Source organism: Pelecanus crispus, chromosome 8 (assembly GCF_030463565.1).
Source record: "Pelecanus crispus isolate bPelCri1 chromosome 8, bPelCri1.pri, whole genome shotgun sequence".
NCBI lineage: Eukaryota > Metazoa > Chordata > Aves > Pelecaniformes > Pelecanidae > Pelecanus > Pelecanus crispus.
Genome location: NC_134650.1, coordinates 7,320,876 through 7,461,046, shown reverse-complemented (window position 1 = coordinate 7,461,046; position 140,171 = coordinate 7,320,876). Strand labels below are relative to the sequence as shown.

The following is a 140,171-nucleotide window of genomic DNA, read 5'->3' as shown; positions in this document are numbered from 1 at the left end:
GACGACTATCAAGCCTTATTCCTTACTGCACCCTGATCCCTACCCCAGATCAACACCCAGCAGCCCCTCAGAGCAGAACATGACCCAGCCCTCCCAAGCGCTCCTGCCTGCCCGTACAGATGTGCCTGCCCGTACAAACACATCACCTGCCCTTTCCTCCCAGCCTCCTCCAGAGCTGCAACAAGCCACAGGAGCTCCCTGATGGGCTGCAGAAGCATTTCATGTCACCCCACAGCTGAACAATCCACAGATTTGCCCTGACTTGGGCTGGATTAGGCAGAGCCGCTGCCAGGCTGAGCCACCCAGGGAGGACTGATTATTTCTGCCAGGAGCCAAGGCTCTGAAAAGGGACATTGTTTCAAGGATGATTTGCTGTTTCTCCCTCACACACGTCTGCAGCTCCAATTTGGCTTTTTTTTGCGAGGCGCCTGCTACCACACGTGGTCAGCGATAAGATTGGAGAGGGACAATCAAGGGAAGAGGGAGCGAAAGCCAGGCTGGTCGGCTGAACCTGGGATGCGTTGCAGAGGGGCTGAGCCCTGCCTGGGCCCAGCCAGCTGCTCCAGGTGTTGCACATTGATTTGAGGGCACCCCAGAGCAGTAGGGAGCTCCACTCCCCTTGACCAAACCCTGGCTTCCAAATAGCCCCTGCTATTGCTCAGGACCCATCTGCACTCAGTCAGTGCTGGAGGGAACAGGTTGCAATACCTCGCTCCCTCTCCCCAGCCCATCTTGGCTCAGGGCACACTCCAGCTGGGAAGAGGCAGTGTTGAAACGGTGACCTCAGGCCCTGCAGGAGCTTGACTTGGGAAGGCGATGCACTCCAGGCAGGATGGGAAGCCCACACCAAGGACCGTCACGCTGTCCTGGCCTCCTCACACACAGGCTCGCTTCCTAAGGCCAAGCCCTTTGCTGAGCCGCAAGGAGCGGGACAGAAGGCAGCCTCCACCTCTTTTCAGCAAATTTTTTTCTCAGTGGAGCGTGATGTGATTTCAGGGGCCCTACAACAGCATCCCAAATGCCTCCCCCCCCCAAACACAGTTCCTCAGGGCCGTTTAGCCACCAGCCTTCCCCAGGACAAGGTAGTAGTTCAAAGCTGGTTTCACACACATGCTCCAGGTGCAGAGCTCCATTCCTATTTCTCTTTGCCCTGTAAGATCCCCCATGCCCCTTGCTCACAGAAGCACTTTCCTCTGCTCCTCAGGACAGCTAGTCCCACTGAGGTGGACTTACCCTTATCCTTCTTCTGCTCCAAAGCCACCACTCCAACCTGACTTTGGTCACACCAAAGTGCTCTCAGAGGAGTGATGAGCAATCTCCTCTCCCACCCTTAACCTCCTGCCAACCACTCCCCTCCCCTTTATCAGGCAGCAAACTCCCCACCTGCACCAGCCACCAGCACCATTTCCCCTAAACCTTTCTCTGCCAGCACAGTCCCTGCCCAGAGGCAATGCAGGCAGACCCACATCAGCATGGCAGACATCAGCCTGACCTCTAAATTTTGGGAACTCCTATAAAAATGGGACTGAGAAAAAAACCAGCCTCCCAGGTTTACTTTTAAAGCTCAATGCAAATGAGTACAGAGGACATTTTGCAAAAATCAACATTGCCTCCTGCTGCAGCATTTCAGCTCTGTTATAAAACAGAAGGAAAACCCTGGTTTATGGGACAGCTTGGTCCTGGGTACTGTCAACAGGTCAGGAGCAAATGTGCAACCAAGTAAAGAGGGTGGAGAGTGGCTTGACGTCTCAGCAAAGCCTCCTGAGAAGGACTCGGAGACAGAAGCAGAAAAGTGCTGGGAAGGATTTGCATCTGCTGAGCACGGAAGAGTGCCTGGGGCTGCGCTCCTGATACCCATCAGTCGCCAGTGGTCGAGGTTGCTCAAGCTCCTTGGCACCAGGGTTCACCCCACACTGCTGGGAATGGAGCAGGAACGCCGGGCAGAGGAGTCACATTCACGCACTGTGCTACCTCCAAAACACTCACGGATGGTTTGGAGCAGGGTGCCAGAACCACCCATCATGCTTTACTTTTTTTCCTTTAGTCTTTGCTATAATCCTTTAATGAATTAAGTGGATGTCCTGCTTTCAGCTGGGATAGAGTTGATTTTCTTCCTAGCAGCTGATATAGCACTGTGTTTTGGATTTAACATGAGAATAATGTTGAGAACACAATGATGTTTTAGTTGTTGCTAAGCAGTGTTTATACTAAGCCAAGGACTTTTCAGCTTCCCATACTCTGTCAGCAAGGAAGGAGGTGCACAAGAAGCTGGGAGGGAGCATAGGCAGGACAGCTGACCCAAACTGGCCAAAGGGCTATTCCATACATTATGACATCATGCTCAGTATACAAACTGGGGCGAGTTGGCTGGGGGGGCAGCGATCGCTGCTCGGGAGCTGGCTGGGTGTCTGTCAGCAGGTGGTGAGCTGTTGCATCACTTGTTTTTCCTGGGTTTTGTTCCTCTCTCTCTCTCATTTTCCTTTTCATTACAATTTATTATTATTTTATTTTATTTCAGCTATTAAACTGTTTTTATCTCAACCCACGAGTTTTCTTACTTTTGCTCTTCAGATTCTCCCCCCTATCGCACCAGCGGGGGAGGGTGAGCGGGCGGCTGTGCTGTGCTTGATTGCTGACTGGGATTAAACCACGACAGTGGAGCAATTAAGCAGGATTTTTATTTTTTTTTAAAGTGAACACACATGAAAATGGAGATAGGTATTTTTGCTGTTCAAACACTTAATATGATAATTAATGCAAAGCCCCTCAGCTTTAGGGATTCTCCACACCTCCCACCCAGCCCTTTTTGTGTTTATCTTTCTGGCAGACTGCCTCTCATATTTATTCTAATGAAGGCCGACCCTTCCTCTTGCTCACGCTATGCTCAAACTGCACGAGACAGGGGAAGGAGGGAAGGGTGGAGATTCAAAGCTGCTTCAGAGCAAAAGCCCCAACCCAACATCAGTGGTGGAGAGCCCTGCCATAGCAGAAAATGGAGAAACCTCCTTTCTGGGGGACTTCAGAGGGCACCACGACCTCAGCGCAGAATCAGCATCGTGAGCAAAGCCCTGGCACCATGGGGCTGCCCTGCAGCCCTCTCAGAGCCATGTTGCCTGGTGTTACAGGCAAAGAAGAGATGCCTGCTGCCGTCATCCACTTCCCATGCATGGCCTTGCTGCACACCTCTTTCACAGATTCAAGGCAAACCAGGAAATCTGGGGTTAGAGAGGATGCTGAAGAGATACTCTATTTGCTACACAGTAGTGTATCCAGCCTTCATCTCAAGTGGCTGAGTTGACTCCTCATGCCCAGCTCACTGGGGAAGGACCTGCTGGACAGCGTGGCAAGGTAAGCACGTTCACCAACCCTGACAAAACAGACGGTTTGGCTCTGCAAAGGAGGCTGGGCAGGCTCGCCTTCCCAAGGCAGCCCTTTGGTAGCCTGTATCTTCTGGCTCCACCAAACCTCCTAGTCTGCAGGCCCCTTCTCCATTCCTCTGCTCCCCCTCACCCACTAATCCCTGTTTGGCTTAAAATATTTGTAAGTATAGTTGAACACCTATGTGCCTTAGTTTCCCCACCAATGAAAAGGAGGTCAACAGATCCCCCGCCTCCCTTGGAGGATGCAGACACTGGGAGATGTCACAGGCCCGGGTCAATACCTAGATGTGCCCTGCCCCTTCTGCTGTCTCACAAGTGTTTTACCCTTCACCAAGAAGACTGTCAGCTCTACAGATACCCTCATTCCCCCACCCCAGCAACAATGGGAAGGAGCCCAGGACTGATAAAAAACAGCATCACAAGTCCAAGGGGAAACCACTGGGACATTTGTCTGAATGCTTGGGCAAAGTGTTTCAAAGATGGGCAAAGTCTTACCCGGAACTCCCATGGGCAGTTGGCAAATGTGGCTTGCTTGAAAGCAGGCAGTGGGTCAGCGTTTGAGTCTGAGTCCCAAACAGACTGTCCCCGCTGGGCTGGATGGCATCCCTCAGCACTAAGATTCGCTGTTTGGGTTGGGGAAATGCCTCTGTAATCCACCGTTCTCTCACTTTTAACTTCTTCCTGTTTTGATCAAAATGCATTTCCTGACACAAAAAGGTCTTGGTAAATGTTCTCTGACTCATTGAACCGGCCAAACAGATCTTCTGCCTCCACAGGAACTGGACCATCCTGTTTGTGGGTACAACAGCCACCCCCAGCTGTGTGCCGAGGGCTGAGGAAGGCTGTTCCCATTGCAAAACACTCCCTGCCAGATGTGGACAAGCCTTCCCCTACATCTGGATAGCAGTCAGCCATTTTGATTTTCTCTCTCAGTTGTTTGTTGCCTTGTTCCAGAGCAGGACAAGCCTTGGAGATGATGTTCCTGACCCATTTCTGCAGAGCAGTCTACCAGCTTTTTGTCTGTAGGACCATGGTTTTGTAAACCTGGAAAGAAGGTAATAACAGCCCCAGAAAAGTAGCTTCACTGCTGCAAAAGAAGTTTTTATCCCCTCCTTTGATACCCTATGAGAAATCAGTGGGTTTTGGACAGCAGATTCATTCAGTAGCACAAGTTCACAAAGATTTGGGCTACTGGTACTCTGTTCATTGGTGGCCACCACACTTTGCAACATGGCTGAGACCCTACCTTTCTCCGTACCAACACACAAAGAGTGCTGCATAGGTTGCAAAGCCTGCAGTGATCATGGCCAAACATAACAGTCAATAAAGCTGATGACCCTTGCTTGATTGTCCAGTTCAGCCAAAGCAAACGCTTTTCCCTTTGGGCTGCTATGCAAGATGCTTCAGAAATGAGGGAAATTGCTCCCACAACATCCCTGGGAAATCTCAGGGACACGCCATCCATCAATATTTTGCAGTCTGAGACAACAGCAACATCTCCTGCTACACTGGTACAAGCCCAGACACTGTGCTCTGGCTTCCTGTAAACAAGAGCTGTTTAGCTCTAAATTCTTCTTTTGGCTCAGGCTCCCCTGGTTCAGTGAGGATGGTATCGAGATAATCATCACAGGGATTGTATTCCTGGTACAAGGCTCCGTTGCACAATGGCACCTCTTTATAATGCCCTTGAAGCAAGGAAGTTCCAGCCTGGCTTCTCCACCGGGCATGACTGGGCATCAGGTCTCAGCCCCAAGCCAAAGGAGAAGTGGTAGACAGTAAGGATCTGAAAGGGGAGCAGGAAAATCTGGGATTGGGGCAACTGATTAATAGAGAAACATTTACAGACGGCTATGCAAAGGAAAAGAGGGTACAAAGGATCTGGGCTGGAGTAGAACAGGATTTTTTTTCCCAAAGCAAGACAAAGTAGGAGAGGATTGGCCTTTCCTAGGACAAAGAGTTGGTGGTCTGGGATTTTTCAGGCCAGACCAGAACAAACACAAGTTGTTTCCCTACTTGAAAATTAACCTCCACTTTGAAAGGGTTTCTGCTTGAGCCGGGCAAAATGGAGACTGTTGAGTAAAGCAAAAGAGTGGGCAGTTCCCTGCTCTGCCTGTGCCTGATGTCCCAGTGCCTGTGCAATCCCCACCATGTGATCCAGTGCACTGGACTACAAGTTACACATCCAGTCCAAGCTACTTGTGTGGGGCCAGTGAGGGGAGAGAAGCATCTTCTGGGAACAGCTCATTCCCCCTGGACAGACACCTGAACTTACAGGGTTGTAATTTAACCTCCCATCCCTGCTCTACCCTTAAGATAAATTCACTTGCTCTCCTCTTTCCCCACCCCCCCAGTAAAGACCCAACTATTTCCCATGTTCTCCCCTCCAGCCTTCTTCACTTCCACCCACACCAACCTCTTTCTTCTACACAAACACCGAGCTGAAGCTTGGTTTCTCAGCCAGGACAATGGAAAGACATGTCTACGTTAATCCATCCACCACAGCCCCAGCTCCTTCCTGAGAAACAGGGCCGTGAGGAGGGACTTGCTGGGCCCCTGCCTTGGCTGGAAGCCACCGTGCCTTGCCACTGCATGGTGGGGAGAAGGAGCTCCAGTGCAGTAACTTCAGAAAGACTTGTGGTGGCCTGGGACATTCCTGGTGGATGATAGGATGACCCAGTGAAGTCCTGTGAAGAGCACCAGCTCCTTAACTATTTAAGCTAGGAGGGTTGAGGAGTCTGTGATACAAGAGGCACTGGCTGTGTAGGCACTCTGGGAATGTAAAGCCAGAAACAGAGAGAAACCTCCTGCCAGACCTGGAAGTGAGAGGCTGTTCCCTGGGCATGCTGGCAAGGACTTCACCTTGTCCCCCAGCATGCTCTGATGAAATCACCCGCTCAGGTCTGGTGGACAGTTTTGCTTAGGTCACTTCCCTGTGCCTCGCAGGGACATGGTGGCTCCTCTCCCTGCGCTGCCCTGACGGCTGCCCTGTGGAGACTGCAGTCACACGCCGCTCCGGATTCAGTCACCGCCACCCCAGCCAAGGATGAGATCAGCCATCCGGCACGCGTTGGAGACCGATTGGCTTGTGATGAGCTAATGCCTGCTCTGTGCAGACGGATGGAGGGGGAGGAGGAGACACGCTGACTCGCTAGCTCATCCCATGACGAGAGCCGAGAGCTGTGGTCCAGCCTGTGCCCTCGCAGGAGGACAGTGCACAGCTCCCGCCTCCCAATGGGGCTCCACTCGGCACCGATGATGGAAGCGGAACCATGGCGCACGCTGGTACTCTCTGCTGGCAGGTCTTCGTTGTCTTCCCTGCAACACCAAACCTTCTCCTGGGGTCTTACACATCATCTCGCCCCATCAGGGTCCCATCTGTCTGTAGAGCGATGACATCCCCTCTGCAGGCTGGCATCCCAGCCTTCTGTTGCGCTGAGCTTCTGACTCTGTCCTGGTGCCAGATGGCTTTGGAGGCAGATGATTTCATCTCTTTTAAAGGGGCAAGGGATCTGTCAGCAGTGCCCTGTAGGAATCAGTGTGCCTCATCCTCGGTGGGGAAGCCAACAAGGGGAGCATGGCACAGCAGTGGTTATGACCCCACAAAGGGCCCAAAGAGACTTGGATTCCAGTCCAACACTGCCAACAACCTTGTGTCCTTCACTCTTAGCAATCCATTGTGTTTGATCTGTCCAACACAATAGCCTTGTGCAACACCACAGTGAGTGGGGGGCCCGATTCCAGCATGAGCTCTGTGGTGATGCCCTTCTATGCGTGTAAGGGCAGGGACTACCCAGCATTCAGCCTCAAAAGCCAAAGATATCTTAGTGGAGCCTGCACTGGATGCTGGAGAGACCAGAAGGGGTGGTTTGCATTGCACCAGCCTCTATCCCAAAAACTAAGTATGATGGGTGGCCTGAGTCAAACCCACCTATCAATGGACTCCTCTTGGACCTCAGGACAGGATAACCTGGAGCTGCTCTAAGGAAATCCCAGTTCAAATTTATATTGGGAAAAAAGGGTGAGTCTCAGAGTGAGAATCAGGTTTGCACAGAGATGCAGTTCAGGGCCTTTGCTTACCACTCAGAGGGTCTGCTGCAAAGGGAGAGATGGATCCACCCTGTGCCCCTTGGGAGGCTTCAAGAAGATGAGAGAGATGCAACCTGCTTGTCCCTCTCTGCAGACAGCACCCGCCTTGCTCCTCCACGTGTTCTGCCCGGTTGGGAGCTGCACAGTGGTTTGCAGCTTCACGGGAACAATCCTGACTCATCAGAGCAGCTTCGTGAGGAGTTATTATCAGCGCTGGTCAACGAGGTTGCAGTGCACACACAAGCATAGGGAGCCGATTCCTGTGCAGGGCTGGATCCTCCCCTCTGCCAGCGCACACGCTCCCGCTTGTTGGGGAAAATGCTGCTGTTGTTCCAGGCAGATAATTGCCCCTTCCCTTGCAAGTCCCTGCACGCTCCTGTGCAAACATACCCACAGAGCATTTCAGCACAGCAGATGCTGAGGCTCAAAGGCCAGACCCACAAGCTGGCTCTCCTTTTTGCAAAGGGGAAACAAAAGTTGTTTGTCCCTGAGGGAGGTAACTGTCTGCATCCATGCCGCCTCAGGGCCCGTCAGATCCCTGCACACTGATGAGCGGACATTTGCTGTAGATTTGGAGGTGGCCTGATAAATCAGGTCAGGCACCATGGGAGAGCAATGGGAGCTGGGACTGCCTAGGAAGTGCCCACCACAAGGCTGGCTGACCACCCTCACAACAGCTGGACCATTTCAGTCCCCAGCTGGGCCAGCTCACTTAAAGAGTGCCAAACCCTCAGCAGGGATGATAAAGGGGGTTGCACCATGATGTCTGTTTCTGAGGGCAGGAGGGTTTGGAGAACCACCCCAGTGCCACATCTCAACAGCACTGCCCTGACCTCCAGATCCATGCAGGCAATGCTCCGGCGGGACCAGTTGCAAGTGTTGGCCAGGAAGGGCACATGTTTACGAGGATGAGCTGGAAGATGGGCCTGCAGGCATGTGTTCAGGAGACAGGCAGATCTGGTCCCCAGGGCAGTGAGTAGGTATAGCCATTGGCAGTGAGGCCCCTATAAGTGTTTCTTGTCGGTCCAGAGAGGCCCGTGGTGATTTCCCTACCCTAGCCTGAACATGCTGCTTCTCTGCAAAACTCTTTGCATGCAGCTAACCCACAGCAGAACGTCTTGTCTTTATCAAATGGAGATCTTGGGTGGAACCAGGAAATGAAATCTCTCCCCATGATTAGGGAGAAAGGAGCATCCTTGCCAGCCAAGTGATGGAGCTCTGACATTCCCCGCTCCCTGGAAAAGGGCCCATTGCATCCAATGGGGCAAGATCCTGGCAGTGGGATGTGTCGGCATGAAATGTTGACACCGGCTTACGGAGCTTTTGTTGACTTGTTTGATTGACTGTCTGAGAGGTGTGAAACAGCACTCAGGGCAAAGCCAGGCATCATGCATAGCTCTGTCGTCCTTCTTTCCTTCCTCCTGGTGCAGCTCCCCCAGCCAAGCCAATCCTCGTTGCTTGCAACCACAGGTAATTCTGCAACCCACCCCTTTCCACAGGAACAGGAGTTGCTCCTTGGGACAAACATGACACTTTTCTTCCCAACCCAGCCTGACTTCAAGTTGAGTAGGAGAGCTGAGAATACAGAGCCAGTTTTCACCAGTCCCAGGCTCTCACCCACCACTGACAGAGAATTAACAGCTGGACCTCAGGAGAAGTTCTCCTGTGCTTCTTTCCCTTCCTGGATCAGTGGGATGGTAACCAATCCAAATGGGCTCTAAGAGCCCATGTTTGGGCTCTTTGTATGGAACGCAAGAGTCCATCTGAGTGTCCTTAACCAACTATAATCTGAGGATTTGGGGATCTCTTCTCCATAGCTAGAGTGCTGCTCACCCTGATGCCGTGATTTAATTGGGAATGGCAATATTTCTTATTAAACCATCTGGTACATTTGGAAAAACAGACAGGCTTTTGGACAACCAAGTTCTCCTTCACTCAAGTCCCCAAAAAGCCTGTCTATTTTTTTTTTTTTCCAACTACACTGATTCAGCTAATATGATGTTTCTCTGCTCCGTAGCCAGGGAGCAAAGTCTTCTCTGAGAACTGAAACTAAGTCCCCTGCAGCCAATAAGACTTGTACCATGCTCTGCCACTGCTGTGGAAAGGAAGACCTGGTGTCACCAGTCTGCTGGCAATGAGGTAGAGTTGTCAGTGGCTTTTGCACTCGCTGGGCATTTGTACATGTTTTGTAAGGGGATCAGGTAAAAACGACCCCTAGCTTATGCCCAACCTTTCTGCAGGGTCTGCCTGATACATGGCTCTTCCATGAGCACCCACTTCCTCAAACAGCATTTCATCAGCAAAGCATGGCAAAGAAAAGTGACTGAAAGAGGGCCTCTCCGATAACCTGGAAGAGCAATAAGACAGTGTAAAAAGGAGAGCTGTCTTGTGGGTGGCATGATAGTCTCTTGCCTTGCTGAAGATCAGCACGTTAGCCTTGCTAGCTGAGAGTTCACACCTTACTACACTAGATGAGACCAAGTCCCAAAGTCCAATGTCTCCAGGGTTACCCGCTGTTCCAGATGCAGGCAAAAGGAGCAAGGCACCTGGCCAGTTGTGAAAGGCTCCAAACACAGGGAAATGCTGGTTCTTGTAGCAATCAGCTGATGCCCTGAAGCCAGAGGTTTGCTCACTTGTACCTTGGTATGTCTAAATATAATACAAGTATTGTTCTGAGCCCTGCCTCAGCCCCATTGAAATCCAGCCACCAATACCTGATTTTCTTGCCTTCCACGGCTGCAAGAGACACAGCTGTGTGAAGGAACTTTTCCTTTCATTCCTCCCAAATGCACCTCCCATTGCCATTGCTGACTGATCACCTGGCCTCCTCTCATGAGACATCTTAAAGAAGAGGAACTGATTTGTTATTTCAAGGTACTATTACTTCTACTATCATTTTTATATTCCTCAAAACTTCCCTGCAAGTTCCCCTGCCAGTCATCTGACTAAACTCACTGGAAAAATGGACAAGCTGCACGTGTAAATCCAGCTGGATTTATGCCCTCTTCTCATTCAGTTCAAACTGTTTCTGAAAGGCCATGATGAGCTTGAAATCAAAGTTATATTCCAAGTGGAGTTACGATGCTGTGAGGAGAGCACCCAACGTGAACATCTGTAGCACAAAAGCTAGCAGATCAGTTCCCAACCCAGCACTATCCCAGGGTGACCCCAGGGAGATCATTCAGTCTCACCATGCCGTGCAAATTCCCTTTCTCATTCTTGGTACAAACTGTTCACTAGATTTAATCTAAAATGCTGAACAATTTTGATTCCATCAAAACTGCATTTTCAGGTGAATTTACCAGATTGCTGTCACTCATCTCCACTGACAAGCCCAAATAGTCCAATATATCATGGGTCAACCTCTTCACATCTTTTTGGATTTGAACCATGAAGTCACATGGGTTTTCCCATGGATTGGTGTCCTGTGATTTAATTTGACAGTGTCTAGTTTGAGACAAGCTCCAGTTGAAACTATATGTGCGGCTGGAAGAATCATAACCTGCTGTCCTGGGGGATTTGCTGGTGACTGCTAAAGTGCAAGTTTGCACCAACCACTCCTCCTCAAAAGCGATGCTAATGGGGTCTGTCTCCCTCCTCTACCCACTCCTGTGCTCACTTCCATCATTGTTCCCTGCATGGAGCCTCAAAAGGAGCCGTTAGGCACCTAGTCAGACTGTTTAAAGTTAAAACTGACCATTTTTCATATTCTTTACTTGGTTTTGTTTTCCTAAAACGGTACAGAAAGCTTTCTGGTCATTTCCTCTGCAAAAACTCACCACAGGGGGGAAAAAACTTCACTTAAACCTGAACATTGATTTCCCATGTTGAGACCTACCCCTGTATCTGTTCAAACCCCATTGCAATCTAAAGGAGGTACGTTATTATTTACTGAGAGTTGGGGGGGAAAGGAGAAGGGGAGGGAGGACAGGGACAAAGAGGACTGAAGCTACCCACAGACTGACCATGCTCTGGCCAATGTGACAAGGAATACCCACAGAAGGGTCTGCATCCCTTCCCCTCAGTCCAGCCCTGAAAAACACCCCCAGAGTCAGGATGTTTGCTCTTTGCCAAGAAAAATCCCCCAAAGCTCCAGTACAACGTTTGGTCTCCCTGTGCTGCCATCTCTCCTTGCTGCCTCCCTCTCTTTTCTCTGCCTCCTGCCTTTTCAGGACAGGGACCACCTTTTCATCCCCTGCCTGTACAGCACCGAGCACCCTGGAGCTTATTGGCGGCAGCTGGGGTTTCTGGGGGCTCCCCCAACACAAACAACAACAACCTTCAAAGTGCCTCTCCACACGCAGCTGCTCTGAGGGCAGATTCAGGTTTCCCCCACCCCCTTCTCCCCATCCCTCCTTGCAACACCCACCTGGCAGCTAGTTAAAAACAATCTTTGGGTTTTTCAGGTGTGTTGGAGGGATTTGCCTGACATATTCTGCTTCCCCCGCCCTCCCCCCCCCCCCCCCCCCCCCCCCCCATAGTTGAGGTCCTGGATTTCATGGCAATACTAGTTAATCTAATAGTAAAAAGCTCTGCAATTATTTGGCTCTAAGGCTTGGGTGCTTGCCCAGCTCTCACATACACACGCGCACACACACACTCAAGTGCACTTCTCCGGCGAGGGAGCGGGCGATGCCTCTCTTCTTCCTCCTCCTCCAGTCCGTCACGGAAGGGCTGGCTCTTCAGCGAGGGAGTTCCACCTCCTGCAACTTTCTCCCTCGCTGCTCTCTACCTGTGCTGCCGGAGTTTCAGCCAGCAAAATCCCTTCTCGCAGGAATTTCTCTGAGCCCTCTCCTCTGATTCGCAAGCACCATGGACCCCCGGCAGCCAGTGAGGTGCTGCTGCGGGAGAGGATTTTCAGCCGTGAGGGCAGAGAGGCACTAAACTTCAGGAGAGGTCTCTCTCCTGTTGCAACAGGTAAGGCACACTACTCGCTGGTGTGGGAAGTTGAAATGACTCAGGGAGCAGTCTGTACAGCATGGATGGGGGAAGGCATGGAGGATGCAGAGATTTAGTCATGAAACTGCTTTTGCATGTGAGTAACTTTTACTGGAAACAGCCTTATCCTAAAGATAGGGATTTGGGATGCAGAGGGAGAGCCTTTCGTCTTTTCCTCCCTTCTGGCAGCCCTAGCAGGGGGCATTATGGAAGGAGCCAGGAGAAGCTTCAGCTGTGTTTGCACAGAGTTTGCATCTGGTCTTAGCTGGGAAAATGTAGCATGCTGCAGCCAGCACAAGCAGGTGGGCTCTGGGTAGCAAACATGAAAACCATGCTACCGAGCAAGGCAGGTGAGGAGGGACTGAACAGAGAAGCACTCCAGGTGTCTGAACGGGGCAGGATTTCTGCAGGGAGCATGCTTGTGCTGGAGTAAATGGATGTGCTGGTGCAGGAGCAGTGATGGCGTCCGGCCGTAGGCTCAGGTGTTGGCCGTATGCAACCTCACTAACCAGGGCAAGGCGGTACCGCTCCAAGCTCTGTCTTCATGTTCCCCATTAAGCCACTTCCATTGTGAGCTCGAACTCGGCTATGCCTTGGGGATCCCTGCATGTAGGCACGATGCTGGTGTTTCCCCAGCCCTGCCTCCCTGTACAGCCAGGCAAGAGTTCCTTGCCAGCCCTTGTCCCCCTCCATGACGGGCAGCAGAGCTGGGGAGCTGAAGCGAGAGCCGCTGTCCCACTTCGCACGGGAGCACGTATATCAACGTGTGCTTGTTTGCATCAATGCAACTTTGTTCCTTATTAGGTGTCTGATGGCAAACTAAGGTGAAATCCCAGAGCAAATCTAGTCCCAGTTCAGGGTGTGCAGGAATTATTTCCAGTATACATGTGCAGTGCTGAGAAAGAGGCGAAAATACAGGGAGGGAGGCCTGGGGACTTGGAGCAAACGAGGCCCTTCCAAACAGCAGTTATCAGCTAATCAGCCTCCCGGGGGAATTAAAGGCAGACTCGGTGGAGTGCAGCACTCCAGAGGAGCAAAGATCAGCTGTCACACGACAGGGGTTGCTTTGGACAAAACTCTTAAAAAAGCCGGCGCTCACTAGGGTTTGCTGCTGTGAAGGGCTGAGAGTTTTCAGGACCTGTGGAAACTCTGGCTGTGTGGTGGCTGGAGCTGGGCAGGTTTTGCCAGGGCAGGCAGGGTGCTGCTTTGCACAGGGTGCCCTGCATCCAGGCAGGAGGGCACAGAGCCCGCTGCATCCCCTGCCCTGGCACTCACGGGGGAAAAGAGCAGGCATGGGATTCATAGTGAGCTGCCACGGCTCTCCAGGCTGTCAGCTAGAGAGACCTGGGAGGTTATCGGAATCTCAGGACAGAAAGCAAACAGTCTGTATCGGGCTCCTGAGGAAGGCTGGGCTGTCTCGGTATTTGGGGAGGCAAAATCACCAGTCTTGATATTGTGCGCCCTTATCATCTCCTAATACGCAGCGCACCTCACCTTATCGGTAGCAGTTCAGGGACATCCGCCTGGCTGATAAAGTGGTTGGGGTTCCTGAGGGACTGAGCAGGCAAGAGATTTCTAACCCAGCCAGGGGCTTCAGTCTCTCTGCTTCTCCCTGTCTGCTGCTTGTGCTCTAACGTGCTCCGTAACGTTGCAAAAGTGAGCCCAACCACCCTGTCCGCAGAGGGGAGAGTGCAGCAGGATCCGCTCCTCTCCTGAGCCTTTCCCTTAGCTACAGCTTGCACCATGAATGTGTTTCAAATCTTAATGCTCTCAGAAACCAGTGCGTCTCCCAGCCCTCCAAACAAACAAGCATAATTCGTGTACGAAGGGAGAGTTCAAAGGAGGTGTAACACCTGGAATCAAACATCTGTTAGAAACTAATGCATTTTGCATCCTACGCTCCTGCCAACTGCTCCAAGGCAAGTTCTAGAGGATCGTTCCAGCTACCTCCGTGCTACAGAAATGGCATTCCCTGCTCCATGCACCTCGCTTTGTTTTTTGCCACGTGTGGAGTATGCAAGCGCAGCTGCACCTCGAGCAGTAGTGGGCTTTCTTCTGTATCATGCGCAAACATAAGAGGATTAAATACCCTTGGCCTTTTTTTTTTTTTTTCTTTTTAAACTGGGTTGGCAACACTGATGCTCCATTGTCTATTAGCAAGCTGATTTGCTGAGCAAGCAATTTTTCTCTCAACCACACTTTTTCCTTGGCAATGGGGCAGGTACTAGTTTATTAGCAAAGAAACTTTCTTTCCTAATTCATGGAAGAAGGAACTCCAGGGAGGGGCAGGCTGCAAGGGCTGTTAGGAAGGTTTGTAGCTCAGAAATGAACAAGCAGCAGGTTTGAAACAAACCAAAGGAAGTTTTTGGGTTGTTTTTTTTTTTTTCTTTTTTCCCCACACAGAGGGCATAATTAAATTCTGGAACATATTGCCACAGGATATTGCAGAGGCCAAAAGTGTACTTGGCTTCAAACAAGGTTTCGATCCATTTGGGATGGATAGCTCCAGTGGAGGTTGTTAAACACAACAGCCTAAGAACAACCATATACTTGCACTGATGCTGAAAAGCAGGAGAAAGAGCACATTACACATGCCTTGTTTCTTATGCTCCTCCACTAAGCAATCAAATCTGTCCGTTTTGGGAGGCAGATTATAGAGAGATGGCCAAGCATGGCTATTTTGATGTTCTTATGTTGTGGGATGATATTGGACTGACCAGGTTGTGCCTCAGATAGATGCTGTGACTCCGGCAGCCCGGGATATGCCGGTTATGCCATGAATAGATACTCCGTATGGCTCAGGCTGACAGGGACATTGTGTGCCCAGCCTGGTATCTGGTTGTCGCAGGTGCTGCAAGCAGTGTCCACACACAGCTGCCTGCTCTGCAGAAGTGTTGCAATGGCAAGACCTTTCAGAAATGTGTTTCCAGCAGAGTCCGGAGTGGGAGGTAGTGCCTCATGCTGGGAGTGTAACGAGCGCTGACAAGGACACGCTGTGGCAATGAGACCAGCCTGGGCAAACATGCTTGTCTCGGGGGTTAATCTTTTCTCCGGTGAAACCCTGAGCTCCCCAGGCCAGGGGCTGGCTTTGCATCAGCTTGTGTGGTGCTGTGGATACAGCGGAGGAAGTGGGCTGCTGTAGGCAGGTTTCTGGAGGGCAGGCAGGTCTGGGAGCTGAAGGTTTTCTATCGGCTTGCAGGTATCTCTTTGCATTCAATAGATGTCTGCTGCAGGGAATTTCTGTGGCACAGGTACTGGCATCCTGGCCAGCCATCCTTTTACAAGGGAGGCTCATGCCCCGATCGACTCATTCATTCTCTGTCCTCTGTGTCCTTACGCTGCCTCCAAACACAGGAGAGGGATGGAAAGGAGCAGTGCAAGGCAGACAGATGGCAACATAGTGAAAGAGCCTGCAGGCAGAGCGGAGAGCTGTTCTCCGTACTCACCTTCAGGCACCAGAAGGGAAAGACCAGCAGGGTGCTGGGCAGGGGAATGAGAAGATCTTCGTATCAGTGCAGGGACAGGTCTGCGGGTGAATGAGAATTGCCTGGTAGGAGAGAAAAAGGTGAGGGAGGAGGCACAGTGGCCAGGGCTGTGCTGCAGGGCAGAGAAAAGTCGAGCGGTCCACATCCTGCTGAGCACCAGGGCTCCTCACTTGCATCCAGCGGGGCACATGGTCCCTCACCCAGCTCTTCATGCCAAGATGCTCTTGGGCTCTTTCCCAACAAATTTTACTGACTGTAGGATAACATGTATGTTCCCCACAGGGAATCACAGAAAGGGTATCGGAGGACTGTCGGCGCTCAGGTGATGTAGCCAAAGTCCTCATTGCAGACATCCAGGTTGAGTTAAGGTGTGGATGAGGACTCACAGGGTCAAACAGCTCAGGGTTGGAGACCCTTCAAATAGCAGGCATAGCTGCTCCTCTCTCCCAGCTGAGGTGGGAGCTGAGCCCAGTCTGGATTCACAGCTCTGGTGGGTCAGATGGGAGTTGTGTGCTGGGATCCCAGAAAGGATCTCACAGGCTTTGCAGCACCTAAATAAACAGCTGTTTTGCGAGCATCAGAATTCATGAAGCTTGGTTGCCTGGGGCGCTCTCTCTTGTGTGGATTCTCTGATGTCTAATAATTGGGTTGGGCTCACATTAGAGCCTTTTCTTCCAGCTGGGAGTCCTAATTTGGATTTCTCTCCTCTCTCCTGCTGCTTTTCACAAGCTTGTGCAATCCTAACTCCTTTCAAATCTTTACCTATCTGGTTAAATTCGGCTGAAACTGGCCAGTGAATCCAAGAGGTAGCAGGGAGGACTGACAATGTGGTCCCACACACCAGCTTCCCTCAGCGGTCTGCAGACAGGGGAATGATTATCACTGCAAGATAATTTGCATGCCAAGTGTGAAGAAAATGTGAAAGGCTCAGTATGATTTTTGGCAGGAGTAAGCTATCAAGAAAGAGCCCAGGATATCTTGTGGGCTCTCACAGCCTGTGCTGATGGTCACAGCACACCTGCTGGGCCAGCTAGTTTGCAGTGACCGAGGTATGTGGCCCTTGGCACTAATGGCCTCCGTGGGAGCTGAATCCCAGAGAGAGAGGTGCATGGTCCCAGCAGCAGCAGGGTCAGGGCACGCTCACGCGAGTACCTGGCATGCTGCAGCTGGCTCTTGTGCTAACACGTTTGGGTTGCTGCACACTGGTGCCCAGCCCCTGGGCCCCTCGCACCCTGCCTGGTAAGCAGCTCCCACAGAGCCCCCTTCCCACCAGCACTGACCATCTCCAGCCCCAGGCCTATTTCTTTTCACAGGCAAGAGGTACCCCATTCCCATCAGAGCCACCAGTGGGATCTGGTGTTTCCTCCCTGTCTCCTTGGCCAAGCAGATAGTCACGACCCCTCAACACCTCCCTGGTTATCTGTGCAATGGCAGCTTCTGGACCACAGGCAGGATTTATCCCCCTGCTACCGATAACTGGAGAGGGCAGGAAGTGATCAGTGAGGAGGGAAAAGCAGCTGATCTTTTTAGGGGAGAGCAGAGGAAGGGAATTAGGAATAATGCATAAGGATACTTCCCCCTGCCCTTGGCACAAGCAGCTCAACCTCCCTGATGTCACACTTTCTCTGGGATGGGAGCCAGCAGCAAGGCAGTTGGTACCACAAGGTTCCCTCAGACCCTCACTGAGGGCTTCACAGCTCTGGAGCTGCGTGATTAACTCTTGCTCTAGAATGATGTTGCAATGCCAAGACAGATAAAGATCGCTGACCCTTATAACTCTATGGAGAGTTCAAGCCTGTTCAAGTTCTCCTGTGCCTAACAGACAAGCTCCTGGAGGCTTACAACAATGATAGAGAAACCTCAGCTATGTGACATATCTGGGCCAGGCTTAGGTATTGGCATCAGTACAAAATCAGGCTCTCCCTGGGTTCCTCACAGAGCATTGGACAGAAATGCACATTGCAGGTAGAAGCCTTCAGCTTCACATACAAGGTGATGCCTTGTTCACGGCCAGAGGACAGCTTGGAGGCAAAGACACATAGCACCTGCTTGCTCCCGTGGAGAAGCAAACCAGGGCAGCAGGTAGAGCAGCAGGGCACAGTCAGAGCCATGAGGACAGGGCAATGGGCAAGATGAGGGAACTGGACAGGCTGGATCGTTGAGCTGAGACCAATTGTATGAGGTTCAACAAGGCTAAGTGCTGGGTCCTGCACTTGGGTCACAACAACCCCATGCAACGCTACAGGCTTGGGGAAGAGTGGCTGGAAAGCTGCCCAGCAGAAAAGGACCTGGGGGTGTTGGTAGACAGCTGGCTGAACATGAGCCAGCAGTGTGCCCAGGTGGCCAAGAAGGCCAACAGCATCCTGGCTTGTATCAGGAATAGTGTGGCCAGCAGGAGCAGGGAAGTGATTGTACCCCTGTACTCGGCACTGGTGAGGCCGCACCTTGAATACTGTGTTCAGTTTTGGGCCCCTCAATACAAGAAAGACATTGAGGTGCCGGAGTGTGTCCAAAGAAGGGCAATGAAGCTGGTGAAGGGTCTGGAGCACAGGTCTTATGATGAGTAGCTGAGGGAACTGGGGTTGTTAGCCTGGAGGAGGCTGAAGGGAGGCCTTATCACTCTCTACAACTACCTGAAAGGAGGTTGCAGTGAGGTGGGTGTTGGTCTCTTCTCCCAAGTAGTTAGTGATAGGATGAGAGGAAATGGGCTCAAGCTGCATCAGGGGAGGTTTAGATTGGATATTAGGAGAAATTTCTTCACGGAAAGAGTGGTCAAACATTGGAACAGGCTGCCCAGGGAGGTGGTGGAGGTGTTCACCCTGGACGTGTCCACCCTGGAAGCGTTCAAAAAACAGGTAGACGTGACACTTTGGGACAAGGTTTAGTGGGCATGGTGGTGGTGGGTTGACAGTTGGACTGATGATCTTAGAGGTCCTTTCTAACCTTAATGGTTCCTAGTTTCACTTTCATTAAAAAATAATCCAGCCACCAAGCCAGGAAACATGAATTTATTACTCTACCCTTAATTGGTTTAGTGGTGGACTTGGTAGTGTTAGGTTAATGATTGGACCGGATGATCTTAAAGGTCTTTTCCAACCTAAACAATTCTATGACTTTGTGTCTGAAGGGAAGGGGGTGAACATTGGAGGTGGGCAGTTGGCTGGGGGAGGCCACAGTAAGGTGTCATGGAGGAAGGCGCCTTTAGAGCCAGTCCGGCTCTGAGCATCCAACTTGTGAACAACTAGCACGGTGACAAAGGTGGCAAAAGCATTCAGCTGTATGGGGGGAAGGAGGAGTTGGTCATCAGAGTAACTAAACACTTCCCAGCCACCCTTCCCATGTGGAAGGCCACTCTGCTCTCTCCTCTCCTGTGCAACTAACTCATGTCTTGCATATCTGCCTTCACTGCTCCAGAGACAGTGTCCCACCATGCTTTTGCTGTCACCTGAACAGTGATCCTAGCAGGACCCCTTGTAGGTCTGCTGGCTGTGGTAGACTAGACCCAGGGAAGGCAGCGCTGTCTCAGAACAAAGCATTTTTTACCAACCCCTGCAGCAATGAAGCCTGACTAGAGAAAAAAGGTGTCCCAGCACCATGCCAGGTCTACCAACCTGGGGCCCAGCTTGCCCCACATGAGTCAATGACTCACAGGCTTCCCCCAAACTCCTTCAAGAGAGTCTCTGTTCCTCCAACACCCCTTAGAGGCTGCCGGTCCAAGCTCCCAAGTTAAAGCTACTGCCTGGCCCAGCTAGCAGATGATGGGATGAGCATCTCCATGGTGCTCGTAGGATTGTATCCATTCCACTCAAGGACTTGTGTGTGACCCCCTGCCATGCTGGGTGGTCCAAGCAAGAGTCATTACTCCACACACCAGCATAACACTCATTAATCCCATGGCTTTCCGTGGCTTTATGGCTCAGCAGCCCCTGGTACAGCACACCCTGTCAGCACACAGCCACTTTATCACCAGTAACAGAGCTGAACCATGAAATCATTATGACGCAGGGTCCGGGCACTGCCCACAGGCCACTGTGCAACAGGAGCAGCATTTCACAGGTCATTCCGAGCAAGGGCTGACCTCAGTTGTAAAAGGCACATGCACCAGGTCTTAAAAAATCAGCCACCTTGCTCCAGGCTCTCTAGCAATCTGGAAACAATTTCCAAAGCTCTATCCAAGTCATTTGTAGATTGGAAAGACGAGATGGGGAAGGAACAGCCTGGCTGCACCCTGGTGGAATCTGCAAGTCCAGCAAAAAGTTGTACCCATACAAACACAGCACCTGAGCAGACTGGTGCAAAATACAGTCCTGTGAACATCAGTCCTTCAAAAACCATCCACAGGCACTGGAAAAACCCAAGATACATTGAGGAAAGGAACACCGTAACTTCAGGGGCTCTTTTCATTAGTTTTCTGGTTTTGTGTAGTACCTCCATGAAGCATTTCTTCTGCTTCGCAGCAAAACCAAGCAGAGACTCTGTACATCCAAATGCAGGAGCAGGATCTCCAAGGACAGCACCAGCACAGATTCAGCATCCCATTCAGAGAAATGCTGCTGAGATCATGGGAACAGCTCTGTGCCATGGCTTGGGAAAGGATGGGTTGGTTTGTTTTGCAAAGTCCAAGAAAACAGTTCAAAAAATACCCATCTCCCCACAGAATTCAAACCCCACAGGCCCAGCTTTGCGAGTGACTGGCAGGGAACTCACCAAAACTGAGCAAGGCACCAAATGGAAAAGGATCTAATTCCCATCCGCATTGCTGCAGCAGAGGAGAGGGCAAATATTAACCAAGCAGCCCAGCCCCTACACAGGGTGTACATGAGTTATTTCAGCACTGGAAATCAAAACATCTCACAGACATGGCTCAACACCTGTACAAGAAGCATACTTTTTAGTCTGACTTTCCAATCCTATTTGGCAGGCGGCTGTAAGGATATTGCTCCAACTGCAGCTGAACCCCTTCTGCTCAGCTACCACCTAAGCCAGAAGAAGACAGAGTCCCAACTCCTATTCACTTCCCCAAAGCCTTGTACCCACCAGCTCATACGATTTGCTTCTTTTGCTGTCTCTATTCCCCAATGACCATTGATATTGAGACCCACCATTAAACTGCCGCATTATCAATTATTTGAACAACCAAGTGCATCTCCCTTCTCCCCCCCAGATCCTAGTGCTTGTAGCCTCCAACAAAGACATTGATGTGCTTGGGGATGGTTTTGATCGGTACCTATCCCAGGGAGGAAACTCCTTCTTGTAGTGAAGAAAATAAAGGGAAAGAAAAGGGGGGGTGGCAAAAGAGAAAGAAAGAGAGTTTGGGATGCATGCTGACAAAACAGCAATAAGGGAAGAGTTGCCCTTATTTTCCTATCAAAATGATGATTTTTCTCTAATCTTCTGATGTCAAAACTTTGGGCCAAGCCCCCACCACAGCCAGCAAGGGGAATGCTGCTCTTTGTGCACTCGACACTCACCTTGTTTTGTGTTTTGGGGTTTCATTGCTTTTAAATGCTCCTCTTGAAGGGAATTGAAAGGTGGGGCTGGGGCCACACCTGCTCCCTGGCAAGCTGCAGCACATTTCTGCAATATGGCCAAGAAACACAGCAGCCCGCACGTTGCAGGACAGCCCTGGGAGGACCCCCAGACTATGCCCCAGCTGGCCGGAGTCACTGTGCCCTGCACCAATCCTCCCCAAATCACCCATCTCCATGGCCTCCACACACACACACACTTTGAACCTCAGTGCTGTGTTTGTTCCTTCATTTTAAACCAACAGATTTGGGCATGTTTTTGACAAAGGATCACCATTTGGATGTTAAATTTAGACACACGCTTAGGCTCTGATTAGAGAGATACGTGGAGTGTTTACTTGCTGTGCAGGGAGTTTGCATCTACAGGGCTGAGGGCGAAGCCCCTCAAGGTTCTCTGATCCTCACCCAGTGATTAGGAGAGGAGGCTGAATCACCACATAATGATGCCCTGGTATTTCCCTCAGTCAGGAGCATGCCTTACCTGCCTCACTCCATCCCACCGATGGGCTTTCTCCAGCACATCTGCCTCCCCACATGCAGCCAGCTCCAGGAGGGCATCTGTTCCCAGGGAAGCCATGAAAGAGAGAAGCAGAGAGCTTTCAGGAGTAGAAATAACTGATCCCACGAGATGAGGGACCAGAGGCAGGTGAAGGTGTTTGTGTTTAATGCTTGCAGCTGATCTGACAGCCCTGAAGTGGGTATGGCCCTTGCCATGGATCCCATGGATCATGCACTGATTACTGGCAGCACAAGGACATGGGGTAGCACAGCTCAGAAAAACAGGAAAAATATTTCTCCTAATCTACACAAAAATATCTGTCGCAGGCGCAGTTGATTTCACCCAGTTTCAAGGTGGAGAACCTTGAACTCCACTGCAAGGATCCTTGAGTTTGGCAGCACTGCTCCTCCTTGGCAGCCCAGCTCCCACCTCCCTCTGGGATTTTAAGTGCTAGTAAATTGATTGTATGCCATTTCCACATTGTACACAGCTTTCCCATCCACAGTACAAAAGTCACAGGAACCCACCTTGTTTCTGCGAGTTCGTTACTGACACCTTCCAGGGGCAGTTCCAAAAGGGCTTTCCCTGGAGCTGAGCCAAGGCAGTAGTTAACCAGATTTGCTCTCTGTTCAGAGCACTGTGCCCCATTTTTCTGTTGAGCTTCACCACGGCCTTTGGAAATGTCCCAGTCCCACTTTTGGATGGTTTTGCATTGTGAATGTGGTGTACATCATCTCAGAAACAGCAGACAGAGCAGGGGCTGCACAGTTATCTCCTGGGAAACCTATTACTCTTCAACTTACATTAAAACCATGCTGGAGAAACAGAAACATCCAGCGTGTCACTGTTTCCCAGTGCGACCTACTAAAGAAGAAACTCCAGGCTACAAGTAATAGGTGTTGAATTTCAGTCCAAGGGTGGAAAGTTACAAGCTCTTCTGAGAGCCCAGGACCCTCAACTGGAGTAGGCCAACTCTTGAAGGACACTAGTGTCACCAACCACCAACATAGGCTTGTGTGGAACTGCACAAACAGTGATAGGATTTCCCCAGCAATATTGGTATAGAAATTGTCCAAGCGGATGCACATGCAGTAATAAAGGTGAAATAGCATGTCTCAGAGCACAGGCAGTTGCTATCAGGGGACACGACAGAGTCTCTGTACTAATGTTGGGACTTTGGGCATTGGTTCTGCCACAAGAGAAGCTATTAGACTTCAAAAGCTGACAGTGATGCCTTCTAGAAAATTCTCCCTAAGTTTTGGCTGTGCCTTTCAATGTTTCAGATCATTTCCAGTGGAAATGAGGCTTCTGCCTCATGCCCCGTGTACGTAGTTACTCTCCATCCCTCATAATAACTGCTGAAGCCATTGATTGCTTTCAGCCCAGCTTGTAATTGAGAACAAAGCTCTCAGAAATATGAGGTCATGACAGGTTTTGCAAAATAATTAGCTGGACAGAGGAGTAAAACCCTGCTAATGCCCCCACAGAGGAAAAAACACCAACCCAAGTGAAGCCCTTCTTAGATGTCAGGAAATTTACAGGCAAGAGTGAGTTTAAGGGCATTCCAAGAGAGATTCAGAAGAAAGTTTGCATCTTGCTAAATGCCAGAAAACCCACTCCTTGCTCAAGGTTATGCTCCTGTATTGAATTGCTGGTGCCCGAGAAGGCATGTGCTCTAGCTCCTGCTTTTCTTGTGGTTGTAGAGTTCATAATGTCTCTGCCTTGTGGGTTCTCTGATGTCTTATAAGAGATGAGTTCACATTGCCATTTCAGTACAATTCAATTAAAAAGTCAATTAGCCCAGATACAAAGCTATTGGCTTCATTAATTCTACTGTTCATGGAATAGCACTGGGTTTTGTTGCTGTTTTATTCTGCTGTCTTATTCTACTCTGAATTGTATGTGACTTTTCCTGCTCCACAGTCCTAGTAGACACACGCGCATGCAGCATGCATACACCTTCTTTCCAGGTTCAGCAGTTGAAAATGTTGGAAGGGAGCAGCTCTAGGCAAGTCCCTACATGCTGCAAAGCTCTTAAGAACTGTTAAGTAACAAGCAGAGCTTTTAAGAACATTGGTTTTCAACTTCTCAGAAGGAACCACATGCCTTTCTGGATCACCTAGCCCTGTCCTCCAAGATTTTCTTTCATTTGCTGTGCATTTGGAACTATGTTGTATTTCCTAGAAGTGAAACGATGTCATCAAAAAAAGAGTCTAAATTTTGTCAGTTATGTCAAATCCAAATTGTGTTGGTTTCTCTGCAAATTCTGGTAGTTTCACTTCCTAGTGACATAGGCTGCAATTCAGCTTGACTATTTGTTTCAAAAAGGAATGACCACAGCAGGGAGATTGCTGGATGATTGGCATCTGTTTACCAAGGAAAAAGGGATTTGAAAGAAGTATCAAATTTACAGCTTTGTATTTGTCATTAATTAGCTATCTCAGTGAGAGAATATGACACACATTGTTAGTTAGGCTCTGATAATTTGTTCCTAACATTTGACTTGACTTATAAATTGAACTACCTCTGGCTTTGAAAGAGATGAGTTCTGAAAAAGTGTCTGGAAAAACAAGTCTTCCCTGTTTAAATTAGGAATGTGCCAAAGACTGGCAGGTACTTGATATATAATTTAAATTTAAAAGAGGAAGAAACAGTTCTAGATAAAGATCTCTTGGGATATCTAGGGGAAATATATGCACCTATATTTAGCTTATCCCTGGTTTCAACCCCTAAATGCACACACAGCAGCACACACTTAGCTTTTGAAAAGAACAGGCCTGGAACCTTTAACAAGCTCTGCAAAGCTTGCTAATAAAGTTACATCCTTGTTAATCACGTATGTGCTCCCCAGTTCCGTCTTTGATACAGCATATTCACAGAGATAAATCATGGAGCCGCAGATGTTCAGTAGTCATTACAGAAGGAAGTTGATGGTGGGTGGTCATGGATGGCAGATCCTCCACAGGAATCCTGACCCTGGGGCTTTGCCATGAGAAGGGAGGAAGCAGAGAGATTACTCAGCAGCTGAAGGTGACATGGTTGAAGTGTCTTGCTAGAAATCTGCTCTTTCAAGCAACACAGAGGAGGCAGCCACGGTCAGACATGCGAATTAGAAGAACTTTATGATAACTGAGATACAACTCAACTAGGACCTGAGCTAAAGCTGTCAAAAAGCTCTAGAGCTGGCCATTCAGAGAGAATTTGCACAACATAGGAGAGCATGTCTGCCGGGGAAGGAGAGCAGATTGCTGTAGGAGGGGGAGAGGAAAGGGAAGACAAGCCATGGGGAGAGACATCAAGTCACAGTTTGGTTTTGACTCTTGAAAATATTTTGCAAGAAATTGTGTGGAGAGGAAGTTAAGATGGAGAAGGGAGGATGGAGAAATAAAACAGAACTGAGGTTTGGATTGGGGGTGGGGAGTGCAAATATGCTGTTTGACTAGGGACAAGGCAGAATGAAGGGAGGGAAAGATCGTTCACAGAATAGGAAGTCAGCCTGATCAGAGCATTTCACATGGCTTTTCACGTTTTGCCTTCTACAAGGGCAAAAACTGAAGGATAGAACGTGAACAGGCCTGAGCCAGCATGGGGATGTGGGGGAACAGGCCTCTCACTGGGACAGAAGGGAAGAAGAGCTGGGATAACAATCACATCACCAAAGGTCAGGGTACAGAGAGCAGGGAGGTGAAGCTGAGCTCATGGGGACTTTTCCCCTAACATACTGGCCTTAATAAAAATTACCAAACTTTTTCCTTTAACCCCTGCAGGACCCAAGGAGACAGCACACCATGGAAGTCACCATCAAGAGGCACTTCCTGAGTTTTGCCGTTTTCCTGATGCACTGTGTGGTCCACAAGGCAAGCTGTGAGAAAGGCAACACTTCCCCTCTGCACTTCACCCACTTCTTCTACAATGCCACCATCTATGAGAATTCAGCCCCCAAGACCTATGTGGAGAGCTATGTCAAAATGGGTATTTACAAGACAGACCCCGAGTGGGACATCAGATACAGAATAGCCTCTGGAGACACCACTGGTCTCTTTAAAACAGAGGAGCACGTGATCGGGGATTTCTGCTTCTTGAGAATAAGAACCAGGAGCAGCAACACAGCACTTTTAAACCGAGAGGTCAAGGACAGTTATATGTTAATAATCAAGGCCACAGAGAGCACCTTTGCCTACGAAGCCTGGGCCAAGGTCTTGATTCACATTCTGGACAGAAATGACTTGAAACCTCTCTTTTCACCCCCCTCCTACAAAGTGTCCATCAGAGAAGACATTCCTCTGAAAACAGTGGTCAGCACGCTCAGTGCCACAGACGCTGACGCTGGCCAGAATGCTGAGTTCTACTATGCCCTCAACACCAAGTCTGACCTATTCACTGTCCACCCCACCACGGGAGCAGTTATGACCACGGGTAGGCTGAACAGCACCCATCGAGGCAGGCACCATCTGCAAGTTTTGGCTGTGGACAGAATGAGAAAGATCACAGAGGGGAATGGCTTTGGGAACCTGGCTAGTCTCATGATCCAAGTGGAGCCATCTGCCAGGAAACCCCCTTCTATCTCCTCAGTGAAGGTGACATCACCTGACTCAGCCGAAGACTTTCTCTATGCAACTCTGTCTGTAGAAAGTGGTGACTCAGAAGTAGGGATAGATTCAGTTGACTTTGTGGATGGGGATCCAGGAAGACATTTCAAAGCCATCAAATCCTACTTTGGGAGCACCGAGTTCATGATTGTGTCAACCAAAGAAGTCAACTGGCTACTTTACCCATTTGGTTTCAACCTCAGTCTGCAGGCCAAGGACAAGAGCAAGCCACCACTGTTCTCTCCTATCAGAGTTATCCATATACCTCCCTCCAAGTATGTCTCTGCCAGATTTGAGAAAGAAGTGTACCGGGTCCAGCTCAGTGAATTTTCCCCAGCTGGAAGCCAAGTTGTTATGGTGAAGATTACACCAGTCTTCCCAAATCTTAAATATATTTTGAGACCTACCCCTGACAGCACAAGCTTTAAAATCAATCCTCACACTGGACTGATAACTACAGTCAGAGCAATGGACTTCCATGAGCAGTCTCATTTTGAACTTGAAGTTACAACTGTTAACAGTCATACATCCACAACTGTTGTCATTGACATCACTGACTGCAACAATCATGCTCCAAGTTTTAGTCAGTCTTCATACCGTGGGGCCTTTGATGAAAACGTTCCTCCTGGTACCAGTGTCTTAACAGTAAGGGCTACAGATGAAGATGAAGGAGACAATGGTTTTGTCACCTACACCATAGCCAACCAGAAATCAGTTCCTTTTGTCATTGACCCCTATTCTGGCATCATTTCCACCTCCAAGTCAATGGACTATGAGTTGATGCAGAGATGGTATCATCTGCGAGTATGGGCATCAGATTGGGGCTCACCCTTCCGCCATGAAACGGAGGTGTACGTCTCCCTCATGCTGAGCAATGTCAATGACAATGCTCCTGTGTTTGAGAAGGCAAGCTGCAGTGGCACCATTCCACGGGACTTTCCTGTTGGGAGCCCTGTGGCCACAGTCTCTGCAATCGACAGTGATGAGCTGCAACATATCAAATACGAAATCAAGTCTGGCAATGAGTTGCGGCATTTTGAACTGAATCCCATCTCTGGAGTAATATCCCTTAGAATATCTCTGCGAGATCTTCCTTCTGAACAGCCACTTTTCTACTCTTTGAAAATAACTGCAACAGATGGAGAGAACTACGCTTTGCCAACATCTGTAAATATCACTGTGGTCAGCCAGGGTCTCCCTGTCAAAATGCAGTGTGAGGAAACAGGAGTCTTGAAACAACTGACAGAAACTATCATACACTCCATTGAGTCTCAGTCTCAAGGCCATGGGCAGGATGATGAAACTTCTCTGAACTCGCACCTTATAAACCATAATGCTCCAAAGTTTGATGACAGCTTTCCACGATCTATTGATATCATAGAGACTGTTCCCGTCAACGCAACTATTGCAGACCTTTCAGCTATTGATCCTGATACTGGTTTTAATGGGAAATTAGTCTATGTGATCTCAGATGGAAATGATGACAGTTGCTTTACCATTGACCTGGAACTGGGTCTCCTTCAAGTCCTTTCTCCTCTAGATCATGAACAAACCAGCTTCTACATTCTTAACATTACTGTCCATGACCTTGGCACACCACAAAAATCATCTTGGAAACTCTTGGCTGTGAATGTGTTGGATACCAATGATAACACTCCTAAATTCCCACAAGGTGCCTACTGGGTGGCAATACCAGAACATGTAGCAACAGGGACAACAATAGCTCAGCTGAAAGCAGAAGATGCTGATACAGATGACAACGGGAGAATAAAATATTCTCTCCTAACCCCCACTGATAAGTTTGCCATTAACAGTGTCACTGGAGAAGTGACAGTTACAGGTGCCCTGGATAGAGAATTGTGGCCTTGCTATGTGCTGAAAATAGAAGCTAGGGACCAGCCCAAAACAGGCTACCAGCTCTTCTCTGTCACGGATCTCATTGTGACTCTGGAGGATGTAAATGACAACACCCCGCAATGCCTCCCAGCCGTCAACAGTGTGAAGATCCCAGAGGACCTGCCTGTGGGAACCATTCTCCTGTTTCTGGAGGCTTTTGACCCAGACGCTGGCTCTGGGGGTGAGGTGAGGTACAGCCTCATTAATGATGAGGAGATGATGTTTCATGTGGATAAGCTGACCGGGGCACTCCGGTTGGAGAAGGAGCTGGACTATGAGAAGAAGGACTCTTACAATCTAACTGTGCAGGTCAGTGACAGTGGGAAGCCCTTCTCTCGCTCTTCCCTCTGCCACCTGGAAGTGAACATCCTTGATATCAACGAGAACTTGCACCCACCACGCTTTGCCTCCTTTGTCTTCAAAGGCTGGGTGCAGGAGAACAGCCCTGAGGGCACATCAGTGATGATGGTCACAGCAAAAGATATCGATAAGGGGAAAGATGGAGAGGTTCAATATTTCCTCCGAGAGGGCACTGGCTTGTCTGTCTTCCGCATTGAAAAGGACACAGGTAATGACAGCTTAGTTTAATGGTGTACCTTAAAGGCTTAAACTACATAGAATCATAGAATCATTTAGGTTGGAAAAGACCCTTAAGATCATCAAGTCCAACCGTTAACCTGGCATTGCCAAGTCCACCACAGAACCATGGCCCTAAGCGCTACATCATGCTGTGTTTGGCCTGACATTTTGACCCAATAGGACATTTCCATATTCTCTCTATTTACAATTCCATGTATTCAAATCTTTCTTGCTTGTGCAGGGATGTACAATGTGCATCCCTGTATCTGCAGAGGAGCAAGCAGGGTTTGTCTCCTTAAAATAATGGAAAATCAATGTCTGTCCTCCCCCAAAATACCGAGATCTTCCCTTTCACTTGTGTACCAAATTACCCTCAGCACAAGCAAGCCCTCACCTTCCACACAATCTCACAGCCATACAAGGTTGGTGCCGCAGTTTATATCTGCAGCAAAGACCAGAGACAGACTAGCAGACTAGAGACACAGACTCAACTGGCAAAGTGGTCTGAATTCCTTAAATCCCTCACAAGCACTTTCTGTCATTCTTCTAGGCACTATCCGGACCATAGGACCACTTGACCGAGAAGGAACATCTCACTACTGGCTGACAGTGCTAGCTCTTGACCTGGGAACAATTCCTCTGTCTTCTGTGACTGAAATTTATATTGAAGTCACTGATACCAATGACAACCCACCTCAGATGTCCAGACCTGTCTTCTATGCCTCTGTGATGGAGAATTCCCCACCAAACACGTCTGTCCTTCAGCTTGATGCCTTAGATCCAGACTCTAGCTCAGAGGGAAAACTGACTTTTCACATCCTAACTGGAAATCCTCAAGGACTCTTCACCATTAACCTCATTACAGGTAAGACTGACCCAACTCAGCATCTGTTTTTGAGGCTTCCAAGTGCCCAGAGGATGTGACACATTCAATATAAACAGCCCACACAGCTGCCTTTGTCACACCTTCCTTCTGCAGCAAAACTCCCTGTCTCCAAATACACTGTGTGGGGAGGCTAAGGATTGAAACCCTCAATCTGAGGGTTGCTATTTGCATCCAGATGGCTCTTGGAATGACACAAATGTGCTACTTTCAAAGCCCTAATCAGAACCAAGCAGTTGCTTTTAATCTTTCCCCTTACACACAACTGCCCTATTGCACAGCCTGAGCCAAGAAACACCTTTCTGGAGGTGACTATCTGTTCCTGAGACAGACCAAGACAGGATTAATAAAAATGAATCCCACTGCATTTAAAGGCTCCACCCGTTCTCCGGCACTATTAATGTAGTAAGTGTAGTAAGCCTCTTCTGCCATCTTCCTAGACTGTATCTTTCATCTGAGGATTAATTACCAGATCTTTCAGAGCCATCAAAAACCCACTGATGTTTTGTGTAAACAGCTTCCTCAAACTATCCCAGCAGAGCTGACATTGGGCCAGTCTGGCAAGGAAAGCCATGCCGAGCCCTTCACTCCATCAGCTCCTGGGAGAAGAGGGAAGGGAGGGCACAGAGCCTGAGTATGGGAGAGGATTAATTGCATGACTTTGATCTCCTGTGGATGATAAAAGCAGTTCACCTACTGCAGTGGGACAGAAGCCTGCTCTCAGATGAGAAAGGAGCTGAATGTACTGAAAAAGGCCAGTGCAGCTCTCAATTAGGTGTTAGCTGTGGTGTAATAGCTATCTGGCAGTCCTCTACAGCTGGCTAGGAGGGGGGTGTTTAGAAAAAAATTGTTATACTGAAACACTGAAATCCTTCTTGTTGCAAGAGATTCATAGGGTGTCTACTTGGCACCATGTAGATACACTTGGAGATGTCAGCTAACTCTGACCACTGCTACCCCCAGTTGTACCCTCTGCTCTCAGAAGCTTTTTAGCCAGGTCAGGGCACTGCTCTGCATCCAGCTTACCCATATAGTCCAAATGACTATGCACAATTCAGCCCACATGGACAGCTTGCACAAATGCTGATCTCTGTGGAGAGGTGCCTTCAGAGGCCCTGTTTTAGAAGACCACTGCCTTTTCAATGTGATGTGAACCAGAAACAGCTATCAGAACACCAGGCTAGCCCCTCTCATCTGCTGAACTCCAGATTACACCCATGCACGCTGCAGTAAATTCAGCCTTCTCTATGCTGCAGGCAAAACTTCCACCCCAGTGTGAGTGCAGCCCTACAAAGCCATGCTCCAAGGCTGCTGTGTTTTATGATAAAACAAGCAACACTGGCAAAATCTGAACATTTGCTAATAAGACACCTCACCTCTAAGCCAACCCTTTCATTCCCATATTAGACAAAAAAAGCTCTCTCAGCTGTGAGTCATCTCCTATCAATCTCTCTCTCTACAGTCAGGTAATTTGCATGTGAAGAGTGATAAGTTTGTCAGTCCTGTAAGAAACTCATGAGCTGATCTTATCTCTTGGACAGTTGCTGGAGGTCTCTTCTTTAAACCCTGAGCTTGGAGGTTGTTTAAGGACCTGCTTCCAAGCCTTATGAGGATTCAGTTATCCGTTGTTTTACTTGCACATCACCCAAAAGAACAAATAATTACTGGCAAACATTGGCATAAACTGAGCAGTTTGTATCCTCATGCTTACAGTATCTAAAGAGAAGTTATCTACTACTACTGCCAGAAGGAATATCACAGCTCGTCTAAATTTCAGGGCTGTAGGCAGCTTTTTGGAAACCCTGTGATATTTTCATTCTGCAGATGAGGGCATGATAGTTGCTCCATTAAGTAGAATAAAAATACAATCTTTGATCTCAGCCTGGTAGTGCTCCTGGTCATTCACATCAGTGCAGGGTTGTATTCAAAAAAAGGCTTATCCCAGTGCAATGCAAATCAAATTACTTACATTTGAACAGGAGAAAAGAGAAAGCACTGCAAGTGTCTGACCACAGTAGCGCTACTAGACCACTGAACTTTATTCTGGATTTTTAGTTAGGTCCTTTGTTTTTCAAATGCAATAAATGCATTTCTTCTTTCACTACCTGGAGGAAATGGTCACAAAAAGATGCAGAAATATTTCAGTTCTTGAAATGCCAGAGATCTGTATGATCCAGACTGCCAATACTCCTTCTGTGGTCAATCCCAAATCCTATGACAGTAAAAGAGTTTCAGTAGGCAGAGCTGCTTATCTATGATGAAGCTGAATCTCTGTCACATTATTCAATGATAAACATTGACCTTTCAAGAGGAAACAACAGAGGCTGCTGCTTTTAGTCACATGATTTGAGCAAAGGACAGGATAATCTGCATGTGTCAGCAGTTTCTCCAGCACTTGGATGAGAAAGAAGGCTCCTACATGCAGAGAAGACTATGATCAAGACCTCTTCTCTTCTATCCCATACTGTCATCAAAGAACAAATAAGTCACATTGGCACTGAAATAAGTTGGAGCATGAGAGGGCCGGAGGTCACTCTGGGTCTCCCCTAGACAGGGCACTCCTCGTAGGAGCCCCTTGGCAGAAGGAGGAGAGGAGGAAGCTTGGTCTCATCCTGTGCGCTAATAGGAATTAAGGTCCCGATTTACTGTTAGAACAGACATGTCTACACCCGGAATAACCCTGCAGAACAGCCCTGGATAATTTATTCAGGGCACAGTGCCACACTATTGCAAGTAACCTATTTCTGATCCTGGAGCCAGCTTGTTCTGTGTTTGATCCAGTATCTTGACATGGGGATGGGTTGGCCAGTGGAGACATATCCAGCAAGACACCTTGACTTCTCCTCCTGAGGCCTTGCAAGGAGACAGGAATGGCTGTGATAACTGTCCCTTGACAGGGCTTGGCTCCTCCAGCACCCCTGAACTACCACAGAAGGGCTCTAAGCTCTTCCAGCTCTCAGCTCCCTAAAGAGGGTGGAGAAAAAAAGAGGGAAAAGAAACGAAAGGCTAATGAGAAGGGGGAATAAAACTGCGCAGTGAGATGAAAGCTTTCTGCCATCGGCAATGGAATCTCTCCAGCCCAGCCTGGCAGCTGGTGCAGAGCAGTGTTTGTGGGAGACAGAGAGATAGATAGATACATGGAGAGATAGGCAGATATTAGGGTTTGGGGTATTCTTTTGCTGGAAAGGTTTTCAGCTTGTTTTGTGCAGGGTTTGCAGTGCCTGGTGTGAAGGGGGTTCCAGTCCAGGCAGAACCAGCAAGAATTGGGAGGCTGTGGCAGGAAGAGTCAGGAAGAAGCCAATCATCCCGCTGAAAGGCTGTTCGGAGAATCCTTTTACCTTGGACTAATCATCCCCAGCTGCTATCTAGTGCTTGTTCTTGTGATCCTTCTCCTGCTGTGTCAGTGTCCACAGGCTTAGCCAGGATGCCTGTGGTTCCCAGCATTTCTCTGCATGGAAGGACATCCAGACACAGCCTGCTTTTTAAATCTGAGGGTCAGTTGCACTGCTGCTACTCGAACCAACATGCTACAGGCTCCAGCTGAGCATGGAGTAGAGCAAAGCAGGGTCAGAACAAGAGGGGAGGTGGTAGGAGGAGAAGAGAAGAGAAAGTTAAATGGAAGCAACAGTGAGACAACAGAAAGAGGATTTCAGGAGAACAACCTCGTCCCTTCTCAGGCTCTTGTGAAAGCCCCAATGCCTGCAAACCTGATTCTGGCTATTTTAACTATCTTAGATTTTCTTCCCTGCAGCAAGGGCAGGGGGCCAGCAACCTCCACCCCAGTCCTGCTCTTGCCAGCAGAAGTTATTATTATTTTTTGTTCCCTGACAACAATGCACTGTTAATTCTGCTGCTCCTGTTCCAACACGACCAGCTTTCCTCTCTCCCCTTTCCAGGCAGCAAGCGGGAGAATTACAGACAATCCTTTCCCATTGCTGTGTGTGGATAGGCTGCAAGAGCAGAGCTTGTGCCTGTCTGTATGAAAGCAACAGAAGGGATAACTTCTGGACCTTCAGGTGAACGCAGAGCTTGGCTAATTGGCCAAGTGCAATTAGGACCTTTGACAGTTTTGTTCAGTCTCTAGGGCTCAGCAGAAACCTTCAGGGCCACATACAAGAACATAAATAAAGGACACCCACTCGATCGCAAGTCCCGTGGGATGGGCTAGCTGCTGTTTTCCAGAGGGGCAGGGACTGCACTGGTAACTTGCACGTGTGCACAGGCACACACAAAACATTCTCATTAAAAACTAAATGTGCACTTCCCAGGTCCTTGTAAGTGGCAGCAGAAAGAACCGAGGAACTGTTTCCCCAGGCCATGAAAGCTGACGGCAGTTCCCCTTTAATAACAGTTTCCCAGTTTCCACTTCCATTTTAGCCCTCTGGCTTCACAGGGTGTATAACCAAGTAGCAACAAATAAAAATATGCATTAATTCCAGCTGGCTTCTCTCAAGCACCACGTCTGATCCCCGTCTCCCTGTGTCTGGGTGCTCAGCTGCCGTGTGAACACTGCTGGCAGTTTGTGCATCTTGGCAGCCGCACAGCACCATGGCTCCGTATGGGAATTAGAGTGATTAACCGTTAACCACAAGGACTTTCTGATCTCAAGGCAGTGTGGTAACTGGCTCTGGTGAGGGGAACTGGGAGCCACGATTGGGCACAGGGTAAGGGACAGAGGGAGTTTGCCTGGGGTCAGGAGGAGAAGCCAACCCTTTGACTTGTGGCTCAACAGATATGAAGCTAAACCCAGAAATGCCATCTGGTAAAACTGCCAGCCAGGGTACAGGTCTGTGACAGAGAGTAGAATCAGCTTTTACTCCACAGGAGATCTGAGCATCTTCAGTGGTACAGACATTTAAGACAGTCGTTAAGTTCCAGTTCATTTGCCTTCATAGGATAGAATCATAGAATTGTTTAGGTTGGAAAAGACCTTTAAGATCATCAAGTCCAACCGTTAATCTGACACTACCAAGTCCACCACTAAACAATATCCCTAAGTGCTACATCTACACGTCTTTTAAATACCTCCAGGGATGGTGACTCAACCACTTTCCTGGGCAGCCGCCTGTTCCACTGCTTGACAACCATTTCCATGAAGAAATTTTTCCTGATATCTAATCTAAACATCCCCTGGCACAACTTGAAGCCATTTCCTCTTGTCCTATCACTAACTACCTGGGAAAAGAGACCAACACCCACCTCACTACAACCTCCTTTCAGGTAGTTGTAGAGAGTGATAAGGTCTCCCTTCAGCCTTCTCTTCTCCAGGCGAAACAACCCCAGTTCCCTCAGCTACTCATCATAAGACCTGTGCTCCAGACCCTTCACCAGCTTCATTGCCCTTCTTTGGACACGCTCCGGCACCTCAATGTCTTTCTTGTATTGAGGGGCCCAAAACTGAACACAGTATTCGAGGTGCAGCCTCACCAGTGCCGAGTACAGGGGTACAATCACTTCCCTGCTCCTGCTGGCCACACTATTCCTGATACAAGCCAGGATGCTGTTGGCCTTCTTGGCCACCTGGGCACACTGCTGGCTCATGTTCAGCCAACACCCCCAGGTCCTTTTCTGCTGGGCAGCTTTCCAGCCACTCTTCCCCAAGCCTGTAGTGTTGCATGGGGTTGTTGTGACCCAAGTGCAGGACCCAGCGCTTAGCCTTGTTGAATATCATACAATTGGCCTTCACTACAGCCCTTCTTCTCCAGCTCTAGAAAGCTCAGCTGAGATCCTGTTTTCTTTCATTTTTATCATTAGGTCATGAAAGAATTTCAGGGTGTGGCCAGGCAAATCCAAATAATCACTTCAGAGGGGTTTAAGTTACCTTCCATCAGCTGGCATGCAGTAACCAAGTGCAAACAAGGTATTAGTCTGTTGCAACTGAATTTTGCAATCTGATAGACTAGAAATATCCCCAGTGTGCACAGAGGTGTTGGGTGGCTCATTGTCAGTATCTAGCTATTTGCCCTATGGGCTTGTTAGGCCAAAATTATGAACCATCTCCTGAGGTAGTTGGAGTTTTAGGCTTTTCTCCCTTGTCTTAGCCAGCCTATTGGAAATGTGGGCAGGACCATCAGTGAACTGCTGCTGCAACTCTTTCTGTAGGCCCCCATTAAGAGAGCATTTCCATGCATATCAAGAGTTTTGCTGCTATTGGAGCCCTACAGCCTCCCACAAGCCTGGGAGAGGTTCAAAAGCTCCTCAGCCAGTGTGCTCTCAGGCCACTGCTGAGCCCTCTTCACCTGCCAAGATGTCAAAAGGAAGATTAGGGAGAAGAAAAAAAATCCACAACATACATGCAAACAGAGTCTTTCAAATCATCTTGTCATAACACATTAAGGAGTGTTGATTTATGATTGTAAAGGCATCAAATAAATGTTTAGTGCAGTGGCTCATGCCAAATACGGATAATCCCAGAGAACAAGTGGAAACGGTTAACAATAGTCTTGTTCCAAGCAGCTGCTCCTTGCTCCCTTCTTCAGCTGCCCTGAGTTTCCTGCAGCCATTTGAAATTTTCTCCTGCCTGTCATGCTCAGACAGCAATACACCAAAGTATGATACAACTGAAAACAATACTGTTAATTAAAATTTTTTGGCTTTGGACCAGAAACAGAGTTGAGATGGGTTCACACAACTCTGATTTACAAGTCTTGCAGGGTGCACAAGTGCACATGCTCACACTGCTGCAAATGCACACTGCCTCCCATGCAAAGCATTTCCCAGAGTAGCATGAGCCTCTATCACTGCTTGCAGTGGTCAGGAAAATTCACCCTGCCTTTTGTTTGTACAAGGAAGCAGGACTTCTCTTTGCGAGGAATAAACACCATGATAACAGCGACCACTGGGAGTGGGAGATGCGGGGAAGGGACAAAAGCACTCACAGGTGCCAGACTTGATGACTGTCAGAAAAGCATGCATTACATATAGAATTTCCATCATCTGTAAAGCAGTTGTGAAAATGGTCTAGAGGTGCTTTTCCCCAAAGGTGAATAGTCAAGGCACTTGATAAGGACTATTATCAAATCAGACGTGGAAACACAAGCCTCAACTCCATCCTTTCCACACTCGCATCTACTCAGCTTAGTCACTGACAAGCCAAAAATAGGCAATTATGATGATTTTGTTTAAACTCTTGTTTATTATATCCTCAATTCCTCCCTCCTGCATCCGACCTATTCCCTGCAGTTAAACTAGTGTGTATTTTTTAGAAATCCCTCAAATCTTGCAATTGTTAGAGGATTCATCCTGTCTCTCAGCAAGGCTTACATAATATACCAACATTATTATCAACTGTGTACCTTATTTTTAGCCTGAATGCATTTGTTCTATCAGTAGAAGAGAGGGCATTTCCCAAGACAGAAGACAAACTTTTGTCAAAACACTGTAAATTACGAAAAACAAGGTTCAGCATGGGCAAAATAGGAGTCAAGACTTCTTAAGAGGCCAAAATTTTGGCAGCACATGCAGAATGTTTCTTACTTAGAAGCATAAGAAAAAGTTTTGTTTTCACGGTCCTGCAGTCTTTCTCACCGAATGCCTTGACAGCCCTCAACTGAGGTAGGCATCTGGTAGGTGTCCCCCCTCCTCCGTGGTCTCTGTAATCAGAGGAGTAAGAGCAGCACCTCTGCACAGGGATTCACACTGGAAGTGGACAACTTGCCCTCTGGGGGTATCTGTCTTTCTCCTCTGATCACAAAGGAAACCTGAAACAGGCCGGGCGGGCAGGCTGATGTGGGGCATGTGGGGATTTGATCAGCCCTGGCTTTCCTCGGACGCTGAGTCTTGGAGCTCAAAGGGCTTCTTTCTTGGCAGGTCTGATTTCTACAACTTCACGGCAGCTGGATCGAGAATACAAGGCTGAACATATCCTAGAGGTGGGTAATGATGATTGTAATTAGCTTTATTTACCTACAAGTGTATTAAGTCCTCAAAGAGCTTTCCTTGCAAGTTGGAGCACAGAGAAAGAATCTCATCCCATCAGTTCCCAACTGCTGGGAAACTTAATTAAATGGTGTGTGTTGCCCTAAGAGACAGCTGCAGCAGTACTGCAGGGTTTATTATTTCCTTACCAAAGACTGGAGCAAAAGGCCTGTTCTGGAAGCTGTGGGAATGCAGGAAGAGGACTGGAATTGTCCTCTAGCAGGATGGATAATAAGTTATGGAAGAAAGAGCAAGCCAGAGAAATCCACCCTCATTTATCTCATTGTATCAGACATTGCTGTGTAGATTTGTGTTACTGGCCCCCATCCGTAGCTGCTCCAAGCTATGTGTATTTACATTAGAGGGATCTTGAGGTGTTTCAGTCTATGAGGGTGATTGAGGATAATACATTTCTCTCTGCAATGCAACGTGCTGGGAGCGTGCACAGGCACAGCGAAGTGAGGATGGGTGATAACTTGCCGAGCCATTGCTATACAAATGTTTTCAGTTGTGTGACCCCTAATGACCAATCTGACCCACTGCCCTGAGCAATTGCAAGAAGGAGCCCTGCAGATGCATCTCCCTGTGCATGCACAAGCATCGTACAGGGCCAGCTACAGCCACCAGATTTTACCCTGCAGAGAGGAGCAGTGCCTCTGAAAATGTTGAGATACAAAAGCCCTAGTTTAGTCATTGCCCATCAGGATGAAGACTGGCTGCTCATGTCCTAGGTCACAACAAAGAGCTCTGTCACCTACTCTCTTTGCTTGCTGGCAGGTGGCTGTTTCTGACAACGGAGAGCCAGCCCTGAAGTCCACCAGCAGAGTTGTGATACAAGTCCTGGATGCCAACGACAGTCCCCCCAGTTTCCCCCACAAGCTCTTCATGGTGCAGCTCCCTGAGAGAGATGCCTCAGAGACACCGCTGCCAGTCTACAGGCTGATCGCTTCAGACCGTGACCAGGGCCAGAACAGCCAGATCACCTACACCATCGAGGAGGAAGAGGAAGGGATATTCACCATCAACCCCACAACTGGCATGGTGTTCTCCAGGAAAGCTTTTCCTGCCTCCGAATACAACATACTCACGGTGAGAGGAGAGGGAAACAGGGAGAGCCAATGGGAAGAGATGGGTGGAGAGGGAAAGAGAGGAAAGCCTGCAGAAACAGAAAAGATAAAAGAAGGAAAGAGATGGAGAAAATGCAGCAGTGGGAGGAGAGCTTGAATGAGACAGACTTGGGTTACAGGGAGAGAAACTGGGAGGGAATGATGGGAAATGCAGAAGGTAAGCAGCTATTAAAAATGGAGGATGAATTTAAAATTAGCTGTCCAACCCACTCTCAGAGATGAACACAGTGATCCACAATCCCATATGGATGTGGACCTGAACCTGAAAAGTCTTTGGGTTTCAGCAGTGCCTCCATTTGGCAGTCTGATCAGGACTTGGATATAGGTTTAAAGCTCCCACACACTCTGTGAGTCCTTGCAACAAGCCTTGTGATCCAGGTCTCTGCTGTGGATTGAGCTTGGCAGATTTGCTTGATGGTCAAGGGGAACTTGGGTTGCACGGCTCTACCTTGGAAGCAGCCAGAACACAGGCCACTGGGTCAAGATTTGTTTGTGGGATTTTGGGCACACTTGGACCTGAAACTCCTGGTGGGTGGGAGAAGCAGCTTCCCATGGGGCTCCTATTGGTTAAATCAGCCTTCTCCCTGACTGCATGTGCATTTCCCGGCAGGTCAAGGCAACAGACGGTGGCAGCCCACCACTTTCCTCCCATGTGAGGCTTCACATCAGCTGGGTCGCCCGGCCCAGCCCTTCCTCGGAGCCACTAGCTTTCGATGAACCCCATTTTAACTTTGCCGTGATGGAAACAGATCCTGTAAACCATATGGTGGGAGTGATCAGCATTGAAATGGGCCCCAGCCAAGTGTGGTTTAATATCACAGGTGAGACACAGAAATTAAACCAGGGCAGCGGCGTCTGGGAGCGTTTGCCCCAGCTCCCTTGGCTTTGAGCACTCGCATGCCTGAGCTAATGAAGTTGTTTGCTTTAGGTGTAGGAGAGCTACAGGGAAAGCTTTCTCACAGACACCAAAGGCTTAAGCAGCCATAGACAAAGCTGCCCGTCCAAGGGCTCCAGTGCCAAGTGCAATTATCTAACACACTTTTTTAATGACATTCTGGGACTTGCCAGTGTCTGAGGTGTTCTCCGATGTCGCATGAAAGGCAAGGCATGCCAGTCCCAGCTCCTCCTGGGAATCGAGTGACACTGTTGGTTGTAGTAAAACAGCCTGCGAGGATCCAGGTGTCTGGCTGGGTCTTGCAGACACCCCCTGTCTCTCCCTCCCTGCTGAGCCCATAGTCTCAACAGGGAGCCAAAAGGGAAGGACTCCTCAAAGAGCTGGGCTGACCTAACTGGTGGGGCTCTCCTTTCCTCCTCACAGCACCCCAGGGATGAATTAGACCTGAAACATGAAGAAGCTCTAGGGCCTCTTCTAAGACACACAATGCTAGGGCAGAGGGGACGTGGGCTATCACCCCAGGGGACTCATCAGGCAGCACATGTGCAGAACTGGTCCTGTGAACGAGGGCCAATTGTGCTCATGTAACTTGATGTTTTGAAGTGGTGCCCCAATCCATCTTGCACAGCCTTTCCCTGACACTGCCTGCAGGGCTTGCCCTCATCAGACAAAGCCTTAATTGGGCAAGTGAATAGTTTTTCCCGTTACTTTGTTAGGGCAGGGATAATGGTGTATAAATACAATTAAGCCATAAGAGATACAATGCTACAAGGAGCAGACAATATCAGTGCAAGGCTTATCTGGCATTAGTAGTGTCTCCTTGGGTTTGCAGAATTAACAGTATATTCATCTGAATATTATTCCATTGTTTCCCTGCTGAGTGATTGCCTGTATGCTCAACCTCATCTTTGCCAGTTTCTAGTGCACCAAGTGCTACTTAGGGCTCTCTTGGTTTCTATACTGGTGGAAGAGGACAGGTTTTCATTCTCCCTGCTAAGGAAGCAAAGCATCACGGTAGCTGGCAACCAAGTGGGTGATGCAGAGATCCAGGAGCCTTCAGCACCTCATTCAAAAATTCGCCTTTTCCAGTCCACAAAGGCTCTGTCACTGGGGTTGAGGGTGTCTGCAAAAACTCTGACAAGGCAGCATCTTTCTTCATCCCTTTCCTTTCCTGGGCTTTGTCTTTCCCTTTGGCACAGTGCAAAGGGAGTCCTCTTTTCTCAGGGAAAGGCATCCATGGGTCTCTCTTTTCCTCTGCCTCTGCTTCTTTCTGTCTCCTTCCCAGCAGGAAAATGGTGGTCCAGATTGCTGGCAACCACTGCATTTCTCCCACAAGGGGAACATGTGTAATTTAACAACCAGCCAAGATTTTCCCAGCTGGTAAGAGAATAAAGCAGAATCCAGAGCATCCAGTAGCCAGGAAGGGAGAAGTTGAGACCTGGGATAAAGCACAGAAAACTGCTTCTACCTCTCCATATCTCAGAACAGCAGAGCGGTGTTTCACGTGCAGTAGAGAACTAACAGGCCACCAGCAAGCAAGGCATGAGAAAGGAGCTGCCACGCCAGAGCTGAACAGCAATAGCATGAGGGACAGCCTTCTGCTGCTGAGCTGCTCAGGCCTGCGGTTCCCTACACTACGCAGCCATCTGGGTTGGAGGCAACAGGCTCTGCTCACCCTGGAAGCACCGTCTGCCTCCCCAACTGTTCAAGTATTGGGCTTCTTCAGGTAGCTCACAGGCTTCCAACCGTGGCAATGAAGACCGTTGCTGATATGTGCACAGTGTGACCTTGAATTGGAAGCCAGCAAGAGCATCGTTCAGCCCTGCAGGTCCCCAGTCCATGCTAAGCCTGTGATGCAGCATAGCTGGAGACCTTGTGCAAATAAATCAATGCTCAAATGTGCCTGTTGGAAACCTAGCCAGGACATCATATGCATACTTGCATCCTTTCCCTTTCTCTCCTCCTCCTCATTTTCTCTAATCCCCCTCACCTTCCCTTTTGTACTCCTTTGTCACCATCTGTGACTACCTCCTTGTCCAGCTTCTCCATGTCCTCCCTGTCTCCTGTGTCCATCTGTCACATTTTGTATTGAGTTTTCAGATTTGGGGGAAACTTCACCTATGGCACTGTCCCCAGTCTAGCTGTGGCCAAAGAGGTACAGGTAGAGTGAATGCCTACACATCCCCATTCAAGGCAGATCACCTGGCATGCCACATATCTGTGGCTGGGCATTAGCTACTTGTGTGGTTTGTGTATGGTGTCCAGAAGAGAAATCCTTGTTCTTTGGATCTCCAGGCAGCTCCTGGAATCCATTCCCCTGCAGAGGCTGTTGGCACCTGCAGTTTGCTCCAGACAAAAATCTAACTGTAACTGCCCCCCCATTTCCTTTTCTCATCTCCCCCTTATCCCAGGTGGTGATGATGACATGGATTTTGACATTGAAAAGAGCACAGGCAGCATGGTCATTGCAAGAACCCTTGATGCAAGGAAGAAGTCAAGCTATAACCTGACAGTGGAAGTCACTGATGGGTCCACTACCATCAAAACCCAGGTAATGTTTTTTTCTTTAGTAGAGACCCCATCTAGAGTGAGTGTATGCCAAAGGGAATCTTTCTTCTGACTCTACTGAGCTCTGGATCAGGTGCCAGGCATAAGAGTCTCCTTACACTGTGATCTTACATTACACAGTGGCCCAAGTCTTTCCTAAGTACCAAGCTAAGATTTTTTTTGTGTTGTTGGAAACACAAATGGTCTAGGAAAGCCCGGGCCTTTCCTGTTGATCACAGCCAGCACACAAAGACATATCTACACCACCAGCCAAGCTGGGGTGGCAGTTCACACTCTCAGACCTCAACTTTCTCTCAGCTGCTCAGGCTGAACTACAGCATGGCTGGGACAACATGCTAAGACATAAGGGAAATACATATGCAGCTAGATCAGGCTTGGGTCCATGGTACCATGTCAAGGGGTAATTCTGGGACTTGCTAGCCTATGTAAAGCCAGCACAGATGCATCCGCAACAGGTGAGGTGAGGCTCTGCCCTCTGCCGCTCCAAGTGTGTGGATCATTGATAACGTATCAGCACTGAGGTCCATGGGGCTGAGTGGGGCAACTGCAGAGATGCTGTGTCCTCCGAGTTGCCACATGAAAAGCAAGTGCTGCTGAAAGGAGGCACATGACTCTCAGGCATGTTCCCGAGCCCCAGTTAAAATGGCTGCTGAGATTTGCCCACCTTTACCTACCCTCAGGACAGGTATTCAGGGCTTGATCTTTCACCAACCATTTTCTCCACACATAAGAAGCATCCAAAAATCCAACCCTCACTGCACAGGAAGACCTAGAATGTGAGTCACCCATCAGTGGTGCTTATTGTGGGAAATCGACTGGGGAGGTTTGTGGGGATGATGAGCGAGGAACACGGATGGCTATCTATCTCAACTATCTTCAAGTATTGTTCTGAATAAACAAACAAAGCCCCACCTTGCCTGGTGTGCATTCCCTGCCACCTTGCATCTCATCCCTACGTTGATTTTGGCACTCAAGGCCACTAGCAGATGTCAAAAAACCTGCTTGTGCAAAACACCCATGGCATGTTCAGGTTTGCTAAAGGAAGCAAATTATTACACTTGGTTGGGACTTCCTAAGATGCATTCAACACTTCAGTAGGGGGGTCAGGACAGTCAGTGTAGGAGGCCAAACAGAAGAAACTAGGTGACTTTGCAGGCAGGATTCAGGCAGGCCATTCACAGGGGTTTGCTGTTAAATGCAGAGGGGAAGATCGGGCTAAAAAGCATAGACCACAAACTTTGCTTCTGCATACCTTCTCCAAATCTGCTGCTCTTGACATAGGCCAGCCCCTCCCTTCCTTTATCAAACATCCTCTCTCTGTCAACTTTCTGGTGTGTAATTAATGAGTGCTGGTGTGGAGGCACCAGCCAGCAAAGCTGGCACCACGGCTGAGCAGCTGCTACTTTTCACAGCAGGCTGTGACAGTTTCCCCATGTGCCAAGTGCAGGCACATTCAGTCTGAATGGCTTGCCAGATTGTAGAAATTAAAAAAAAATGAGAGGAATCAAACTGAGAATCACTAAGGGAAGGCACAGCAGGAGTTCCTTGGGGAGAAGGACAAAAGGGCTCCCAGTCACCATGGATGGCTGTCGTGATTTAGCCCCAGCCAGCAACTAAGCACCACGCAGATGCTCGCTCACTCCCCCTACCCCAGTGGGATGGGGGAGAGAATCGGAGGAGTAAGAGTGAGAAAACTCCTGGGTTGAGATAAGAACAGTTTAATAATTGAAATAAAGTAAAATAGTAATGATAATAATAACAATATAATAATGATAATAATAATAATAATATAGAAATCAAGTGATGCACAATGCAATTGCTCACCACCCGCCACCAATATCCAGACAGTTATATCTGTCATATACCAGACAACCATATCCAACAATATCCAGACAGTTCCCAAGCAGCGATCACTGCTCCCTGGCCAACCCCCCCTCCCCAGTTTCTATACTGAGCATGACGCCATATGGTATGGAATAGCCCTTTAGTCAGTTTGGATCAACTATTCTGGCTGTGCCCCCTCCCAGTTTCTTGTGTACCTGGCAGAGCATTGGAAGCTGAAAAGTCCTTGACTAGCATAAGCAGTACTTAGCAACAACTAAAACATCAGCGTGTTATCAACATTCTTCTCCTACTAAATCCAAAACACAGAACTATGCCTGCTACTAGGAAGAAAACTAACTCTATCCCAGCCGAAACCAGGACAATGGCAAAGCCCCAAGAGTTGTAGAGCTGTGATGATTACAGGGCTCAGAGCATTGCTACACCCAAGGTAGCTGAGATTTTACATGGCTGCATAAGTCAGGTTGCTCCCATGTCTCTGCTGCTCCCACTGTGCTGTCTCCCCCACAGGCATTTATCCACGTGATTGACATCAACCAGCACCGTCCCCAGTTCCTGGAGAGCCATTACGAAGTGAGGATTCCTGAAGATACCCCCTCAGGAAGGGAAATCCTTCAAGTCAGTGCAACAGACAAAGACAAAGGCAAGGGGCTCATCTACACCATCCATGGCAGCGTGGACCCCAAAAGCACAAGACTTTTCCAGTTGGATCCAAGCAGTGGGGTCCTCACAACAGCAGAAGGCTTCAGTTCCCAGCCTATGCCACAACACACACTAACAGTGATGGTGAGTGCCAGCCAAACCCTGCTGAGTCGATCAGCTTCTTCGGGATATATGGGTCACTGGAGAAATTCAGACTGGTTCTAGTCTTTGAGGGAGCATTTGTCTAGAACAACAGGGAAGAGGAAAGCAGGGTGTTAACCTTTACTGTATAACCATCTTGGATAAATCTAGGTAACACCCTGCTTTCATCTAACCATGTGCTGAGCCCATCATCTGCTACTTTAATTGGAGGGCCACTGGAGTCTTGTACAAGAAAGCACAGTGGATAATTGTAATGTTCGGTTTCAAGTCCAAGGTTGAGTCTTGGTGTTGAAACTTCCAGGCTCATTCCCACCCAAGAGGCTGGTACCACTGAAACATGCCACCCTCTGTAAGAGTCCTGATGAGCTACTTGGAAGCCTGGTGCAGGAAAGGCTGCCTACTCCCTGATGTGACCATACCTGCTCTTCCTCTGTCATTCAGGTACGAGACCAGGAGGTCCCCATCAAAAGGAACTTTGTTCGTGTCATCATCCATGTGGAGAACTGCAACCTTCACCCTCCTCAGTTCAGCAGCATCCATTATGAAGCAGAAGTGCTGGACTCAGCAGTGGTGGGCACAGAGGTTATACAAGTCAGAGCCCTTGATCAGGACCAAGGAGCCAATGCTGAAATCCACTACTCCCTTCAGGCAGGTGAGCGCCATGCAACAAGACAGTTTAGGCTATGAACATGCCTGCATTTCCGTGCTCTAGCTAGTGGCCAGACAGTTGACCATCTTTCTCTAGCTGTTGCAAAAGACAGTAAACGGCTGCACATTGCTATACATGATTTTTGTCCTATCCAGAGAAAATCTAGAGCAAGCAGGTAATTTCCATATTATGGAAATTTCGATATTATGGAAAAAGCATCCTTTCTTAGGAAGGCAGTTCGATGTTGAGTCACTGGTCTAAGAAAAAATGTGACTGGATGAGTTTGAACAACTTAAAATGTTCTCTTCCCGTCCATGGCAACTGAGGGAGAGATCCTTGTCCAGTTTTGGGGCAAAAGTACTCCCATTCCCACAGCAGTCATCATTACTTCCACCAGTTCTACCAAGAAACACATCCTTGAGGAAAGGTGAAGACCCTCTCAGCATTAGTTGATGGTCTTTTTGTGTTGTACAAGCTCAGTGGGCAAGTATTTTATTATTCACTCTAGAGGTTAAAACTTAAATACTTATTGCTGTGCCACACTGCCTATTTAGCAGTTAAATTCTTTGCAGGAGACAAGCCATCCTTTGCTCCATCTTTCTCACTGCAATTTAGATCAAGGACTAAGGAATTTAATTGCTCTCGAAGTATTGGTAATTATAAGCATGACAGGGCTTGAAGCAACTAGTACAGTCTGTGCTACCATGTTCTGCACACGAGGCAAAAGCTTCAAGCACATGCTCTACCACCACTAAATACGCTCAGATTAGAAGGGTGTTTATCTCTAATTTACATTTTGATTGATTTAACAGTTAGCTCATAGATCTCAATGGGTTCATTGTTCTTAGAATGAACATTATTTAGAAATTAATGAAGATTGTTGCCTCCCAGTGAAAGAAATAGATGTTAATTAGGTTTGAAATCAGGAGCATCTATGGAAAAGAGGTTCAGAAAACCAAAACCAATAGGGTGTCTGCATTATTCATTTTGTAATTTCTCTTCTTGCAGGTAATGGGGAAGGTTTCTTCAGCATCGACCCGTATTCTGGAATTATTACAGTTGCCCGGAAACTGGACCCATCCAGGCAGGAGCGATTTACTCTTATTGTAAAGGCAGAAGATCAGGGGTTCCCCCAGCTTAAAGATTCTGCTACAGTACATGTCCATATTAGACCCTCTGATCGAACCCCTCCAAAATTTCCAGAGACTGAATACATCACAGAGATCAGTGAATCCACTGCTGTTGGCTCTCCTCTGATCCAGGTTTCAGCCACAAGCTTGTCACCAGTCAGCTATGAAATAAAAGATGGAAATGGAGATGGAGTGTTCACCATGAACTATCAGTCAGGCCTTATTTCCACTCAGAAGAGCTTGGATTTTGAGCAGGTATCTTTTTACCAGTTGAAAGTTCGTGGCACCAACATGGCTGGAGCATTTATGGACACAATGGTACTTATCTATGTCATAGATGAGAATGACAATGTGCCCATCTTTGTTAAGCCTTCCTTCATTGGCTGGATCATGGAGAATGCTCCATCACAAAGCATGGTTCTGGATGAAAGCAATGCTCCCCTCGTGACCCATGCAACAGATGCTGATCAAGACTCCAACGCTCTTCTGGTCTATGAGATTTTGGAACCAGAGGCACTGAAATATTTTACAGTAGATCCTAGCACAGGGACACTGACCAGTCGCGCTGATATAGACTATGAGCTCACCTCAGTTTTCCACTTCAGTGTACATGCGCATGACAGTGGAAGTCCCAGCTTATTTGCATCCAAGCCAGCCAAGGTCACAATCCATGTTAAAGATATAAATGATTCACCTCCAGTCTTTTTCAAAGACACTTATGAGCTTTCTGTCTTGTTACCTGCCCACCCAGGGATGGAGCTTTTGTCAGTACAGGCAAAAGATGCAGATTCAGATGTGACCTACAGCATCGTGGAGGGGAACCTTGATAATGCTTTCTATATTCATCCACTCGCAGGTCTCATCTCCATTCTTAATGCTACCGGCCTGGGAAGCTATCGTGAACTCACAGTCAGAGCTGGTGATGGCTTATATAAGAGTACTGCTCTGGTTAAGCTAAATTTAACTCAAGCACAAGGTACTGGGTTAAAATTTGATCGAGACATATATACAGCAACTGTGATGGAGAACTCTACAGATGAGAAGACTCTTACCATTCTTGGGGTCAAGGGATATCAGCTAAATGAACCACTTTTCTATTCCCTTTTGAATGGAAAGGAAAGATTCAAAATGATCCAGGCATCTGGTGTACTCCAGACCAAAGGTGTGAAATTCGACCGTGAAGCACAAGACATGCACGAGATAGCTGTGGAAGTGAAGGACAATAGGAAACCACCAAGGGTGTCCCAAGCCACAGTCAAGGTTTATGTAGAGGATGTCAATGACAATCCACCGCAGTTTGAAAACGTGCCATATTACACCTCAGTGCAGGATGGCACAGAGCCAGGTGACGTACTTTTTCAGGTGTCAGCAACAGACAAAGACATAGGGGATAATGGAGCCATTACCTACTCATTTGCAGAGGACTACAAATATTTTTGGATTGACCCCTACCTAGGAGACATCTCACTTAAGAAGCCTCTTGATTATCAAGCTTTAAATAAATACAACCTCCGAGTCATTGCTAAGGACAAAGGTGAGCCTCCCCTCAGCGCTGAAGAGGAGGTTGTGGTCAGTGTGAGGAACAAATCCAACCCTCTTTTCCAAAGTTTGTACTACCGAGTGAAGGTGCCAGAAAACATCCCCCTGTACACATCTATCCTCCACATACAGGCTCGCAGCCCTGAAGGCTTGCGCCTCATCTACAACATTGTGGAAGAAGACTCCCTAAAACTGTTCAGCACCGACTTCAAAACTGGTGTCCTTACTGTCACAGGTCAGCTGGACTATGAGCTAGAGACAAAACACGCATTCACTGTTAGAGCCACAGACACAGCGCTAGGATCCTTTTCAGAAGCCAGAGTAGAGGTGGATGTAGAGGACATTAATGACAACCCCCCTGTATTTTCTCAGATGATCTACACGGCATCTGTCTCAGAGAGTTTGCCAGCACAGACCCCCGTTGTCCAGCTCTTTGCTTCTGATAAGGATTCAGGCAGAAACAAAGTGGTGTCCTATCAGATCTTGGATGATGGTTCAGATGCTACCAAGTTCTTTAATATTGATGCCAGCACAGGGCAAATAACAACGGCTCAAGCACTTGATTATGAAAAAAATCAGCAGTTTCGCATGAAAGTAAGAGCTGCAGATCATGGGATGCCTCCGCTTAGCAGCGACGCCCTGGTAATTGTGGATGTGACAGACATCAATGACAATCCCCCTGAGTTCAGCCAGCTTCAGTATGAAGCCAAGGTAAGCGAAATGGCTACGTGTGGGCACATCGTGATAAAAGTCCAGGCCCTGGACCCTGACAGCGGAGACACCACCCGACTGGAATATGTGATACTCTCAGGCAATGACAACAGGCATTTCACTATCAACAGCACTTCTGGAATAATATCCATGTTCAACCGCTGCAAAAAGGACTTGGAGTCATCTTACAATCTCAGAGTTTCTGCTTCAGATGGAGTTTTCAAGAGCACTGTGCCTGTATATATCAACACCACAAATGCCAACAAATACAGCCCCTCTTTTCGGCAGAATGTGTACGAGGCAGAGCTGGCAGAAAATGCTGAGATAGGTACCAAAGTGATTGAGCTGCTGGCTATTGACCCAGACGGTGGCCCATATGGCACGATAGACTATACTATCATAAACAAACTCGCCCATGAGAAGTTCTCTATAGACAATAAAGGTCATATTGCCACACTGCAAAAACTGGACAGGGAAAATTCAACAGAGAGAGTTATTGCCATTAAAGTCATGGCCAAGGATGGGGGTGGGAAGGTGGCTTTCTGCACTGTCAAAATAATCCTTACAGATGAGAATGACAACCCACCTCAGTTCAAAGCCTCTGAATACACGCTGTCCATCCAGTCCAATGTAAGCAAAGGCTCCCCCGTCATCCAGGTACTGGCTTATGATGCTGATGAAGGTGCAAATGCAGATGTCATTTACTCCGTTGACTCCGTGGAAGATGTGGCAGAAGACCTTGTTGAGATCAATGCTGCCACTGGGGTTGTGAAGGTCAAGGAGAGCCTTGTTGGTTTAGAAAACAGAGCCTTTAACTTCAAGGTGAAAGCTGAAGATGGCAGACCCCCTCACTGGAACTCCCTTGTCCCAGTGAATCTTCAGATTGTCCCCAGGGAGGTGACATTGCCAAGGTTTTCTGAGCCCCTTTATACATTCTCTGCATCTGAGGATCTTCCAGAGGGATCAGAAATAGGGTCAGTCAAGGCTTTTGCAGAGGATCCCATCATATACAGCCTGGTGAAGGGAACCACTACAGAAAGTAACAAGGATGAGGTGTTCACATTGGATGAACAAACAGGGGCTTTGAAAATCAAAAAGGCCATGGATCATGAGACCACCAAGTGGTACCAGATTGATGTTATGGCTCACTGCTCACATCAGGAGACTGAGCTGGTCTCCCTGGTCTCTGTGAACATCCAAGTGCAGGACATCAATGACAACAGACCTGTTTTTGAGGCAGATCCCTACAAAGCTTTTGTCATGGAGAACATGCCATCAGGAACCACAGTCATTCAAGTGACGGCTAATGACCAAGACACAGGAAGTGATGGACAGGTCACCTACAGTCTGGAAGCAGAATCTGGCAACCTCCGAGGACTCTTCACCATTGATGGTGAGAGTGGGTGGATCACCACACTAAAAGAGCTGGACTGTGAAGCTCAGGAGATCTATCGGTTTTATGTGGTGGCCACTGACCATGGCAGGAAAGTCCAGCTCTCTTCCCAAACCCTGGTGGAGGTCACTGTCTCTGATGAAAATGATAATGCTCCACAGTTCACCTCAGATTTCTATAAAGGATCAGTAATTGAGAACGCGGAGCCAGGGCAGGTTGTTGTCACGCTGAGTACCATTGACGCAGACATCTCTGAGCAGAACCGGCGGGTCACATGCTACATAACTGGTGAGTTTTTCCTGACTTTAAATCTTCAGTGGGCAAGAATAGAGTATCATCTCAAAGTGAGGATTTGATACCTTGTCTTATAGGTTATTAATACAGAAATAGCATTATACTGACAGTCCTATCAGAAGCAGATGAAGCCTGAGCTCTGTCGTGAGCTGGACTCTTCAGTTAAATGAGTCTGGGGTATCCAAAACTCTCTAGTAACAAACTGCAGTGGGTGGAATTATCATTATAATAACTATCCCACCACTGATTCATCCAATTTATTTGGAAATAAATAAATAAATATTTTATATATATGTAATTACACAGTACTGTAGATATATTTATTTACACTTTCTTAATAGAGAAATAATTAAGACAGTGTAATTGTAATATCTGTTGGAAGGACAGAAGCAGAGGTACAGCAGGAAGGAAAGTTTTTCTCATGTAGATAGTGTGACCCAGCTTTTTTCCTGCGAACAGTGCAGTCGGTTTTACACATCACACATGTGTACCCTGCCTGTATTTTTTAATAACTATACATATGCACATAGGATGCATATAACTTTCTGGTATTAAATGTGTTTCCTATGAAGCCACGTTGACTTAACAAATAATTAGACCTCACAAGGCTGCAGTTAACAACTCTGGTGGATATTTGAGACTGGTGGATATTTGAGATTGTCATGTCAATCTTAGTGAGGATTTTGGCTAACAAGAAATGCTAAAGATGACTCTTGCATCCCTGAAACATCAGTCGTGCCAACTAAAATTAACCACTGCTGTAAAACAACAAAAAAAGGTATACTGGAATGTTTGTTGTGCATCTACACAAGTAGAAGCTTGATTTTATGGTACTTTTTGACCCCAAAGGGTCTTTCTCAGACCTGGAACAGATACTTCAAATTAAAATGTTTGTTCAAACTCAAATGAAGACCCTTCAGGGTCAAAACATTTAGTCAGATCATGCTGCAGCCTGTTATCTATTATTGTAACCATCCAAAACAGGGGAGGAATGCTGGTACTTTCAATTGGTTTATGGCATGCCTAGGAATTTGCAAGCCTATGGGAGGAAAGATTAAATCCATTTATGTATTCGCAATTCTGCCCTCTTAAAGGTAGTAGTAACTTCCAACTACTTTAAACCTGAGAGAATGCACACTTATGCATTGCTTTGTACTTAGAAGTATGGGTCAAACTCTACCCATAAACATATAAATACAACTGCTGTATAGCGCTGCAGCAACAGAAAGGAGGAGGTGAACACAGAGCCTAGCTTCCCACTGTTCACATGCACGTTGATTTCAAACACACAGAAACTGAATTTGAGCATGGGCTGGAGTCTCCCAGCGTCAGAAGAAGGGCTAGAGGAGATCTCATCGTGCCTCCAGATTCACAGTCTCACCACCACAGTGCAAATGAAAGCAGAAAGAGCGTGAATTTAATTTACCTGGCTGTGCAAGGCCCTTCAGAGTCTAACACAAGCCCTGCAGCCAGCTCTCTTCATTGCCTCCCATTACCTAACGTGCTCCCTCCTTCTGCCCAGCGGTGCGGGTTCAGCAGAGGACACCAGCTCCTTGCCAGAAGAGAGGGACTCTCCAGGGGCAGCATCCACCCCATGAGCAGCATGAATCTAGTGGACAAGAGAGACTGCCAAGTCTTGATTTACCTGTCTCTCCTCATTTGGTTCTTACAGAATCAAAAAGTACCCCCAGAAAGAACAGCTATATATTAAACGCGTCTATAGGCTAAAAGGAAATGCAACTATACATGGTGCTGTAACTGTAAGATACAACCAATGTCTGCAGGGTATTTGCAACTCTCAGATCCCTTTAGGAACATGCACCAAGAAAGACTGACATGCTTTAGCAATGTGAGACAATGTGGTTTTGAGGCAATGAATATGCACATCTGCAGAACATTACCGAGACATTTTTGCAATAAGGAGTTGTTTCCTCCTTCCAGCCCATTCATCTCCCCAGTGTAATATTCAGACAGTGAATAACAGAAACAGGCAGACTATTTCTTAGCTGTGTAGTGAGGTAGACCAAATGGTCCCCACCTGACTGATATGACACCAATGCCCTCTCTGCATCACTACTGCAAGTCCTTCAGCTCTCCTAAGGGACCGGCAGTGGACATATCTATATGCCCTTCCCTTATCACTTCTGATTTTCAGCACTAGGTAATTGCCTTTTTTCCTTGCCTCCTCCCCCTTTCTAGAAGGAGACATACTAGGGCAGTTTACAGTTAACCAAATTGAGGGAGAATGGACTATTTCTTCCAAGAAACCTCTGGACAGAGAAGATACAGAGAAATACCTCCTCAAGGTTATGGCCTCCGATGGGAAATTCCAGGCTACCACTGAAGTGGAAATTTTTGTTCTGGATATCAATGACAACAGCCCCGAGTGCGGCCAGGTAAGACATCTGTTCTGGGACATTGGGGGCATGAGAGGAGTGGCTGGGAAGGACAAAACACAATAGCAAGGAAGAAAGAACAAAAAGAGCACATTTAGAGGGTTTGGCTTGTCATGATTCTTCTCACATGATCCTGTTGCTTTGATTATGCTTAGCAATTTTAATTAAGCTGCATGTCAAGCAAGAACATTAAATCTAGCCTCCAAGCATGTTTGCCAGCAGTAAGTGAGCACCTAAGCATTATGAAGGATAATTTTTGGAGATAAACAATGCCAGGAAGCCTCCTGGGTAGGGGCATGTAAATTACCAAGTTTTATATCCTGCTAAGATGAGAGATTCCCATCAGGAGTTTTGTTATTGTAGAGAGCTGATCATTGGTATGGATGTTACCTATGGTGAGAAAGAACAGAAGTGGTTGCTTCCCAAAGGAGATTCAAAGGCTTGTGTGAAATGAGCTCACTGGTCCCAGTCCACACCCCAGCAGCCGGCAATGTGAGGCACATTGTGTTGCCTATAAACTACATGGTTTATCCTTCTCTACAAAGCTTCTGCTAGTCCATTCCTCCCCATATGAGGTAAAGGTATTCTGGAGATGGCTCAGATGCCAATGACACCTTCTGTCCTTGCCAGATATTCTACACTGGGAGAGTCTCTGAAGACGCTCTGCCAGGTCTTTTCATTTTGAAAATATCAGCAACTGACCCTGATGTCGGCAGCAACGCCCAAATAACCTACAGCCTCCATGGCCCTGGTGCAGAGGAGTTCCGGCTGGGCCCACATACAGGTGAGAACTGGGCAATGGGATGCTTTTACCCTCTTCCTCACCCACGCCCAAAAAATGCCAGCTCCCAGTGTGGTGCAACACTTACCTCCTCTTGAGCAAAAAAAAGGACTGTTCATTCCAGCTCCCCCAAGGTAGGAGGGGATGGCAAACAGGCAGGTTTATTGCAATACAGTATAAAGGAGAGTGAGCTCTGCGTCTTCCTGCTAGCTTTCTTTACAAATGTTGGCATTAGCATTGTTAAAATGAAGGGCAGACGCTATTGCTAATAGCCAGGTCTCAAGGAGGGGAGATCAGTAAGTATTACAGTGCTGGCTTGAGCCAAAGACCCAAGTTCTAAACTCTAAAAAATGTCTTATTGGGTCTTGGGCAGTATATTTGCCCAAAGGTTTCCTCCTTTCCAAAAAGACATGATGATAATTCCAGACATCACTTGGGGTTCATTACATTGCAGAAAGCCTAATGCAGCAGAGTTTATAAAGGTGTTCAGAAGTACAATTTATTTATGAGCACTTTTATCCCATGACGGCATCTCTCGCATGAAGTTCAGCCTGACATACAGGACTTCCCATGCCAAGCCCTGCCAGGGCACTGGCTGGTAGTGATCTGAGAATAGCCCTGAGCAATGTGGTGTGGACACATCACCTCTATTAGGTGGATTACAAATGGTGTTCAAACCCAGTCTGTCATCTCCCACGGTTCATCCAGGAAGGCAGCGTGCTTGAACCTCTCTGAGCTCTCCTAGGCTGCAGCTGCAGAAGACAAGACCATCTCCTGTTCTTTCCAACAGGGGAACTGACTACGTCTGCACCTCTCGACCGTGAACAGAAACCTACGTACCACCTTGTTGCTAAAGCGACTGATGGCGGAGGTCGTTCCTGCCAGGCAGATATAACACTGATTGTAGAGGACACGAATGACAACGCACCGAGATTCTTCCCCAGTCACTGTGCCGTGGCCGTTTTTGACAACACCACAACAAAGACACCCATTGCCGTGGTTGCTGCCAGAGACCTGGATGAAGGTGAGTTAGAATGGGATTTACTTTTTAGTGGAGTTCGTCTTTCATCCTGAATAGAAACTTTTGAAACTTAGATCAGAGCTGCAGCGATGGATATACATGATTGAATCTTGGCAAAGATGTGCCTAGATTTCATCGCTGACATGTTCTTGACTAGCAGACTGGCATCAGCATTTTTGTGACCCTGTAGGAAGTACAATATCTGTAGAAACATGCAAAGACAGACTTTGAGGGCACGCTCAGTACCTGTAGCCGTGATGCACAGTGCAAGCTGAGACACAGTTTGTCTGAGATCCAAACTGGACAGAAATTTTACCAAAGATGGAGAACAAAAATTAGCATAATAAGGAAAAAGGAGCTTTAGATCTGGATGGGGTAGATGATATGGATGGAGAGGTCCTTCTGAAGACACAAAGATTCTCAGAAACATAAGTAAGGCTCCTAAGAAAGGAGCTTTTAATAAACCTCTCCAGCAAAGACTGAATTTACAATGACAGAGAAGCAAGATGATATTTATCTGGTTTAGAAGCAGATATAAAGGGAAATGAAGTTTAAAAACAAGATAATTAAAAATGGGAAGCACTAGTAGATACAGACAGTTGATGCTGATGGATGGTGGTGAGGGTGGCTAGATGTCTGAACCTCCAGATGGACAGGGGCACACTTCATGTACGTACAGCCTCCATTTTCCCTAGAAATTTAAGGTCATTTAGGTACACATAGTCCTAATGAATTAAAAAGAATAATAATTAAAACTGCAGTGTTCCTACCCATGAATTAAACACAGCCTGTCCCTTATCCTTCCAGGTCTCAATGCTGAGGTGGTCTATTCTCTCTCTGACTCTGCCAATGGACACTTTTCAATTGAGGAAACCACAGGGGTGATCCATCTGGAAAAGCCTCTGAAGGATTCGCAGCACTCGGCATTTGAGCTGACAGTCTGTGCTACCGACCGGGGCACCCCGGAGCCCCTCTCTGCTCTTGGCACTGTCACTGTCTCTGTTGTGGATCTAAATGAATATCTGCCTGTTTTCCTGGCCCCTGAATATGTGGCCATGGTTAAAGAAGACGTGGCTGTGGGTACGGAGGTCCTCAATTTGTCAGCATTGACAAGGGACAATGCAGAAAACACAGAGATCAAGTATGAAATTGTGAATGGCAATGACCATGGGAAATTTCAGCTCAACTCAAACACAGGTAAGATGGTCTCATGCCCAAGCAGGTCCAGGTGGACCCAACATCAAAGGCTGTCTTTGTATATGTCTTCTCTAGTTTTTCTCCATTTGGCTTGCACTTCTGGTCTCCTCCATCTGTAGCCAGTACAGGGGTATGGAATACAGTCTTTTATTCTACCCTAAATTTTCCCAGCCAAGTCACTTAAAGAGTAAGCCAAATCTTATTGAACGTAATGGAAAGATTCCTGTTATATGACTAGGACCTGAGATGAGTCCATAGGAATGAGGAATACATGGAGAATAAGATGGGGAAATTTTTCCACTTCAAAATGCAGAAGTTGGTTTCATTTAAAAAAAGCCTCTCCATCCTAATCTCACAAGGAACATTTAGCCCAGGGTTTGTAGGCGGCTTTATTAGGTAGCACTCAATGAATGTGGATAATACCAATCTATTAACCATGAGCAGGTGTTGAGCCAGGTTTACTAGACAAATAAAGCACTGCTCTGTTTGCACAGCGATCTGATAAGAGCTGTTATCAAAAGGTCGATGTTAACTCCCTGAAACAAGCCCTTGGCTGCATCATCAATGGCCTTCTGACCTTGGCTGTAACATCCTCATCCACGGTTCCTTCCTCAGCTTCTCTGTCACCAAGGCTTTTGCTAATTTTTCCACACCAAATTTCTTATAAGTTTGTACCTCTTAAAAGACACAGAATAGTACCATTTCCAGGGAATAATTTTGTGACATTTTCAGTGCTGAACCCAGGAAAGCATTGAAGTAGACAGGCACACAAATTCTGTCCCTTTCTTTTTTTTTTCCTTTCACTTTGTCTTTAGTCCCTGTTCCTCACTCATTTTTTGAGATTAAGAGCCTCCTCCTTTCTATATTGCATCCCAAGCCTCATTTACAAATCACATCATCTTGCCGCACACCTCTTTCTCTTGTACAACTCTGCATCTACATCTCACACCTTTTCGTCCTGCCTGTGGCACAGTTCAGTGACGCTCTACTACTGCCTTGGCCACAGCTTTCAATAGTGCTATTGGGCTCTGATCCTATTTTGTCCTAGATCTCCTCCAATCAAGATTCCTGGAGACCTTCCAGAATGAGAGTTTATTTCATATCTCCAAACACTTGCTACAAGAATAAGGCAGGTTATGGCAGAATCAGTTCAATTATATTTTGTTTTATGCGATGCCATGACATTCAATATTCTGATTTAACCAGTCAAAGCTAGGTCAACAGCATCTTTTCAGCTGGCAGTTTGACAATCATCTTGGTATATCTCCAGTATTCCAAGCAACCTCATGTGCCATTCATTCAAAATATCTTCTGTCCTTTTCTATCCATCTCCCAATGCAGGTGCCTTATACATAAATGGAAGCTTGGACTTTGAAGCGAGTCATGAGTATTACTTATCCATCGAGGGCACGAGGAAGGGCTCGGCTTCTCTCAGCGATGTGACCATGGTGGTGATCAACATAACCGACATCAATGACCATGCACCAGAGTTCATCCAAGACCCTTACTTTGCTGATATCCGGGAGGATGCTGCAGTTGGAGAAATCATCCTCACGGTATGATTATGAACCAGGCCGCCAGATGTCTTTACCTATTCTTTTACATGTGCTATGCATTATTTACTCTTCTTTTGCACTTTACTTTTCCTTGGACACAGCCACCTCAGTGGGTTTGTGACATTCAACATCTAAGATTTAAGCATGACTTTATAAAAGGATGATTGCCAGAATTCCTGACACTCCATAGACAGGGAGAACAGTTCACCTTGGAAGACATCTTTAAGTGAAAGCTTGAGATACCTAAGGGGGGCTCAGGATCTTTGAGGACCTCCCAAGAGAATTAAAATGCCTGCAGAAGGCCAATACCCTTGTGACCTGGGGAAGGCAGAGGCTTACCTGGGCAGAATAGCAGAGCCCAAGGTGGAGTGGAACCTATGTGGAGTTCCCTGCCCAGCCAGTGTTACTATCACAGGGGTGGTAAAGTCAGGAAAGAGACAAGGAGAAAGCTATTGTTGTAGCTTTGTTGAGTTTTGTCTTGAAAAAGCTAATGAATAACATTTATGTAAACCACCTTCCTCCTTCTTCCTCATTTCAGGCAAGCTCAAACCAATATCCTTAAATGACAAGGAGGTCCTGCCCCCATTCCTCCACGGCAAGACCTTTTTGGGCCAGGGGTCCTACCTTTTTTTTCTCCTAACAGGTGTCAGCTGATGACTTGGATGGAGCAATGAACAATCAGATCACATATTCAATTGTGGGAGGAAACCCGCTAGGACACTTCACCATTCAGCCCAAAAGCGGGCAGATCAGCATCGCTAAGCATCTGGACAGGGAGGAGGTGAGTTCAAGGAAATGGGAACAGGAAGTCTAAAACAGACGTGCCCTAAAAGACTGAGGGGGGACAGTATGTTCAGCTACCTCCTATTTTCTGAATTATCTACTTGTAATACTGTAAGCAGAAGGCAAGTATTTCGTTCATTCATTTTCTAGACTCACAGATACTGCTGTAGGAAGGGTGGGCTTTAGGGAGAGCTATATAGCCTTCAGTGGTCACAAATCTGGGCTGTGGTCTGCTCCACTGGTTCTTCAAGCTGGCTGGGTGAGAGTCAGCCCCAAATTGGAAACCAACATGGTTGGTTTCTGCTTCTCTGCATCAGAACATTATAGAAAACAGGTATGGGGAAGAGATGGGAAGGTCATCTGGACACTCTCTCATTCATAAAGCAGTAGCAGCTCAAACCACTATCAACAGATGTTCACTCAGCTTGGGCTCATCCATCTTTGGCAAGTTGTTTCCCTTCTCTTCAGCTATTGTGAGGCTAATTTTCTTTAGCAATGTGCTTTGAGATTTATGGATGGGAGAGCTTTAGCCAAGAGCAAAGCTATTGTTATGGTGCAACGCATGGCTTGGAGCATTTTAACAAGCTGCAGCAGAGTAAAACATCAATGTGAAAAAGCCACCATTCCTCTATTTCTCCAAGTAATTATGCACTATAAATCCTACAGATCTCCAGCTATTCCCTGACAGTTCGAGCCACAGACAACGGTCATCCTGCTCAGTTCAGTGATGTCACTGTGCGTGTCCATGTGTCTGATGTCAATGACAACCCTCCTCGGTTCTTCCAGCTCAACTACAGCGTGGTGGTGCAGGTAAGCCAGGAGGTGGTTTGTTCTCCCAGTCCATCTCAGGGTACTAAGGTACTCATGCATGGGCTGCTGTTGGAGCAGAGGGGTGAGACAGTGAAGAAGCATGCTGTTGCTTTGTGCTCACTGCCACAAAGAACTGGTAACATCTACAGGGGCAGATATTCTGCCAACAGATGCCATTTTCCCCTTCCAGTAGCTTCAGGCACCTCCTGTCCTTTCAGTACAGAGAGTGCAGAGCTTTTCACAATTTCAAAGCCTGACTTGCAGCCCCTTTCTCCCTTGCAATTGTCCATGCCTACACCACAACATAAAGAGCAGACCCAAGCACATGGTCAAGCATTGTCATGTCTGCCGGATGCAGCCCAGTTGTCACGTGGACTCATAACACCTATAGGTACTCAGAAAGAAACATACACAAAACATGCTTTCATCTACTCTTGTGCTGACATGACTCAAGGGGAAAGCAATCGCGTCAGCTCAACTGTCTGCATTTAGCTGCCACATATGTAATGCCATGAAAGGGAGTCCCTTGCCACCACTGCGTCTCTACCATTGCTGGCAAGAGTCTCAGTCTGTGTGTAGCAGATATGCATATGGGGTGTGAGATTTGGTTCCTTGTTCCTGATCCAGCAGCTCTAGGGGCACGGGGGGTTCCCCTGGGCCTTTTCTCTTTCCTTGCCTTTCTCCACTAGCATCTTTCCTCATTTCAGGAGAATGCTCCTATGGGTACAAGCGTCCTGGAGCTGATTATGAGCGACAGAGACTCCCCAGAAAATGGACCACCATATTCATTCCAGATCACCCAGGGCAACGATGGGAAGGCTTTTGATGTCACCCAAAATGGTCTGCTGGTGACATCATCCGTCCTGAACAGAAGAATGAAAGAACAGTACCTATTACAAGTCCAGGTAGAGCCTGCCTTACTGTCCTGGTGTCTGAATTCCCCAACCAGATTTAGCAGTAACAAAATGAGATTAGGATGGCACAGCTGGATAGAAACATCTCTGGCTTTGGAGAAATCCAATCCAGGCACAAACAGTGCAGCTTGGAGCCAGCTCCAGAGCTCATTTCTCCACGCAGTCTGCCCACAAGAAGCTGGGGGCCAGCTTCTGCATTGATAAAATCAGACAATATGATCATGAGAAATACTCTGTCAGCAGTTTCCTTAGGCAGATGCTTTTCCCAGCATCATTCTAGTGACTTCCAGTTTAAAGTAAGACCTGGATCTGGTCCTACAAACTGTCTCCAATTATCCTTGTCATTTAAGAAGTGGTTTAAGTTCCTCTTCAAAGAGGATTTCTATTGTTGCAGAGTGAATTAGTTATTTTTCAGTGTTATCAGTAAGGATAGTCCATTACAAACAAAAGGATAATAACATGTAAAGTACATACTTCAATAATGGTAGTTGTTCTAAAAACTAGGTACTATTACATTACAAACCTCAACCAGTAACTGCCTAAGATTAGGGAGAAACTTATCCTATAATCTGATTATTCGCATTTTTCTATTTTGAGGTTCCTTGACTTATGCTAGACAGACATTGTCAGATGTGGGACACAGGCTTAAGTAGTCCGGAAGGCGAGCAAATGTGTTGATGTTGCGTAACTGCTTTATATCTTTGTACACTCAGTTACGCATGGAACCCCAAAGATTGGCAGCATCACTAAAGATGATTAATCCTCAGGAAACCAGAGCCACTCAGGTGTGCCTCAGCTGCTGATGAGTGCACACGGAAATGAGCACGACCCCACCGCTAACAGAAGGTCTCAATCAGTCTCCATGCTGGAAGGCATGCTGCCGTTTCCCTGGGGTCAGCTCCAGGCAGAGGTCCAACGCTGCTGCCAATTTTTCCCATTCCTTCTTCATTCCCAACCCACTGCCTGACAGCTTCCACTCATTGCTACCTGCAAGGCACTCTCCTTCACAAAGACCTTATCAGGTGAGGTGACAGTAAGTCAGCATGTGGCTATAACAGATCCTTCTGTTTTCCTTGACAGGTCTCTGACAGCGGCATCCCTCCCCTGTCATCATCTGCATTTATAAATATCCAAGTGACTGAGCAGAGCCAGTATGCCCCCTCAGCCCTTCCCCTGGAAATATTCATCACCACCAACGAGGAAGCCTTCCGAGGTGGTGTTCTGGGCAAGATCCATGCCACAGACCGAGACCCCCACGACACATTGGTGTACACTTTGGTGGCAGAAGTGCCCCAGGAGGGGCTTTTCTCTGTTGGGGCTGCGGATGGAAAGATCATTGCTGGGGACAAGCTTCCCCATGGCCACTATCTTCTGAATGTGACAGTCAGCGACGGTACGTTCATAGCCACCACCAGCGTCAATGTCCACGTGTGGTGCTTCACACAGGAGGCCTTAGACAAGGCAGTGGTGCTACACTTCCGCCACCTCTCCCCTGAGGAGTTTGTGGGGGACCATTGGCGCAACTTACAGAGATTTCTGGGAAACATCCTTGTCACCCGGCGCCAAAACATCCACATGGCCAGCTTACAGCCTGCAGCTAGCTCTGATGGAGTGGACCTGCTCTTGGCTGTTGGAGAGCCGCATGGCTCCTTGTATGAGCCTCGGGTCCTCGCAAATAAGATCACTGTGTCAGCTGGGGAGATGGACCAACTTGTTGGTCTCCGGATGAAGAAGGCAATTCATGTGCCTTGTCATGGGTCAGATTGCGCCCACCGTGTCTGCAAGGAAACCATTCAGCTGGATCCAGGCATGATGTCTACTTACAGCACTGCCCGACTCAGCGTCCTCACCCCACGGCACAGCTTGGAGCAAATCTGTTCTTGCAATGGTGAGCAATCCTTCCTGGTAGTGTCCCTCACTATAAACCTGGACATACTGGGTTTTCCTTCAGTACACTGTAAAGCACCTGAACTTTCCATGGAATTAGGTTCTCCCAATGACCAACAATTCTGCCTGCAATTTCAAAGCCAAATCTAAACTCCTAGAGCTTGAAAGTTTCACTTTGTTTTGGTTTTGTTTGTTTTTTAATTAATCTCCTGTAACATTTCATTAAATAGTAGCAACATCTATCCATCTCATTGAGAAAAGTCACTCATACCTAGCAGGTAATGAAGCTCAGTGATCAGAATTTCAATCTGCGAGCTCCTGTGTTGATCCTAAAGTCAGCAAAACACAGACTAACTGAAAAATTTGAGAAAAGGCAAATAAAGCATATTTGTTATACTCACTCTAGAATACTTCAAGAAATAAATGGAGAGAGCAGGGATAGAGGTTAGCATGACTTGGGCAGGAATGGTGGGGGGTACCATAGAATAAAAGACTTAATAAAGACTTATTAAGGATGAGGAAATTCAGTGGTGTTGCAGACTGTGCTGAGGGCAGCTCAGAAGTGCTATAGGACAGAAATAACAGGGCTGCTATTACACGATGGCTTTACAGTTGAGTACATAGAAGCTCCAAATGGGAGCTGTGGGAGATGCAGTGCAGCTGTACATGGGTTGCAGTGGACAGGACTGGTAGTGGACAGTTATGGTGTCAGGCTGGGAAAAGAGGCAAGGTTGGATACAGTTCAAAGTCTCAAAGTGTGACAAAGGTGAGACCTTTCACTCATTCTCCTTCCAGGATCAGCTGTGAGGTTTGGGGGCCACAGCTACATTTGGTACCAGCACTCACAGATTGGCTCGTGGCACATGCACTTTCGCCTGAAGACCCATCAGCTGCATGCTGTTGTGTTCTATGCTAATGGGACTGACCACGCCACTTTGGAGGTATGTATTGCAATGCACAGGGATTTCTTTCCAGCATAAAAAACACTTACTCTTTTGGGGAAGGGAATCACAGAAAGAAGATGCAATAATATGCACCCTTAATAATTCATCTAGCTAAAATATAAGACTTGGGAAGACCAAATGAGAGCCAAGCACAGTTTGGCAATTGCTGTAACCACAACTAGTGAATTAGTTTTTACACCTGTGAATGCATGTGCCAGTCTCTGGTGTGAAGGCAGCATACACCCATATCATAGATCGACATAATCTTTTTTCCTTACTGCTTGCTTTTCCATCCCTCTCTCATATCACACCTCTCAGGGCAAAGAATTTGCCAGGTGGAATTTTCCCCAGACAGGTCTGCTTCCACTGTAGCAAAGGGCAAACTTCCCCCGAGACCTTAGGAGTGGAGTCAGACTCCCACTGAGCACACAAACTGTTTGCCAGACCATGTTAGGGCTCAATCCAACACAGAGGAGGCAGCCAGATTGGGCGAGAGGGTTGGGGTAACAGGGTAGAGATGAGGAGGGCTCAGGTGAGCTCTGAGAATGGGAATGATACCACCAGCCTTTACCCACACCACAGCACATGCATCTAGTCAAATGGACCACAAATTAAAGGTCCTTTACAGTAATGGACAGAACAGACAAAACAGGAGTCTTAAATACTATTTCTCAAACCCCCACTATTTCCAACCACTTTCTTCAGGCAGTTTCACTGTTTAAGGCACCTGCAGAGCCAGGAACATTTCAGTCTCATCGCTCTCCTCCCTCTAGCTCCACACTGAATCTACCCAGCATTCAAAGATCATCTCCCTCTTCCACTTTGGCAACAGAAGGAAAGCAGCAGATGACTAAAGAATAGGGGGTTTGTATATTCCTCATCAATTAAATTCAGTCTAATTGGAGACCAAGATCATAGGACATATTTACCAGCTTACATAGATTTGGCCCTGAGACTAATCATATTTAGATCTACACACTGTAACCTACCTGGAAGTGTTCATCCTGTCCCTGAATTCCCTCATCCCTTCTCATGGTTTCACAACCCCATCTTCCTATTTTGAAATACTTTTCTTTCCGCTGTTATAAAAGACCCACGCAGACAGCGGCCAACGCCCAGCGACCTGCCCAAAGTACATATTGCAAGCTCCTGCTGCCACAGCCATCACTGCTTAAGAGCAAGAGCAGAGAAACTTCATTCATGTGTCCCGTACCCATCTCCAAGAGTGACTTTAAGCTGCATTGTAAAGGGCTAATGAGAAAAACTTCTCAAGAAGGGTCCTCTAGCTTTCTGCCCTGTCTCTGGGAAGAGCCACCAAGTAGTTCAGCAGGACTCCAGCACTCACAATGGTGCTCAGAAAGGATGAGATGGTAGGAAGCTCTACTGAGCCAGGCCTAACACACAGAGTCAAGGGAGAAAAGACTGATTATTGATTGAGTTTGGTGTGCCCATGATCTCCTGTACCCTGATGTCTCCACAACCTTTTCAATAGGAAACATTCTTAAAGAATCCACCATAAAGTTGCCTGTGAATCATTTCTTCCCTGACTCACTTTATTAACAATATCTGAGGGATCAAACCTTTTCTAGACCATCTGGCCTAATAAAACTGAAGGAATTCCTCAAGATTTTAAGCTTTGTGGACTGCAGTACTCTAGGTATGAGCCAAAGCTTTGAAGGAATCATAACTGATGGTTTGTAGATTTGGTGAAGAGGATGAGGTCTCCCAAGGGCATGCACGTCATCACCCTTCCAATCACTAAGCTCTCCTGATGTTCAGAAATAAGGTGCAGCAACAGGATGGCAAACCAGGCAAGCTGGGAAAGACTTGGCAGTCTGTCAGTTCTTGCTTCAGGGAATTGAGTTCTCAGCTGTCTCCCAGCACCAGAAATTGATAAGCCCAATCTACAGACCCATCTGAAGTGAAATCATGTTCCTCCAGATAAAGTGAAGTGACAAAGTTCTCTGGTGCACTTGCCAATTGTGCAAAGAGATTTACACACATGTTGCCCTGAGGCCCTTCCATGGCGTGTGCCAGCTGCATCTAGTTTTCCTTCCTTCAGTAGTTGCTCTCTCCTCCCACTGGGATTTATTTATACCTTGGACTTCTCTAAGGGTTAACTATTGTCCTGCTCTGCTTTTGACCCCTCCAGAGTAGCCCCATCATAGCATATGTAGGTTCCTCTAGAGTTCAGTGTAGCCCATAATCACTCCTCCTCCTCTACCCTCTTCCAAGCATCACCACTCCCCACTGTCTCTAATGCCCCCCATGGAGATCTCTTTTGCCTGGGATGTTTTGCTCAATGTTACATAGCAAGCTCTGCAGGTTTTCCATGAATGTTTCATTCCATCACTTTTCTCCTTCTCCATAGGCTCTTGGTTTCTATGAAAGAGAGGTTTTATCAACAAAGCACTGGGGAGAAAAAAAGTGAGAGGTTTACCCCTGACTTCACCCTGGAACAACACAGCTAACCTTTCCTTTCTCCTTCCTCCATATGAGCTTTAAAGATGAATCATGGACCACAGACAGGAATTTCTGACATGCCAGTTTAATGCAGAAGACGCTGGTGTAGTTTACTTTTAGAAGCTCAATATCTTGTCTCCCTCCCATCTGCTGGAGATCAAGTATTGGATTGCAACACCTATCAGCAGCTTTGGCCTAGCTTTCCAGCATGCTGGTTAGGAGCTGGGTACAACACTAATTCCTTTTTCTGCCTCCCAACTCCTCCTTGCCTCCTCCAGAGAAAGCTGCCAGTGCTCCTCCTTGCTGAGGTCCTTTCAGAATGTTCACCCATGCCAAAGGGGGAACTGCTCCAAGCAACCTCCCCACCACTAACCAGACAGTGAAAACAGAATAAAGGCCACGTGCCCCCAAACAAGAGTCCACCTGTGACTGGAGTTATAGATAGTCTGAATACGAGGGCTCTGATGTCTGATTAGGCTAAGGGGGAAGAAGTGGTGAGCAGCTGCAGGAGTACGAACACATGCTCTGCACCCTGTTATGTAGAAAAATGAGCTTTCCTCCCTGCACACTGGTCAAAGGTTGCAGGGAAGGACCACAGGTGAAGTTGTGCAAGAGATGGTGGTGTTTTGCAAAATAAAGGAGGTTGCAGTTACTTAAACAGTCTTTAACTGATCCATGCAAAGCTTAATATGGGTGAAAGGGGCTGCATTTGCCTAGCTGATAATTCTTGGAGTCTGAAAGTTGGCATTCATCTTGACTCTCAATGCTTAGGCAGGGAGAGAGGGGAACAAGCAGCAGGAGAATTGTTGAAAGCCTCCATGAACAGCAGCTACCTGTATCACAGCTAACCCTAACTTCTGGGACATGTTTTGCAGATGGTTAATGGAGTGCCTCAACTTGGGTACACCTGCCGGGGGAACTACACTGGGAACCTCTCCTCCTCACGTTTTGTGAGTGATGGTGAGTGGCACTCAGTCTTCCTGGAGGTGAAAAACACGTCTGTCCGCTTGCTCATCGATGGACTGGGAAACGCCTCTCTCCAGCTGCCAGTGACCTGTAGCATCTCCCAGGGCAGACGAGACTTGCTTTTTGGGGGCCTCCGGCAGATGGTCCAGTCCCAAAGAGTCACACGGGGGTTCAGGGGCTGCCTGGACGTGGTTGCAATCAATGGCAGAGAAGTGGTTCTCCTGCCCGGGAAAGGACAATCAAAGGAAGTCATGGAGGAAGTGGGAATAAAGCAGTGTTGCTCCCCCACCGGTGCCTGCAGCAGCAACCCATGCCTCAACAACGGGATGTGCTCTGAAACTCATGGAGGAGGTACGTGAATAGCCCACACAGAGCAACAAGCAGTGAGGGGAGGGAAAGGTGCAACACCTTCATTCATCCCTGTCCAAGGGGCTACTCCAGAGGAAAATCGTAGGTCCCCTGTCCTGGGGGGGCCTCAAGTGATAGCTGACTCCATGCAGCAGCAGCTGGGGGATATGAGATCATCATTCTGGCTCTCATCGGCAGACCATGGCCCGGAGGGCAGGAGGATGTTTCTAAGGAGTGTGCATGACCTAGGAGAGCGCAGCATTGCCAAAAACGCAAATGCAAATAGAAATTCCACCCACCCCTCTGCATCCTCTTTGCTTAAGGAGCCATTAGCGAGGCTGGAATCGGGCAAGATGGGATCATGCAACGATGGTATCTGGGCAGAAACAAGCCAAGATCTTGGTCTATTCCCACTGCAGTCAGTGACTCCCTGGGGCTATGGGAAGGGATATGGGAAAACCATAAGCTCAAATCCAAGAGTCTCAGGCTAACGTGGCGTGCACATGCTCAACAGAGGTTTGGTACCAGGCTTTTCCCAAGACAGTCTCACCACTGCCCTTTTCCTTCCGTCAGAGGGTCTCCCCGCAGCGAGCTGTGTCACAGGGACAGAGCTAGTTTGCAGTGTCCTCAGGGGGAGAAACCGCTCCCAGCGATGTCCACCCTTGTGCCACTGCCCTACACCCACATCCCAGCTTCCAGCACAGTGGGGCTGCACCCCATAATGCCCTGTCTATCAAGACAGATACCGTCTGCGCTTTGGCCCTTCCTTGGGGCAGAGGGGTGCTTTCCAAGCTGCTGTGTGGGGCGGGAGCTCCTCACGCAGCTCTGTGCTCTTTGGGGTCATTGCCAAAGCCCACACCCTACCTGGCAAGCAAGTGAGGACGAAGGAGGGAGCACACCTCCTCCTGCCCTGCCCGCAGCCTCTGGGAACAAGATTCCCAGCCCTGTCGACTCAGCAGCTGCCTGTTTCAGGTGAACTTGTTTGACATGCGGTGCATCTAAACCAAACAGTTAGCCTGGCTGGCACTCACACCTCAGCCTTACTCTTGAGACCCTCTGCACAGAAAAACCCTCTGGCTGGGCTGGAAGGGGCTCAAAGCCCATAAGGTGAAAACTCATCTCTGCTCTAAGTCAAGGCACCACCTGCTTGCTTTGCGGAGAGCATACAATGGGAGGAGGAAGGAGGAAAAATCACTCCCTCACTGGTAATCTAATAATCACCCAGTGCCCTTCCCATAGTTTCCTTCCAAGGTGATCAACTTCTCCTGCAAATGGCCCAACTGCCCAGGAAAGAACCTGTGGGACGTAGCTCCAGGCAGAAACATGCAGGACACAACTACAGGGAAAGGGTTGCTCAAGGAACAATTAGTTTGTGAGGTTATCCTGGGTGCTTGGCTTCCTTGAGCACTGTGGGCCCAGTCCTGGAGACCATGGACATGCAGCACAAGTTTATGCAAAACTCTGCCCGGGGATCTCAGGCATGCGATTACATGCACAGGCAAAGACACGTCTGTGCAAGCAAGCCCGGGTAAGCCACGTGACCGTGTGAGAACGCATCTGTGCGGAAAGGGTCAAAGCCAGACCAGCCACCACATCAACCACAACGCTCAGGACCACAGGCGCAAACACATGTGAACCCCCGCATCCAGGAACACGTGTGTTTGGGCACACATAGCCCTACAGGCAATGTCCAGCACCTGCTGCGCGAGTGTCAGCATGTCCTTGTTGTACAACCACTATGTGGTTTCCACACATGTGGAAACAGGTCTGCGTTTGTTCAGTCTGTGCTCTAAAGCAGGGATGTTTAGCTTGTGGATGAGTAGCAAAGGCTTTTCAAGCATGCTGCAAGGTGGAAACTCTGAACTTCCCGCACAGCACCACCAGCCAGGTGACTAGCAGGAGCTCAGCACAGCCAGGGACATTCCCATGCTTAGGGCTACACTAAACAGCAGCCAAAAACACAGCAGCAGCCCCCTCCAAGTCCTCAGGTTTCTCTCTGGCTGCGACCAGACACCTCCTGTAGGCAAGAGAAACCCGACATGTTGAGACAGGCACTTCATACCACGAGAACTCTCAGGACCAAAGACTTCAGAGAACAATAATTTACAGAGGATTGCATTTAGCAGAGTCAGAAACTGTGAATCAGCCAGCCAGGCTACCCTTCCTTTAACCTAAATTTGTCCCCCAGCTTCCCCGTGCAATAAAGCTGTGCCCTGAATACATCCCTGGCAGGAGGGGGTCTGTGGCAGGAGAGGATAGGCTTGACTTGTTGCTTAGATAGCTCTCTGGTGCTGTTGCATTGCCCCAGAGTTCCAGCCAGCCTCCGGCAACTGCTCCAGGTCCTGCAACGTACCCACCAGCCTTCCATGGATGGTTTGGGTGCCCAACAGCACCTCACACGTGCAAGTACCTATGCTTAGGTAGCTGGATTGAGCACTCTGTGGGTGCCATCAGCACCAGGCACTGCTCCTCCCTGTTCTTGCTAGTTCTTCTGTGTGGATAGTCTCTTCATGGCACTGTCTCACCCTCTCCAGGTTACTCCTGCATCTGCCCTGGGCTGTTTTCTGGCGAGCACTGTGAGCTAGGGGACAGTCCCTGCGAGTCCAAGCCCTGCCTTCACGGGGGAACCTGCACCCTCTCTGCCACTGGCTACTCCTGCCACTGCCCTGACTGGTACCTGGGCGAAAGGTAAGGTCTGGGCAAGCTTCGGGATGGGTGATCTCCCATGGTGGGCTGAAAACATGATCTCTGCCAACGAGCATTGCACATTTCTGGAGCTCACCAGACGCTCCGGGTTTAAGTGCAATTTGCATGTACCTGAGCAAAGCAGCAGAGAAGCATCTGAAGGCAGAGCTGAGCAGACCAGGGCATAAACAGCTCTGCCATCATGTGGTCATTGGCCCTCTGTGCCCATTTCCTCTGAGCAGAAGGAAAAAAAAATTAAATCTCCTCACAGGTGCTTTGAATGCCTGCAGATGTTACACTTGGTGCAGGTTCAAAGCCTCTCCTTGTGAGGAGAGAGTCTCTCCCCACACACTGCTCCTCCCCACGGCGTGTGCTGAGCTTGGCTGTGACGGTGGCATCCTCCCTGAGGCCAGGGCTGCCTGGAGCAGGGTGCGGGCAGGCACTGCCCTGGGGGGCAGAAGGATGCCCTGAGGCTGGGGGGAGGCTGGTTAGCACAGCTGTGAGATGCCCCCTCCCTCAGTAGCTGGGACACCCACCCTGGGTGCTACAGGGGCTGTTTCTGCCCAGGACCAGCTCTGCAGGGCTCATCCAAAGGGAATTTCTGTCCCAGGTCACAGCCACAATTCATTCAATTCAAAACTCAGCTTGGGATAGTGGGCTGCGCTGAAAAGCAGCTGCGGGATGCCATTCCCCCTCTCCTGTCAGATAGCATATGGATCCCCATTATCATGACATGCTGGAAAGTTTGGCTTTGGCCCTGAACCCTACGGCTCATATCACTTTGAAGTTCTCACCAGCCGTCTTACAGCTTGGATACACTTCCCGTATATGAAATGTCAGTGCATGCTTGCCAAATATCTGCAACTAGAGAATTAACCCAAGCCCAGAGGCTGCTCTGCTGCTCAGTGTTACCTGCCGCGGCCACGCTCCCCCTCCAAGCCCCCTGCCCTGCCTCCAGCCCGGCCTGATGAGAGACGCCCAGCACAGGCTCAAACGGCATCATGTCCACGTCATCCTTCTGCCTTAGTCATTTAGCCAGGATGAACGCTGGTCCTTTGAATCAATGCAAAGGCAGAAATTATTCGTGCAACTCTTGGGACAAAAGTATATAGCCGAGCATTAGGTGGCAGTGTAATATCTGAAATCACCGGTTGTCCAGCTGGAGCCTGTGAGCGCATGTTGCACACACCATCTCACACATCCTAAAACATTGACTAAGAAACAAGAGGAGCCCAAACCTCACAAAGTTTGTTCCGTAACAAGAAAAAAAAGGAAGGAAAGCCAACAAAGCATTGCATATTCCCCCTAGCATGGGGGGATCATTACTATTGGAAGGAGAGGTCCCCTGTACTGTTGGGGAACATTTAGGTTGTGTGGGGTGGAGCAGGGCAGAGAGTCAGAAATTCAGTCTCAGTTCTGCAGATGCTCCATAAAATGCCAAAAAAGCCTCTCTAACAAGGATGCCTATCTACCACTTCTCAGGCTAGAGGTTCCCCAAATGTTTGCTGCAACCTGCAGACATCCACAGATCACCCTGAGACCCCACAGAGCCTGGGGGACATATGAGACTTCATAAGAGGTTAACACAATTCAGAGTGACCCTGGGCTCCCTAATTTAACAGGACAGGAGCATCTCAGTCTGCAGTGTTAGCCCTAGAAATTCCAAATACTCCTCTGAGGCAAGGCACCCCCCATTTTAATTTGTTGCATATGACTGAAAAATAGGACAATCCTGTAAAACATGGCCTCCTGAAAAGCATCATTTTATACTCGAAGGATCATGGTCCTCTGCCAGGAGAGACAGGTAGCACAAGTCTAGCAAGAGAGGGAGAGCAGACCAGGATGGAGCATCCTTAGCTGGTGTAAGTTTACACAGTTTTAGCTGCATCCCCAGGCTAATGGTGGTTGTCCCCATCCTGTCCCCACCACAGGTGTGAGAAGCTGGCCGAGGAATGCCAAGACAACCCATGCCGAAACGCAGGGCGCTGCGTGAGCAACCAGGGCTCCGTCCATTGCATCTGCCCATCAGATTACCAGGGGGACTACTGCACACAACCCATCATCACCCCCGCCATCGTGCCCACACAGTGGGCAGTGGGCCCCGAGGAGATTGCGGAGATAGTAGCCGGCGTGCTGGGAGTGGCCATCCTGGCCGTGGCCTTCGTGATCATCCGCAAGCGCTACTGCCACCGGGCCAAGGCACACAAGCCCGTGGCCCGGGAGGACCCCGACCTGCTCTCCAAGAGCGAGTTCTCCAAGAGCGTGGGTGTGGGGACACAAGCTGTGCCACCCATTGAGCTCAACATCCTCAGCGATACAGCACACAACAACCTGGACCGGGCCACGCCGGAGCAGCGCAAACCCACCAATACCCCTGAGTTCATCACCTTCAATTCGTCCAATGCCCCAAAACACCGGGGCACCATCGTGTGCAGCGTGGCACCCAACCTGCCCCCTGCTGCACCCCCCTCCAACTCTGACAACGAGTCCTTCATCAAGTGCACCTGGGCCAGGGAGGAAATGGGTCAGTAGCCACAGCTTTTTCTTGCTCTTATACACCCCTCTTCCCCCTGTGAAGTGGATTGAAGGTTTGCAAACTTGAGGGACAAACAGCACTGGTTAAAGCCAAGCAAAGCACAGGCAAATGCTGCCCAAGCCCTGCTATAGATCCTTTATTGGTTTTTCCCTCCCTGCTCACCAGCACATCCCAGTTTCCAGCTTTAACCTGCTCTCTTGTACACAATCAGCAGGGAAACCATTAATACATAGTCTGGATTCCCACACATCCTGGGTCAAAAGACCCTATAAAAGAGAATAATGAAGCCAAAGGGAAAGAATTAAGAAAATAAAAGTCAGTGTGAGTTTTAGTTGGAGGTATTAGCATCAATGCTCCTAGGCAGAAGGATTGCACCCTCAGGGAAATACATTGCATGGCTCTGGAAAGCAAGGTTACTGCTTTCTCCCCACGCAGGAGTTCATCACCAAAGGATGCTGTTAGAAGAGAGTTGACCAGAGTAACTACAGGGAAAGGGAGAGAACCAGTGGATCACTTGCTCTGCCCCCATCCCTTCATCATGCAAGCTTCTTGCATCCAGATGGCGTGATGAAGTGTGTCTTTTGGGTGCTAGAGCAGGGGATGTGCCGGTGGGATCATTGCCCTGGCACAGCCAGGGGTGCCCTCAGGTCCCCTAAGTTCCCAAAGCAGCAACTACAACTCTCTTATCTTCATGTCTCCTCTCTTCCCTGGTCTGCCACGTCTCCTGCAGACTCAGAGTCTACAGAAGGAATTAGCGGAAGGGCAAGAGGGGGAAAACTACAGCTTGAACTGCAGCTAACACAACTCTCTTTTATTCCAGTCTACCCAGCAGAAACAACCTACTGGCCTCCCCGGTACCTGTCATCAGACGTCCAGGAATATTCCCACTACGAGATCATTCAAGGTCCCCCTGCATCCTCCTCCCACCCTCCTCTCCCCCCACCGCCCCCTCCACCAGCGGACGCGGAGCCAGTTGCTCTTTATGGGGGCTTTCCCTTCCCACTGGACCAGAGCAACAAGCGGGCCCCCATCCCACCCCGCTACAGCAACCAGAACCTGGAGGACTTCTTGCCACTCAGCCCCGTGGACATGGGAGCCTCCCAGTGCCAAAACGAATATACGGCCATCAGCTACTACCCAGCGCAGCTGGTGCAGGGCGAGGGCATCCCATACCAGCCCGACCCTGGCTACAAGCGGGTGAGCATGCGCCTGAGCGTGGCCCAGCCCTCCTATGCGGACTGCGAGGTGGGCCACCAGCCCAGCATCCGAGCCCAGCCCCTTCCACCCCCCAACTACGAGGGCTCCGACATGGTGGAGAGCGACTATGGGAGCTGCGAAGAGGTGATGTTTTAACAGAGGGCTCGTCCTTGAGATGAGAAGCACATCTCCGTGCAGAACAGTGTGCAGGGAGCTGGCACATGCCACCAAAGGGAGGCTTACGTGTCCCCCCCCCAGCTTGCGGTATCTCCCCCTGCATGGCTGGGTTGTAATTTGGCTGGATCTTTCCCCCCACGGTGCTCCTGCTGCAAACGGAGGGGAAATGCTCCATCCACTGCCGGGACACAGAGGATGCTCCTGGGATGCCAATGACTAACCTGCCTCCTTGCCAAGGGGACTTGCTCTGACACCGCGCAGGACCGCAGCGTGCCACCTCCTCCCATCCCGGGCTCCCTGGCCACAAGGATGAGGAGGAGGAGGAGGAGGGCAAGCACTGCAGGCATGGCAGCAGTTGTGGTGGAAAAGGTGTGAAAGGACTAGCGATGCCCAGCCTGGGAGTGCCCCAGGTGGGACAGCAGAGGCTCCCTGCCCCCAGCTCTGGCTCTGAGGGCTTGCATTGAGCCAACAGTTTGCCCGGTGGAATGGATCAGCTGGTGCAAACCCTCTTCCTTGTCTGCTCCCCGACACAGGGAGACACATGAGGGAATACAGCTGTTCCCATCAGCATGTCCCTCACTTGGCCAACAGACGTCCAAGAAAAAAAAAAAAAAAAAAAGAGTTAATTCCTTTAGAAAAACCAAGCAACAAGCTCTGTCACACCAGGAACCACCCACAGACTCAAACCAGTGCAACTAGCAGCAAAGCAAGACCCTGCCCAGTCAGGCTACACTCATGGGATTAAGGGAGACCCCGCCCCGAGGATGCGAGCACAGACGTGTCCCCATGGCTGGTCCCGTGCTGAACGCAGCGGTACATTGTCCTGCCACCCAGCTGGGGCTCCCCGGCATATCTCAGAAAGACTGGCCAGCACTACGTGGCATCTCCTGCCCAAGACGGGGCACGAAGGCTATTGAGTGTGGGTTTGCCTGTTATGTCCTTGTGCTTGGGAATGTATCGTTTCTTCCTGAGAGGTTTTCTTTGGTTGGTTGTTTGATGTAACTTTTTTTGTTGTTGATTTTTGGAAAGTATTAAAAGAGTTTGGATTTTTTTACTATTATGATTTTATTCAATAACTCAGGGATTCCCTTGTGTATTGGGTTTGTGTGGCAAGGTTTTGGTAGCAGGTGGGGCTACAGGGGTGGCTTCTGTGAGAAGCTGCTAGAAGCTTCCCCTGTGTCCACTAGAGCCAATGCCAGAAAGCTCCAAGATGGACCTGCCGCTGGCCAAGGCTGAGCCCATCAGTGATGGTGGTAACACCTCTGGAATAATATATTTAAGAAGGGGGGAAAAAAACCCTGGGCAATTGCCGCCAGAGAGAGGAGTGAGAATATGTGAGAGGAAGGACTCTGCAGACCCCAAGGTCAGTGCAGGAGGGCAGGAGGTGCTCCAGGCACGGAGCAGAGATTCCCCTGCAGCCCCTGGTGCAGCCCCTGCTGAGGCAGCTGTGCCCCTGCACCCATGGAGGCCCACGGGGGAGCAGAGATCCCCCTGGGGAGGACCCCACGCCAAAGCAGGGGGATGTGCCCAAAGGAGGCTGTGACCCCGCGGGAAGCCCACGCTGGAGCAGGCTCCTGGCAGGAGTTGTGGCACCGTGGAGAGAGGAGCCCATGCTGGAGCAGGTTTGCTGGCAGGGCTTGTGACCCCGTGGGGGACCCACGCTGGAGCAGTTCATGAAGAACTGCAGCCCATGGGAAAGACCCATGCTGGGGAAGTTCGTGGAGGACTGTCTCCTGAGGGAGCAGGAGAAGAATGTGAGGAGTCCTGCCCTGAGGAGGAAGGAGTGGCAGAGACAACAAGTGATGAACTGACCACAACCCCCATTCCCTGTCCCCCTGTGCCGCTCAGGGGGAGGAGGTAGAGAAAAATCGGGAGTGAAGTTGAGCCTGGGAAGAAGGGAGGGGTGGGGGGAAGGTGTTTTTAAGATTTGGGTTTATTTCGCATTATCCTACTCTGATTTGATTGGTAATAAATTAAATTAATTTCTCCCAAGTCGAGTCTGTTTTGCCCATGACGGTAATTGCTGAGTGATCTCTCCCTGTCCTTATCTCAACCCATGAGCCTTTTGTTATGTTTTCTCTCCCCTGTTCAGCTGAGGAGGGGAGTGATAGAGCAGCTTTGGTGGGCACCTGGCATCCAGCCAGGGTCAACCCACCACACCTTGTACATAGGACATCCCTGCCTAGCTCCAGCCAAGGGCAGCCGAGGGAATAACAGCTTATTTTGGACACCAGCACCCCCAGCCTCTTGAGTACCAAGACAACAAGTTCAATGCATCTTTGAGGATCCCATAAGGGCCAGAAGAAGGAAGCAGACCCACAGTAGCCTGCATCACCTCGGAAAGACAGAGAGCCTCCCATATCTGTCAGCTCAGGAGCAACGGGTTGAAAGGATCCAAATCCACGCCCTGCCTTGATTCCCATCCCCAAACAAACACACCTGAGACAACAGAAATTCAGAAAGAAGAAACATTCAAGTCCCACTCAGCCCCTTGGTTATGTGGCGATGGAGGGTTGGTGTTGGTACAATGGATCCCTGGACAGCAGAGAGGGGAGGTATGGAACAACCTGTTGGCTCTGTCCTCCTGATAGCAGAGGGCTGTCCAGCAAGAGCAACCCCTCCACTTGTATTTGCAACAAGTTCATGAGATAAATGCATGAGGCTGCTCTCCTCTTAGCCCTCATATGCTCCAGACTGCTTATTCCCACCTCCCTCTGTCTCCAGCCACCTGAGTTGTGCATACACCTACGACCACAAATGAAGGTGAGTTTTACACCATCTTTTGAATGTATTTTATGGCCAGGTGGGATTAGTGAGCCTAAGCCACAGCTGGCCTGCAAAGAGATCCGTATGTCATTTTGGAAAAGCTCCCTTCTAAACCTGTACTATCTGTTCTTCTGCAGCAGAAGCACCACCACAAGGAAACAGGGGGTTGTAAGCACAAAATCCTGTTTGCAGAGATGAAACAAGGTATTTTGACCCCGGATAACCTGCCCCAACCCTCTTTGCTGTCCTTTCCCATTGCTATTGCAGCCTGCTCACCCCACAGCACAACACAAGGCTCAGCTGGTGGCAGCAGCTAGGAGGGTGAGACACCTCTTCCAAGGTTCTCAGAGAATCATGCAGGACAGAGCACCTTTCTTGCACTTTGCCCAGAGATGCACGTATGTTGGCTGCACATGAGCACCCAGCAGTTATGCCATCACCCAGATGGCAGTGGAGAAATAATAGCAAAACACTCAGTTTTTCAAAAGCCCTGTTGGGAAGATGCCAGCATGCTACGCTAGAGTGAGGGACTAGCACGTTGGTGGGTATCAGCCCGTCCTGCGCATCTGTAAGTGTACTGTACAGCAGCTGAAAGGAAATACTGGCAGCACAAGGGGGAACACCTCAGAGCACTAACACACAGGGCTAAGAGGGGAGATGATGCAATTTCTTGCTCACAATAAGCATCATCTGATGCTCCCAGAGCATCATCCAGGAGCCCTGAACCACTGTTTGAGGGCAGTAGGCAGGTGCACACAAAGGTTTGCTTCAGTCTCCCCAGACCTCTTCCCAGCCAGGTTCTCCCCCCATGGCTGCCAAGCACCTATAGCCCATGGGGTGGGACAGCCTTCACTGTAAATTTATGTAGCCCCAGTTTACCTGTTCCTCATTTGTTGCTTCTAAGAGCAAAGACATGTGAAATCTCCTGTTTGCTCGTTCTCCCCAGACCAAAATAAGACAAAAAAGTCATTTCTTGAAATGCTCTCATTGCATTTTTGCTGCAGCAGCACTAGGAACGCACCAGGGTTGTGCCTGGGAGGTTCAGCAGGACCCTTCCATACAGCAGCACTCCCAGGCACCAGTGACGGGGCATTGCCAAGTCTTACGTACCCACCGCACCCCCCAACATCATCAGTATTATAATTCCCACCAACCCCATCCCAGAAGCCACTCCCCCAGAGCTTACTGACCCAAGCCTCAACTTTTTGGCTTTCTCTCAACTACCAGGTGCCTTAGTGCTGAACTGGGGGAGGGCACACAAGAAAGGGCACAAACACAGGGAAGCTTGGGATGCCCGAATAGAGACGCTTGGCTCAGACAACCAGCAGATGTGAAAAAACCTGCTATTCACATCCCCTTCTGGGACCAAATTCAGGGAAGGGGGGTTGCATTTGGGACACACGTTCTCACTGGACAACCCAGATACGAACTGAAACCAGCCCCACAGCTGGCTGGCCCAGGAGCTGAGTTACCCTGAGGTTTGCAAGGGAATACAGCCTCCTTCTTTGAAAGCCAGCTCTGCTTGGCAGAAGTCAGTCCCTGCCTGGATTAGGACTGATATTTTAGCTGTTTGGTTTTACTTCATAAAACCCTCTCAACACCTTCATCCTAACAGAGCACAATCCCTGCATGTTAATTTGGGCACAGTGTTTCTAAGCTTAGATATCAGTGGGTTTTGTGGAGAAACACAGGAGTGATCCTCAGGGAGATGGGAGAGTAAAAAGAGCTTTTTTTGTAACTCCAAGAGTTGCTTCAGGCTGGTAAAGGTTGAAGGAGAGACCTCCCAATGTCCCTGCCAGCCTCGATCACCCTACAAGCCTAAAGCACATTGCAGACACAGCACAACAACATCTCTGCCAGGCCCAGAACAGGGCTGCCTCTGGGCAGGGGCAGCAGGAGCAGCAGGAGAAGGGAAACCCACGGGTACAACACGCTGCTCCAAACCCCCAGCCCAACCATGCATCATTTATGCAGCCCCAGCACCTCAGGCTGCAAATCCTGCCACCAGCTCTGCGTCCAGGGACTCACCCTGCTCCCCAAAACACCCCGGGGATACCACAGCATCCTACCTGCTGGTTCAAAGGGGGCTCATCACGCAGAGAGGCTGAGAAGGGAACAGCAGGAGAGCTTCCCTCCTGCCTGAACTGCCGGACGAGCATCACCTGGCATGGCCTGACCTCCCACCCCAGCCCTGTTACCCCACCACAGCTGGGCTTAGTCCCAAATTAAAGACAGGGGAGGGAGCACTTGGCTGCATTTGTGCAAGTCCCTAACCCAGCTTTTCTCTGCTGGGATGGACTTGCGATCTTCGCAGTTCCCTGTGGCTATTTTTAATAAAACTCTAAATACAGCCAGGTCCCCACGGCAGGCTCATCCCCCTGCGTGCTGACAGGACATTGTGAAGAGCACGTTGCCACCTCTGGGCTTGCTGGGGGAGCAGCATTTTCTTATGGCCAAAGGAAAAGATGGGGTTCACCTGCTCTGCCCCTGATTCCTGCTCATAAACCCTAGTTTCTGCCTTCACTCTCTGGCATTTTCAGCAAAGCGGGATGGCACGAGCCCTGGCATGAGCGGTATCGCAGCAGGGACCCACCGCTGCTGCTGGCTCAGGGTCTGGGCAGGCTGTCACCCTGCCAGCTTCCCACCCTTGCTCCAGGAGTGCCGCAGTTTCTCAGCAACATGCACCGCTTTTTCCCACAAGGCAAACCCAAATTATTCTTCCCAGCGTCAGAAGGAGCACAAAAACCAGCAATGATATTTTCCTTTAGAAGTTTTGACTTTTAACTCCCTGGGGTCACCTTGGCTGGCAGCCACAGCACAGGGGAGGGCACGAGCAATGGAGGAGATGCTTTGCTAAGTGACACCTGGGAAGGGGCAGCTTCAGCAAAGCCATTTCATGGAATGGGTGCAGCCCTGCAGCACTCAACCCTTGGATGGCTGTGGATCCAGCCACGGTGACTCTCCATGGTCACAAATACCGTGCTCAGCTGCTCCTTCCACCCTGGGGTTCAGGTGGCCTCAGATCCCACTCCAGGGACCACGCTCCCCATCAGTCTGCATACTTGAAGGAGACTTTTCTGCCACAGCATCAAGAGATTAACCTTTTTTAGCACTGATTTCCCAAACAGCCACGCTAATGACACACCGCAATGGCATGTATTATTCAGCAGCGTGAGGATCAGCCGAGCTGCAGCGATGCTGGCACAGCACCGGCCGTCTCCAAGCGTGGGCTGGCTTCTACTCCTTTGATCTCTCAGGTGGATCAGCAGCAGCTTGGCATCCACCGTGCTGCCGCCATCGGCACATGCCGGGCTCTTTTTTCAGCTGCAGCCCCACTTTCGGCATGAAGCAGGCTGCTGGGTCCCAGGACACAGCCAAGAAGCCAAGGCGCAGCTTTGGTGGGGCAGAAAGAGCCAAGCCCAGCAAGCCGATAAAGGCTCTGGCCACAACCTACTTGTACAAATACGTTCAGAAGAAAAATTCTAATTTTCAGAGCAGCAAAGCTGAAACACTTTTATTTGAAAACCTCAGCAGAAGGGGAAGTCTTGTATGCTGCTGTGGGGGTGGGAAAAGCACAGGGTCTGACCCCAGGTGCCTGCTGGGCTCCAGGTCTCCTGCACTCCCACAGATGCCCCCTCCTCCCCAAGCCCTTGTACTTGGGGGGTATTTGCAAAAAGAAGAAAAAAAAAAAAAACAAAAACAAAGAGATGAGTCCCAAAAGTTGTAGCAAGCCCACTGGTGCTAATGCCACACCGCTGCCCCATCCAGCCCAGCACAGCAAGGTCCTCCTTGGGGACCCCCAGACCTCCTCCACGCCTGGCCCAGGCCCTGCCAGGTAGTTTACACCTGTCTCGTAGAAGAGAAACCCCCACCTCACAGCCGAGCCTTTTCACATAAAAAATAGATATTTATTGATTAAAGTAAGATACATGATTCAGGTGTAGCACCAGCTCTTCCACTGGGCAGCTACGCACGCTGTACGCTGACAATATCCATAGGCACAAGACATGTACATTAATCATTTCTATATTTACACAATTTCCTTGGTTACAGAGCAGCCTACGATACACAAGTGTTAAATTTTCGTGTCCATCAGGTCCTGTGTCCGGTCTTCCTGGCTCGGCAGAGCCCCTCATGTCTGGCCCTATCTCCAAATACCCCCTGCTCACCCCAATAAAAGTGAAGAACTGCAAAAAATGTTTAATGCTGCTGTGATATCCCCGTCTCCTGGGAAATGAGGTCTTCACCAGATTGCACAGTGAATTGGATGCTACATGCCCCGCCAGCAAACCCACCAATGCCCAGTGCCAGGCTGGGGACAGGCCCTGTCACACAGCTGTCCCCCAAAACGCAGCCAGTCTTCTTGTCGGGTACCGGCAGAGCTGGGGGCAAGCATCAGATGTCCCCTGCTCCTCACAGCGTGCCCTCCTCTGCCAAGGGTGATATTTCTGCACCCAAACCCAACCCCACAGGTCAGTACACAGCAATGGATGTGAATATTGCACTTTTCCCATCCGTGGCGTGCCCTGGAGCTCCCTCCCAGACCCGGGTGTTTGCTCTCTACCCCCACGGTGTCCTCCAGATGGAGAATTTGACTTAAAGCTTTGCTCTGCCCATAACCAAGCGATGCTGGAGCATGCCAAAACCATCTTCACTAGCACAGACTTGGAGGAGACGAAGTGAGCCCCGAGAGAAGCAGTGAGCAGGCGAGGGGCTGGAAAGGAGCAGCAACGTGGCACAGACCCACCCCGCACCTGGGCGTGGGTCCATGTACTGGCATGGGGTACCCAAAGCAGAGCCAGCAAAGGGGACACAGTGCAAGACACTAAAACACCACACATGGAGGAGTCAGGCTGCAGGGACACCGCTCTGCACAGCCTTCTCCTCCCCGAAACAGGTCAAACAGCAAAAATAACCTCAAGCCTCACTCATCTTCCATCAAAGGTGGGATCGCAGCCGGCCAGTGCTACATTCACACTCCTTTCCCACCACCGCCAGCAGCTTTTGCCCACCCCCAGGGAGACATGGCTGCAGCAGGATGTAGGGATAAAGGCTCTCCAAAGGAAGCCACCGCGCTGCCGGTGTTTGGGAGACACTGCATTAGCAGGGAGGAGTTTGGCCCAGACACGGCGTTGCAGAGGGGTGGCTCACCCAAAACCTTTTCACACCACTAGAAAAAGACATCCCATGGAGGATGCATTTGCTGTCTTGTCTAAACAAAAAGAAATCCAGCAGAAAGGCAAGGAAACTCTCTAAGGAGGAACTGGGCTCACTGAGAGGAAGGAAAGCAGCAGCATAGCGGGGACCGTCCCCTGCCAGGCATGCACCAGCCACAACGCAAGAAGCAACAGGAGCAGAAGGAGAATTGCCAGAGAGCAGCATCCTACCAGAGGACAGGAGCTGGGACGGAGGCAGGGGATGCAGAGGGAGTGGGATGAGGAGAGAAAGCGTAAAAAACAAAAAATATCATGGGGTTTTTGTGTGTGATTTGACATTCAGTATTGGCCTGCAGATGCAGCCAGAGCGTGCCGGGGCCAGCTCAGGCACTGTAAACAAGGCGATGTAGTTTTGCAGCGTGCAGGCAGCACATGGTGACCCCTGGGGACACCCCATCCTGTGCAGGGAGAGGGCTCCCAGCCGAAGGCAACCGGCTCGGACCATCGTTATGGCAGAGTCTGTTTCCTCTCCGCACACCTCGGTTCTCTAATGCTTCTGAAAGCCACGCATTAAGTATGCACGCGAGATGGGGAAAAAGAAGTGTCACTACTGAAAGCATGGGCCAGGGTTCAGCAAACCCTCCCAGGCCAGGGAGGTGCCATGCCTGGTGCCCAGCTCCAGGCCCTGCTCAGCCCCCAAGGCGGCTGGAAACAGCATGGGAGCACGGCAGGAGCCAATGCCCGTGTCTGGGGATCCCACTGTGGGAGAGTTGGGGGGCCCTGGGATGCTCCGCACCTTGGGCTCTGCCCACCCTCACCACAAGGCCGGGGTGAGGAGGCAGCTCCACGCTCTCCAACCTGAGCTGAGGTTTCTCTGTTGCTGTAAAAATAAAGTGCTGAGGCGGAGAAAAAAAAAAAAAAAACTGGCACAAAAAAGAGCAGTCCCTGTTCCCTGCCCTGACTGAAGGGACGGGGGAAATACAGAAAGGTTGAGATTTAAAAAAATAAAATAAATCAAAATCTACATCCCCAGGATTCCTCACCTCTCAAAGTGACTATTTACACAGGTGCCGAGGGGGATGTTTTGCTGTATCACGTGCCCAAAAAGCCCCCGAGGAGGGCACTGCCCCGGCCCCAGGACGGATCCCGCCTCCCCAGCTGGAGCCCAGCACAGGACCCTGCTGCAGCTGGAGACAGGCGGCCAGGACAGCCCGTCCTCTCGCAGACCAAACCCACCACGTCTCCCCAGAGGAGATTGTCCGCAGGGGACCAGCAGCGCCCGGTGCCTGTGTGCCCCCAGCCACGGCATCCAGGAGGGCCAGCAGGCAGGGGGGACCGTCACTGCACCATGGTACTGGTGGTGTTCACAATGGCGGCGGCAGGCGCTGCCAGCTCCACCAGCGCCTCGTACGTCCCCACCACGAAGCCCACGAAGCCAAAGACGCTGATTGCAATGTCCTTGGCGATGACGAGGGGGTGCATGCCTTCTGCATAGTAGGTGGCGATCTCCAGCAGCGGGGGGAAGATGAGAGCCAGGGCGCTGCTGCTGACGGAGCCCACCAGCGAGATGACGATGTCCAGGCGCGGGATGAGGACGGCCAGCACGCCTGGAGAAGGAGCAAACATGATGTCAGTGCTGCCAGCTCCCAGATGGCAGAGACCCTCCTCCCCTGAGTGAAAGCAAGCAAAAACCCACGACAGGGATGCCATCTGCTTGAATCATACCTCTCCCTTTTCCCTGACACAAGAGCTTTGAAGACATGGCTGCATGTTTTCCAGCAACTCCTCCCCAACAAGCAATTAAGCCGTTGCATTGAGTTAACGAAGCTCAGCACGTGGACCAAACCCTTTTTGTCGCCCTGGGCACCGCCGCAGTGAGCTCCAGGGCTGAGCAGGGCCAGTGCCCCAACAAACAGATGCCGCTGGCAGAAGAGCGGCTGCCGGCACCCCCAGCTCCCTCATGAGAGCCAGCACTCCTGCTCTGCACACCTGGGGAGCCGTAAAGCCTCAGAAACCCCATAAAAGCAGGAGATGGGAGGAAAAAGCCATCTCCCCCCACCCCGAATAAACCCGTGTGGTTTGCATGCGTTTAGAGCTGCTCCAGCAGCAGAGCGCCCACAGCACAGCCCGGGGGAGAACATTTGTTAGGTAAAAACTGCAGCCAAGGAAAATCCCCCTGGCAGACTTCTGACAGCTCACACTTAGCGGTGCAAACTCCGGCGTATTCCTGCTCCCCCTCCTCCTGCTCAGGGCCAGGGGAACATGGAGGGATGGTGCCTTTTCCTTCCAACCAGCCCACAGCTGCCACCACCTCTGGGCTCCTCTTATTTTAAAATAAAGGATTAGCAAGGTCCTGTTTTGCAGCTGGGAGTGGTGTCCCTTGGCACGCTCACACACCGAGCGAGCTCCCCCTCCGCGGCAGCCTCAGTACTCAGGAGCATAGATGCTACTTTTTGGTCAAACAAAGCCTAAGGAAAGGACAACCACAGCTTCGCACAATAGAAGAGCATTCTCTGCAAGCAAAGCAGACTTCAGTGCTTAATCAAAGTGACCGAGAGAAATAAATTGGTTTATTGCTTTGAAAGCTCTGCTTAGAAATAGGAGACACCTAGAACCATGGCAGCTACAGCCTCGGTGGAGAAGGGGAATCTCAGGGCTCCTTACCAGAGGGATTTGTTCACTCCCTGGCAATCGGCTGCAGGCAAGAGAGGCTGTTGGAGCCTCCCTGAGCCAAAGATCGCCCACAGCACTGCAGGAGATGGAAGGCTTGGGAGGTGGACAGCAGGCAGAGACGCAAACAGGAGATGCTCCTGCACATCGCCACCACCCCAGCCCTGCTGTCAGCTGGATAAGCCTAGAAATGGACAGTCTCCCTACCACAGGGCACAGCAGCAAAGATCCACTCCGAGCTGACCTGGGGCAAGTTCAGCCCTGCACAGAGCCAAAGATGTGGTCTGCCAGGTCTGCTGCAAGCAGCCTCCCTTGTCCTGCAGCCCATGGGGAGAGCAGAGCTGCCGACCTCTAACAGCATCCTCAGCCAACCCCACACCACTCTCTGGACTCAAAGTAAACAAAATTATTAAACCCCATTTAAAACAAGCAGAACTGAAGCACCAGCTGCAGTCCTCAGCCTCCAGGGGCAACGGTCGTGCTTTCCGCAGGTAGTAATTCAAAGGGTTTTTAAGAGCGCTGGTTTTGAAGTCTAAGCTTAAAAGACACCCATACACCAAATTGCATCCTCTCTTTGGAAGCCAAAGCCATGATGCGGGCTTGTTCTGCAGCCACGCAATCATCCAATGAATATTCATGCAACCCCCCCTAATTGCTTTTATCCTCACCAACAGCCACAGCAATCTCTTACATGGAAAGGTAAGGGGAGGAGGTACAAAGGAACCAGCACCCTTCCACCAACACCTCCGCTGTCTCCCTACCCCCAAATGGGAGGGTACAACCACTGTCAGTGCCTAAAGCCATCCCATCACTCCAAGCCTTCGGTTCCCTGGCCAGGCACACCCCAGTGCCCTCCGGGAGAGGTTCCCATCCCGCAGGCAGGCTCTGAGCCCGACCACAGCACCAGGGTGCCTAGAGTGCATGGTCCAGCACTGCAGGATTTCGTCCCTGCACCGTCCCTCCAGCTGCAGACACCAAGGCAAAGCATGCTCCAGGAACAGAGCATGGTGGAGACAGGGCTTTGCCCACCTCTGCTCATGCAGCGCTTCTGGCCCATCATTAGCGAGCACCCAGAAACCAGCAGCACCCTGCTCTCAGCCACTGCTCTCGAGTTAGCACCATGCTCCTCTCAAACCCAAACCAAAGCCAGCTGGGACATGGGGCCAGGTTCCTGATGCTCAATTCTGGTGCATCAGCAGCATCAAGCCACGGAGAAAAGCTCTTTTTCAGCAGATGATGCCTGGGAGCTCAGTCAAGCATCTCAGCTGTGCTGACAACAGCAAGGATTTAGCTTTCAGGAATCAAAGCCAGCCTAAATCAGATACTCCTGCATCTGATTTGCTCCACACCCTTCCCAAAGGTCCAGCAGGCTCAAGCCTAGCAGTCTGCTCCACCACAGTCTCACTGCAGGCACCAAACACTACCAAGGAAAAGGGACCATTTGGGGCTGATCCAGCCAGACCTGCCCTGTGGCCACGTTGGAGCTTTGGTTATGGGCCGTGTGCTATTTTCAGTTGTCTTCTGCTGTGCTACATGCTGCAATAAACGTGTGCATGTACAGGAACACCCCTTCCCTCATGGTCAGTGACCCCTTTGCAGCCGTGCCCCCGTCATGCAGGCACGAGGAGCCTGGCTGCACACTGCCTATGGAAAACAGCCTCCAGCCTGGCCAGCCCTGGCACTGGACCAGGTGCTGGGAGCGTTTCATACAAAGCTTGATGGGACTCAATGGCCCTCAGAAGTGCCATCAGGGGGATCCCAGGCCCGAGGCTCCACGGGGATCTGCAACCTCCAAATGATGTGGGAAGTTTACTAGTCCTCCGCAGAGAGCAGTCCCACACAGAACGGGCAGAGGACCACTGCTGCTGCTCCTTGGAGGACACTTTAACCCACTGGCTTGCATCAGCAAGGTCCAGGAGAGTCCCTGTTGTGAGGGCTTTAGCAGCAGGGCCAGAAGCACCAACACGAGATGCAAAGAGGCTCTCAGCACCACCAGCCCTCAGTGGGGAGCTCAGACAGGCTGCTTTCTACTCACAGGTCACGCCAACCAGGGCCACCCTGAGGAGGAGGTTGACCAGCCAGCCCCAGCGCTCTGACACCCGGGCGATGAGGGGAGGGATGATGATCTCAGCAGGCACGTAGAACTGTACAGCGTATGTGAAGAAGATCCCGAAGGAGAAGAGCAGCTTGACGGCTTGGTACAGCCTGCAAACGAGAAGGAGATCCAGTGAGGCACGCTCTTGCTCCAGCCCCAATGGCATCAATGGCAGAAAACAGAAGGGGAACGTTCGGCCAAGAAGGACTTCTGCGTCCCAGTGGTCTCCACTCCTGAACACTCTCCTGGAAAATTAGGGGTGATGCATTCAATCCACAGAGACCTTTCTTGGGCAAGAGGTAGCAAGGAGACAGTGCAACCTCCAAGCCATGGCAACACATGCCTCCACACCTAATCAGAGGCTTTTAGTCCTGGCTTTGCATAAGGACTCATCAGGGAGGAGTTGGGCCAGCAGCCTCTCAAGTGCTGCTTCCCCTTGGGAAAACTCATGGGCACAGATATTGAGAGCTATGAAAAAAACCCAAAAACCCCAAAGCAACAAACCACTGTCTCGCTCCTAACTCATTCAAAGGCACAGGGAAATCTGATGTGTCCTTGGCCAAGGGACCAGGAGCCTAACTTGTTTCTCGACAAGTTAAGGCACCTACCTACACTTCTAGATGTTCACGTGTGCAGCGCTGCCCTTGGCTGCACAAAGTAATGAGTCCTCCAGGTACCTCACTCCCTACAGAAGGATGCAGGCTCTGTACCATCCTCTCCACTTGACCAGGCTGGACTCTGCAAGGCCTGCGGCGACACAGGGTGGCCGCTTTCATGATCACTCCACACAGACAACACCCAAATATCCAATAGCACTGGTACTGACAGCAGCCTGCAATCCTGACTTTTGGCTGGTGACCAAGAATGAAGTTGCATCCCCCACCCATCCCAGAGGTTCCTCACCTTGACCTTCACTAACAAAATCCAGCCTCTGAGCTGAAGGAAGAAAAAAAAGCTCCTTTTCTCCTATTTGTAACCAGCTGGATTTTATTCTCCATCTTAAAACAGGAGATTAAGAATACCTTTAAAGAGGCTTATCAGCTGCAGCCATGAATATTTCACAGATTTCAATTACTGCTTGGCCTCTGAGTAGGGGGAAGAGGACAGCACCGCTGGGATAAGTCTGGGCCTACAAAGCAAATGCAATGCGAACGTCACCTCCACTACCTGCATCTGTGCCTCCTCCATAAGCCAAAAAAGAGCAGCTATTTTTGGAATGCTGCATAAAGCATGTTTCAGGAGAAGACAGTTAAAAGAGCAGTTTGGGCTGAGCATAAGGCAGGCAGAGCGCAGACAGGCTGCAAACAGCACCTTAGGCTCACCCCAAGTCAGATCTCACCACGTCCCAGATCCTACAGGGATGTGGCAGTGGGGCAAGCGTGGATGCAGAAGAGCCTGTTGCAGGTGGCCAAAAAGCCACCTCCCAGCCTTGTCTCTGTCCTGAGCTCCCTGACAGCAGAACAAGCCTCTCTAAAAGAGAAGTGATATCTAGTTACATCACATATGGTCCTACCCGTTCCCCAACTCAAGACATGCTGACCAAGCAGGAAACATGGGTCCTGGCCATACCACCTGGGTAAATATGAACTGGATCCAAGCTGAGGAAGGGACCTGGCTCCTCCTGCCTTCTAATACCCCTTTACCTTCTTTGGGACCAAGCCTGTGTCCCTCCGTATGTTGGCTCTCAGCATCCAGACACTACAACAGTCTCAAACCAGGTAAGTCCAAGTATTCACATGCAAGACGACTTTGAACACTAGCAGCAGAGTGTGGTGGAGTCAAACACTTCCCACAATAGCAGAGGATGGGGGTGGGGATCACCTAAGCGAATGGCATGTTATGCAAGTCCATGGGACCAGATCAGATGTATTCAAGGTTTTGATCAACCTCAGCCTGAAGCCACTTTGTCATCTTTAAAAGAGCAGGGTGATCAGGGAGAGGTCCCACTGCCTGGGAAAAAGAATCATATCCACCTTCAAGAAGGATGAAGGAAGCTACAGGCTAATCAGCCTCACCTCAATCCCCAGAAAAGTATGGGCTAAGTCCTCCTGGCATCCATTTCCAGGCACATGTTGGACAGGGTGAACAGCTGGTGGGGATTTGCCAAGCGACAATCATGGAAATATCCTCATTGGTGAGCTGGATGAGCTCTCAGCGACCCAGAGCACACTCTCAGCAAGTTCCCAACAAGACCAAATTGGAGGGAATGGCTGACACACCTTGGAGCAGGACCTAAACAACATGGTGGCATGGGCAAAGTTCAAATGCAAACACAAAATCCCGACATGGGAAGGGCTGGGGCCCAGCTTCCCATCTGTCCAGGAGAACAGGACCTGGAGGTCTTGGTGGGCAGCAAATGGAACATGAGCCAGCAGCAGGACCTTGCAGTGATTAAGGTCAATCGCATAATGGGCTGTGTTAGCAAAAGCATAGCCAGCAGGTTAAGGGTAGGGATTACTCCCCTGTTTGGAGCTTGCAAAGCTGCACCTTGAGTATTGTGTCCAGTCTTGGGACTCCCAGGACAGGCCTTGACCTACCAGAACAAGTTGAGTGGAGGCTTCTAGGATAGTTGGGGCTGGAGCACATGACGTAAGAGGAGAGGCTGCGAGACCTGGGCTCGTTCAGCATGAAGAGAAGGTTAAGGGGGATGTTATTACTGTCTTCAGCTAGCTAATAGGAGCGCATGAAGACAGAGACAGGCTCTTCTTGGAGCTGCACAGCAAAGCACCAGGGGCAACAGGACAGAGCTGCATCCCAAAAGGGCAGTTAAGCACCAAAACAAGGGCCTGGAGAACGTCCCTCCTTACTGATATTCAAAATTTAAGTTGGCCCTGCTTTGAGCAGGTGGGTGGACCCAATGATTTCATGATGCCCTCTCCAACCTAAATTATCCTGTGATTCCATAGGCAAACTAAAGACAAAGCTATCACAGAGTCCAGAGTGCACCCACTCAGCCACACATGATTTGAGTGCACGGTAGCCTTGAGCCACCTACCCCAGGGCCTCCATATCTTATCAATGTATTTTCAGTTAAGTGATGCTGTAAAGCCATAACGTGCTCCAGGGCAATCCATGATTAATAGGTGTTATTAAAAAAGGTAGAGGTCAGGTACCAATCCTGTACAGGTCAGGAACCAGGACGACAAGTTCAAAGGGCGTTTTAAGTATCAAGAAAAGGAAGAGCTCAAGCGCTAGCCCTGACCCACAGAAAACACAGGTCCACGCAGGGCCCTGGTGAGGCACTGTTCTGCCAACCACAGCAACCACCTGCTTAACCCAGAGAGCCACACCAGGCCATCCCAACAAGCTGCAGGAAATGGCATACCCTCCTTTAACCGTAAGCTCTGTCATTACCTACCTCCAACTGGCCACACGCAACCAAACATCTTCCCCCTCGCTACAGCATTTCTTCACTCTTCAGATGGTGGGGTGAAGCAACCCTTCTGAGGATGCGAGGAGGGATTTCTGCATAGCAGTGTGGTATTTCGGAGGCCGTGGTTAGACCTGGGCACTGGGAACCGACACACTCCTCATTTGAGGAAGCTGCGGTTATAGAGAAATGAGGCTGGAAAAGTCCTTAGTCATCCTGTAACTCAACGATTCCCGGCACGTTCATCGAATCTGTTCTAGAGACCTCCAGGCAATGGCTACAGCCAAGGAAGGATGCAGCATCTCCACCACAATCCTCACCTTGTCTCCCACACTGCAGGCAAACCCCGTGACTCCTCACCCACAGCCCTTATGACCAGCTTCTGCAGCCCAACACCTTTTACTGCTGGGGAGAAAACCTGCAGGCAAAGCAGGACGGGCAAAGCACTCATTTCAAGAGCAAGTCTTCACCCATCACCTACAGTTTAATGAACGGGAATACAGCGGTCAAGGCTTTAGCCCAAGTATCCCAGCCCTTACTTTAGATAACGCCTTTCTAAGTCCAATATTTACAGCCTCCATTGAATGTTCTGCCAGGAAGCAATATGCACAAGCACCAAAGCAGTTTGTGTGCTGAATCACAATGACCACACCACACCTTCCCCAGAGGCAGCCTGCGGGAGCCCTGCCGCACAGCCAGGCTTCCCTAGGCACTGCTTCCAAAGGGCTATTCTCTTCTCCCTATCTGAAAAACCCTACCGTTTCTTTCAGAAAAGTACTTTGACAGAAAGCATGGATACTCCTAGAAACATGCATTTGAAATAGGATCTTTCTGTAACCTAGAGAGTCACAGAAGTCCCATTAACAACTTCTAAGGGAACGTCATCCTTTAGAGTAAACAAAGCTGAGATTTCCCGCAGAAGTCCCCGGGCAGCAATACAGGTCAGCAGATGTTACAGGCTATGGCATGACCTGGTGCCCTGCAGGGTCCAAAATCTGGATCTGACCTGCTTTCCACCTTCAGGAGCAGCAGCAGCATTTCATCCCCTCCACACTTCACTTCAGCTTGCTGAGCTGATAGGATTTGCGCCTACTGCACTCGGCACGGTCAGATTCGGATCTCCATACGACACAAGCACATTTTTCCACTGGTCCCATCCCTCCTCGCTGACAGCAGAGGATACAGCAAGGCTCTCAAGCAGGAGCAGGACCTTCTGCCACACTGACACCAACATCCAGCAATTCAGTCACTACCCAGATCCAGCATGAATGAAAGCCCATGCACTCAAATTGAAAGAAACCCACATAGCAATAATTAAAGCAAAAACAGGCTCTCTGTTTGGGTTTTTTTTTTAAAAATCCTTGCTTTCTCCAGAGCCCCAGCTGTGCAACACTAGAAGGTCAGCATGTGGAAACCCACCAGTGACTCAAAATTTGAGTCCTGCCCAAATCCACTTCCTCAGTGGGGAAGAGGCAGCAAGTCACGCTGCACAGTGCTGGGCAGCTGCTACCAGCAGAGAGGATGGGCTGGGGAGGGGGACAGCCACCCCCAGCTCCAATTCTCACTCTGGTCTCTTGCAGGATTTCAACCCAGTAGAGACATCAAAGAGAAACTGTTGAACCTCAAAGCGCTCCTAGGCAAACGCAGAGAAACTGTTGCCGCAGGACGGCTTTCCGAGACGCCTCATGGCATCCAAGCCAGCCCTCAGCCCCAGCTCTGCACCAAGGCGCAGGAGATGCTGCCATGCAATCGGTACCTCTGCGGCACGTAGAGCAGAGCTGCTCTCCAGCTCACCTGTCAGCACCATGTCCTGCCACACAGACATTCCAAAGCAGCGTGTCACAAGAAGCAACAGATGTTTTTTTTCAGGACTTTCTCAAATAATCCCAAGCAAAGCAAACTGGAAAAGGCATTTGTTCTCAATATCTGCATGCTCCACACATCTTGTCCCAAAGGCAAGAGAAAGTGCTTGCATTTCTCCTCCGGGATGAATACGGAGCTGTGACACTGAGCAAGCACTCACCCCCAAGGACAGACTTGCACGCAGCCCGGCCAGCTGCTGCAACACCCACCAGCCCCTGCAAGAGGAGAAATAACCCCTCCAGGTAAGCAGGTACAGGGTCAGGCCACGTGTATTTCCGCAGGGCTCCAGCCACCGACCAGAGCCTCCCAAGAGGCCTTGCTGGATCCCAGAGGAGGACAGACAGGTTTGGGGAGCTGCAGAGCTCAGTCCCCTTGGGAAGGAACGGATATCCTCACGGCACCAGCACTCACAGGCAAAGCATTGGCTTGAGACGAGCCACATCCAGGCACAACATGGAGCCCAGGAGTGGGAGTTTGAACTCCAGGGCTGCAAACAAGGAACAGAGCCCCTGCGTGGAGATGTCACATCTCACCCCCTCTGGGAGCTCCCGGCTTTGGGTTTAGTTTTCCATGTGCTTCATTTGAGGGAGAGAGCGGTTTTTGCATTGTTCAATGACCTTCCAATACGGCTGCACGGGGGTTGTGTTCCACATCTGCCAGCCAGAGCACTGCCCAGCACCCAAAAAGACACCACAAGGCTCCAAGAAAAAGGCAGGAGCTGCACCTACCCAGGCAGGAACCACCAGGAACCCCGAGGAAGCAGCCTGAGCTGCAGAGCCAAGACCAAGCTCAGACACTGCAGCAATGAGCCTCAGCACCCTGTACTTCAGACAACCCTTGACAAGGTCCTTTGGACAGTTTGGCTACGGCACGGTTGATTCTTCCCCAGGTTCACCCAGATTAGTTCTCGTAAGGAGCAACATCCTCCACTACCCCCTCTCCTGCCTCCCTGGCCAGGACCCTCCTCCCCCGCCCCCCGGCCCCTCCGCTCCCCGCAGGGACTCACCAGCAGTTGGGCAGGTTGAGCGTTATGCTGGCCTGAATGTCCGCCCCGAAGCGCAGGTACCCCAGGACGCTCAGGCTGATGTACAAGATGGTGACGATGGTCATCCCCACGTAGAGGATGACTGGGAACTGCCGGGGGTTCTTCATCTTGTTTTCCAGAGGCAGCACCTGGGAGAGGAGGAGGAGGATGACAACAGAGCAGCAGGTTGCCCCCGTTCCTCTATACCCCTCAGCCCCGCAAAGCAGGAGGGGCAGCCCCACGGCCAAGCACAGCCCCCCAAGCCAGGGGACAGGATGGTCACACATAGAGCCCAAAGAACCCCGCTGAACAATCTGCTGTTCTGGAGATCTGATTTCTGTGCTCCCATTTGAGACCTTCACGCTTGGCACAGCAAGTCCCCAGCGGGGTCACTCATGCCCTTGCCTTAACGAAGCGACCTGTTCCCTCCCCTGGGCAGGAGCTGTGCCCATTGGTGCCTGGCATCTTGGGGCGATGTCATCCGCCCCATACCTTGGTTGCATTACACTCTGCACCCCAAAACAGCACAGCCATGCCCGCTGGAACAGGCTCGCCATGATACATTGTCTTATTTTCCTCAGCAGACCCTGGAAAGACCAAGACGCTTTTTCCTCTCCTATCAAGTTTGTCCAGACAGATTTCAACCAGGCAGGACAATAAAAAAAAAGGAAGGACAGAGCCAAGTCCCTCACCTCTATACTACTAACACTTGCTTTCAAATATAGGACTTCAACAAATCTTTCTGTAGCTGTCTTTGGGTGGTGGGGATTTCAAGAAAAGACACAGTGGCAGGGCTGGTGAGGAGGCAGGACCAGAAAAGCTTTTATTTGCTTCCCCACCTCCAAGTCACTCAAGGAAGAGAGCATCTGTGCCTCGTTGCCAGTAAGAGCCCTCTGCCCTGGGGGTAGAACGTTCGATAAACACTCCTCCAGTAATGGATTTGGCCCTCTCCAGCCCTGTGTTTACAGAGCCAGCTTATATTAAAGAGATGAAAACATTTTTTCCTCCTTTGAAGGGAGCTCCCGGAAACAACCCACAACATCTTAGCAAGCCATTAAGCTCTCCACCCACACACCCAGCTTTTTTCACAGACACAGCCAGTCTATTTACAGCATCCCGCGCAAGGGGCACATGCAAATCCAGCCCCACAGCAGGCTGGGGCCACGTGGCTGCCAAAGGGAGATCAATTTTTTTGTGTTATGTTTTTTGGCCTCCCACTTAGGCAGCTTCAGGATCCAGCCTGGTAACAAGACTCAGGACAATTCCTCATCCACAGGTCAGCCAGCAGAGCCAAAGGCAGCTGCCAGTGCAATTCCCAGCAGAGCCCAATCAACTGCCAGATACATCCACCTTCAAAGCAGCAACCAACCTCCTGAGGTTTGGAGTATGTGCTCCTCCAGCCTCAGATGGAAGCAACAGGGTTTGACCCAGGAGATAGCCTGGAGGCTAAAGCTAACAGCATCATCCAGAATTTGGGCTACCGTCAGAGAAGTTCATCTGCAAATACAGCTGCAATGCAGAGCAGGTGCTGCAGCAAGCCCGAGCATGGGCTGAGCCTCCTGTGCAGGCAGCCCCACTGCCACACGCCGAGACTTACCACCCCGATGCCTTCAAAAGCAAAGATCGCGGTGCCAAAAAACAGAGGGTAGGTCTTCCAGGCTGCTGCTAGAGGCAGGTCACTGGCATCAGGAATGTCCTGGAAAAAAGCCCATGCAGAGTTCAGATGTGGGGAGGATGGGGAGGACCTGGCCTGCTCCCACCACTCTCTGTCACAGCCCCACACTGCAGGGAAAGCCCTACAGTGCAGAGGGTAACCACCATGCCCACAGGAGCGAGGAGCACCCCACGGCGTGCAAACACCCCACTGCTGAGCTCCCTCCACCTGCCAAAACACAGGACATCACAGAAATGACAGAGGGGAGCCAACGCACGTACCCTGACGATGTACTGGTAGATCACAATAAGGCTGACAAGCATGGCCACGTTGGCCAGCATGGAGAAGATGGACAGGACCTTGAGATTCTGGATGAACGTAAGCAGCACCACGAAAGGCAGGATGGAAACCATGTATAGCCGGGAGTCCATGGTGGGGGTCATGGCCACTGTCCTGTTCGAGCTGCAGTCATTGGTGGTCCCGTTTGCTGCAGATATGACCTGGGGAAGCACAGGAAGGCTTGATGAATCCAATCACATGGGTTTGACAGCCATGGATCTCGGCAGCCCATCCCAGGTGGGTCAGACTACTACCCCATCAGCTCACTTTCGTACACAGCTAGTCAATTAAAATATAAGCAACACAGGTTTTCAGGTAGTTTTGAAGCAAATTCCTGTTACCTTGCTAGGAGCAGAGGTGGGACTAGCTACAGCATCTGAGCTAAGACAGCAAAATCTGCCTGAGCCCAGGCTTGCTGAGCACACAAACCCAGCAGCCAAGTGCACCAAGGGCAGAAGGTAGTTTGTGCTGCCTACGTGGCCAGCTGAGAAGAAAGGAAAGAAGCATTAAGTGCTATTTCCTCAAAGGTCCTTTTCCTCTTGCTGCACCATGTTGCGCTCAATATCACGCATCCCTTCAGCTGCTCAGCACCCTGTTCCCACGCAAGGACATCTGGAAGCTACTGCTGGCCCCCAACTTCACTTTCTTCATGGGAAACCATCCTTTCCTCGGGGTCTTTCCTCCCAAAGGCACTCCAGGCCATGTGCTCACCTCTAGAGACAGTTCTGCCCCAGGAACTGGGTGGCTGAGCCATCCCTCCCAAGAGCATGGGCACGCTGTGGATCACTGATACAACCACGACCAAGCTGGTTCGGGTACCAGATGCCGTCTGGCCACTGCAGCAAAGGGCTTCCTGCAAACTAGTTTAACCTGCTCTGGATCAAGTCCTACCCCAGAGGAGAGGCTAAAGAGCTGCTGCGCAAATCAGCATCCTCCATAGGATGCACAGAGCTGCACACCCATGGGGCAGTGCTCCTCCGAGCCCCAGCCTGCAGCTCTCGGCAGCTGGCTCCAAAGCCATTTTCCAAACCAAAGCTCTGCCCAGCACAGCGGCACCTCGCTCGAGGTACCACCTGCACCATCGCTCCCCACTTAACACACTATTCCCCACTGCAAAAGAAACAAGCAACACTCCCCTCCCCCACTCAAAAAATTCTAAAACTGAAGCCAAGGGGTTTCCCCGGCTGTGGCCTAAAATGGGTTGGATTTGCAGGTTTTTGCAGATCTCCCCTGTGGCTTGAGCCAGCCTTCAGTCACCGCTGCGAGGGGCCAAGCAGAAAGAAGCCCGCCTTGGAACGGCAGCAAGGGGCCATTTGCAGGGAGCAGGGGGCCGCAGCAGCCAGCCCCGTGCATGCACCCTGCTCGCTCCTGCTCTCAGGGCTGTTGGCGTCAGATCACCAGCGTTCACCTATTCATTCCTCCCGGCCATCCCACGGGGCAGCACAAAAGGATTCTCCTCAGCTGCTGCTCCCAGAACAGAGGCAGAGCCCGTCCATCCTCCACCACCCACTGTCAGAGCCCCCTCACTCCCCTGCAAACCACCTCTGAAGCTGCTGGGCATCAGGGAAGGGCTGACGAAGGGCATGGCTGTGGTGGTGGCAACTGGACCACTGCTGCGAGAGCAGAGCAGGAGCACATGGGGGAACAATACTGAGCAGTGCCTGCAAGGCATCGAGCTGGTGGGGGCTGGGAACAGGGACTCATTATTCCCAGTTTCTTACAGCCAGGGTTTCCATTTGTTTCCTCCCAACACCTGGCAGAAGGAACCTCTTTCCCTAAAGATGTGATTAAGCTCCAGAGCCACGGGATGAGGCAAAAAACTGGAACGCAAACAGGTCCAAGAAAGGGCGAAGAGAGGCTCACAGCAGGTCCCGGTACCCATATATTACAATCTACACAGAGAATCAATAAACCAATTAACTGAGGTGGGCAGGACCCCAAAGGCACCGTCCCTCTGCTGTCACCACTCTCCTGCCTTCCCTCCCTAGGAACGGCCCCCACTTCCCCTGGCAACACCAATGGCTCCAGCGCTTCCGCACGTGGAGTGAACTCACAGGGACTCTCAAACAAACCTGCCCTGTTTGAATGGGAAAACTGATCCTCCGCAATACCCAGGCAGAGGAGCAGGACCTTCCTGAGCAGCACTAGCTACGGAAAGCGGACCTTTGCTGGAGAACAGGGCTGTGACACAGGAGCTAAGAACAACCCAAGCACCTCCACACCACCTCTCACCTTCCCCTTGCTCACAAAGAAGGGAGTAACTCTAACCTGTTTCAGATTGTCAGCTAGAAAGACAAAGTACACGCAGCAGAAACCCAACTGAGTGATGATCAGGAAAAGTCCCACTATACGCCTAGAAAAGAAAAAAGACTGTTAGCCAGGCCATACAGAAATAAGAGCCTGCTTGGGACTGCACTTGAACACTGCAGCGATGCTGCTCTCCCCAGGGGCTGAGGTGTGCACGTCAGAGCACGCCCAGGTCACTTCTCTTTGATGCTCAGGGAAGAGGACCGTATCTGCATCTAACCTCGCAGACCTCAGGCTCTCCAATCTCCCCCTCCCATCTCCTCCATAGGGTCAGGACCAGCCTCAGGAGGAAAGTCACCCCCTTTGGCTTACCATCTCCAGTCCACTGCTGAATTGTCACATCTGGAGACAATGCTCCCCGGACATGGGAATAGGTGGATGCTCCCGGTATTTGATGTGCAATGTGATCTGTATGCAACATCCGTACAATGTGATGTGGGACATCCACAGGGCTGGTAGCATCCCTGGGAGCAGCCATTAGACATTCTCAGTGTCTAACAAGACAGGTCAGCACTGCAGTACGTGTTATTTACCCCTTTGTTACGCTGTAGAGACTTATTTCTCCCACCCCTTTAGTATAAGCCACATCTGGCTGGGGACAGGACTGGGTCAAAGCCTTCAACATTACTCCCCAGGGGACGTCAAGCAGTCAGAGCAGGTGAGCCAAATAACATTTTATGTCACTTGTGCTCATTTGCCAACACAGCCCAGAGTCCAGCCGGCTCTTCTGTCCCAGCTGCAGCACATGCTGGGCTTAAAGGCAAGTCTGCTGCCTGGGGCATGGGAACAGGTACCTTCCCCAGACGGCATGTGTTCGCAGCCATGCACTGGGAGTTGACTCCAGCCCATACATCACAGCACCCCCATAGTCCACAAACTGCTTCTGGAACCTGTTCGGAGAAGAGAGAAAGAAGGGACATCACATCAGCCCTGTCTGCTGGTTCCCAAGGCAAACAATTACATTAATGGGAAAACAGTTCCTGTGAAAAAGCCCAGAAGCAGTTCCTGACTAAGGCTTCGACACAGGCAACTTGCTGCTGGGAAGCTTCAAAAAAACAACAGGGCTTGATGGGAAGGAAGGAAGAACCATAGGAGCAGCAGTGCTGAGAAGGGGAGTTGCTCCTTACCTGTAGCAGAAGTGATGGGCACATTTCACCAGGATGCCCATGCAGTGCACAGCCACGACTCCCATCACCAGCAGGCTCAGAGGACCCAGCTGCAGGGGAAGAGAGGGGGAAGGCTGCACTCTGATGGCCAAAGGCAGAGCTGCACGATGGGTTTTACTTCCAGACAAAACCCCATGGGTTCGGTGTGCCAAAACACAGCTTGAGGCTGAACCTGAGCTCAGGTGCTGCTCCTGGGAACCAGCCCCCCAGGATCGAATAACCCCACAGAGAGCCACAAGCTTGGCAGAAATGATGCAAAAGAAGTAAGTTGGGGCAGTTTGGGCATAGCAAAGTGCTTCCAGGATTGTTTTTCAAACTATCTTGCACTTCACTGTTACACAGGTTACAAAGAAGTCATGGTCCGGACAAAGGAAGGAAGTTTTCTTTTTTAATTCTTTTTATTTTTCAATCTGAGCAACGGGAATGCTGCATTGCTGGGCAAAGAAATCCAGAGCAGAGCAGCTCTCACATGGATGGCGGTTGCTGGGGCATGATACAGACACAGAGGAGCTGAGCATTAGGACAGAAGCCAGGGGTAGATGTGACAGTGGCCAGGGGCTGCTGTTTGACCTCCAAGCACGACCTCAGCCCTCAGGCAGCAAAGCTGCATCACATCCACTGATCTCGACACGGCCAGAGCTGCGAGGCTGGGCCAGCCCACGTGAAACCCCACGGAGGGAAGCACGCCGCCATCTCCCATCACCAGCCTTAACCACTGACCCATGGGGCTCGTTGCATGCGTGCTGTGCTCGCAGGACCCTCAGGAGGCACACAGCATGCTGAGCACGGACCGGCTGGGACAAACCAAGGCAGAGGTCATGCTGAACCTGCCACCCACAGGACCACGGCAAGGAGATGCCACCCGAGTGGAGCGTTTTTGGAGAAAGGGGCTGATGCCGCAGGAGCCAGGGAGGTAACACCAGCTGGGTGAGGAGGCAGGGAACTGGCGCCCTGCCTGACCCTGGCAGAGGAAACCACAGCCCTGACTCGCACGCTGAACTCCTCAAGACCAGCCAGCACAACGCAGGAGCAGCAAGGACAGTCTCAGCAGCAAACGGAGTGAGCCACAGAGCCCAAGGTGCAAAAGCTCGCAAGCCACCAAGTACCAAGAAACATCTTGGTAGGGAGACAAGCCGCATCACCCCGAGGCTGCTCTGCCCCGTGGGCAGCAGTGGGGTGAGAGCCACCTTACCAGGATGCCAGCGTTCTTCACAGCCAGAGGCAGCCCCAGCAGCCCCGTGCCAATATTCCCCTTCAGGAGGTGGATCAGGGTCTGGTACCACCTGAGGGAAAGAAGATGCAGAGATGACCGTCAGCAGATGCCCAACACCCAGACCACGCACAGTCTCAGCCCTAGCCACATCCTGCTCAGAGTCCAGGCGCTGCTCTGAGCTGCAGTGGCAAATACACACAGAGGTCTGGATCCTGTCCCCTGAACACAGCTCAGCCCAGCAGGACCAAGGAACGACTGGAGTCAACAACTCAGCAATAAGATTCTGGGTGAGCATTTGCAGAACCAGCTTCAAGACAAAACCCAGCGCAAGCACGGCTCAGCACCAAGTGGCTGCACAAGGAAGTCTCTGAGTTGAAAGGATCAGTCTCCCTCAGGCAGAGACAGCATCCTCTGCCCATCTGGGTGAATAAGGCACGAGGCCAGCCCCCAGGGCATGGCTGCAACATGCCCACGTATCCTCTGAAGCTGGACATGCTGTTTGCTCACCACAGCTTCCCATCAAACCTAGCTGGAGTGGGGGAATATTGGGAAAAGCACCAAATACTGCCTGCTGCCAGCAAGCCCAGCTTCACCGGGGAGCAGAGAGCCATGCTGGGGCAGCTGCTCGCTTGGTGCCAGCACCCCACGGAGGCAGGACCACAGCTCTGCCCTCACCACCCCCAGGAGGGATTCCCCACAAAACCACGACTGCACCATCGTCCAGCAAAACCGGCAGGCAGCAGGGATCCTCCTCCCGTTACCTCCTCCACCCTCCCTGGGTGCCGGGCCAGCCCAGGAGGGAGGGAAGCATCACTCACGTTGTCCCGTTGCTCTCCCCAAAGCGCTGGTAGGACTCAGGGTGGGCGAAACCGTTCATGCCGCCGGACGGGCTCCCCTCTGGCGTGACATCCGTGGAGCTGTAGTCGTTGTAGTCCTCGCTGCGGAGGCGCCGGGTGGACATGGTCCCTGTGGAGGCAGCGGCATTAGGGGGGCTCAGCTCGACACCCCCCTTCTCAGGCTCCTTGGGGTCAGCCATCGCACAGAGAGACCAGCTCGCACTGCTGGATGGAGCAAGGTCTCTTCCAGGGCTTTTATACGTGCTCCCGCCCAAGCAATCACAGAGCTGGCATGTCCTAAGGTCAAAGGTTCATGGCACATTCCCACTGGCTCTTCCTGCAGGCTCGTGCCCGCATTTCAGGCACACCCAGGCAGGGCGGGCTCGGGATACTGCAAGCAGAGCCTGGACACGACCTGCTTCGTTCTGGGCGAGGGACCCATGCACCCCTGCTCAGGGGTGGTGAGCATGGCAGCACAGCCACGCACGGGCAGCAGCCCCAGCCCTGGTGCTCAGGACTGCGGCTGTCAAAAGCACAGCCAGGAAAGAGCAACCGCTTTTAACCCACACACAGTTTGCTGCAAGGGAACAGCTTGCGCTTGCCAGGGAAGGGAAAGTTTCCTAACTTCTCTTTTTTTCTTCTTTTTTTTTTAAATTGAAGACTTTTCATTAAAAGGAATTAAAAAAAAATGATTATGCTCCATCAGGCGGGAGCACAGCCCACATGCTGACAGCAAACTGCCCGCCCAAAAGTTTCACAAGTCACAGAGGTGCCTATGGGACTAAGGGGCTTCCCAGGATAAGGCACCTGCAAAACCTGGAGCTCTTGCTCCAGCGAAAACCCCAGCAGGAGCACCAGCACAAGCCCTCAGCAAGGTGTCCTGGTTTCAGCTGGGATAGAGTTAATTTTCTTCCTAGTAGCTGTGTTTTGGATTTAGGATGAGAATAATGTTGATAACACACTGATGGTTTAATTGTTGCTAAGTAGTGCTTACACCAGTCAAGGACTTTTCAGCTTCTCAGGACCTGCCAGCGAGAAGCTGGGAGGGGGCACAGCCAGGACAGCTCACCCCAACTGCCCAAAGGGCTATTCCATACCATATGGCGTCATGCTCAGTATAGAAACTGGGGGAGTTGGCCAGAGGCGGCGATCGCTGCTCAGGGACTGGCTGGGTATCGGTCAGTGGGTGGTGAGCAACTGCACTGTGCATCACTTGTCTTCCCTTCCTTTTCTGTCCTATTAAACCTGTTTTATCTCAACCCATGAATTTTACTTTTTGGGGTTTTTTTCCCCAATTCCCTCCCCCATCCCGCTGGCAGGGGGGCCGGTGAGCAAACAGCTGTGTGGCATTTTGCTGCCTGCTGGGTTAAACCACAACAGCCCTTTTGGTGCCCAATGTGGGGCAAGAAGGGTTGCGATAATGACAGATCTGACCAGAGCATGTTAAGGCAAATTTGTTATAAGCCTTCATTATACGGGTTTAATAGTCGCTGGCCACAAAGTGGATTTATTTGCTCTCAAAGCTGTCGTGCTTGCTCTCAAAGCTGCACTATGTAATACCTCACATGCGGTGTATATTCCCTGTTTATCACTGCCAGGAGCTGCATCAAGGTTATCATTCCGCTGCACTGCGTAACACTGGTTTATGATATGATAAAATTATTGGTCGTGAGACTAATCTGGTATTTGTACTCGGTATTGCCATCACCTCCACATCTCGGGAGCCACCTCTCGGAAACTATTAATAATGACACTCTTTACCTTTTCTCCTCAAAGAACCAATCTACAGGGGAGACAAGGGGGGACACTTCTACCCACTCCTTCACCTTCCCTTTCTCCTTCAGGCTAGTTACAACAGCTCTTGAGAATTTTGAATATCCCTGGGATGTTCAAACCAGCATGTTCCTATTGCTATGTCTCCTGAATGTGGTTCAGGTCTTGTTTAGGGTTAAACAACTATTTAAGAATACCACTAGAGATCCACCCCCACGATGGGCACTGCGGGTACTCCAACCCCAGTGACGGGCACTGCGGCTGAACCAGAGAATCAACCCGTGCCAGTATCAGTCACCCCTATACACAAGGAGAAATACACAAGAAGATCGGCTCATTTCGTAAGGGATGAAGATGAATCAGGGCCATCATGAGACAGGAGGAGGAAGAGGCAGAACCCATAAATGAGATGGCAACCACCCAATCCCTACCCCTGAGATTGCTGCGAGATATGCAAAAAGATTTCAGTCGTCATCCAGGCAAGCACGTTGTCACCTGGCTGCTCTGATGCTGGGATAACGGGGCCAGTAGCCTGGAATTAGAGGGTAGGGAAGCCAAGCAGCTGGGATCCCTTTCTAGGGAAGGGGGCATTGACAAAGTGATTGGAAAAGGGGCACAAGCCCTCAGCCTCTGGAGGCGACTCCTGTCAGGTGTGAAGGAAAGGTATCCCATCAAGGAAGATGTTATATGTCACCCAGGCAAGTGGACCACCATAGAGAGAGGTATCCAGTACCTGAGGGAATTAGCCGTGCTGAAGGTGATTTATGATGACCTGAACAACGAGCAGTTATCCAAAGATCCAGATGAAGTCAGGTGCACACGACCCATGTGGCGGAAGCTTGTACGGAGTGCACCATCGTCGCATGCAAACTCCTTGGCAGTGACGACCTGGAAAGACAGAGAGGGACAAATGGTGGATGAATTGTCTGGCCAACTCCGGCAATATGAAGAAAGTCTCTCTTCCTCCCTACAGGCCTGTGTCTAGGCTGCGGAAAAACTGTCCGAAAAACCATCCCATGATTTCCAGCAACTCAAAGAGCATATGTCCTACTCCCCACCTGTACAAACCAGTATCTCAACCATTAGGAGTAAGTGCCCCTCTGCTCAAGAGAGGATATAGTTGATACACACCATGGGCCACGCCGTGCTTTTACCTGTGTGATCACAGAGTGGACATGAGGAAGTGGGATGGAAAACCTACCTCGACCCTAGAGGCACGGGTATGTGAGTTACAAGGAAAAACAATCTCAAAAGGGGGTTCTTCCAGGAAAATTGCTGCTCCAGTTTCCAGTAAGCAGGTCCCCAGATAGAGTAGAAGGGCTGATTTTACTTCCAATCTTAATAAAGGGACTTTTGATTCGCATTTACAAGAAGTGAATAACAAATACTATGACCAGGACTAGAGGGGCCCTGCCTCCAGCCAGGTGGAGGAAAGGGACAACCAGGTTTACTGGACTGTGTGGATTGAATGGCCCAGCACATCAGACCCACAGGAGTGTAAGGCTCTGGTGGACACCAGTGCACAGTGTACCCTAATGCCATCAAGCTTTACAGGGGCAGAACCCATCTGTATTTCTGGAGTGACAGGGGATCCCAATGGCTAACTGTATTGGAGGCCAAAGTGAGCCTAACCAGGAATGAGTGGCAAAAGCACCCCATCGTGACTGGCCCAGAGGCCCCGTGCGCCCTTGGCACAGACTGCCTCAGGAGAGGGTATTGCAAGGACCCAAAAGGGTACCGGTGGGCTTTTGGTATAGCTGCCTTGGAGATGGAGGAAATTAAACGTTGTCCACCCTGCCCGGTCTCTCGAAGGACCCTTCTCTTGTGGGGTTGCTGAGGGTCAAAGCACAACAGGTGCTGATCGCTACCACAGTGGAGCACCGGCAGCAATGTCGCACCAACTGAGACTCCCTGATTCCCATCCATAACCTGATTCATTGACTGGAGAGCCAAGGAGCGATCAGCAAGACTCACTCACCCTTTAACAGTCCTATACAGCCAGTGCGAAAGTCTACTGGGGAGTGGAGACTAACAGTAGACTGTTGTGGCCTGAACAAAGTCACACCGCTGCTGAGTGCTGCCATGCCAGACATGCTAGAACCTCAGTACAAACTGGAGTCAAAGGCAGCCAAGCGGTATGCCACAATTGACATCGCTAATGCGTTTTCCTCAATCCCTTTGGCAGCAGAACGCAGGCCCCAGTTTGCTTTCATTTGGAGGGGCATCCGGTGTACGTGGAACCAACTGCCCCAGGGGTGGAAACACAGCCCCACCATTTGCCATGGACTGATCCAGATGGCACTGGAACAGGGTGAGACTCCAGAACGTCTGCAGTACATTGATGACATCGTTGTGTGGGGCAATACAGCAGAAGTTTTTGAGAAGGGAAAGAAAATAGTCCGAATCCTTCTGAAGGCCGGTTTTGCCATAAAACAAAGTAAGATCAAGGGATCTGCACAGGAGATCCAGTTTTTAGGAATAAAATGGCAAGATGGACGTTGTCAGATCCCAATGGATGTGATCAACAAAATAACAGCTATGTCCCCACCAACTAGCAAAAAGGAAACACAAACTTTCTTAGGCGCTGTGCGTTTTTGGAGAATGCATATTCCAAATTACAGTCTGATCGTAAGCCCTCTCTATCAAGTGACCCAGAAGAATGATTTCAAATGGGCCCCTGAGCAACAACAAGCCTTTGAACAAGTTAAATGGAAGACAGTTCATGCAGTAGCCCTTGGGCCAGTCCAGCAGGACAAGATGTAAAAATGTGCTCTACACCGCAGCCGGGGAGAATGGCCCTACCTGGAGCCTCTGGCCGAAAGCACCAGGGGAGACTTGAGGTCGACCCCGAGGGTTTTGGAGTCAGGGATACAGAGGATCCGAGGCCCGCTATACTCCAACTGAGAAAGAGATACTGGCAGCGTATGAAGGGGTTCGAGCTGCTTCGGGAGTGGTTGGTACCGAAGCACAGCTCCTGCTGGCACCCTGAGTGCTGGTGCTGGGCTGGATGTTCAAAGGGAGGGTCCCCTCTACACATCATGCAACTGATGCTACGTGGAGTAAGTGGGTCACACTGATCACACAACGGGCTCCAATAGGAAACCCCAGTCGCCCAGGAATCTTGGAAGTGATCACAGACTGGCCAGAAGGCAAAGATTTCGGAACATCACCAGAGGAGGAGGTGATGTGTGCTGAAGAGGCCCCACTGTATAATAAGCTACCAGAAAATGAGAAGCAATATGCCCTGTTCACTGATGGGTCCTGGCGTCTTGTGGGAAAGCATCGGAGGTGGAAAGCTGCTGTATGGAGTCCTATACGACAAGTCACAGAAAGTATTGGAAAGTGTGTGACCCAGGCATGACATAGATGGTATAGAATAAGGGGTGGATGCTGTCCTGGTTTCGGCTGGGATAGAGTTAATTTTAATAGAGTTAAATTTAAATTTTAGAGTTAATAGAGTTAATTTTCTTCCTAGTAGCTGGCATAGTGCTGTGTTTTGGATTTAGTACAAGAATAATGTTGATAACACACTGATGGTTTAGTTGTTGCTAAGTAGTGCTTACACCAGTCAAGGACTTTTCAGCTTCTCAGGACCTGCCAGCAAGAAGCTGGGAGGGGGCACAGCCAGGACAGCTCACCCCAGCTGCCCAAAGGGCTATTCCATACCATATGGCGTCATGCTCAGTATAGAAACTGGGGGAGTTGGCTGGAGGCGGCGATCGCTGCTCGGGGATTGGCTGGGTATCGGTCAGTGGGTGGTGAGCAATTGCATTGTGCATCATTTGTTTTGTATATTCTTTTATCATTACTATTATTATTTGCCCTTCCTTTTCTGTCCTATTAAACTTGTTTTATCTCAACCCACAATTTTTTTTTTTTTTTTCCCTGATTCTCTCCCCCATCCCACTGGCGCAAGAGAGGAACGAGCAAACGGCTGCGTGGTGTGTAGCTGCCTGCCGGGTTAGACCACAACACAAGGACACAGCCTCCTGCCTTCGGCTGGAAAGCCGTCAGCTGGCCTCATTCCCCCACGTACCTTGAAGAGCTCCTGCTGCTTCCGCACAGCCTGCCGCTTCCCTCCCAAAAAGCGCCTTTGCTTCCTCCAGCCCCCCGGCCGCACCCAGCACCCCAAGTGCCCGCCAGGAAGGAGCACCAGAGGCAGGGAACTTATCTGTCAGGCTGCTGCCACGCAGCCTGGTGACTCAGTCCCTGCCCCAAGGCCCCTCTGGGGTGTCACACCCCAGGCTTCACCCCACCCCAGCAGTCCCAGTCCTCCCCGTCCCGTCCCCCGGCACTGGTGGGGAGCCAGGCCAGGGCCGAGCGGAAGCAGCAGAGAAATATCGCTACCACAAACGGGCTTGTTTCCTGCCAGAGGGCTCCTCGGGTGCCCACAGAGTCACGGAAGCGCCCGCAGGACTCGGTCCAGGCACAGCCTGTGCAGGGAAAGCTCAGCCCAGGCTGCTCGGGTCCTGCTCCATCCCCAGAGCCCCCAGGCATTCCTCCCCCCCAGCACCGCTCTTTGCAAAAACCTGGCTGCTACTTGCAAAAACAAGCCAAGAGATGCAATTGCTGGGAGGGTCCAGCCGTGCGACCAGAAGGGAAGCAGGGAGCAAGGGACTTTGCTCAACGCTGGATGCTTGCTCCAGATCCCAGCTGCTCAGGAACAGTTACCCAGGCTGCAACAACGCTGCTTTATTTCCTGCAGCACCAGGCAACACCGGCAGCAGAAAGCAGGGCCGGTCTGTCCCGCATACCACCAGCCTCCACAACAGCAGCGAGGCAAGCCGGGATGCTGACGGGCGCTCCAGAGCTGAAGGCAGCACATGCATCACTCCTGCCCAGCCTCCTCCTTCACAGCCGGGCCACGTAATCACGCCCCGAACCGGCTCCACCATGGGCAGGGCGATGCAGCGGGGCAGGGACGGGGAAGAGCGGCAGCGTTAGTTTACACAAGGAAAGCGTTAGAAGCTATTTGTCATCGGTGACGGGCCTGAGGAGCAGGGGAGAGACTTGGGAGGCTTTGCCAAGCACCGAGGGCTGGTACTGGGCGAGGACAGCAGGCAGAGGGGGTGCCAGGGTTGGGTCAGGCATAGATACCCCTCCCCAAAGATGGCCTGCGCATTATCTGAAGTACCCAGCAGCGATGTCCGCCAGATAAAACACAACACAGCGATATCCTCCAGATAAAACACAACACAATTACATCAGCCTGCCTGATTGCTCCCCGTGATTTCCACCCCCCCCACCCCCAAGCAGGCCCAGCTGCTTTTTGCTTTGAAGAGCCAGGGAAATGCGTTCTTCGTGACTTGCCTTCTTTGTGCCTGGATTAAAGGTTGCATAGCAGCAGGGAGCGAGCACTTGGCTCCCCCGCAATCAACAAGAAGCTGCAAAACTTGTCTCATCCACACAATGAATATTTCAAAGTGAAGCAAAACCCCACTACCTCATTTTCTCATCCTTACAAAGAGCAACAACAGGAACCGGCACACTCACTTTCCACTTTAAACCTGACTCCTCAGACACTTTCATGTGTTTTTTTCCCCCCCCCCCCCCTGCACACATGAGCAATTTCATCATGGTGAGTGAAGCGCCTAGGAAAGCTGGGAGGGGTGACAGCAATTTGTCCCTTAGAGTGACAACCCCATGCCAGAAGTCAAAAGCAAGATGCATCTTGCTGTTGACCCTGACAGCTCTCCCCAGCTGAGCAGGGGCTGCATGCAGAACGGGCAACAGGAAGTCTTCCAGAAAAGTGAGCTGCACAGCAAAACTCATTGCCACTTCCCATCACGTGCATTGAATCCCTTTATTTTAGACCCTATGGCGGCCTTTCAGTACTTAAAGGGGGCCTATAGGAAGGACGGGGACAATCTTTTTAGCAAGGCCTGTTGTGACAGGACAAGGAATAATGGATTTAAGCTAAAGGAGAATAGACTTAGACTGGATATAAGGAAGAAATTTTTTACAATGAGGGTGGTGAAGCAGTGGAACAGGTTGCCCAGAGAGGTAGTGGAGGCCCCATCCCTGGAAACGTTCCAGGCCAGGTTGGACGGGGCTCTGAGCACCCTGGGCTGGTTAAAGCTGTCCCTGGCACTGCAGGGGGCTGGGCTGGATGATCTCTAAAGGTCCTTTCCAACCCAAAGCATTCTGTGATTCTATTTCAGCATGGCACAAGGGAGTGCCAGCGCTGCCAGATCCCCCTCCCACCTTGCCCCGCTCCCCTGCCTGCAGGGAGGTTGCGGCCGAGCTCCTTCCCCAGGCCGCCGTGCCCACGCCGGCATGACACCTCCCAGACACGACGGCAGCACCAGCTGCGTCCCCGCAGCATCGTTCCTCTCCTCCCTGCGTGACCCGGTGCTCCCGTGGCCCCAGAGTCACCGCCAGATTCACCCTTCCAGCACTTTGCAACACGGCCTCGCCCCCCGAGCCCGGCTTCTCCCCACAGGGAGGCTGCTCAGCACAACCCCCCCATTCCCACAGCTCCCACCCCAGCCACGCTGTGCTGCCCTGCTCCCCCTCCACCCTGCGCACCCGCACAGCAGCATGGCTGCACCCCACAGAGCGTGGGGCTCCCTGCGCCCTCCAGCTCGCCCTCCCCGCAGTGCCACACAGCACCCAGCACCCTTACCAGCACCTCACACCCTGGTGCACACTGCGGGAGGGGCTGTGCCCCCCCACACTGCACGGCACCCCCAGACACGCCGAGGGGGGCCCCACGGGCTGCCAGCACCCACGCAGGGAGCTACCAGCACGCACCCCCGGGTGCCCATGCGGGGTCCAGGCAGACCCATACGTTCACGGGGGCTCTGGGCACCCTGAGGCACCGCATCAGGCTGCCAAGACCCCCAGGGACCTCTGGACACCCCTGCAAGCTGCCAGCACCCCCCTGCACCCACCCAGGCTCTGAGTATCCACACAAACACAACCACATATAAGGGCTACCAGCACCCCCAAACCCCCCTGAGCACCCATGTGGGCTGTCAGCATGCTTCTGCACCCCTGAGCCCCCATGCCTGATGCCAGCACCCCCAGGAACCTCTGGGCACCCATGCAAGCTGCCAGCACCCCCAGGGACCTCTGGATACCCATGCAAGCTACCAGCACCCCCAGGGACCTCTGGGCACCCATGCAAGCTGCCAGCACCCCGCTACACACCCGGCCATGTATAAGGGCTGCCAGCGACCCCGAGTCCTCTCAGCGCGCCCAAGCTCCCCCGAGCACCCCCGCGGGCTGCCAGCACCCCCGGGACCCCCGCGCACCCATGCGGGCTACCGGGCCCCCCCGCGTCCCTGGGCACCCCCGCATGCTGACAGCCGGCTGACAGCCCCCTCCCGCAACCCCCCCCGGCCCCGGCACCCCCACCCCGCCCTCGCACCTCGCACCTCGCCGCCGCCCCGCGCCGCGCAGCCCCCGCCGGGCCCGCTCCCTCGGCCGCGCCGTCACGTGACAGCCGGCTCAGCTGACCGCGGCGCCCGCGCCTGCGCACGGGGAGCGGTGAAGGCGCGGGGCGGGGCCAGGCGCAGAGGGGCGTGGCCGGGATGGGGCGGGGCCAGGCGCAGAGGGGCGGGGCCGGGCGGGGCGGGGCCAGGCGCGGCGGGGCACTGCGGCGCCGCCTGGCGGGCGCGGCGGGGCGCGGGCGGGCTGCGGAGTTTGGGGAGGGGGGGTCCCGCTGCCACGAGTGGGGCAAATGCGGGCACGGCTGAGCCCTGAACCCCTCCACGCGTGGGCAACGAGGGGCATCCCCCCCAGTGGGGCTATTCCGTGGGCAAGGCCCGCAGAGCAAGGCGGGCTGGCAGGTGCCAGGGAGATGGTGGCTGGGATGAGCGACACCCCTAGAGCCCCCCAGCGTGGGCTGTGCCCCCCCGGGGGCGGGGGGCTGCGTCCCTGTGTCCGAAAGCAGCGCCTGCAGATCCCCGCTCTGCCCCTTGCACAGGAGCTGGCCTCGGGGCTGCTCACGCTCCCGCCACTTCTTGCCACATCCTCTACCGCTGCTCCCACCCCAGCTCCAACACTGTTTTCGCTTCCCCCAGCTCAAAACCACATCCCTGCTATTTCAAGGGAAAAAAATGCCACCCCCAGGTCACCCCCAAAACCAAGAGGCACCAGCTCCGATTCCTGGTAAAAAGATTTATTAAGAACCTGCACTACCTGCTCGAAAGGAGGATGCCGCCCTGGCACGGGCGCTGCAAGGTGGCAGGGCGTGGGGTGAGAGGGTTAACGCTTCTCCAGGCAAAACAAACCTGGGTTGGACCCAGCAGCAGGATGAAACTGAGTCGAGGGCACAGAAAGGTGGTGGGAGCACGCCTGCGTGGCAGAGCACCTCCCGCCAGGGAGCCCGGCAGTAGTTAAGGCGTATAAAGTGCTTGGAAGAAGACCAGCCCTACGGAGGGGCTAAATAATGCGAGCAGGCAGGGACGGTGAGGAAGCGAGGGATGCGGGGGGCTGGCGGGTCACCCGCACCCTGCGGTGACCTGGCGTGGGTGGGTGGTGTCAGACATGCCCCTGCCTGGAGCAGCAGGCAGGAAGGACGCTGCCTGCCCATGCCTCGGCCCCCAGCCACAACCAGGAGACGGACTGCAAGGCCCCCAAATAGAACCCAGGCTGCTGGTCTTCATGGTCACCTCCCAGTCTACCTCATGTCCTGGATGCTGCTCCACATGCCGGGGGTGCCTCTGCTGGTGCACGGCAAAGATGGTCCCAGCGCAGCGTCCTGCCTCGGCTCAGTGGCAAAACGAGATGAGTGGGACTTGTCCTTGGCCAGGCTGTGCCCCAGCTGCTCGTCACAGCCGTGTGTCCCCCCAGACCGAGCGCAGCCCATGTCCAGCCACCTCTCCTGCTGCTGGGAGCAGCACCAGCCGCTTGGTCCTTCATGAGTGGGAACATCAGTCGGGGGTTTGGGCGGTTTCAGTCCTGTTGTGCTTGCGATGTTTTCTATAGTGGGAACACAGGGAGGTGCCCTCACCGGTGCCTTGTGTCACCAAGCTGGTCCCACGCGCAGAACAGGGATGTGCTAAAGGCAGGCCCAGAGCTGCCGCGAGGGGACAGGTCTCCTGCAGCCACTTTGGGGATGCTTCTGCAAAACAGCCTGTACTCCAGCTGGAGGTGGCGAGGGCAAGCGGGGACATTCTCCGCAGCTAATCCTGCATGCCTCCAGCCTGCCCCAGAAACGTTCCCTCACCCCATGGACTGCTTCAAGAAATATTGCTTTTCCCTGGAATGTTTTTTAAAATTCCCTGGATGGGATTAAGGAAAAAAAAAAAAACAAAGAGAAACTAGGTAAAAAGTAACTACCCCCAAGTTACGCTGAAAGGCTGGGATTAGCTCCATGGCCACCCTGTCTGGGGCAGGGGACACCCTGGTGATGGGGACAGCGGGACAGCTGGGGGGACCCTTCTGTGTGTAGCAGGGGAGGGGAGCACCGAGCTGGGGTAGGGGCTGCCTCCTCCTGGCAGCGGGAGGGATGCAGCTGGCAGGGACGGAATGGGGTGCAACCGGATGGGATGGGACAGGGGACCAAGGTAATGGGGAGAGGAAGGACGGGCCGCCCCCACCCCTCACTGGGACTGCAGGGAGAAGGCCAGCTTGATGCAGGCAAGCTCCTCCCCGCCATTGCTGACAGCTGCCCGGACACGGTAGTTGCCGTTGGTCATCCAGGCAGGCAGCTCCACGTCAGGCAGGACGAAGTCGCTGTCTGGCAGGGAGTAGAAGCCCTGCGGAGAGAGGGGACATGTAGGCAAGACGCCAGCCAAACCCCCCCAACCCCTCGCGGAAAGGCACAGCAGTACCCGGCAGCGCTGCTGGCATTGCACCGGCCAGGGGGTTCAGGCGTACCGCTTTGAAGGGGCAGTGGCAGGGGATGCCGTAAGTGAGCAGGGGCTCCGGGCAGGGGGTGCCAGGCGGGATGAGGTTGTCGAGGATGGCACAGGCGTCGTCGTAGGTGCAGCTGCCCAGCTGGTCGATGCAGGGCAGCTGGATCCAGAGGTCACCCAGCGCCTTCTCCACCAGCAGCACCACCTGGAGGGAAGGTGTTTGGCACTGGTACAGCCGGCACAGGCACCCATGGCTCCTCCAGCCTGTCCCCCCTGCCCCCTCCCCAGCCATCTCCCTCGGCTCCTGCTCGTGCAATTCTCTGGGGTATCCCTGGGGCCACCGCACGCCCTCCCACCTCTTCCTCGTGCTTTCGGTTCCTCTCTGCCTGCAGGTTTCTCTTCCTCCAACCTCAGCTTGACCCCTCGAGCAAACACCTCCCAGCACCCCACGCACCCACTCCTTTCCCTCTCCTCAGCACCCTGTCCCAAAACTGTCCAGCAGCTCCCATCCCACAGCTCTGCCTCCACGCTCCCCTGGCACGCTCCCCACAGCCCCAGCCCCAAACAGGCAGGGCGGCATTGCTCAAGACAGCCCATGCACTTCAGGCAGACAGACATGTTCAGTCTCATCCTAAAAAGTCCCCAAAAAGTGGTGCAGGGCGGCTGGGCCAGCTCAGGGCTCCTACAGCGGTGCTGTGGCACGTCCCTGGAGGAAGCAGCCAGGTCTGGCTGCTGAAAAACGAGTGCTGCAGCGGCTGCTGGGAACACCCAGGGCACTTGGGATTTCATTTCCCTCCCCGAGTCATTACATCCCCAGGACACAACACAGCTCAGGTGGTTTCTCCCACTGGGACAAGGTTGGGAGCTTCCCGCTGGGCTGTCTGCTCCCACGGCGGGTCTCCCCGTGCCCATCACCCTGTTCTGGCTTACAGAGCCTGGTGCGCTCAGCCCTGCACCGCTCCATGCTTCGCTCCCCCAAGGGCTGCTCGTTCCCGTACCCACTGCTGGGCACTTCCCAGCTGCCGGTGGTTTCAGGAAGCTCTGCCCTCCCTCGTCCCGCAGAGGCATCTCCGGCACGTACCTTTACAGGGGAGGCCACGGTCTTGTTGCTGTTGACAGCCGCGCTGACGCGCAGGCTCCCCGGGATGCTGATGGGGTCGGGCGCCACGGAGAGGCTCTGCAGCACCACGGGGTCCCTCTTGTCACCGCAGTTCTCCCAGGCAAAGCCACCAACCTGTGGCACCAAGGGATGGGAGGAGTTAAAGCGAGAGCAAGCCTTGCCTTAGGTTTGCAGGAGGTTGCCCCAGTGCTGGACCCCTGACCCCCCCCCCCCCCAAACACCTGCTCACAAACACAGCCAGAAAATGACCTTCAGCCCTCCTTCAAATGCCAAGTAAATATTTCCCTCTGTATTTCTCGCACTCCCAGCTCCCTGAGCCTGAGGGCATTGCAGAAACTCTCCGTCTGGCCCTCTTGCATGTACTTTAGACCCAAAGAGGGTTCCCAGTCTGCAATTTCCAAACTTGCCTCAGCTCAGCCTCCGAACACTTTGCATGCAAACAAGGCAAGAAGCAGGCTTCACGCCAGCACCAGCAGCACCGAGCAAGGTGTTTGAGAGCAAAGGCAAGAGAGCAAGCGGGGACTGAGGCAGGGCAGCAGTGGCTGCGCTGGCCGGGGGGATGCTGTGCCCTGGGGGGCTGTGGAATCGGCACAGCCTCCCGGCTCGGCCAGGACCAGCCCAATGTTGTGAGCCCTCATCCGCCGGCTCTGCCCACCTGGTCCCGCGCAGGAGCAGGAAACACATTCGTGCCTGTGCTGGTCTGGGCTGGGGTAGAGTTAATTTTCTTTGTAGTAGCTAGTATGGGACTATGTTTTGGATTTCTGCTGGAAACAGTGTTGATAACACAGGGATGTTTTAGTTATTGCTGAGCAGTGCTTACACAGAGTCAAGGCCTTTTCCACTCCTCACCCCACCCCAGCAGCGAGCAGGCTGGGGGTGCACAAGAAGCTGGGAGGGGACACAGCCAGGACAGCTGACCCCAACTGACCCAAGGGGTATTTCCACACCATATGACATCATGCTCAGCAATTAAAAACGGGGAAAGAAGGAAGGGGGAGACGTTCGGAGTGGTGGAGTTTGTCTTCCCAAGTAACAATTATGCGTGATGGAGCCCTGATTTCCCGGAGATGGCTGAACACCAGCCTGCCCATGGGAAGCACTAAATTAATTCCTTGTTTTGCTTTGCTTGCATGTGCAGTTTTTGCTTTACCTATTAAACTGTCTTTATCTCAATCCACGAGTTTTCTCACTTTTACTCTTCCGATTCTCTTCCCCATCCCAGTGGCAGAGAGTGAGCAAGCAGCTGCATGGGGCTTAGTTGCTGGCTGCGGTTAAACCAAAACAGCGCATTGCATTTTAAACATGGCTTAACATTTCCATCTCCGCTCCTGCTAAGGGGGAAGAAGAGCCAGGCTCATTCCCTGCCTGATACACCCCAGGAGCCTGATGCTGAGTTGGTTCAGTCCAAATGAGCCAGGGAAGCAGCACTGTCCCGTAGGATAATGAAAATCCACACATAGGGGACATCACCCAGACAGGGAGACATCACTCGTGTGTCCCAGCTGGGCCTGGAGCCATGCTGGGAGATCCCCTCCGTTTCCTCCGAGTCCCATCAAGCCTCCCCGGCTGCCGCCAGCACAGCCGTGGGCTGGCAACGGCACCGGAGCCCTTTGCTCCCACAACCCAAGTTCAAAGGCGGGGGGGATGGCAGCACTCACCTGCAACAGCCACCCCTGAGCCCACCGCAAGCCAGTGGCGAGAGCCCAGCCCCAGCTCCCTCCCCAGGCAGGCTCCAGCCTAGTTGTAGGTCTTTTCCCGGCGGGGAAGCGGGAGGATGCCTGGGCTGCAGCACCCCGAGCAGGTTTGGCTGGGGCAGCCTGCGTCCCGGTGCCACGGGCGCAGGGCTCTCCCTGCCTGCTCAGCAGCCGCAGAACCGGTGGAGGCTGTATTACCTGGTGCCAGCCGGCAGCCCCAGCGGGCAGCGGTGCCCACGCAGGCGAGCAGCCCGTCCCGCCATCCCACCATCCCATCCCACCATCCCACCCGCCCAGGGCGCGGGGCAGGGCGCAGGGCTCAGGGCAAGCCGGGGCAAGGGGCAGGCTGCGCCCCGACGTTTAGCAAGAGTCACGAGCCCCTCGCCCGCGGGTCCGCAGGTGAAGAGGCTCCGTGGGAGCTAAAAATCAGCGTGTGGCTGCATATTGCTGTGCCGCAGAGCCCCCTCCAGCCTTCCTAACTGGTTCCCCTTTCTCTGGGGCAACATCACCTTTCCTGGAAAAAAAGATAGAGATATTCCCCTCCGCTCCGCGTGAGAGTCACACATCTTAATCAGCTGTATCTTAATCGGCGTGTGGTGATGAGCCCGGCCCAGCGCTGCGTGGGAACGAGGAGGCAGCAGGCTGAGCCGGAAAATGCCGGCGAACCGGCGGGGAATGAAAGGCGAGGCGCTGGGAGGGCTGCAGGGAAAGCTCAGCAGAAGGAAAAGAGGCTGCTGGGCTTTTCGGTCCAGAAGAGTTTGTCAAAAACTGAAATTCCCTCCTGCTCGGAGGCTGAACCCCAACCTGCAGCTGTGCCCCCCCAGCGCCGTCGGGTCTATGGGATTTCACTTCCCCCCGGCCCAGCCGCAGACACGCACCCAGAATCAGACCTTGCCCTCGTCCTTCCGCAACAGAAAATGGTTTTTGCTCTCCTGCGAACTCCAGCAGGAGGGCGAACGCTTTCCCTCCCTCCAGCACCGCTCGGGCTGCTCCCTCCGCCAGCCCCCCAGCCACCCCCCCCACACCCACGCAGAGAGCCCCCTCCTCGGCCCCGTCACCCCAAAGAGGAGCGGGGTGAAGGGTTTGGAGCCTCTCACCTTGCTCAGCCTCCGGGAGCCGCTCCGCTCCACCAGCAGCTGCGGGCGCGACCCGCCGAGCGCGGCCGGGCAGAGCTGCAGGGCGCAGAGCGCCAGCGCCAGCCCCGCTCCCAGCATCCCTCCAGCGGGGCAGGATCCCTGCAAAAAGCCGGGGCGGGCCGGGGGGAAACGTGCCCGGGAGATTAAAACAAGAGGCAGGGAGGCAGCCGCTGGCTTTTCTGAGCTCGGCTTCCCGCAGCGGGCCGGGGCTGGAAGCGGCGGGACTGAGACGCGCCGTGCTGTGGGGCTGCACCCTGCCAGCTCCGCGCCCGGCCCATCGCCCCATTCCCCTCCCTCCCCTTGCGTACGCTCAGAGATTTTTTTCCCTCCCTCTCCCCCCCTCCCCGTCTCCCGGTTTTGCTGTCAAGCGCAGGACTGGAGTCGCAGGGAGGCAGGGACGGGAAGCTGCGCTTTCCCAGGCAGCCGGGGCCTGCCCCCCCCCGAGGCCGGCACCGGGAGCGGGGGGGCCACCGGAGCGGGATGCCGAGCTGCACCCACCGCGCCGGGGCACCCACCGCGCCCGGCACCCCCGCCGCCCAGCTTCGGTGGGTGAGACCGACCGTGTCCCCCCCGCTCCCCCCCCCCCGCCCCGAGGGCCGCGTCTCTTCTCGCACCCCTCTCGGGCCGGCGGGCAAAGGGCCGGTACCCACCCGGGCAGGCAGCCGGGACCCCCGCACCCCCCGGCACAGGGCGGGCGGCAGCTGGAGAGCAGAGAGAATTTGAGACCCTGAACCCGATACCGTGTGTGCTGCGGGGTGGGGGGGGGCACCCGGGTGTTGGGCAGTCCCCAACCGGGCTGTTTGCCGCAGCACCCCACCACCCACCGATCCACCATTTCAGATTTAACACCCCCCTCTTCCACCCTTCCCCCTTCGGGTGCCCATTTTCCAGCCAGAGCTGCCCTGAGCCTCCCCACCTCGGCATGCTGGAATGGCCCCACAGTACCCCACCGTCACGGATGGCACAGGAGCGTGGGTTTTCCCATATATTTTGGTGAACAGATGTTTTTTCCGTGTGGGAAGCTGGAAGGAGCTGAGCCAACTGAGCACACAGGATACGACTGTGGCAGGTCTCAGACTTTCCCCCTACTGCAGCATGGTTAGGATCCACGCGTGGGACCCTTCCCCACAGGCAGCTCGGCTCTCCCTCACACTCAGACGCTGCCCAGCCTCCCTGTATTGCTCCCAGCCTTGGGAAGGGTTGCCCGGCTTGGCCAAACCCTTGCCTGAGCTCTATTTTTAGCCTTTCGTCCTTATTTAGCAGCAAGGCCAGCCAGGAGCGTGCAGGCAGGGCGCGGGAGCAGGCAGGGGCCGTGACGGATGCTGCTGCCCACCCTGTGCCGGCAGCAACAACTGCGTCGCTGCTCCGCTGCGGAGGCTTAAGGGCAAGGAATAAATAGCCCTGTTCCTCCCAGCCGGCAGTAGGGCGGAAAGTTATCCCCCGAGGATTAGTTTTCACTTTGAGGCCCCAGAGCAGCCGGGGATGAGGACAGGGATGCATGGGGAGAGGCATGGGCATGGCTGGAACATGGTGTTTGGGGCCGGCAGGGGAGCACAGCCCCTCGCCTCAAGCCCCCAGCGCCACGTGCTTTCCTGCTTGTCACAACCAGAGTGGGTGAAGGTTTCACTCCCTCTTTCCCATCCTTCCCCCCTCCATTTTGCCATGGGGAAAAACAGGGAATAAAGGACTCTAAGGACAGGTTAACCCACATCTTTCTGCTTGGAAAAACACAAGCAGGGGCAGAAATGACTTGAAAGCGCTGCTCTACCCCGAGACAGAAGCATGCGTGACCTAGATGCCCACCAAAAGAGCCTGCAAGCTTTTTGGGGGCTCAAACACATGCAAGATCCTCTGCAAACAGTCCAGTTTTCTGAGCTATCTCACCCATGCAAAGCCCAAGTCACAAGGTCTCAGCAGGTCTGGCTAAACACATTCAATTTGCATTGAAGAAGAGCAGCCAGCACAGATGGGTGACAACATTAATGACTTCATTAGGTCTCATTTACAAAAGCAAACAGATTGCAAAAATGATGCGTGGGGCCAAAGGGTGCAACCACAGACCACCCTCTCTCCACCGCCCATGCCACCAGCTCTGCCGGGACCCTCTGGGCATCGCCACAGGCCAGCTTATCACCCCAAAACCTTCCAGGAAAATCTTCTCTCCCTTTTTTTTCCCCAGACTGGGTTTCTGGGGAAAAAAATTAAAAAGAAACAAAAAAAATGAGTGACCCCATCTGCGTTCATGGGACCACCCTGCACACAGACCATGCGGGGCCAGATGGAAATCCCACGCGCTGGCACGGACACCACCTTGTACCCACCCCGTCCTGCCCAGTCCTTACCAGCTGGAACTGGAGAGAGAGCCGAGGCACTTCAGCAGCTTGCATAAATACTTCTCTTATCCATAAGCTTTGGCAAACACTTTAAATGACCATTGGTACAAATTAACTCAACATTCAGCCAGCTGCTATCCCATTTACGGCAATTCAGCTGAGCACGAGATAAACCCTCCTAGGCTCGCTTTTTCAGGCAAAACCCTTGAGACTTCTCCAGCCGCAGTTGTTCCTGGGGAAGAGATCGCGATAACACTGAAAAAGACATCCGGGCAAACTTCAAAACAAGCCAAAGCTGCCCCAGGTGGGTCTGTCACACACCGCCTCCGCTTTCCTGTCTTTGCACAGGCAGAAATCCCCTCTCTGCCAAGGTCCCCGTCATTTCCAGCCCTGTGTGAGCAGCCTCTGGCAGCCGAGCCCCGCGTGCTCCCCGGCTCCCCAGGCTCCCCTGGATAGGGAGTTGTTGCAGCCATGAATCCTACCCCTACAGTGCCATAGGAAGCTCCTGCTTTGCTCGAAAGCGGCTGGACAGAAAGGTTCCTGGCTGTTGAAGTGCTGCCCTCGAAAGGGAGCAAATTATCTCTCTATTGGGGCAGAGGAAGATGAAGCAGGGCTGAGATGGGAGATCTCTCCAGCTGGGACACATCCTGTGCAGCCCGCACAGGCAAGATTGGAGAAACCGAGAAATTGCTAAAATCAAACTAAAATAAGAGACGTTTGGGGCAGCACAGGCAGGGCCTCCGGCAGGCAGCCTCACAGATGCGCCTGTGGGCTGAAGGATGTCATATGATCTGGTGCGGCCCCTTCTCCGAAAGTTCGTGATCTGTAGAAGAGCAGGGTTGTAGCTGCCATGGCGAGCACTGCACGCCAGAGCTGCGGCGGCAGCGTGGGGTGCAGGGCTGGGGAGCGGGGCGCTGGAGCTGGCCTCGCTGCGCATCCCCGTCCCCAAGCCCCAGCTCTGCCTTCCTGACTTGATGCCTCAGCCTGATGCGACCAAATCCTCTGGTTTTTGTTTTTTCTCCACCATTAGCAAAAGAAACCCTACCCAGAGCCCCGCTTTGTGGCACAGGGGCACCCCAGTGCACCCCCAGTAAAACCAGAAATTATTACAAGTCCTTGTGCAAACTGCTGGAGCATCGTGCACCAGCAAGACGTGAGGGCAGGCGGACAGGCTGCTCGTCAGCTGCCCACACGGCTGCTTCTGTTCCCAGCCATGGCCCCAGCGACACAAATTCAGCCTGGAAATACGCATTTGCTTTTGTGCTTGCCCCGTACGCCTTCAGTCTCCAAAGTCTGGACCAGGGTTTTTAATTAACCCTGGAGAGGTGGAGACCAGCACCTTGCACTGACAGAGCTTTTTATCCTGCAAATGGTCTACTCAGCCCAAATAAGTACTCTTAGGGGGGAAGGAGACTTGCCCCATGTACAGGTCCTGGGGGAGATAAGGACAGAGATGCTCTTAGTGGTTTCTGAGCAATGGGAGCTGATGCCAGGACGCTGCTGTGACTCATGAAACTTCATCCAGGTTAAGCAGCACCTACTCAAGAGGACGCAGGCGACTGGTCCCACCAATCCCCAGGAGACGCAGGGCAGCCATGGGCCTGCCCTTCACCTTCCCCACCCTCCTGTCCAAGTGGTGTTTCACAATTTCCCCCGTCCCAGGGTTACCAGGGAAGAAAAAACTCCAAATCGTACAGGGTAGTATGACCACACACCTCCGCTCCCTCACTGGCCGGGCAGGCAGTGCCGGAGCGGCGGTGAAACGCCAGCGTGCTGGCAGCCCCTGAGCTGCAGGCTGCTTGGACTTCTCCCAGGGGATATTTGGAAAATGTCAGAATAGAAACTTGTTGACAAAAACTGGCAGTGTTTCCATATGGGCACAGCCTCGTGACCAGGTTGAAACACTCCCATTTCAGCAGTGCTGGGTGACAACAGCTGATTTTTCAGGTCAGAATGTGTGTTCATTTAGAAACATCTATTATTTCACAGCATTTAAAACAATCATCAAAACCAAAACATTTGGAGGAACCTGCCTTTCCGCCCATTAATTTTTAGACAGGACACTTTCAAATCCATGTGTTTCCCTATCTCTTCATGACCCATTTCCAAAGTGCAGGATTTCCTCCTGGAAAAGGGCACCCTGGCTCCAGGCCCAGCATTTGGGGTGTTTGGGATGCTCAAGAGGGGGGATGCCAGGATGCAGTCCCCCAGGCAGTATGGACCACACCGAAAGCCTCCTCCAGCCAGCACAGCCACCCCCAGAGCAGAGCTCCTGCCAGTAAAAAGCATCCCAAAACCAGCACCTTTACACAACTACCCCAGCACGAGCTGAAACTTCACGGGGTGAAGGCGATAGCCAGGATGGGTCCTGCCTTTGCCCCTCGCATCCTCCTCCCAGGGGGCTGGGGTGGGTTCAACCAGGGCAAGCCCCCCGAGCCAGCCCTGGTCCGCCTTGACCCCAGCCCCGGCGCAGGGGTCCTGCTCCCCTTTCGCCCCACCCAGGAGCATCCCCGGTGCAGGGGACCCCAGGAACAGAGCGTTCCCGGGGCGGGGGGTCCCACTACCTTGCTTGGGACGAAGCATCCCGAGCCCAGGGCGGGGACACCCCAGGGTGGAGGGGCCCCAGGGCCGGAGCACCCCGGCCAGGCGCCCAGGGCCAGCCCCGGGGGCGGGCAGGCTGCGGCCGGGGGCCCGCCCGCGGCTCGGGGGTGCAGAGCACCCTCTCCCGGCACTGCCTGCGAGCAGCTGCGGGGACTTTTTTTTTTTTTTTAAATTTTTATTTTTTTTTTCTGCCTGCCAGCCCCAGCTGGGGCGGCTCGTCCCGTCCCGTCCCGTCCCGTCGGGGGATGCCGCCCCCCGCGCCCCGCGGCTGAGCGGCTCCCGGCCGGGGCCCCATGGGCTGCACCGGCAGCGCCCTGCGCTGCTGCCCCGCCGGCGGCAAGGTAGCGGCTGCGGGGGCTTGCGGGGCTGGGCTCGGGCTGGGCTTCGCCTGGGGTCGGGGCTCGCGTGGGACCGAGTGTGCGTGGAGATGGGGTTCGCCTGGGGCTGGGGTGCGCCTGGGGCTGGGGGTTGCGTGGGGCTGGGGGTTGCGTGGAGCCCTGCTTGCGCTGCTGGGGAGGAGGTGTGCTGGGGGGCACCCGGCGTGGGGCGTCCCCCCCCTGCCCCGGGGAGCGGCGGGGCTGGGCACTGCGGCAACCCCCGGGTGCGTGTGGCCCCACCGGCATCGCGGTGGGGGAGCCGGCACCGGGCGCAGCGGGAGCTGGCAGCCACCTGCCCTGCGGCCCCCTCCTGCGCCCCTCCGGGCTCTCCCCCCACACGACGGGGCAGCCCGTACTCAAGGGGGGTGCAGCAGCTGGGGTGACGATGCCTGTTGGAAATGCCGGTCCCATACAGGACAGGGATGCGTTCCCCCAGCTAGACCTCTGCCATCCTCCCACAGCATCCTCCCTCATCCCAGAAGTTGTGTCCCCCGCCTTGTGCCGAGTCCCCCCTTGTGCCAAAGGTGACACTTCTGCAGGGGAACGCTCTGAGTCCCCAGCAGATCTTGGTGCATTGCTCTGCGCTGAAGAGCTCTTCTGCGAGTTAAGGTCTAGAAATTATCTGCTGCTAATTAGTATTATTTTTTGCCATGCTCGTGCTGCCTTAGCACCCCGCCATTGGCCTCAGGAGTTGTTTGTGAAGTCGGATGTGCTGTGCGTACTGGTGTCGGTGGGTTGTGGTTGCTGGAGGGTGGCAGGGGCAGGAGGAAAGTCGGAAAGGCCCCGCGGTGCTGGCGTGCCCCCCAACGCGGGCAGCCCTTTGCAGAGGCAGCTGCAAGAGCTCGGCCGCCCGGGACCACGCGGCCAAAGCACAGCCCGCTGCTGGGGTGTGGGGGCAGCAGGCACAGAGGTTGCACAGCCCCGGAGCCAGCAAGTGTGTTTATTTACAGCACTTGCAGGCTTGGCTGCTTCTCCATATCATGGAAAATACCCCCCACTCTTCTCTATGTCCTCAGGTCGGATGCTTCTGGGCTGGTTTGTGACTGAGAGCTCAGAAGAAGGGGCATGGGACAGGGAGAAACAGCAGCCCCAAGGCCCCAGGTGTTGAGAGCCGCACGTTTACTGAAATGCGGAAATTTAAGTCGGAGTCATTTGCCCGCAGACGCCTCCCTTCCTGCGCTTGCCCGCTCTCGAGCTTTTCTGCTCAGCCTCGTGGCACTGCTCACCACAATTTGTGCCCCATAAAACAGCCCTGCTGCTGTGACTAAGTTGCAAGTTAATCCCGAAAGCAGCACCGAAAATCCCCTTTATAACAAAAAGGGGTAAGGGCAGGCATCGAGCCGCTCCTGCCCATGTTCTCGTGTCCAGGGTACCAAAAGGCGGGGTGGGAGACCTTCACCCTCCCGCTGCTGATGGGTGGACTTGCAGAGCTGGTCCCTTGGGGTTGCTTGGGGATGGGAGAGCCCTCAAACCCCAGAGGCGAGCCCGGGCAGGCCCTGGGTGCACGTCAGGGGTCTGGGGGCTGTCACGGGGCTGGGGGCTGTGGAGGTTTTTGGGGCCGATCCCAGGCTGGAGGTGACCTTGGGGAGTCCGTGCCAGGCTGGGTCCGGTGGGCGGATGGCATACCAGGCGCCGCTGCGTGCCCCGGGGGAGGCAGCTTGGCAGCCTCGTCCTTCCCGTCACCGGGCTGCGGGCGGCGGGGCGATAAGGAGGCACGGGCGCAGGTGCCGTGGCCAGAGCCCAGCCCCGAGCTGCAGGCACTGTCTCGGGGGTCCCTTCCCCTCCAGCTCCATCCACCCACGCTCGGCCGCTCGTTGTCACTGCTCGCCCTTCAGCTGTGCTCCTGGCGTGAGAGAGGCCAAGACGCCTCCCCGAAAGATCAGGGCTGAGGCTTGGCCACCTTCCAGGGCTGGGGTGAATTTATTTTGGAGATATAGGAACTATATGTAGCGGCAGGAGGCAGGGAAGGGTCAGGACGCAAAACTCAGGGCTGTCGATGGTGTGAAGGGTTTGCGTATGGTCTGTGGCACAGATCTGACTGTACGAGAGATGATGGCCATCTTGTAACACAACCGTCACGGGGGGAAGAACAGCAGCAGAGTCGAAGACAGGTCCCGTGGACCTGTGCCAGCATCACTCCGGCAGCACCGAGCATCTGCTGCAGGTCCCGGGGAGATTTTAGGGTCATGGGCCAAATCTTGCCCCATTTCTTCACAGCCACAAAGCAAAACCTAGTCCCTAGGAGCAGCGTCAGGATTTAAATGCTCGTTTCCTGCCTCTTTGTGATTTCGTTCACTGACGGTAACGTTGCATGGTTTAATTGCTTAACATACTTGTAAAGCAGGAAAAGAGGAAGAAAAATACAGTACAAAACCCCACATCAAGCTAAAAGCTGAAGCAGAGGCTGCAGCCGACCCAGCTGCCTGCAGCTGCCCACACCGTGCCACTGCCCTCTGCTCGGGTGCTCCCCACTGCTGACACCTTTCGAGATGCCTCAGGTTCTGCTGGGAATCCCGATTAATCCATCCATAAACAGTTTTGCTCCAGACCATTAGAAATATTTAGTTCTAAGAACGCGGATACTTTTTTTTTTTTTACAGCTAGAAGGTATTTTTTGGCATGAGCCTCCTCAAAACCAAAGCCAGAGGTTTCCATGCTGAGACCTTACAGGATAAGCAGCGCTGCCGATGGCCTGCACCTGTGGGACATTTTGGACTGCTGCTTCCCCGGGCCAAAGCCGTTCCAGCTGGAGCAACTCCCAACCTGCTCCTTTCACACAGAGCAGATACCGTGACTGTCTTCCAGCTCTCCAAAATGCACCGGGCGATACCAGAGACGCGGGTGCCACATGCTGCTCTGGAAGTGGCAGCGGAAGGTGCCTCTGTATTACAGTTAGTTTTCAGCCACGTTTTGGTTTTCACCCTGGCTTTGGAGCTCTCATCCCAAAGGACAACTGAGTGCTTAGGAGTAAAAGTAGCTCCAGACACTATTTTAATTGCTCCTAGAAGTAGGAAGGGTGCCTTGCTCGTAGCCTTGGGGCAGGTATTTAGATTTGGCTGCTGATGCTGGCATACCTCTTGCTCCTTTTAGCCATTTCTGAGTTCAGTGTAGTTGCCTCAAATCATCCTCCTTGAGCGGCCAAGGGGCTCTGAGGCCTCATCCTGCTGGATTTGGGGCATGGGGGAGAGGTGGACGCCCTGGATCCGCGCTGGGGATGTTGCCCATGCCATGGGGGTGATCAGGGGTGACCAGCCCTGGGCTCTCTGTCCTTGGGCATCACCTTTGCCACCGAGCAGGACACATGCAGCGGAGGTGGTTTGCTTTGGGCAGGTGAGGTTTGGGGGTCGCTCCTGGAGGATGCACCAGCGTCCCGCTCCTGGCAAGGCTCAGATCATCCAAAACCCTTGGGTGCTGTGTGACCCCACTGTGCCAGGACGGTCCCCCCACACAGCCTTTGCTTTGTTGCAGTAAAACCTGGGGCGGGGGTTGCTTTTGAGGTTCCTGTGATGTCCCTGGGCTTGCAAAGCCCCAACTGTCTCATCCACCCACACCCCATCAGACTCCAAAACCCAGCATGGGACACGGGGTACGTTAAATAGCAAGGGGATGCACATCAGCATGAGATGGGTGCGGGAGGCAGGCTGGAGACCCCGGGGACCCTTTGCAGGCAGGGGTGCCGGGGCTTGGCAGCATCCCAGTGCACACCGTGTTTGCAGGGTGAGCCGTGTCGGCAACGAGAGCAAACCCTGCGAATCCCGACCGCCTGGTGCCTCCTCGCCCCTCTGCCTGGGCCGCGTTCAGCGCCGCGGCCGCTCACGCCATAGAAGGGAAGATAAAGCCGTGGCTTCCCAGAGGCTCAGAGTTTTCCTGCGCTCTCTGGCAACTGCGCTTCCCTCCAGCTTCAGAAGGGGGGCTGCAGGGGAGGCGGAGGCAGGGATGCCTGTTTGCTTTGCCTCACTTTTTTTCCCCAAGCCAGGCTCCCTAATCTGGTCTGTATTTGGCCATGCCACTGCGACAGCGGGGCCGAGCCAGGGTGCAGCCAGCACAGCGGGGTCCCCAGCACCCCACGGGCTGCAGGGCTGGTTTCGTTAGGGACCGGTATTTTTAGGGGCGGCTTTGCCGGGGGCTGGAGAGCAGGAATGTGTCTGCAGGTGGATCCCCTCACCCGCGGTGCATCCGCACCCCTGCCCAGAAGCACAACCCGGTGATGGGCATCAGGGGCAAGATTTGCCCTGCACTGGGGAGGCCAAGCTGCAAAAGCAGGCAAGCTTTGCTTCTATCTTTCAGCAACAGATAAAAATATATCCATCTCTTTTTTTTTTTTTTCCCCCCTCCCCTCCAAGTGACTAAATTAAACCCATGCAGGGCTGGAAGGCATCCCATGGAGCTGTGTTGCTGAAGGCAGCTCCCGGCTCTGGGTTACATCAGCCCGGCGGCAGCAGTGGGAGCGTGCGGGAGCGCGCGGGGCCGAGCAGCACATTCCTGTGCTCCTGAGGTCATTGCTTGCGCCGCCGCCAGCCCTCGCCTGCTGCCAGCCCTGCACGGGGTCGGCATCGCCTCTGATTTATGGTTATTCTTCATTTCTCACTTCTGCTCCGGCACGGGCTGTGTCAAAGCCCAGCTGTGTAAAGCACCGGCAGAGGGGTGTGTTTGGGGTGCTGCAAGGTGCCAGGGACCAGGCTGACCCAGAGCATCCCGGGGCAGCAGGGACGGGGCAGGAGGAGGGTGGCAAGGAAGCACCCATAGCTGGAGCCCTGCCAAGTGCTGCCAGCTCTCCCCCACTAAATGTTTTGCTGCCGGAGCCTGTTTTGCACCAGCACCATGCTGGGGGGGTTTGTGAGCATCCCCCAGGTTTTCCAGCTGGTGGCTGGCAATGCCACATGGCAAAGTGGCCGGGACACGGGGAAACGAGCTCAGGGCTGCCTGCCAGGTGTTGTGTGCGCACCCATGGGTGCTCGGGGCTGGCAGAGGGCAGGGAGTCGGGGAGGGACCACTGCTGCTCAAGCACCCGTGTTTTAGCAGGGCTGAAGCGTGCTCAGCACAGGGTGCCTGGCAGCAGGGTGTCCTCTGCCTGCAGCCACCTTTGTCCCCCCCTGCTCCAGCCCCCTCTCTCTCTGCCAGAGACAGCTAAAAGCCCAGCAGCAGAGGGGACCAGCTTCCCAGGAGCTCACGGCCTTGAAGACAGAGAACGGTGAGAAGGAAATGTGTGTCTCCCCTACACGCTGTGCTTTCTCAGTGCGATATTAAGAGAGCAGTAGGACAGACCCTAGGGCAGCCAGCCTGCACCAGGGAGGATGGGGATGATGGCTGCACCCTCCACATGGCGCTGGTGCTGGTGGGCAGGCGTGATGGCATCCCAGAGACGATGGCATCCCATCCTCTCAGGCAGATGGGTCATCCCCAGGGCAGGAGGCCTAATGAGCCGTGTCCTCTCTGATCCTGCCAGAGCCATCCCAATTAGTGCTCATTTGCACCAGTGAGATGCGGGGGGAGGTATCTATCCAGTGGGAAGAGGACAGGGGCTGGACCCAGGCCACCGCGCTGGCAGGGCTGCCCAAGACATCCAAGCAGCCTGGTTAGCAGGATGCAGCCAGCACCATTTCAGCCGCGTTTGCGTTGCAGCCAATGCCGCCCTGTTGCTTGAGGATGGGAAGGAGAAGGCAGTGCTACGAGAGGAGCGGACGGCGAGCACGGGACTCCTCCAAGGCCAGGAGGAGGAAGAGGAGCGACTGCGGGATGCTGGCAGAGCAGGGACCACGAGAATCGCCCAGGACGTTAACATCCAGGTCGGTCGAAAAGGCGGGTGCTGCCAGGGGCAGTGGCCAGGCAGGGAACCTGTGGCCAGCCAGGACTTCCCAGGCAGTGATCACAGACCTGGCACACACTGGGCTGGGCTCTCCCATTTTTGGGAGAAGGAAGGTGTTAGGAAAGGGTCAGACACGTAGGGTTTGTCATCTCCCTGCTTCCCAGGTGGAAAAGGGAAAAGACCTGGGGCTGGAGGAGCAGTTCGATGCCCTGAGGAGGGAGCACATGGAGACCCTGCAAGGTGCGTGCCAGGACAGGAGGGCTCCCCACAGCCCCCCTGCCTGCTCCCCCGCCACTGCCGGTACCCCTTCAGGGTCGTGGGGATGCTGCCCTCCTGCTCCACGGCGTTGTGGGGCTCAGGTGGGGCTCGCTGCCCCAGTGTCCCCACACCAGTGATGCTCAGTTCTCCTCCCCGCTGCAGAGCTCCGGAAAGCGCATGAGCAGGAGAAGCTGCTGCTGGCAGAGTCCCACCACAGGTCCCAGGTGACCTTACAGGTACCCGTGGAGAAATACCTGGGGAGAGGGTGCTCGTGAAGGTCTTGAGGACCATCTGCTGGCTCTGCCATGGTGCCCTGAGCTCCTCAGCAGCCACCTTGGTCCCTGGTGTGCCTGGGGACCACGCAGGCTCCTCCACACCTGGGGTTATTGGGTGCCATAGCCCAGCAGTGCCCCTGCTCAGGAAGAAATCCCAGACACCTCCCATCCTGCTTCTTCCTGGCTACCCTAGGAGACGATCCAGGCACTGAATTCCCAGCTGAAGTCCTTCCAGGAGAGGATGAAGCGGGTAGAGGAATCTCTCTTGAGCACAGACTACAAGAAGCACATCCAGGTACAGGGAAATGTGGGACCGGTGGCCTCTGCAGAAGGGTGTCAGGGTGGGGACCTGCTCCGGGGTGCTGGTGCAAAGCCGGGGTGCTTCTTTGATGGTCCCTGAGAGCAGGGGATGAGGGGCTGGAGCTGGTGGGGGGCACGGGACAGATGAAGAGGGGAGCAAAGCCGCATCCCTGGGAGGTGCATGGGTTGTTAGGGTCCCTTGAACACAAGCGATGGGCGAAACGTGGTGCCTTGTGGGTACAAACCCATCCTGGGCCATGCGGAGCCCCAGCTGAGAGCACTAGCCCGGTGGGGTCATGCATGGGGGGGTGAACCGAGTGCCCACCCTGCTGTAGCTGCCACATCCCCTGTGCCCCGCAGGAGCACGGGAGCCCCAGCCCCTTCTGGGAGCAGGAGTTGGAGAGCCTGCACTTTGTCATCGAGATGAAGAATGAGCATATCCACAGCCTGGACAAGAAGCTGCTGAACCTGGAGACTGTGGTGCGTTCAAAGCGGGGGTTGCGGGTGGACTTTCCTCTTTCCATCTGAATCCCATCCAGAAATTGCAGCTGAAGTGGAGCTGGATGGAGCCTGGTTCCTCCCTCAGAGTGGGGAGGGGACATGGGTGCAATGCCACCATGCTCCCACCCAGCCAGCTTCCCCCCCAAGATGGGGCAGCAGGGAGGTCAGAGGCACTTTCCAGCTCCCTCCTCACCCTCGTGCCCCCGTTCCAGGCGGAGAGGAACCTTCTGCTGGAGGAGAAGGTGAAGACCCTCCAGCAGGAGAACGAGGACCTGCAGGTTCGCACCCAGAACCACTTGATCATGGCGAGGTAAGCGCTGGTCCCACACATCCCCTGGCTCCCTGGTGCGCAGTGGCAGGGTGACAGCAGTCGCGGGTGCCATCTCCAATGCGGGGAGAGGTGGCAGTGGGGCCGGGGGGGATACATCGCAGCCTGAGGTGCCACTGGGTGCTTTGCAGGGAGCGGAGAGGGCTCGCGGGTGCTTTGCCCAGCAGCTCTGGCAGCATTTGCCATTTGCCCACAGGCAGCTGTCGGAGGAGCTCCTGGCCGCCCGCGGGGCTCTGGAGAAGGAGGCACAGCTACGGGAGCAGGCTCGCCACGAGAAGGAGGAGCTGCTGTACCGTGTTCTCAATGGGGGGGACGGCTCCCCCTTCCCCATCGCCACCGGCGAGGTGCCCCTCATCGCCACGTAGCACGGCCGCCAACCGGCACCGCGCGCTGCCGGGGGAGCTGCTGGGGCTTTCCCCTGGGCGCAAAGCCCAGGGCTGCTCTCACAAGTGCCCCCACTGCCGGGGCAGGCCCCGGGCCGGCCGAGCCCTCGGGGCGGCCCCCTCCGACCAGGGCGATGGAGCATTTCACAGGACACTCGCGCCTGCCTTTCGCCAGCCTGTGCGGGGCTGCAGGGGGACCCTGGCCACCCCCCCGTGCCATCCCTGCACCCCTTCATCTGGTGGGAGGCTGTGGGAGGCTTTCTGGGGGTAAAAGGGGTCAGCCAGGACACGCAGATGTGGGCTGGATCCGACCCAGCACTTGGCTCTGAGCATAACCAGCATTAGTGCTGCGCAGGGGCACGGAGGCAAGGAAGATGAGGCAGTCACTGGAATGGTGCAGGGACAAGCACCAGGAGGATGAGGAGGGCACTGGGGACATGGTGGTGTTAAGGTACCTCACTCCCTGAGAAGTGCATGGCCAAGCGCAGGGCTGAGCCGCGGCAGCTTTCACGGGGATGGCAGCAAAGGGCAGGAGGGATGGGTGCAGCCAGGTACATCTACCACCTCTGGCACTGCCCTTGCCATAGACCATGTCAGCCTGCCCTGTTTTGGGGCTCAGCCTCTTCCTCAGGCTGCTCCGAGTCAATGCCACCCACTCACACCATTTCCAGTGAAAGCAGGGCTTCCCCTGCCCGGGACCTGCCTCGCTCCCTGGGGAGGGGGCTGGGGAGGGGGCCAGGCAGGGCTCCCACCCATGCCAGCCTCTCCCCATCACCGCCTCCATCTTCAGCAAATGTCTCCCAGGGATTGCTCCCGTGACCCAGGTGTGCTCCCACTGACCGCCACGCAGATGCCAAGCCCTCCTTGTCCCCGCTGCCCGTCAGCAGCACCACCAGCCCCATCTCCTCCCCTGAAGCCAGGCAGAGGCTGCATGCCCAGATGTGTACATTTGGGGAGCAGGCTTCAGCAGTGGCTGCCAGCAGGTGACATCCCTCCCTGCTCCGAGCCGGCACATCCCCATCTGGGAAGACGCTGCCAGCGTGGTAGCAGCTCCAGGCTGGATGCACACAAGCACTTTCCACTGGGCACATGAGTGTGGTGGGATGGTCGCTGCTCCGGGGGCTGTCACTGGCTTGTCCCCTCCCCGGGGCTGTTTAGCCAGGGGGGTGCGTGCGTGGATGTGCGTGCACCAGGCCAACGTGCTACTGGCTGTAACAATTACAAGTCTGTAAGAAGCAGCAGCCTCAAGAATCCCATCTCAGTGGTTTTTGAGGACTGGCGTGGGAGCATCTCACAGCAGGGCCGTGTGCTCTGCACCTGGGGCAGGGGGGAGAACGGGAATGGGTGGGAGCAGGCGCCAAGAAGCCACAACAAAGGAGCCCCAGAGGAGGCCCCCGCTGCCAGTCCCCCTGTTCCTGCTCCTTCCCTTGTTTCATTCATTTCAATGGGCTCCCAGCACAGGGCAGACCCCAACCCTCCCAGCCCTGCCAAGCCAGCAGGGCCACTGCAACAGCCGCTTCCGTCCTTTGTGCCGATCCTTATCGAGGAAAATGCTGGCTGAATGAGGCAGCCAGGAAGGCAACACGGATACGGGGTCTGGCTCTCACCTGAGCACCTCCACAGGGTGCCTGGAGCAGTAAATAGGGTTGCCTGTTGTGTCAGATCCGTGTCCCTTCAGGGCACCCACCGCTCCATGCATCCCCGCGGCTCTGGGGACGGGTGGTGGGGCAGCCTCCAGCTTTGCACAGCAATCTCAGGGCTGTGGGGGGACATGCCAGATGCTGTAGCACCAAAGCAGGGGAAATGGGGTAGGTTGCTGCCCCAGCAAATCCTGCCTAGCTGTGGTTGGAGGGGACAGGATCTCTGGGCAAAAGGAGATGAGGCTGGTGGGGTCTGGCACCCTGCTCTGGGCACCTGGTACCATGTTCTGCTGCCCTGAAGGCAGATTCTGCGTGGGACCTGGAGGAATGTGCCTGCCTCTGGGAAAGGGGAGTGCTGGGAACTGAGGAGGAAGAATAAATGAGTCCAGAAAAGGACTTGCCCACGTTAAGGAGGAAAAAGCCTGGTCTAGGCAGTGCCTTGGCAGTCATGCGGGGACAGGCAGGTCAGCCCAGTGTGGAGGGTCAGGGCAGCATGAGATGCCTCGGCTCCACTCTGCCATGAGCAGCTGAGGGGCTGAGGGGAAGTTGGGGGGGCTGCAGGGAGAGGCTTCAAAGGCAAAAAAACCCCACAACCCAGTAACAGCAGCACAAACACTTGTCTGCTTTATCCTCATCAAACAAAACTCCTTCACAGCAGGGGGTTCACCATGAGGATTCAGGTTGCTCAGGAAGGTTCACCAGACTCTGGAGAAAACAGCTCCTGCAGCTCATGTCAGGGCTGTGCCCCTCCGCGGGATGGGACCTCCAGCCCAAGGGGCCTCTTTGCCCCCCAGGCACAGGGTGGAGGGAGCCAGGCGCTCGGGGACCAGCCTGTCTCCTTTTATTGCTCTGGAGCAGATGGGCACCACGCAGTCCCGCAGGGCTCTGGGGCCACCTCCCCGGCCGTGCTTCCCAGTGGTTCCCGGGGGGCTGCGCCTTCAGGCCGGCGGCTCTCGGTGCTGTGCCAGATCCCATAGCCAAAGTAAATGAGGAAACCTGGGAACAGGCAGAATAGGGTGTGGGGGGGTCCTCTCTCTTCCCTCCCCTCCCAGCCACAAAGTTCCCACTCCTTTGGGCCACACATCAGAGGATGGGGTGCTCCCGCCACCCTTTGACATTAAAGTTTAGCATCTCCTCCATCCACCCACCACTGCTCTGCAGCCAGCATTAATGCCGTGGGCTCTTAAACCACCTAAGCTCCATCCAAAGTGGTTGCCACCAGCTCCGGCACCTCTGGGTGGCCGGGCTTACCAATGGCCATCCAGAGCAGGTACCGCAGCCAGGCAGCCACGCTGAGCTGGGCCATCAGGATGCTGTTGATGGTGATGCTGAGGAGTGGCAGGAAAGGCAGGCAGGGAACCTACAGGGAGCAAGCAGAAGGCAACAGGGTCATGCCTTCACCCAGAGGCACCAGCTGACCCATGGGCATGGGTTTCACAGCCCACTTAGGCTCTTTGCTGGTTTGGCTAGTTGCCGACAGGCGAGGGGAAGCCCAGCCCAGCCATCGGGCTGCAAGGCTCTGAGACCTGAGCTGGGACTGCAGCCTGTGCTGGAGAGGGATGCTCATGGAGGGTGGTTTGGTTGCCAGGTCCTGCACCGGGGCAGGAGGTGCTGCAGGATTTAAGGGGGAGGCAGTAAACCACTAGCAAAACCAATTGAGGTGCGAGGACTGGGTTTCTTTTTACCGAAGAGCAGCTCTGCTCAGAGGGGCTCAGTTGGGGCTGCAGGAGGTACCCCTTTGGGCTGCAAGACATGGCAGGAAGAACCAGGCAGCCCTCAGTCCCTAGAGAAAACCCCGTGAGCTGCCCAATGGCTCCAACAGCGCTTTGTTCAACATCGACGCAGCAAAGGTCTGCCTGACCTGAAGCAGAGGGAACGCCACCCCAATGCAACATAACCCTTTCCCCATGGGGCTGGGGCACTCGCCTCCTCTCCATCCCCCAGGTCCTTCTCCATGGGGACGGCACCCAAGAGCCAGGCTGTGTGCTCACCATGAAGGATGCTCTCTCCCGGCTCTGAGGCTGCCTCCAGATGAGCAGAGCTGCCACCAGGATCCCCAGGAGAGGCAGAGCCAGAGCAGCAATGCACCAGGCACCCCCGGCCCGCAGGCAGGGCAGCCTGGCGGTGCTCACCCAGCTCACGGCGCAGACCAGGGCGGCTGCGGAGGGACCATGGCAGCACGTCAGGGCAGCGCTTCCCTGGGCTGAGCCCGTCCCTCTCCCGGGGTGCAGCACCCAAGGTTGCCATGGAAAGAGGGACAAAGGACAACCAGGGGACAGGGCTGGGTGGCTTGTCATGGTGAGTTTAGCTTTTCTCTCCAGCCAGCCTGGGAAGTGGAGGACATTTCCCAGGTCCCTCCGGGTCAGCTAGCTGTGCGGCAGTCGGGAGAGGGCAGGAGGGAGTCAGGCAGGCCTTGCCTGCATCCCACTGCTGGGTGGTTTTCAGCAAGCAGGAACCTGCCAACCCATGCTACAGCAGCGATGTCCCCTGTGGGTCCCCCCAAGCCGGCTCCCAATAAAGCCCATGATCAATCCCAGGTGTACCTATGGCTGTCAGAGCCCAGGCCACCACGGCAGAGGAACCTGGGGTGGGCTGTGGGGGCGGCCGGACAAGATGGTCCCACCAGAGCTGCCCAGCTGCGACCTTCACCGCAGCAGTGTCCTGAGCACTGGGTCCAGGCTGGTACCTGAGGAGCAAATATTGGATGTCAAGGTGCCTGAGTGTGTACCTGTAGTGCACCAAGGCCAGTGCCTTGTCCCGGGCATGGCCAACATCAGAAGTTGGGTAAGCCCTGTCCCCAGCAGTCTCACCTGAGCAGCAGCACACAGCCAGCCACCAGAGAGTAGCCCAGCAGCGTGCCAATGGACATTATGTCAACCAGGGCTTTCAGGTCAAAGAGGAGGGCCAGGAAAGCTGCAGGGACGAGAAGCCCTTTCAGCCTCCTGGCAGAGCTGGCAGCACTGCTGCTGTATCCATCTCAGCCATGCTCTCTCTCCCTCTGCCCCCCCGGAACCCTCTGCCACCCACTGCAACAGGACTCAAGCACCTCAATGAGCTGGTGATGCTTCAGTCACTAGTGCAAAGCATCCTGCCACCTCCTGCCTGGCAGCTCAGAGAGGCTGAACTGGTGTCTGGGATAGCACCAAGGCCAAATGGTCCTCACCCACAGCGAGGAGACCTCTCTCTAGGTGGAGAGAGATTGCTCAAACAGCTACTGGCAAGCTAGGGGGTCTGTGTTTGTCCTGCTGAAAGAGGACATCCACCAAGCCCTGCTCAAGGTTAAGGGGTAACCCAATCACTCACCCACCTGCCACTCCTCCAGACACCAGTGTTGCCACCACTGGGCATTGACGGCAACTAACTTTGGCCAGAGGTTTGAAGAGGAGCCCATCTCGAGCCATTGCATACAGGATCCGTGGCATGGGGAACATGGAGCCCAGAAGGCTGCAGAGAGGGGAGGACATGGGGGAGAAGAGGGCAGGAATCCAGGAGATGCCATCCTGCCTTTTGCTCCTCCTTGGGTGCCAAGGGAGCTCCTGTTCATTTGTACAGTCTGTGACCTTCTCAAGACCACGCTGACAAGACCATCACTTCCCTCACCATCAGATGAGGGACAGTGTCGGGGAAGTGATGTCCACAGGTCACCAGGAGCCCTGTGCACACCAAGACACCCCAGCCTGCTCCTGCAGTCATGGTGCCACCAAACACCTGACCACATCCTCCAAATCTGAGCTATAAGTGGGATGCCAAAGGGTTCGGTTGCTCTCCTCAATCAGGAAGAGCCAGGCTGGGAGCAACAGGGTTTGTGAGAAAGGACTGAGGGATTTTGGCAGAGCAGGGCAGTCAGAAGGAAGGGGCTGGGGATAGCTCCTGCATGTGTTATAGCTCCAATGCAACCTTGCTCTGAGCCACAGAGCTGTTGTCAGGGGCTGCCCCTCACCTGGTCGTCAGGGCACACAGTGACCCCACAGCCACAGCATGCTTTGCACTGCTCCAGCCAACATATTCAAAAGCCACTGGGAGCGGGCTCATGGTGTCCAGGAGGTAGTACGGCATCATCAGGGTGAGGGCAGCAGACACCCCAAAGTATGCAAGGAAGCAGATGAGGAGGGAGAGGACAATGCCTATGGGGATGGATCTCTGTGGGTCCCTCACTTCTTCCCCTGGGGAGGACAAACTCAGCTGTAAAAACAGGCGCTCATTTAATATCCCATATTCCCCCACAAGAGGGGACACAGAGGCCTTCTAGCAAGGACCACTAGACCTGGGCTCCAGGGTTATGGGGATAGGGATTGCCTCTGCTTCAGGATTAGCCCAGTTGTGCCACATGGACTCTTATAGTTTGTCCTCTGAGCACGGAGGGCAGGAGAGAGCGGCTGCAGCACAGACTCAGCAATGTGCCCATTCCCAGCCCAGCCCTACACCAGCTCCCCTGGCTGTAGGGAGAATCACTGCCACAGTCCCCAGGCCTGCAGGGGAAAGTCCCACCAGCATCTCTCCCTGCCTCACTTACCCATGGTAGCGATGCAGTCAAATCCAACAAAGGCGTAGAAACAGGTAGAGGCTCCAGCCAAAGTCCCGGTGAAACCGTAGGGCATGAAGCCTCCCACCCCAAAGGCACTGGTCATGTTGTCAGCCACGGACTGGTTCCTGGGAGGAGGAAGAAGAGTCAGGCAGTGCAGAGGGGTCAGTGCAACAGGGTCCCAGGATGGTGCCAGGCTGAACAGTCCATCCAACCTGCTCACCCCTCCAGCATCAACCCAGGAGGGCTTAGGACTTTGGCTCTTTGATGCATTGCCAACAGGGCAGGGAGAAATGGGAGAAAGCGGGATTTCCTGGTATAAAGCATTAGGGGGATGACCCAGCCATCCCCATTGCCTTCTGAAGGCAGCACAGGCAGAGCCGTGTCCCTCATACCCAACTGCCCCTGGCAGGTCATCCTCCCCAAGCTTCCAGTTGCTCAGGTCGCCTTTGATGAAGCCGCTCGCTGTGACAAAGAGCAGGACAAGCATGTTGAGAGCTGTGAAGGCTTTGTTGACCGTGGTGGACTCCTTCACTCCAAAGGAAAGAAGCCCTGGGACAAAAAGAGCAAAACTGGCCAAGCCCCCTGGATGACACCAGGCCCAGGGTAGACGTTGCTGGGGAGGGTGAAAAAGGGGGGACAGTGGTGGAATCAGGGATCTGCAGATTGCCCCAGATTCCCCTTGTATTCCCCATTCTTTGCTCAGGGAAATGGCAAAGCCTCAGAGGGGTCAGCACCATCCTGAAGAGCCCATGGTGGGGTGCGGAGCTCATCCTACAGGATGGAGGGTGGCACAGGGGGAGGCATCCTACCTGCCAGCAGGACCACCAGGCCAGCGGCAAAGGCATCCAGGTGCTCTGCCAGCCCCACAGAGCTCATGGCTGCATGAGCACCCAAAAACTTCCCCATCTTCTTGCTGAGGAGCTGGTCAAAGGTAGCACTCCAGGCCCGGGCAACACTGGCAGTACCTGGGGAGAGGTAGCGGCCGGGGCAGTGATAGTGGCCCCGTGTGTCTGGGAATGACACCCAGCAAAGTCACCAATGTAAAGCAAAGGTGGAGGGATCAAAATGGTCTTATACCAATGACATAGGACAGCAGCAGATTCCACCCAGCGATGAACGCCCACAGCTCACCCACTGTCACGTAGCTGTAGAGATAGGCGGACCCAGCCAGGGGCACGCGGGCCCCGAATTCGGCATAGCACAGTGCTGCCAGAGCAGACACCAGAGCTGCAATCAGGAAAGAAAGGACGATGCTCGGGCCGGACCTGGTCTTAGCCACTTCCCCTGCCAGGACATAGACACCAGCCCCCAGCGTGCTGCCCACTCCCAAGGTGATAAGGTCCATGGTGGAGAGGCAGCGGCGAAGGATGGAGCCCTCCAAGCCAGCCGGGACTCGCTTTCTGCGGGAAAGCATCTTCAAAACAGAGAGTAGGCAGCCCCAGCATGGCATCTGCAGGAGAGGAAAGCAGCAGGCGTGAGGATGCTGCTGCCCGACAGGCACCATCCTGGGGATGTGACCCAAACCCAGCCTGAATGTTTTCTTTGCAGCTCCCACCATCCACGTGGTGCTTTCCAGACACCCTGGGTGCTGCCTGTGTTCTGCCTCTGCCAGAAAAGCAGCCCATTGTGGAGCAAGATGGGGCTAAAATGGCTGCTTTGCTCTCTCATCCCCAGGATGCTCCACTTGTGGAGCAATGCGTGATTGGCATTTGCTGGGCTCTGTCCAATTTGTGCTACGGTGAGAGGGGACAAGGACACCCTGCTTGTCCCCCTGCCAGCTCAGAAATTCCTATTGCTCCAGCAGCATCCCCAGTAGGGATGCACAGCCAGCATTGTCCCAGCCTTGACGCTGCCACTATTTGAAATGCAGAAACTGGGCCAGAGAAGAAGGGATGGAGATGCTCTTCTCCTGGAGCAACCATTGGCTTTGAAGTGCACCAGGAAGGACCCATCTGCTCAGCCAAAGATGCTCCCACAGCACCTTGTTGACCCACTGTGGGTCAACAGCACAGCTCAGACAGAGACTGGGTCCCCTGGGCCATCAGCCTGTACGGTAATGCTGTGGCTTGCTCAGGTCACCGATGGGTATGTCAGCCCAGCAGAAACCCTAAATTGTGTGATATTTGTGCTTGGGGCAAGTGAGGTGCTTGGTATGGCACACCTGGGATTTGTGTGCCTTTCCCCATCCTGCCCATCCTTCCCCAGGAGCTCCCAGGGCTGGAGAAAGGGGGACTGCATGCCTCCACATCCGCATGGTGCTGCCAGGACCTCCAGGTTACCCCACAGCAAAGCAAAGTCCATGCCGCACACTTCAGATCCCATAATCTGCTACTTACAGGGCCAGGGACCTGGCTGGAAACCCTGCCCACCAGCACGTCCCAGGAGCACCGAGGATCACAGGGCCATGCGGTCCCTGCCGTGGTGTGGAGCCCAGAGCAGACAGGGACTGCCCTGGGGCAGTGCCCAGCACCCTGACCTGCAGGATGGGGTGCTGTAAGCCCTTGGGGCACAAGGACCCCCAACCTGCAGGACAACTGCTGTGTCTCCTGGGGGCTGGAGAGCTGCTACCCAAGGCCAGGCCAGCCGGGGCTGCCTTCCCACCCCCCCAGCAGCACCCACCCCCTGCACACCACCAGTCCCACCACTGGCATCTTGCCCTGATGATTTTTCCCTTCCTTTGCAAACAAACTACTTACTCCGGCCATCCTTTGGGCAAACTGCTCCAGCTGCGAGCTGAGGCGAGGGCGAGCACCAGGCAGCCCCAGTTGCACTCTCCCCTTAAATCCCTTTTGGGAGTGCCCTGGCCCTCCCCCTGCTGACCACCACTCAGGGCTGCACAATGGGAAATCTATGCAGAAATATTTTTCCCACAACGCCTTCCAAATCATACACACAAGCCTGCAATGCTAATAGGCTCAGAGGCATTATTGAGAGTTTAATTAACATTTCAAAGTTGCCTGTGCAGGTAGAAGGGAGAACCCCTTCCCTCTGTCCCTGCTCCCTCACACCAGGACCCTCATCTCAATCTGTGGAGCAGGTTTTGGAGAAAATCTGGGCAGAGAGGAGCAGAAATATGGCCAGGTCAGGATGCAGGGGTACATGCACTTACAGCTGTGACTGTACCTGTGGAACACAGAGGGAGGTGAGCAGGTCCAAGAACTGACTGCAGCAGTGAGGCAAAGGAACACAGACCCAGCTCCATGGGATGTTTGCAGCAGCAGGTCCAGCTGTAGCTCCCAGAAGCAAAGTCCTGAGACTACCTGCATTTCCCCAGTATTTGGACACCAAGACCCCAGGTGCTGCCCACACCTTGTCATAGCCCCATTGCATAGAGACAGCAACCTTTGATGAAGAAGTACCCAGTCAGCCCAAGAGCAGCTTTGTAGCACAGCAGGCAGCACCTCCATCCATCCCTGACCCATCCAGCCTTGCCCTGGGAGCAGGGCTGGGGCCACAGCTCTCAGCCCAAGCAACATCTGCCCCATTGTCGTGGTTTAACCCCAGCCAGTGGCCAAGCACCACTCAGCCACTCGCTCACTCCCCCTGCCCCAGTGGGATGGGGGAGAGAATTGGAGGAGTAAGAGTGAGAAACACTCCTGGGTTGAGATAAGAACAGTTTAATAATTGAAACAAAGTACAATAGTAGTAGTAGTAATAATGACAATATAATAATAACAATAATAATAATATACAAAGCAAGTGATGCACAATGCAATTGCTCACCACCTGCCGACCGATACCCAGCCAGTTCCCAAGCAGCAATTGCTGTTCCCTGGCCAACTCCCCCCAGTTTCCATACTGCGCATGACGCCATATGGTATGGAATAGCCCTTTGGGCAGTTTGGATCAACTGTTCTGGCTGTGCCCCCTCCCAGCTTCTTGTGCACCTGGTAGAGCATGGGAAGCTGAAAAGCCCTTGACTGGCATAAGCACTACTTAGCAACAACTAAACCATCAGTGTGTTATCAACATTATTCTTGTACTAAATCCAAAACACAGCACTATGCCAGCTACTAGGAAGAAAATTAACTCTATCCCAGCCAAAACCAGGACACCCATGCGAGCCCCCAGGCTCCCCAGCTCCTGTCCTGGCTGGATGGTAGCAAGAGTGCAACAAGACCTGGGTGTTTACCCATAGGGAATGAAATGGGCACCAGGAATGACCCTGATACAGTGCCTCCCTCCTGGGGTACAGCCTACAGGAACTAAGCAGCAGAGTGCAAGTAGGGGCTAGTGTGAGTCCAGGGCTGGGCTTAAATGGGGGCCCAGGGCTGGGTGGGTGGGGGCCCCAGGTGAGGGTGCTGAGGGCCACTGCGGCACATGAGTGCCCTCAGGCCCCAGCACAGCTGTTCTCTAGGGCTGCTCCGAGTCGGGAAAGGACATGGGGGAAGCGATGGTATGATCCAGCTGGTCTTCAGCACACTGGGAGAAGAGGACCAAGCCCAGCTTCTGAGCAGAGGCTGGGAGCTGGTATTTTGGGGTGAGGAACTACCTTTGATTTTATTGTAGGTAGTGCTCAGGCTGAGTCTGCTTACAGTATTTGGGGACAAAAACCTCTTAGGCTGTGATGTAGTTCCAAGCCTTCAGCTTGGAAGGAGCAGAGGAGGGGGACATCAGCTATGCAGGAACAAAGCGAGGAAGTATCTAGAGCTCTTAAAGCATAGGTGTATGCTCTAACCATAAGGTTGTCCTGTCCTGTCCTGGCTGTATGGGGCAGCCCCATGTCCCCAGTGCACCCTGTGAGCTGCTGGGCCAGCACCTCTGGGGCAGGGGGGCTCGGCACACCATGGCACAGCCAGGGGCACCCGGAGGAGAGCAGAGCTGTTGTCCTGCATTGCAGCGCAGGGTGAACAAAGACGCGCTTGTCACCCACGCTGTCTCACGTGAGCAAGGTCTCCAGACACCGACGCCAGCCCAAGGGAACATTGCCCTGAGGGAACAACAGGGCATGAGGGACAGCTGATGCTAGCCAGCCATGAGGGTCTCACCCTCCCAGGGTGCCTCCAGTCCCCCGGGGTGGGCACAACCCTGGGGCTGCACGCCAGCCACGGGGCATGTCACACCCAGCCTGGGGTCCCAGCTGCCCAGGACCACCATTGCCCAGGACAGGCAGGGCTGAGCAGCTCAGCTCCCTTGCAGCCCCAGAGAGATGCTCAAGCCAGCAGGTACCACCAGAACTTGGATGCCTGAAAGTTTACGTGCCAGCAGCCTTCAACATCTTGAGGGGGGCCTTGGTTTTATCTGCTCCTGCTGCCAGCCCACAGCTCCTGGGGAGCCCCACCAGCTCCTCCAGCCCTTCTGCAGCTTCTGCGCTGCTTGGGGCAAAGGATGGTGGTAAAGAAGGATTGGGGTTAACTGGGTGAGGCAGGGAAGGAAATGGCCTTGGGGCACTGCAGGCAGCGGTACAGCCTGCCAGGAGCATCTGGGAGAGACTTAGCCTGCATCTCCACCTACAGCTGTGCT

The 140,171-nt window shown here is 52.5% G+C and overlaps 5 protein-coding genes across 5 annotated transcripts; 2 read left to right on the top strand and 3 right to left on the bottom strand.

Annotated features, from left to right (window-relative positions):
• The first annotated feature begins 25,704 nt into the window (after nucleotides 1-25,704).
• Nucleotides 25,705-73,372, top strand: FAT2 (FAT atypical cadherin 2). The gene is made up of 23 exons (XM_075715618.1): nucleotides 25,705-28,969; nucleotides 29,531-29,845; nucleotides 37,673-37,734; nucleotides 38,558-38,869; nucleotides 39,518-39,728; nucleotides 42,214-42,371; nucleotides 44,723-44,998; nucleotides 45,458-45,668; nucleotides 46,674-50,726; nucleotides 52,932-53,128; nucleotides 53,759-53,912; nucleotides 54,700-54,933; nucleotides 55,738-56,127; nucleotides 57,469-57,683; nucleotides 58,327-58,464; nucleotides 59,133-59,276; nucleotides 59,984-60,181; nucleotides 61,271-62,078; nucleotides 62,873-63,018; nucleotides 66,360-66,801; nucleotides 69,333-69,486; nucleotides 71,415-72,007; nucleotides 72,840-73,372. The coding sequence occupies exons 1-23, from the start codon at nucleotides 25,705-25,707 to the stop codon at nucleotides 73,370-73,372; spliced, it is 13,209 nt and encodes a 4,402-aa protein (XP_075571733.1).
• Nucleotides 73,373-82,653: 9,281 nt separating this feature from the next.
• Nucleotides 82,654-99,992, bottom strand: LOC104032477 (proton-coupled amino acid transporter 1). The gene is made up of 10 exons (XM_009484844.2): nucleotides 99,835-99,992; nucleotides 98,996-99,086; nucleotides 97,765-97,853; nucleotides 97,432-97,527; nucleotides 96,599-96,683; nucleotides 94,273-94,491; nucleotides 93,935-94,033; nucleotides 92,320-92,486; nucleotides 86,021-86,190; nucleotides 82,654-82,922 (listed from the first exon to the last, which is right to left on the bottom strand). The coding sequence occupies exons 1-10, from the start codon at nucleotides 99,975-99,977 to the stop codon at nucleotides 82,654-82,656; spliced, it is 1,428 nt and encodes a 475-aa protein (XP_009483119.2). The 5' UTR covers nucleotides 99,978-99,992.
• An 11,184-nt stretch (nucleotides 99,993-111,176) lies between these two features.
• Nucleotides 111,177-115,459, bottom strand: GM2A (ganglioside GM2 activator). Its single transcript, XM_075715557.1, has 4 exons — nucleotides 115,343-115,459; nucleotides 112,513-112,665; nucleotides 111,454-111,636; nucleotides 111,177-111,332 (listed from the first exon to the last, which is right to left on the bottom strand). The coding sequence occupies exons 1-4, from the start codon at nucleotides 115,457-115,459 to the stop codon at nucleotides 111,177-111,179; spliced, it is 609 nt and encodes a 202-aa protein (XP_075571672.1).
• A 5,149-nt stretch (nucleotides 115,460-120,608) lies between these two features.
• On the top strand, nucleotides 120,609-128,525 carry CCDC69 (coiled-coil domain containing 69). Its single transcript, XM_075715737.1, has 9 exons — nucleotides 120,609-120,656; nucleotides 125,814-125,883; nucleotides 126,315-126,478; nucleotides 126,663-126,738; nucleotides 126,919-126,992; nucleotides 127,225-127,326; nucleotides 127,692-127,811; nucleotides 128,045-128,142; nucleotides 128,357-128,525. Exons 1-9 carry the CDS (start codon nucleotides 120,609-120,611, stop codon nucleotides 128,523-128,525), a joined length of 921 nt encoding a protein of 306 aa, XP_075571852.1.
• A 1,236-nt stretch (nucleotides 128,526-129,761) lies between these two features.
• On the bottom strand, nucleotides 129,762-136,158 carry LOC104034189 (cationic amino acid transporter 2). Its single transcript, XM_009487112.2, has 12 exons — nucleotides 135,786-136,158; nucleotides 135,518-135,673; nucleotides 135,101-135,257; nucleotides 134,697-134,833; nucleotides 134,124-134,346; nucleotides 133,491-133,627; nucleotides 132,994-133,096; nucleotides 132,727-132,869; nucleotides 132,175-132,341; nucleotides 131,435-131,543; nucleotides 131,079-131,179; nucleotides 129,762-129,860 (listed from the first exon to the last, which is right to left on the bottom strand). The coding sequence occupies exons 1-12, from the start codon at nucleotides 136,156-136,158 to the stop codon at nucleotides 129,762-129,764; spliced, it is 1,905 nt and encodes a 634-aa protein (XP_009485387.2).
• Between the last annotated feature and the right edge of the window lie 4,013 nt (nucleotides 136,159-140,171).

What these genes read in the sequence shown, in the direction of transcription:
- FAT2 (XM_075715618.1), top strand. Translation starts at nt 25,705, where the DNA reads ATGGAAGTCACCATCAAGAGGCACTTCCTGAGTTTTGCCGTTTTCCTG. An exon ending in CCGGCTGGGCCCACATACAG is followed by an intron (nt 53,913 to 54,699) that starts GTGAGAACTGGG and finishes TCTTTCCAACAG; the next exon opens with GGGAACTGACTACGTCTGCA. An exon ending in TTGGAGAAATCATCCTCACG is followed by an intron (nt 57,684 to 58,326) that starts GTATGATTATGA and finishes TTCTCCTAACAG; the next exon opens with GTGTCAGCTGATGACTTGGA.
- LOC104032477 (XM_009484844.2), bottom strand. Translation starts at nt 99,977, where the DNA reads ATGTCCACCCGGCGCCTCCGCAGCGAGGACTACAACGACTACAGCTCC. An exon ending in GGGGAGAGCAACGGGACAAC is followed by an intron (nt 99,087 to 99,834) that starts GTGAGTGATGCT and finishes TCTTTCCCTCAG; the next exon opens with GTGGTACCAGACCCTGATCC. An exon ending in ACACATGCCGTCTGGGGAAG is followed by an intron (nt 96,684 to 97,431) that starts GTACCTGTTCCC and finishes TTTCTTTTCTAG; the next exon opens with GCGTATAGTGGGACTTTTCC.
- GM2A (XM_075715557.1), bottom strand. Translation starts at nt 115,459, where the DNA reads ATGCTGGGAGCGGGGCTGGCGCTGGCGCTCTGCGCCCTGCAGCTCTGC. An exon ending in CCGTGGCCTCCCCTGTAAAG is followed by an intron (nt 111,637 to 112,512) that starts GTACGTGCCGGA and finishes CCTTCCCTCCAG; the next exon opens with GTGGTGCTGCTGGTGGAGAA. An exon ending in GCCACTGCCCCTTCAAAGCG is followed by an intron (nt 111,333 to 111,453) that starts GTACGCCTGAAC and finishes CTCTCTCCGCAG; the next exon opens with GGCTTCTACTCCCTGCCAGA.
- CCDC69 (XM_075715737.1), top strand. Translation starts at nt 120,609, where the DNA reads ATGGGCTGCACCGGCAGCGCCCTGCGCTGCTGCCCCGCCGGCGGCAAG. An exon ending in TGCTGAACCTGGAGACTGTG is followed by an intron (nt 127,812 to 128,044) that starts GTGCGTTCAAAG and finishes CCCCCGTTCCAG; the next exon opens with GCGGAGAGGAACCTTCTGCT. An exon ending in AACCACTTGATCATGGCGAG is followed by an intron (nt 128,143 to 128,356) that starts GTAAGCGCTGGT and finishes ATTTGCCCACAG; the next exon opens with GCAGCTGTCGGAGGAGCTCC.
- LOC104034189 (XM_009487112.2), bottom strand. Translation starts at nt 136,158, where the DNA reads ATGCCATGCTGGGGCTGCCTACTCTCTGTTTTGAAGATGCTTTCCCGC. An exon ending in CTGTGTGCCCTGACGACCAG is followed by an intron (nt 133,628 to 134,123) that starts GTGAGGGGCAGC and finishes CCCTCTCTGCAG; the next exon opens with CCTTCTGGGCTCCATGTTCC. An exon ending in CCTGCTCTGGATGGCCATTG is followed by an intron (nt 131,180 to 131,434) that starts GTAAGCCCGGCC and finishes GCCTGTTCCCAG; the next exon opens with GTTTCCTCATTTACTTTGGC.